The sequence below is a fragment of the Puma concolor genome, chromosome E2 (assembly GCF_028749965.1).
Source record: "Puma concolor isolate L17-30 chromosome E2, mPumCon1.1.hap2, whole genome shotgun sequence".
NCBI classification, from domain to species: domain Eukaryota; kingdom Metazoa; phylum Chordata; class Mammalia; order Carnivora; family Felidae; genus Puma; species Puma concolor.
This window is the reverse complement of record NC_141681.1, coordinates 57847303-57969198: the sequence shown is the minus strand read 5'-3', so window position 1 is coordinate 57969198 and position 121896 is coordinate 57847303. Positions and strand designations below refer to the sequence as shown.

The window sequence follows — 121896 nt, the reverse complement described above, 5'->3', positions numbered from 1 at the left end:
AGTTTGGATTCCAAATTTGGTAAGATCCAAACAGTCCAAGAAAGCCTCAGAGTTGGTACATAGGTTTTTGATTTTCAGGATGTCTTGAATTCTAGTCTTTGTTCAGACAGCAGGTGCCTTAAATATCTAAGCTGGCTTAGAACAAGCTGCAATTTTTCTTCAGGCAATTTATGTCTCTTTAAAGCCACAAGTTTTCACAGGTGTATGCTAGTGTCATGCAAAGAACCTTGAGAAGGGGAGCAGAGAACAAAATTATGTACATACTATAACAAAGGAGAGCCTGCAGAAAACTTACTATCGTCCAATAGCCTTAAGATTGTCATCCATAGGATGAACCCTCTGTGGGACCCTGAGGCATTACTGCCCAGGTGTATTGACTTTCCTCCCAAGTAAAGGTAAAAAGATACTGGATATCCCTGTCAAATGGACTATTTTTAAAAGGACTACATGGGCCAGTTTCAGGGAAAAATTGGTTTTCAGTAGGAATCGATGTCATTAGGGCATGAATGTTGGGAAAAACAGGACACAGACAGATACGAATGTTATTTATTTCTCAGGGGTCCTAATCAAACTTCCATCCTCAGCCTTCAGGTTTTCTCACAGGTACAATAGGGGTGACACAGGACTGGAACAACTCCCCTCCTGATATACCCTTCCCTTGCCAGGACTCTCCTTCCCAGGAACCCCCTTTCCCCCAGGACCCCTCCTCTTCCACAAAGGAGCTCCTCCACCCCCTGCTCTCTGCCCCCTCACCCAAGGCTACCATGGTCCCAGGTCCTGGCCTTCATAGCAGCAGTGGCCCAATATGGCTTGAGCATGACCATTGACCTAGGGCCTAAGCCTTGTAATCCACTATAATGTGCTTGATGCCTCGTTCTGTTTCTTTATTTATACGGTAATAATTCCAGGCATAGATTTTGAGGGATCTATTTGAAACTCAATGAGTGATGCCCTTTGGACTGTGCCAATATCCATTGAACATTTTCCTCACAAGAAGGTTGGTAGCTCATCCAATAGGACTAAATGATCAGTTCCACTAACCTCACCTCAAGTGCCATCAGAGACAGAGCATAGAAAACACGTTGAAATGTCATTTATCTCCCCTTGTTTCCAAATGTGGTTACTACTGTCAAATCCTAGATTTTCCCCCTTTTTGGGAAAAAGAAATTTTGGCATGACATTTTCCAAAGAAATCTCAGTCCAGTAAAGGAACTGCAGCAAGTGAATAAGGAGAAATGGGTGTGTAATGCTCCAAAGGCCTAGACACAAAGGAATAAGTTCATAGACAGGGACCCATTGGTATTTATTGAAGACCTGTATTCTTTGAATCGTTTTAGTTCTCTGAGGCAGGAGCTGCTGATAGCATTGGGTTGGAGCATTAAGAGTGTAGCTCAGGTGTCAGTAAGGACAAAGACAGGTTTATTCCCAGGGCACAGAGTAGTTTCTCCAAGCCAACTGACAGGGAGGTCTAGGAAGACACCTGTGGTTCCTTGCAGCCCTGTCTTTGGGAATTAGGAAGACATGGAAAAGGCTGGCTAAAAAGCTGAAGGTGTGTTTGGCTCTTAATTTTGTAACTCTCTTTTTTCCAATGTCCAGAAACTCTGATCACTGGGGAAGAAATGGGTTTAAACCTGGACAATAACCAAAGCCTTCCTTACTGCTCCCAATGGTTCCCAATGGGATCGCGTGTGGAGTTTCAAAACCGACCCTTGCTGTTGGCCCCCTCCTCAGATTCTGTCGATTGTTGTGGTGGGAAACAACAGTGTTGACTTAATTAAGTGCTCCAGGTGATGCTACCTGAGGCCAGAGTATGTCAGCAAGGCTTCCCATTAATTTATGAGATTTGAGTGCAGGCTTTTGCTCAAGGAGAGGTAACAGGGTCTCCTCTACGTGAGTGTGGGAGGATTAGGTCTGCTCAGCACACTGTTCCTATGCTGTAGCAGAATTTGTGGGTGTCTGCGGGAGTGGAAGCCACTGAAAGTATACAAGAACAAAATTATGTACATACTACAACAAAGGAGAGACTGCAGAAAACTTATTATCATGCAATATAGCCTGTAAGGTTGTCACATACAGGATGGATTCTCTGTGGAACCCTGAGGATTACTGACCAGGTGTATTCTCTTTCCTCCCAAGTGAAGGTGAAAGGATACAGGCTATCCTTATCAACTGGACTATTTTTAAAAGGATTGCATGGGTTAATTCCAGGGGAAAATTGGTTTTAAGCAGGAATGGATGTCACTAGTGCATGAATGTTGAGAACAACAGGATGCAGACAGATAACAATGTTATATTTAGCTCAGGGGTCCTAATCAAACTTCCATCCTCAGCCTTTGGGTTTTCTCACAGGTACAATAGGGGTGTTACAGGGACCGGAACAACTCCCCTCCTGATATAAACTTCCCTTGCCAGGACTCTCCTTCCCGGGAACCTCTTGCCTCCAGGACCTCATCCACCCCTGCTCTCTGATCCCCGTCCCCCTCTGCCAGGCTGCCATGGTCCGAAGTCCTGGCCTTTGCAGCAACTGAGGCTCAAGATGGCTTCAACATGACCATTGATCTAGGGCCTGAGCCTTGTAATCCACTATAATGTGCTTGATGCCTCGTTCTGTTTCTTTATTTATAGGGTAATAATTCCAGGCATAGATTTTGAGGGATCTATTTGAAACTCAGTGGGTGATGTCCTGTGGACTGTGCCAATATCCATTGAACATTTTCCTCACAAGAAGGTTGGTAGCTCATCCAATAGGACTAACTGATCAGTTCCACTAACTTCACCTCAAGTGTCATCAGAGACAGAGCATAGAAAACACGTTGAAATGTCATTTATCTCCCTTTGTTTCCAAACGTGGTTAGTACTGTCAAATTCTAGATTTCCCCCCTTTTTGGGAAAAAGAAATTCTGGCATGACATTTTCCAAAGAAATCTCAGTCCAGTAAATGAATTGGGGCAAGTGAATAAGGAGAAATGGGTGTGTAATGCTCAAAAGGCCTAGATACAAAGGAATAAGTTCATAGACTGGGGCCCGTTGCTATTTATGGAGACCCTGGTTTTTTAAACTGATTTAGTTCTCTGAGGCAAGAGCTGCTGGTAGCTCAGGTGTCAATAAGGACAAAGAGAGGTTTATTCCCAGGGCACAGAGTAGTTTCTCCAAGCCAACTGAAAGGGAGGACTAGAAAGACGCCTGTGGTTCCTTGGAGCCTTGTCATTGGGAATTAGGAAGACATGGAAAAGTTTAGCTAAAGAGCTAAAAGTGTGTTTGGCTCTTAAATTTGTAACCCTTTTTTCCAATGTCCAGGAACTCTGATCAAAGAAGAAATGGGTTTGAATCTGAATGATAACCATAGCCTTCATTTCTTCCCCAAATGGTTCCCAGTGGGATCCTGTGTGCAGTTTCAAAACTGACCCTTGCTGTTGCTCCCCTCCTCAGATTCTGTGAATTGTTGTGGTGCGAAACAACAGTGTTGACTTAACTAAGTGCTCCTTAGGTGATTCTACTTGAGGCCAGAGTCAGTTGGCAAGGCTTCCCATTAATTTATGGGATTTCAGTGCAGGCTTTTGCTTAAGGAGAGGTAACAGGGTCTCCTCTACATGAGTATGGGGGGATTAGGTCTACCCAGCAAACTGTTCCTATGCTGTAGCAGAATTTGTGGGTGTCTGTGGGAGTGGAAGCCACTGAAAGTATACAAGGAAAACTCAGAGATTGGGCTCCAAGTACGTAGTCTCCATTTCTGAAAAGCTCCTGACACAAAAACTAGGAAGTTTTGTCCTGCATTTCACAGTCCCGCCTGCCAGTGAGTACTTTTCTTCTGAAGACATTCTGTTGGTGCCTTTAAGGGCATTTTCTCCTGATGCAGATGTGATTTGTCCACAAATACCTTCTGAGAAAGAAATCTAGAGGACAAGGGGAAAGAAGAAGAAATGGCTAGATCTCAGGTAAACTTGGTGTTCCAGGTCAAAGGCCGTGTCATCTTTTCCCCCTAAAATTCCATGCATTTAGAAATTGCAAATGTTGATTTCTCTGTGTTTGGTGTTTCTGCCTTATGTTTTCAACAAAGCTTTAAATCCTTCTCAGGAACGATACTCAAGGTTGGGTCTTTAGCACTCACTCCCCTATAAGCAGGAGTCCTCCCTACATTATCCAACCAGTCTTTCACTAGGACGTCAACACTTGTTACTTCTAATTAAAGTCCTGCGAGTATTCCAAATATTCCCGTTAGGACCTATCCAAAGGGGAAGGTGTTGAGTCCAAGATTCCAGTTGCTGATGGGTTCTGGTGGTGGGATTTCAGTCGAGGAGAACCGTTCCCCTTTATTTCCCCATTTAGTAACTGTCTGTAGTGCAGGATGAAGAAAATGAAAAATACAAGGCCCCCAGTATCGTAGGAGTCCTCTTAAGCATATGGGAATCCTTCTGGAGAACTCCCTTTTGCCTTTCCCTCCCCTGGCTGCATAGTCACTCTTCACAACCCCACTGTGGATCTTGGTGCCCACAGGTCCTCTCTTTGTGTTATAATAAAACAAACTTTTGGACCAAATAATAAATGCAAAAAAACAGAGAATGGATATGAGGCCTGAATAACTTGGAAAGTTAAAAAAGCAGGGGGAGAGCAGTCTTGCTTTGTAAAATGTGAAAAAGATACTCTTTAAAATATACTAGACATACAGGACAGGGAAACAGCCATCTAAAAGTGGTGTTTCTCCCATTCAGATGGGGCTCCCAAAGATGGGCCGATGATCCTGTGGAAGCCAACAACATGAGTGGTGAAAAGAATTCATCTGTGGCAGAATAAGATGTTAGATTCATGAAAACACCCCAAAGGAGTGGTGGCCAGGACAGCAGATGAGAGGCTCCTGCTGTGAGCAGTGACTTGGGGCTGATTTTGAAGGGGGAAGATGAGTATGTACGGCAACTTAATGGAATTTGCCCTCCTGTGGTAATTCTGCCTGGGTGTAAGTACCCACTTGTTAGTTAGTTAGGGCCTGTACATATTTTGAGGCAGGTCACCTGCTGGGCCTGCCTCTCTTCAGCCAGGTGGGCCCTGTGGACTCCTCTACTACCTGGTGCTCAAGCCTGTTTGTCTCAAAGCAGCCTCTACTGAAAGTACATGTGACTGAAGTTTGTATAAATCCACTGTATTCTCTCATAATTAGACTGACTATCAGATTCACTGTTTGGGGGCCAACAGAACACACGAGGGATCATGTGTCCTTTGGTGTGTCTTAGGCACTGATAGCAATTTTTTTCCTTACACTTCATGTTGACTTCTTTAACTGGCCTGGTTCTCTCTGCCAGATCTCTCCCTTATAACGTTCATCCTTCCCCCCTCTCCCCCCACCCCGACCTTTGCTAAGGATCTTAGATTTACTGAGCGATGTGCAGAAGCCATCACATTTCAGCTGGAAACTTCTTTCTTCTGAGTTTCTTTTTGCTTGTAGTTTCTGGTGGGGAGAACAAAGCCACAACAAATGTAGCTTCCGGTAAATTTCCTTACACCTTGAAGCCCATTAATAAAGGAATGTCATACTCTGCCTGTCTCAAGTATTTAATAAAAATCAAACATTAAGGTATGAAAGCAGCTATGATTTACTTGAGGAAGGGCATATCCTGTCATTGGGTTGCAAAGTGTAAGGAAATTTAATTGAAGCTACACGACTCTTGACTTTACGTCCCTCATCATTGCCCCCCTTGAACAACGTAGACGTTTACATCTTTAAGGTTGTTAAAGTGGAAGGTCTCCTCTTCCGTAACTTCTTCCTGATGAATCGGTTCCTACCTATGAGTGAAGATGAGTCAGTTGGGAATTTAGTAGGCGTTAGGAAGGCTAAGGCAGCTGTCTTTAGAGTTGATAAAATGTGGGAGTTTCCTTGAGGAGAATGAATCATCTGTCCCCTTGAAGTTGTGTCACTGAAAGAGTCTCATCACCAGGTGGAGAGAAAAAGAAAACAGCAAAACATGATGAAAGACAAAAACAAAAAATAAAATTTTATTTTCCTCCACAGTCTTGTCACAGAAATACCCTTTTATTTACTGCCTTATATTTTCAGAAAATGAAAACAAGAATACAAAAGTTGAGAAATTTGTGTGTCTTAATCCTGAAATATAATAGAGTCATAGTGCAGCAGCTGGGGTTGTCACACACAGGAAGCTTGATTTCAGCCAATAAGGAGATCAGAGGGAATAACCTCCAAAGGAGAGACTCACAGAGTAAGGGGGGTGGGGCGATGATTTCCTTTTATTTAAGATTCGAGTGGACAATTAGGAAGTGGAGCCTTGTCATTTACCTGAACTGGGCATAAGGTGGCACACGTACCTTAAGAGGACACTTCCATACATTCTCTGTGTGTTACGTAAGGTTTGTTTTCCCCCTTGGGTGGAGATTTTGCTATTACAAGGAGGTCAAGGTAACTGTCCTCCCTGAGTTCACTCCATCATCCATCTGCATAGGGGTTAAGCTCAACGTGGCCTGCCCAAGCTCTTCCTTGGGGTGGTCCTTCCATTTTGTTGAATGTTTTTTGTTTCCATGACAGGAGACTGTGTCCACAGGGTGTTTTGCCAGAAGTAGAAGAAAGAGGTTAAGTAAAATGAGGGAGTATGGTCATTGGGTACAAGCAGGTAAGCGGTGAACGTCAGTTCTTATAGTCTAGCTGATGACATTCATTTCCCTTTCATCTTAGGTACCATTATGAACACTGCCAATGGCCACTGGATGACTGTTGTATTTATTTCAGGGACTCCTGACCTTCAGGGATGTGGCCATAGAATTCTCTCAGGAGGAACGGGGATGCTTGAACCACAGTCAGCGGGAGCTGTACAGGGATGTGATGTTAGAGACCTATGGACACCTCCTCTTCTTGGGTGAGGATATCTCCTTCTAGATTTCCCAAACCCAGCTCGGGTTTTGTTCGTTCCTTTGAAGACTGTCTCTTGGAAGCTTCCTCTTTGTATGACTGGGATTCAGATCCCTGCAGCAAGGGAAGGAAATGGGGATTTGTAGATGTAGAGAAATATCTTCATGAGGTTTCCTTTTCAGCTTCAGCCTCCCTTTTTTAAGATGCCATCACCATTTCTGTAGATTGATGGCAATTCTAAACATTGAGTGGCAAAAGACAGTATGGCCCACATCTTAAACTCCAACTTTTACTGCTTATTGTATTGGTAGTATTTGGAAGGCTGGTCATGATGTGAATATTTGAAATTTCTCCTGCATGTTCTAAAGGGGCTCTTTCTTGCACAAGAGTGTTTGAGAAATCATTTGTTAGAATTCTTCAATGTCCTCTCTTGTCTGCTGAGTACAATACTGAGTTGAAAGGTAGAATCTCCAGCAGTATTTCTATTCCTTTCTTCTGAGAAACAGGTCTCATTGTGTCAAAACCAGACCTGGTCATCGTTTTGGAGCAAGAGGAGGAGCTGTGGGGTGTGAAGAGAAAGGAGACAGTAGCCTCACACTCAGGTAGGTGGGAGTGAAGCACATGACACAGGTGAGGTCCAAATGTGAAGGAGGAAGATAGATCTTAAAATGTTGTTCAGGTAGCTCTCCTTGAATGGAATTTCATTTGTGAAGCCTAGTTTGATGTCTTTCCCTCTCACAGAGGGACATCTGCTCTCTAACACATCATGCTCGTTGATTCTCCAAGGATTCTCCTTCAGCTCCAGTGAAGGTCCACCACATCCCCGGTGAGGACCTCCATAATCTGAGAGCTTCTCCATTGCTGTGAGAGCCCTAGAGGATCTCTCTGTATTTCTGAGGAACTCTATGCTAAGCCATTCCTGAATTCTGTTTTGCTTCTTGTGACAAGTGTGTCAAGGTAGCAGTGGGCATATTGGGTGTTGATGCAGAAATGTGGGGAACATTGGAGACAGAGATCACATGTTTTCTGGTTTATGGTTTCCAAAGTTCCAGAGGATTTTATCTTAACTGTACACAATTGAGGCTCAGTAATTCCATGAGATCACAGAACACCTCCCTCAGATGAGAAAATATAATCCTTTATTTCACACCAAAATTTCATTTGTCTTTGTATTAACCAACATTTGAAATTTCTACTCTGAGTGTTCCATTGCTCAATGATCAAATAATTTAACACATCTCTGTGTCTCCTAGCATGTAACATACTAAAACATTTATACTTTTAGTAGGAAGTTCCTGTGACTTTTTCATAGGTGTTTGTACTTTCAAATAATTTGTATATGAGACACATCTGGAAATTTTTTGAATCAAAAGTTCTATATGATATGGGTATGTGCTGTATAAGAAATGAGTTAGTGGGTGCCTGAATGGCTCAGTCGATTGAGCATTGGACTTTGGCTCAGTTCATGATCTCACACTTGGGGAATTAGAGCCTAGCATGGGGCTGTCTGCTGTCCGTGTGGAGCCTGCTCTAGATCACCTGTCCCTTCTCCCTTTGCCCGTCCTTTGCCCGTGTGCTCTCTCTCTCTCTCTCAATAATAAATAAACATTTAAAGAAGAAATTCCATATACAAAAGGATTGTTCATAAATGTAATTTTACTTCAGAAAAAAAATTAATCACAAGATTATTCTTCTACTTTCTCAGAATGTATCTGAATTTCATCCCAAATATTGATTTGTTTATAAAGTGATTGTCAGGATAGTTTCCAACTTTGGCAGTGTTTGTTGATTTAGAAAGGAAAGTTTTGTGCTAGTCAGCTTGGTTCTAAACAATGGATTATACCCTTACACTCTGTGTAAGGTGAGGAATATATTAATAAAATAATACATTTTTAATGTGTTTTAAGTGTTATTTGTAAAATTTTTCATTAGAGCATTTTATGGTTGATATAAAAAAAATACCTTTCCTGTTTTACTGTCAGTGAAGACATGCCAACAATCCAAATGCTCCTTTTTCATGGGTACGTAGTCACAGTTAAAATTATAGTTATATGGTAGGTTTCCTTTGACAGGATTAATCTATTTTTTTTAATGTAGACTGCGGTTAAATTTTGTCTTATTCTGGTTTTACATTCTATAATAACGTACTTTCTTTTCTATGGGACTTTCCCCACGAGCTGGTTTTAGTTTCATTTACCTGTGTATCTTGTTACAGGATGGCAATGTTCATCTAGTGCATTTGAAGACAATGTGAGTTTAAGTCATTATGAATCAACCAGGCCCTTTACCAATAAATTTATGTATGTATTTCTTGCTATAAATATGACCCATACATACTTTGGGACTCATCTTCTTTCTTGGTTAGTGGTCAGTCAATGTTTTATTGTGTCTAGGTGAATTGTCATAATAATAGACAACTAATGTCTTGGTGAGTCATCATAACAGATAAATAATTTCATCATGTATTTATTGGTGACTTTATATTCTTCTTGCATGAGAGAATTCTTTTGTGCATTGAAAGTCATTTTTCAACATCTATACCTTCAGGGTGCCTGGGTGACTCAATCTGTTAAGGATCTGAGTCTTGATTTTGGTGCAGGTCATGAACTCAGGGTCATGAGATTGAGCCCCATGTTAGGCTATGAGCTGAGAATGGAACGTCCTTGGGATTCTCTCTCTCTCTCTCTCTCTCTCTCTCTCTCTCCCTCCCCCCTTCTCTCTCTCTCTCTCTCTCTCCCCCCCTTCTCTCTCTCTCTCTCTCTCTCTCTCTCTCCCCCCCTCTCTTTCTCTCTCTCTCTCTCACTTCCTCCCTCCTTCTCTCCTTCTGCCCTTCCCCTGCTCTCCCTCTCTCTCACGTATATTCTGTACCTCTGTATCAAATTTAGATTTTTTTTAATCCTTATTTGTGGTCTTATACCCATGACATGCTTGGTACTGTTCTCTTCAACTTTTCCATCTTCTGTAGTATATTCTCTGTGGTTTACATAGGGATTACATAGAATGTCTTAAAGGTACACAAACACATTTTAAACTGATATTCTCAATTGCATAAAAAATTATTCTACATATCACCTCCACCCCTGCACCTGCCCTAAATTACTGATAATACCATTTCTGTCTGTTAATATGTACTTACCTAGATTTATGATGTTTATACTCTTTTTTTTTTAAATTTGTTTATTTAGAGACAATCGGCAGGAAGGGGCAGAGAGAGGTGGGGATAGAGGATCAGAAGTAGGCTCTGTGCTGACAAAACAGAACCTGATGTGGGGCTCAAACTCATAACCTGTGAGATCATGACCTGAGCTGAAGTCTGTTGCTTACCATACTGAACCACCCAGGCACCGCTGATTTTTTATACTGTCATTGAAAAAGATACTGTTGCAGAAACTAAAGTGACTTGTGCTACCTCATTACAACATGACAGATGTGTGTATTTTTTATAAATTTTTAATGAGTTTTTATTTTTGAGACAAAGACAGAGATTGCAAATGGGGGAGAGGCAGAGAGACAGAGACACAGAACCGAAGCAGACTGCAGACTCTGACCGTCAGCACAGAACCCAATGTGGGGGTAAACTCATGGACCTTGAGATCCTGACCTGAGGCCAAAGTCAGTCACTTAACCAACTGAGTCGCCCAGGCTCCCCAATTGTATAAATTTTTACAATAAGCAGAGGGCTTTTTGTTCTCATGTGGTTTTAGTTATTGTTTAGAATCCTATTATTTCAACCAGAAGGACCTCCTTTAATGTTTCTTGTAGGAGAGGTCTACTTGGAAACTTGGAGGGGTTCTTATTTGGGAGAGTCTCCACCTCTACATTCATGAAAAACAGTTTGGCCAGGTACGGTATTCTTAGTGGATATGTTTTGAACTTTCAATACCTGAATACATGGGCCTGTGCGCTTCTTCCTAGAAGTTCTGCCTATCATCCCACTAAGCTTACAGGAGCTCTCTTGGACGAGATGAGTGGCTTTTGCCATGCTGGTTCAAATTTCTCTTCTCACCTGTGAGTTTTGATAGGTTAATTATAAGGTGCCACCCTGTTCATGTCTTGACATTTATCCTGCTATGAATTTACTGTGCTTCTTACATTTGTCTCTTCTTTCCACATACAAGTCTTGAGCTCTTCATATCAATGCTCTTCCCCCTTTCCCTCCCCTCTCCTCAGGGGTTCCCTTCATATACATATTGGATTGCTTTTGGTGTCCCACGAGTCCCTAGACTCTGTCTTTTGATTCTTAGCAGGTAATTGAACACAAGAGTACTTTAGGTTGTCTGATTCTTTCTTCTACTTGATCAAGTCTGTTGTTGGCCCCTTAGTGTATTTTTAAATACAGCAATTGTACTCTTCATCTCCCAATTTCTTGTTCATTATTGGTGATATGTTCTGTTTCCTTGGCTTTACATTTTGATCATGAATAGTTTTCCTGCTATCATTTAGTTACCTGCCTATTTTTCTTCTTCCTCCATGAGCATCTTTATGACGGTTATTTTGAATTCCTTGTCAGTCAATTAATAGTACTTGATTAATTTAGGGCCACTTTTGGAGATGTATTTTGTTCCTCCAATTGGAACACAAAATCCTACTTCTTTGTATCCTTTTATAGCTTTGGTTGACATTTGGGAATTAAAAAGCAAACAAACAAAAACCCACGAAAACAATGAAAACAAAAGAAAACAAAAAAGTGAAAATAACAGCCTCTGGGCCCGGGATTATGGACTTGGTTTGTACAGAGGAACACAAAATACAGTAATTCTAGGTACAGTGACACATGTTCTGGGCATTTGTCATGTCTGAATTTCTGTAACTGCTACGGTTAAAAAGTGTCGTTACTCTTTGGAGACCGTGATCTCTTCCTCTCTCCTTCTTCAGCTCTGTAGTCTCCCCAGTGTTTGAACAAATGCTCACCTTTTGTCTGAGCAGCCACCACAGTGTATCCAGAGGATGCTCTCATTCCTTCTGCTTCCCATGCCGTGCATGACAGAAACAAGTCCCTCAAGACAGCAAAGAAACCAGATCGTTGAACATACATTTGTTTCTCTCCTCGCCAGAGGGAAGACTTTTGTCACTGTGTTGTCATGGAGTGTCAGGGAGAGTGGGCAGCTGTTGTAGGCAAGTGTCCTAAATGTTCTTTGTCTTTTCACTGTGGCTCTTCTTCCTTTGTACTTGTCTTGGTGTGCTGTATTCTCCTAATGGACTTCTGGAGCCCTCAAAAACTCCTTTGGTCTATTTGTGTCTCCAAGGAGGAGCAAAGTCCTGGTGCTTCCTATTTCTTCATTCTGCTGATGTCCTATCATGGATATTACTTTTGCACATTAGCATACTTACATATATGCAATGTAGTAAGTGTGATGACTTCTTTTGTATCTTTTAGTTGTGTCTTCCCGTAACACCCTAGGCTTATTGGTCGACAACGAAGAAGAGTCCTTTGGTACAGTGATATGGGAAAAAGTAGACACTGTGGCCCTGGGTATTTAAACTTAAGGGATGATGGGGAAGGTGATGGGGTGTAGGGAAATGCCGAATGTTTATTATGATGGATATAACCAAACGGGCACAACTACTGGTAACGAAATGCTACTGCTAGAAGAGATCAAGGATAAAAAACCTGGGGAAAACCTCACCTCAACTCATCATACTTGGGGAACAATGTCTTTGGAGCAAAAGTCAAAAATCCAGTGTTTAAAGATACATATTCTCTGGAAGGACATTTGGAAGTTCTGAAAAGTCACCTAGCTCATACTGAAAGTATTCCAAATATAAAATTGGATTAACCACTCACTGAAACAATTCTGTGAGTTAGACATTTGAAAAGGGAGATAAAAATTCTAAATGTGATTGATTGGAGAAGTCCTGCTTGGAGGTCTCATTATTCTTCCACCAACATGTAATACCCCTGTTCCCAAGACTCTGATTTTGATAAACACAGGAGGGTTTTATCCAAACATCACTGTTCAATAGTTACAACACAACACTTGATTTGGAGCAACTATTTATGTGTGTGTTGTTACAAAGGCCTTTAGTTGAGGACTCTAGCTTCCGTAATTGCTGAGGTGTTTATAGTGGAGACAGAAGTTACAAAAGCAATGAGTGTGGGGAAAACATGAATTGAGGGTGAAATGCTAACAAGCGTGAGAGAAGTCCATCTCCAGAGAACCAGTATAAAAGTAAGAAATGTGAGAAAGTCTTCTATGTAAGCTCGAATCTTCTTGTACATCATTGTATCCTGACCAGAGAGAAGACTTAAAAATGTAGAGATTCTGAGGACCCTGATCACTTAGAGATGTAATTTTGTGGTAGAGTTTTTTCTTACAGTCTAATTAATTACTAAGCACTAAGCAGTATCCTTTAAATTATGATAGTTGCATACCTACATGGATTAAAACACTGCAAAAAGAATTTTTAAAAATGTAGTAACTCTGGGACAGCTTTTAAGTAGTCTTCAAAACTCACTCAACAGCAGAGATTTCATAATGGGAAGAAATCTAACAAATTTATACAAGGAGGCAAAGTCCTTACCACTCAAAACGTATCAACCTAAGGAGATACATATAGGGGAGAAGGCTAACTAAAAATATTTAAATATGAGCAAAATTGTTAAGCCCAACTACAAACTTTCTGAACCTCAGGGAGAGCACACTGAATGAAACCCTACAAATACAAAGGATGTGGTGAAGCGTTTAGTTTGTAAGCAAAACTATTCAACATGAGATAATACATCCTGGGGAGATGACTTACAAATGTCAAGAATATTGGCAGTCTTGACCTGAACTGAACCCTTACGTAACATCAGAGAAAACATACTGGATGGAAACCCTAGAAATGTAATGAATGAGGAAGGACCTTTGGTTTTAACATACACTTCAGTAAATACCAGTGTCTTTATAAAGGATAAACACTTTACAGATGTAGACATTTGGCAAACTATGGAATGAAAAGGCAAATCTAAGAAAGTCAGAGAATTCACAGCAGGAAGCAATAAGTCAATACCACTTTTCACCAATGATTCTAAAACAGAGTGTTTATTTAGAGGAAAACCCAAAGTTTAAACACCGAGAACACTTACATCAGAGTGGGCGTATCGGGCCCTAAACCCCCCTCCCAATGGAAAATCTGTGGGTATCTCGGAGTCTCCAGAGCTTAAAACCATACCTACTTTTCCATGGAAATAGCTTATTGTTGACCTGAAGCCTTACCTAGAACATTGCTGGTGAATCATCCCATTCTTATCTTTGTTGTCTGTATTATAAGTGGTATTGTTACAATTAAGTAAGCTTGAGAAAACAAAAGATTAAGGAACCTATAATGAAAACCTATTTATAGTAGTTCATTGGATTTATATTTAAAATAATCTCTGTATAAATGGATGCACACTGTTTGGACCCATGTTCTTGAATGGTCAGCTATATTTTGGAGATGCCTGAAAGGATCAAGGGGTAATGGATATCTGGAGAAGGATAATTATTCTCTTTTTCTATTGACCATATCTGAGTGTTTTTTTTTTTTTTTTTTTTTGCATGGCATATTCTATTAATTCAAAAAAAATTTTTTTAATGTTTATTTACTTTTGAGACAGAGAGACAGAGCGTGAGGAGGGGAGGGGCAGAGAGAGAGACAGTGAGGCACAGAATCTGAAGCAGGTTCCAGGCTCGGAGCTCTCAACACAGAGCCAGATGCGGGGCTCAAACTCACAAATGGCGAGGTCATGACCTAGGCCAAAGTCTGATGCTCAACCGACTGAGCCACCCAGGCGCCCCTGCATGCCATATTTTATTATTTTTACTCATAGATCATCTCATGCTATGGCTGTATTGCTTATGTCATGCAAAATGATTTGACTATTATCTCACAGACACGAGGGTCTCTTTTATGATGGGAAATTCATGCTGACCTACATAGTGTTGGAAGTTCTAGCATCAGCAATCAGACAACAAAAGGAAGTCAAAGGCATCAAAATTGGCAAAGATGAAGTTAAGCTTTCACTTTTTGCAGATGACATGATACTATACATGGAAAATCCAATAGACCCCACCAAAAGTCTGCTAGAACTGCTACATGAATTCAGGAAAGTTTCAGGATACAAAATCAATGTACAGAAATCAGTGGCATTCTTATACACTAACAATGAAGCAACAGAAAGACAAAGAAACTGATTCCATTTACAATTGCACCAAGAAGCATAAAATACTTGGAATAAATCTAACCAAAGTTGTAAAAGATCTGTATGCTGAAAACTATAGAAACCTTATGAAGGTAATTGAAGAAGATATAAAGAAATGGAAAGACATTCCCTGCTCATGGATTGGAAGAATAAGTATTGTCAAAATGTCAATACTACCCAAAGCTATCTACACATTCAATGCAATCCCAATCAAAATTGCACCAGCATTCTTCTCGAAACTAGAACAAGCAATCCTAAAATTCATATGGAACCACAAAAGGCCCCGAATAGCCAAAGTAATTTTGAAGAAGAAGACCAAAGCAGGAGGCATCCCAATCCCAGACTTTAGCCTCTACTACAAAGCTGTCATCATCAAGACAGCATGGTATTGGCACAAAAACAGACACATAGACCAATGGAATAGAATAGAAACCCCAGAACTAGACCCACAAACGTATGGCCAACTCATCTTTGACAAAGCAGGAAAGAACATCCAATGGAAAAAAGACGGTCTCTTTAACAAATGGTGCTGGGAGAACTGGACAGCAACATTCAGAACGTTGAAACTAGACCACTTTCTCACACCATTCACAAAAATAAACTCAAAATGGATAAAGGACCTGAATGTGAGACAGGAAACCATCAAAACCCTAGAGGAGAAAGCAGGAAAAGACCTCTCTGACCTCAGCCGTAGCAATCTCTTACTCGACACATCCCCAAAGGCCAGGGAATTAAAAGCAAAAATGAATTACTGGGACCTTATGAAGATAAAAAGCTTCTGCACAGCAAAGGAAACAACCAAGAAAACTAAAAGGCAACCAACGGAATGGGAAAAGATATTCCAAATGACATATCGACAAAGGGCTAGCATCCAAAATCTATAAGGAGCTCACCAAACTCCACACCCGAAAAACAAATAACCCAGTGAAGAAATGGGCAGAAAACATGAATAGACACTTCTCTAAAGAAGACATCCGGATGGCCAACAGGCACATGAAAAGATGCTCAACGTCGCTCCTTATCAGGGAAATACAAATCAAAACCACACTCAGATAGCACCTCACGCCAGTCAGAGTGGCCAAAATGAACAAATCAGGAGAGTATAGATGCTGGCGAGGATGTGGAGAAATGGGAACCCTCTTGCACTTTTGATGGGAATCCAAATTGGTGCAGCCACTCTGGAAAGCAGTGTGGAGGTTCCTCAGAAAATTAAAAATAGACCTACCCTATGACCCAGCAATAGCACTGCTAGGAATTTACCCAAGGGATACAGGAGTACTGATGCATAGGGGCACATGTGCCCCAATATTAATAGCAGCACTCTCAACAATAGCCAAATTATGGAAAGAGACTAAATGTCCATCAACTGACGAATGGATAAAGAAATTGTGGTTTATTTACACAATGGAGTACTACATGGCAATGAGAAAGAATGCAATATGGCCCTTTGTAGCAACATGGATGGAACTGGAGAGTGTGATGCTAAGTGAAATAAGCCACACAGAGAAAGACAGATACCATATGTTTTCACTCTTAGGTGGGTCCTGAGAAACTTAACAGAAACCCATCGGGAGAGGGAAAAAAAAAAAAGGAGGTTAGAGTGGGAGAGAGCCAAAGCAGAAGAGACTCTTAAAAACTGAGAACAAACTGAGGGTTGATGGGGGATCGGAGGGCGGGGAGGGTGGGTGATGGGTATTGAGGAGGGCACCTTTTGGGATGAGCACTGGGTGTTGTATGGAAACCAATTTGACAATAAATTTCATATAATGAAAAAAAAAAAAGAATAGCAGAAATCTTGGTAATCCTGGAAGGAAACAGACTTCCAGATCCAGGAGTAGCAAAATGGATAAAAACAAAAAAACTTCCTCTAGGAGACTCCTAGACTTCCTCCAGGAGACTCATTCAGACACAACTCAACTGCAGATTGACAATGGGGAAATGAAGAAACACATAGCATGCAACGGATGTCAAAAGAAAGTCAGAGTGGCAATACTTCTATCAGACAAACAAGACTGTTTTGTTCTTCTATTGTGTTTATCCTGCTTGGTGTCATAGTAATGCTGGCCTCACAGGATAGTTTTGAATGTGTTCCTGATCTTCCACGCTTTATAGGATTTTGAAAAGATTACCTTTAGTTATTATTTTTTTAAATCTCAGTTAGAATTGACCATGGAATGCATTGATCTTGGGCTTTTCTGTGCTGAGAGATTTTTGATTCTGAATTCAACTTTCATTCTTCTTTTACCTATAAGAAGATTTCTAAATTTGTGGGTTTAAGGTTCACAATTTAATCTTACTAACATTTTTAGGAATTAAGTGGATTTTTTTAAATGTTCATTTACTTCTGAGAGAAAGAGAGAGAGAGAGAGAGAGCAGGCAGAGAAGGGGCAGAGAAAGATGGAGACACAGAATCAGAAGCAGACTCTAAACTCTGAGCTCTGAACACAGTGCCTGACCCATGGGTCAAACTCACTAACCGTGTGATCAGGACCTGAGCTGAAGTTGGATGCCCATCTGACTGAGCCACCCAAGAGCCCCAGAGGATTTCTTTTCTAAGTTACTTGTTAGGATACAATTGTTTATATAGTTGAAGCATTATCAATTTGTTATTTTTCTGGTTAAACTGGGCATTACTTTCAATGTTATGTTAGTTTTTATTCTGGTCTCTATTTTATTTAGTTCTGATTTATCTTTCTAAATAAAATGATTTCAGATTTCCATTTGTTATTTCTTCTCCTACTAAATTTCAGCTAAGAGCCTTCCTTTTCTCGATCCTTTTGGTGTAATGTTGTTGACTTCAATGTTTTCATTATTTGAGGCATTTATTGAAAAAATAAATTTTTAAAATTTAAATTTTAAAAAATAGGAAAATCGAAAGTAGTGAAAAACTTACCAGAAATAAAACAAGCAATGACCAAAATAATATAAAATAAAAATAAGGATTCTTTAGAGTTTTCTAAAGATCATATCATCTGTGAACAGAGATTTTTTTTTTTTTTTTTAGGAGTTTGTAGCCTTCTTTACAGTAGTGTATTCCTTTGATTTGGTAACCTGGCAATGCTGGTACCACAGAGTATTTTCATATTTTGTCTTTTCACTCCTTGGAAATACTTGAAGAGATTTAAAGTACTTTCTCATGAGCTGTTTGTTTGAATTCTCCAATGAATTCATCGGACATAGGACTTTTCCTTATTTGGAGTTAGTTTGATTTTTTTGTTTTTCATTTGTTTTCCATGTTTTTTATTACTCTTTAAGTCTACATAGTTGTCAGCGGTAGTGATTTTTTTTTTTCAGGATGGAGTACAGGTCCTTCTACCATTTTTTGAATTTATTCTCATCCCTTGGTATGTATTTGTGGGCATATAAGTATCCTCTATTGCCGCTCATAATTATTTTTATTTCAGTCGTATCAGTTATAATGTGTCTGCTTTCACTTCACTGCTGCCTTTAGTTAGTCTTTTCTCTTTCATTCTGACTTGATTGAAAGGTCTATCAATTTTGTTCATCTTTTCTGAATGCCAATACTTCCTATGGCTGATATGGTCTTAGTTTTACTGTATCCTGTCTTAAGGATTTCAGTTTTATGTTTAAGTTTCCTTCTGTGGTGATTTTGGGCTCATGTGGTACTTTTCTTGATTACTCGAGGTATAGGAAAATGATTTGCACAATAGCATGACAATACTACACAATTATCTATTGGGCTATATGGTCAGTGTCTTGTGTGCAAGGTTATGTGTCCATGGAGAAATGAAGCCCTGATGATTCATTCTCAAACATTTGGCTGACGTTTTCTGATTGATTCTAAGGTTGCATAATAGAAGTCTTCAGTATATTCATCTGAGTAGTAAGTGGGATGATTTCACTTTTCTGTTATTTGATCTCTTTCAGCTGTATCTTCACAATGCACCCAGAATTTCTTGCCAAAGCCATGCTTAGAACCTTCTCTCCAAAAAGTGTCAATGGGTGAACATAGTACCCATGAGAATTTACACTTAATGATAGACTGGGACAACAATGGGGAGAGTGAAGGACATCGAACATATCATGACAGACATTTCCAAATGGAGACATCTGCCCATGAGAAGAATCTCACTGCCCCATATGGTGAAGGATATAAAGCATTTTGCAAAACCTCCCCTTGTAAGTTAGCTACTTCTACAAAGCAGTGTGTTTCTGTCACCAAAACTCAAGTCAAAGATTCATATTTATTTGTCGAAAGAAAATTTGGAAAATCTGGGAAGTTACCTCATTCAGGTGGAAAATAAGTATTTGAACCAATTTGAAAATAGAATTGGAATGACCTTTCACTCAACTGTTTTTGAAAACCATAGATTTAGAAATAAAGAAGAAAGTGTTAAGGGGTGTCAATTTGAGGGGCACGTCACAAAGAAGTCAACCCTACAAAACTATGAGAGTATTTTCAATGGACCAAGAATTGCTCCTTGCAGTGAATCTGAGAAAACATTTAACCAGGGCTCAAATGTTAACAAATGTCTGCGTACTCATTTGCCAGACAACCATTTTGAATGTAATAGAGGTAAGGAAGTCTTGTCTCAAAGATCTAAACGTATTATACAGAAGAGTACACATATGAGAGAAAATCCTTATAAATATAATGAATGTGGGAAAGATCTCGAGCAGTCTTCTGATGGTCATCATCAGACGACGTGTGAGGGGAAACACCCATCCACATGTTATAAATCTGGAAGTGTGTTTAGTCAGTCACCAAGACTAAATACACATGAGACAATTGGTACTGGAGAGAAAAGGTACATGGGTGAGGACTGTGGCATAGTCTTTCAATGGCAGTCCACACGATCTCAACATCAACAAATGCATGCTGGAGAAAAATCATACAAATGTAAAGAGTGTGGTAAAGCCTTTTATGACTGCTCATCACTAAATAGAACCGGGCAAATCCATAATAGAGAAAGACTTGACAAATGTCAACAACGTGGCAAGGTCTTTACCAGGCACTCAATTCTTATTCGCCATCTCAGAATTCATACTGGAGAGAAACTTTACAAATGTAAGGAATGTGGCAAGACCTTTACCGGGCACTCAATCCTTACTCGACATCTCAGAATTCATACTGGAGAGAAACCTTACCAATGTACAGAATGTGGCAAGGCCTTTACCAGGCACTCAATCCTTACTCACCATCTCAGAACTCATACTGGAGAGAAACCTTACCAATGTAAGGAATGTGGCAAGGCCTTTAGCCAGCCCTCAATCCTTACTCCACATCACAGAATTCACATTGGAGAGAAACCTGATAATGTAAAAAGAATGTAAGTCAGTCCCTATAAGTGGTGCCCAGGCCTTACGGGACATCAGAGAATTCCTATTGGAGAGTAGCCATACAAATGTAAAGAATGTGCAAGCTCTCCCTGCAAGTCACAACTTACTCCACATTCTAGTTATCACATAGGAGCCAAACTGTGAAATGGAAAGTGGCCACACCTTTACCTGCAATTCAATCTTTGCTCGATATCACAAAATGCACCCTACATGCAAACCCTAGAAATGTAATGAATGAACAAAGACCCTCATTTTAAATATACACTCTAGGAAACACAAGAGACTGCATATAAGAAAGTAACTGGAAAGGTAGATTTACGAAAGTATTTCAGTGAACATCAAATGTCAATGTTACAGAAATCAAGTAGAAAGGAGTACATCAGTCACTCTATTCAGACATTGCTTCAAAATACTTAAGGAATAATACAGAGTTAGACACTCGGAAAACATATATGCTATCTGGTTCAAAAGATCTAGGGGATAGGTTTTTGCATAGGTATACTTAATATCAAAATGTGCTTTTTGTTTTTTTTACATTGACCCTATTTGGGATTCATAAGTAGCAAGTATTAATGTATTCCTACTCTCAAATCACTTCAGAATATTCATTTCTTCCTAGTGGGTGTGTGAAACCATGTGGCTGACTGTTGTTGCATCAAAGGTGTGAGATGCCCTTCTTCATTAGGTGGGACCCAGGCATGTCTAATTTTCCACAGAAGACAAAGGACAGTATGGTGCACAACATCTGAAACAAATCTAAATGGAGATGCTGTTTGTGGTTATACCATTGATGTAAGTTGTCCTGAGACAGGTGTTGAGAACACCATTGTCCCTTTATTAACTCTAAACACTTCCTGCGTATTAGAAGGAAATGTTTTACGATAAGGTCTTAAAGGCAAAGAGGTGGCAGTCCAGTGAACTGATAGATCTTTATAAGAGCAATAGTCAGAGCACATGAGTTGATGTGGCTGCATTGAAGACATCTTCACAGATGGCAGCCAGAGCCTAGCTAACTCTTCCCCCAAATGGCATAAATTGTACATCCACTTCTCTCAACAATTACCTCCGGCCCGACACTTATGGCAATCACTACGCCCCTTTCATTACATCAACACATAAATGCTTTTTTACCACTTGTATTCTATATTCTGAACAACGATTTGTTGAGTCGAGTGGATTTGAAATGCATAAATTGGTCTGTGTGAACTTAATATATTTTAAGTAATAAAACATAATGGTTTTTAATGTATTAACATGGATGTGTAGTGAATGAACTGTGATCCCACCAGCAATGTTAGCCCATCCTCTTGTATTTAAGGTTGTAGGTACCTGATGGAATCTATAACTCATTTCCTAACACAACGGCATAGCACACCCAGTAATCCGTTTTCTCCACGGCCTTAGGATTTACATAATGTATCATTATTTTTCCCCTCGTTTATCCATGATACCATTTTCTCCTCTTTGTGAATACTGTGATGTTATTATGGATATATCACAGATTCTTCAGGGTTACTGTTGACCTTTTACCTAAGGTACTCCGTGAAACCCTATGTGGCATTCATTTTGCGCAGCCAGGACATATGTTTTTAAGTTTATTTATTTAATCTGAAAGACAGAGAGCATAAGCATAGGAGGGGCAAAGTAGTCGGGAGAGAATCCCAAACAACTCTGCTGTCAGCACACAGCCAGACACAGGCTTCAGACCCATTTACTATGGGATCAAGAGCCACATGTTTAACCTACTGAGGCATCCAGGTGCCCCTAGCCAGGAGTTTTACAGGGCCTTGACTGACACCAGCCCCTCTCACTAGTACATTCCTTAGACTACACCCTACAGACTCACAAGATAATGTAACTTTTGATAGGACATTTTTATCTGCTGTTGTGAGCAACTGGGTCTGATTTTCTCGGTGCTTACCCCTCTGTGTCCCCTACAGAAGGCACAGAGGTTGCTTAAACCTGTTTTAGTCTGAATAGTGAAATCTGGGCTTAGTGAGGGGCTCTAAAACATGCTTCCATGGCAGCTAAGACAGCTATGTGCCCCCAGTCATGGCGGGGGGGCGGTGTTGTTTTCATGTGCATATGAAGTAAACATGCACATATGCTAGTACTGGGTATGTAATAGATACCCCATAAGTAGGAGAAACAAATTCCAATAGCAGTGATAATGTAGCCCCAGATGAGACACAGAAAATATACAAGGTAAAGAATTAGCATAGTGGATTCTGCGTGTGGAGGAAACACCTGTCCCAGGTTGCACAACTGAGAATGCATATAGAAACATAACTTCTACTTGCTTTATTTCCCAGTTGTCACCATATCTCCGGTGCTGTGTTTGTTCATTTTTGGTGCCAGATTTGTAGACATCACAAACATTCTTCTGTGCCTGTGTTGTGGTGAGAGTGTCCTCACTAGCTGCTTCGTTGAGATGAGAGATGTAAGACCGTGGGTATTCAGACCTGTAGTGCTGGCATGCGGGTTGGGAATATAACTAAACATGATGAAGCCATCATCCTCAGAGAGAAAAATAAGCCCTATGAAAATCAAATGTGAAGGACTCTTTCTAATGTAGGGAAATACCTGGAGGTGGTTCCCTTGAGTCACCCAGGGTCCTAGGCAGCTCTTGGTGATGTCATCGGATGAATAAGTGTCATGGAGATAAGGAAATGGCAAATATTCTGGGTTTCTGAAGATTGGGGATGTCCTCCTTTATGATTCTTCATGATGACACTGAATTCCTTTCTCTTACTGAGGCCCAGAAGCTGTCAGATGACAATGATTACTGGTTTGCCTAGGCGTAGATCAGAGGCAGTGGATGGAGGAGGGGTATTAGATGATGCAAACGTTTTGGGCATAGCTTTAAAATGTCACATGGCAGAGTAGGTTTGGAGATGAAGAAGACTTCTGGACACTGTAATGGGATCAGCAGGATGTGTGCTGTGGTTGTTCAAGCACTAATATCTCAAGACATAACTCCAGTGAAAGTGAGATCCAATGTTGATGGGTGACCTTTCAGGAAAGACAATTCATTGTTGTGAGGGATATTCCTGTCATCAGTCAGCCTCAAGATGAGTATAGTCCTGTACTCTTGCTCTGTCCAGGGCCCAGATTTGTTGGAGCAGCAGTTCAACAGTGACAGGCAGTGAGCTTTTCTGATTCCAACAGTCCAGCACAAGTGTTCACTGACTCCTGAATGAATAAAGAAGATTCGGTGTGTATGTGAATGTTAGTAGGCATAAAAAGGTATGAAACCTTGCCCTTTTTTAACATTTATTTATTTTTGAGAGACAGAGAACATGCGTAGGGGAGGGGGGGAGAGAGAGACAGAATCCAAAGCAAGTTCCAGGCTCTGAGCTGTTTGTTAGCACAGAGCCCAACACGGGGCTCGAACTCATGAAGTGCGAAACCATGACCTGAGCTGAAGTCAGAAGCTCAACCAACTGAGCCACCCAGGCACCCCTGAAATCTTGCCTTTTGTATGAATGGGTGGTGTTAGAGAGTGTTATGCTAAGTGAAAAGAGTCAGAGAAAGACAAATCCTACATGATTTCACTCATATGTGGAAATCAAGAAACAAAACAAGTGAGCAAAGGGAAAGAAAAATAACAAAAGGGAGAAGCTAACCAAGAAAAAGACACTTACCTATAGAGAGCAAACTGATGGTTACCAGAGTGGAGATGGGTAGGCAGATGGGTTAAATAAGTGATGGGGAATAATGAGGTCCCTTGTGAGTTGAGACCTGGCTGTTGTATGGAATTGTTGAGTCAGTATATTGTCCACAGGAAACTAATGTTACACTGTATGTTAACTACCTGGAAGTTAAAGAAAAACCTCTGGGAAGTGTTTTGTTGTTTACTGATTGAGGAACCTTTTCCTCGTAGGTTAACTGACTGCAGCAAGTGCACAGAATATAACTTGGTAAACAAATGGAAACATTAATCTTATCTCCCTACCTGGTTCTTCCAGATCTCAGAAACTCTCAGTGCCTATTCTTATGTTTATTCCAATACATGTGTTTGCATAATTTCAATAAGAATCTTTCCTCCATATGACAAGACACAGTTGGAAACACTGTTAGGTATCCAAGACTTTGACTAGAATGTCATAGCTGAGAAAGACCGAAATCGATTCAGAAATGAGGTGACAGCTATAAGGATCTCTGATGAACTTCATGGACCCAATAAGGCCTCCTTGGAGGTATGAGCATGATTCCTTGCTTACAGAATCCCTGGAAGCCTTCCCAGGTGAATCAAGAACTTTATTCCCTAATAGATTCAATAATCTTGGGAAGTTTTGGAGACCTCAAGAATATAGGAATTCACCCAAAACTATAAGTGTTGCAGGCAACACCTGATGGCAAGTATTTGGCTTCATCTCTGCCCTTGAGAGGCTATTAAAAGTTTAATCTAGTGACATCTTATGAAAAATTCCAGCAAAGCTGGTTTTAAAGAGTGTTTCAGTCAAACCTCTATTGTGATTGCACTTATGTAAATGAGGAGGTCAAATTTTTTTCTCCAAATACATTGAGTTTGCAATCCCATTACTGTTAATTTGGCTCTACTTGGTAAACTGAGGATAATTACATCTGCACGTCTGTGCCTCTGCCTACTCTGAGAAGTCAGAAACTGGCTTAAGAGTTGATCTCATCATGAAGCATGGTTGTCTTCTTTGGTTTTCATAGAAATGGCTCATTGAATAACATTACATGAACCACAGGGCTGACTTTGAAAAGGCACCTTCATCGTGGCTTCCTAAAACGAGTTTGACTAAAAAGATCTAACGTCAGGACTAAATGCTAGATCAGTGATGTGCAACAATGTAGGCCAATTTTAATATGTGCAGCTTCCAGGGAAGTTTCATATGGGGAAATGGAAGGGGTTTAGGACAGCCTTTCCAGTCCCCTCACGCCCAGAATGGCCACTTTGTCATGCAGATACGTTGACATGAAGGTACTTGAGAACCTGCTGGTTCAGGAGAAGCTTTTCCCCCTTAACCACGAGAAGAGTCTAAATTGGGGAGTCCTCCCAGAAAAAGAGTTATTAACAGAGCCAAAGTTACTTCAATGACCCATCTGTAAGGTGGGACAAACATCTAATTACCAAGTATGTGCTCTTCTGACCACCCCGTGAAGTGCACTGCTTTCCTCTAAAGCCTCAGGCCCCCACCGCTTTTTCCTTAGTTCACCATGATATTTGGACCTCATCTTGCTAGACAGTCTTTGGAATTTCCATGTTTGTGTGGATTTCCTGTACATATGTGTATTAAATTGGATTTTCTCCTGTCAATCTGTCTCATGTCCATTTGATTTCTCATCCAGCTAGAAGGACCTTTGGGAAGACAATAATTCTTGTTCTCTGACAGAGGGTTTGACTTTTTTTTTTTTATTTTTTTTTTTAATTTTTTTTTCAACGTTTATTTATTTTTGGGACAGAGAGAGACAGAGCATGAACGGAGGTGGGTTAGAGAGAGAGGGAGACACAGAATCGGAAACAGGCTCCAGGCTCTGAGCCCTCAGCCCAGAGCCCGACGCGGGGCTCGAACTCACAGACCGCGAGATCGTGACCTAGCTGAAGTCGGACGCTTAACCGACTGCGCCACCCAGGCGCCCCCAGAGGGTTTGACTTTAATGCCTCATTTCCTATCACTCCATTTCACGTATAAAAAGATGCTGGGGCAGTAGAAAGTACTTCCACAGGAGTTCATATTTTTGAGCACAGTTTTTGTCACTATTTCAGCAGATTCCTTATTTATTATCAGTGTGGACACTAGCTTGTCAATGTTTTCCTTAAAAGCTTCTAAGGAGCACTCAAAATCTTTATCCCGGTCAATTTGTCTAGCCGATTAGATGGCTCTCTGAAGGGTGGTGATTAAGTACACAGATGAAATGTTTCAAGGGACCTCACTTAGGCCACTTGAGCATTGAAATCATCCTTAGGATCATTTTCTATTTATTTAGGTTTTTGCAAACATGTCCTCGGTGTGTGTTAAACACGAGTCCCACCAGATTGTTGGAAGGTGGTTCTCCATCCTTTTTCCTCATTGTGATGGTTTATTCTGATTCCTAGTGGGTTTAGATGCTCAGCGCTACCTAAGGAGTTTCATCTATAAATGATCTTGCTTCCTCAGGCATCATTCTGGAGTTTGTTCGTTGTATTTTGTGTCTTGGTTTTCTCTGGACTTAGCCTGCCTAAATCCACAGCGTTACGAATGTTAAGGGCCTCATTCGTCTGTTCTTCCTGTGAGAGTGCAACGAAATTATTTGTGTTGTGAATGGGAATCCTTGTGAGATGGCTTCTGGGTGCTGTTGACTCTGCCCCTAATGATGGAGCCAATGTCCTTTGTCTTTGAATTCATTCAGAATCTCATCTACAGAATGTATCCAGCATTTACATTGGAAACACTGCACTGTGAAGAAGTTGAAGTGTCTAAGACGAAGAGTCATTTCTGCCACAAACCTGCAGTCTGTGGTTTCTTGACCATAAAGTCTATTGTGGTCGTGCAGTATTACCAGCAAATTTGTCTTTCTTTTTGTAGAGTCCGAGTTGAACACCATTGATTGTGTAACATGTAGCCTCACAGGCTGCATGTGGGGAGCCAAATCAGCAACACTTGCCCATTGCTGGCCAAGAAGCAACTGAAACATCACACACAGAGAACCAGAACCAGAGAGCATCTCAGATGCTGAAACCTGCTATAAACAGTAGAGGGCCAGTGCTCAGGAAAATTAGTTGATGATGAAACACCAACCAAGTAAATAAGAATGTTCTTTACCAAGACAGTCCTTCCAGCCAGACCCCTTATTTCTCACTCCAAAATGAAAGCACCATAGTCAAGAGACATTTCATTTTTTCCTTCATAGTCTTCTCAAAGGTAACTTTTTGATATGCTCCGTCATTTTAAGCTAACCTTTTGTGGGGCAGCTGGGTGGCTCAGTCAGTTAAGAGTCTGACTCTTGGTTTCATCTCTCGTCGTGATCTCACAGTTTCATGCATTTGAGCCCCAGCTGGGCTTGGCACTGGCAGCACAGAGCCTGCTTAGGATTCTCTCTCTCCCTCTCAAACCCTCCCCAACTTGCACTGTCTCTGTCTCTTTCAAAATAAAGAAATAAATTTTAAAAAATGATAAAAATAAAAACAAACTACCCTTTGTGTGTGTGTTTGTGTGTGTTGTGTTGTGAGTGTTTGTGTGTTAGTGTGTTCGTGACAACCTAATTCTAAATTTTTTTGTGTGCCTTTAATATAGAACAATTGTTTTGACATGAATTTTCCTGATGTATATATTTTTAGGTTGAAAACAGATGCATAAAGTTTGGGACAGGTGACATTTGTGATGTGTCTATATCACAACAAACGTAGAGGGTCACAAATATTAGTGTCGTAAAAACTCCTTGCATTATAAATGCATTACTTCTGGTTCTTGATAAAACGGGATATACTTAATGTATACAGAATGTGTCGGCATTTCATAGTAAGTTTTCTTGAGTCCATATTTAATACCAAATATTGTTTAGGTTGGTGACTTCTCTTCAGGCCAATACTGTCCAGATGGTAGAAATTTGTAAAATAAATCTTCAAAACTGACCATTCTTTTGCATTCAAGAGCAAAGCACATGCATGCTTGTGTAGAGCTCAGAGGTGCATACACTTCTCTTGAATATTTGGGAAAACATGAAGTCTTTTCAAGAACATCTGAGAAACAGAATAATCCTAGCCTGCTGACACTAAGGAAAAAACCAAACTTTCCTGAAACTCTGATTTCCTTTCTTAGCAATTTCTGTTGCTTAGAGAGCTCAAGGACATGGTTTGGTTGAGGATCACTGAGAAACTGGATGTCCTAGATTGCACACCCGTGAGGCCATGTTAGCAGATGTTACTTGATAACTTCTGCTGCCGTTTTACCTGATACCCCAGAGGTGTATTCCATCTCAAAAGAATTTGAGTTACAAAAATATCTGTCTTCTTTTATAAAATCTGAAAGGTTTTATAGGTGCATCTGGTAGCTCAATCTGTAGGGTAGTGCTGATTAACTGCTTGTAAGCTAGTGAGTTTACATCGCTATCTTTTGAGCCTACGCTACATAATCCTTGACTGGCACAGCTGTGACTGGGGGCAATATGACCTGTAGTGGGCATTCTCTGCTCAGGTCCTGGTCTCTGGCTGGTGAGTTCAAGCAACATATTGAGCGACTAGTTAAACACACACACACACACACACACAAATTCTCTTGGGCCTACAGTGTATCAGTTGCCTTTAGCCCAAAAAACCTTCATGCCAGAGTTACTCATCTTGGGGCAACCTATCCTAGTCCCCTAGGGAACGTTGCTTTAAGGCATTCTCTGCATATAGAGCTGTGTATCATGTTAGATAAACTCTAGGTCAGATAATCTTGGTAAAAGCTTGTTTTCCATTTATTGGCTGTTTGGCAACATACTGTCATAAAAGTGAAAGGAATTACATATTTGGTCCCAAATTATTTTGGTGTTTATTGTTTTGCATTAACTTATAAAGAATTGTTACAAGGCTATCTAGTGACTAGTTAATGTTTAAATGGATTGTTGTCATAATTCAGATTTCAGTAGAACTTGTACTTGCCATAAAAAACATTCGGTTCAAATTCCTCGAGGAATTGTTTTTTTAGGAAATAATTTCCGAGAATTGTCCTCTCTCCTCTATCTACTGAGGGCAATGCTGGACTGGAAATTTGAGAATCTGCAACACAACTCATATTCCTATTTTTAGAATACATGGATTTTGTTCTATCCAAGCCATACCTGGTCACCAGTTTGGAGCAAAGAAGCAGCCCTGGGATGTAAAGACAAAGTGTTTTACATCCAGGTAGGTGTGAATGAATCAGAGATGACACATGTTCAGTCCAAAGGTGAAGGAGGAGACTGCACCTTGCCATGTGGTTTGAATGGAAATGATTTCGAGAAGCTTCAGTTCATTGATCTTACTGAAACCAGCAGACAATCCTAACACTCACCAAGCTTTTACATCCTGTGACATTCTCGTCTTCTCCCCTGCTCGTCCATCATATTCAAAGTGAGGGGCAAAGAACTTTCCATAACCAGTGAAGGCCTGCAGGATCTCTCTACTTTTCTATGGCTCTTGGGGGTCTGGGGAAATTTGTGCAATTTTCTGAGGAACTCGACACTAAGCCATTTTCTAAGTTCCATTTTGCTCTCATGACAGACGTCATTTCTTACCATATTTCTTAACAAGTAGGATATTCTAGTTTTATTTATATGAAGTTCCTGTGACTGTGTTCTACATATATTACTCAGCATATTTAACATCATAGTGTTTCTCTATGCAGAAATTTCTTACTGTTGTTGCCGTTGCTTGCAAAGGATGAATAACACCCTTGGCATTTTATGTAAAAGTGACATTATCTGTTAATAAAAAATTCTCTCATGTCCTTTAAGGACTTACCATAAAATTTTTCTTACTGCCCTTTTTCTTTACTTCCAACTTTGGTCTCAGTTATTACAACCCATTGCTCAGTAATAATGGATTGTCTGAGAAATTTATTTCTTTAACGTTTCTTTGTTTTAAGAGAGAGGACAGGGAGGGGTAGACGGAGTAGGGGAGAGAGAATCCCAAGGAGACTCCTGGATGTCAGCAAGGACCCTGCTGTGGGGCTTAATCCCTGGAACCGCGAGGTCATGTCCTGAGCAGAAAGCAAGAGTTCGACACTTTACCTACTGAGCCACCCACGCTGTTCCTTCTGAGCAATTCCTGTCACATACAATATGCTAGTGCGTCAAATGCATGGGCTTTTTGAGTGTACAGTCTCAGTTTGTACTTGTATGAAAGGATCCTTTTAAAATCATATATGTTTTATTCAGATTTTTTCTTACAACTCCTCTTATTCTTGTTTTGTGTTTCACTAAAAAAGCTCCTTTTTTTGTGAATGGAAAATAGCTTTATTTTAAAATATCTTCTTTTTCCTCCAAGTTTTTATTTAAAAAGTTACAGAACATATAGTATAGTATTGGCTTCACACGTTGAACTCAGGGGTTCCTCACTTACATACCCAGTAAGCACACCCAGTGCTCATTACAGGTCCTTTCCTTAATGCGTATCATCCATATGGCCCAGCCTGCTACCACCTCCCTTCCAGGACCCCTCAGTTTGTTTTCTATACTTCAGAGTCTTTTTAGATTTGCCTCTTTCTCTGTTCTTATTGTATTTTACTTTTCTTTTCCATCCCCTATGTTCATCTGTTTTGTTTCCGAAATTCCACATATGAGGGAATTCATTTGTCTCTCTCTGGCTGACTGAATTTACTTATCCTAATACACTCTAGTTCCACCCACACCATTGCAGATGGCAAGATGTCCTTCTTTTGGATGGCTGTATAATATTCCATTGCGTATATGTACCACATCTTCTTCATCCATTCAACCCTCCATGGACATTTGGACTCTTTCCATAATTTCGCTATGTTGATAGGGCTGCTATAAATATGGGGGTGCATGTGCCCCTTCGAATCTGTATTTTTTTTTTCCAATCTGTATTTTTGTATTCTTTGGATACATCCTAGCAGTATAATGGCTGTATTGTAGGGGGGTTCTATTTTTCCCTTTTTGAGGAAACTCCATATTGTCTTCCAAACTGGCTGCACCAGAATGCATTCATACCAAGAGTAAATGAGGGTTCCCCTTTCTTGGCATTTTCACCAACATCTGTTGTTTCCTGAATTCTTAATTTAGGCATTCTGACAGGTGTGAGGTGGCAGCTCACTGTGGTTTTGACTTGTATTTCCTTGATGATGAGGGATGTTGAGCATCTTTTCATATGTCTGTTGGCCATCTGGATGGGGTCTTTGGAAAAATGTCTACTCGTGTCTTCTCATTTCTTACCTGCGTTATTTATTTTTGGAGTGTTGGTTTTGATAACCTGTGTATAGGCTTGGTTTACTTGCCCACTATCTGAGATGTCTTTTCCAAATATCTTTTCTAATCTCTAGGTTGTCTTTCAGTTTTGCTGACTGTTTCTTTCACTGTGCAGAAGCTTTTTATCTTGATAAGGTCATAATACTTCATTTTTGCTTTTGTTTTCCTTCCCTTTGCCAGCATGTCTAGTAAGAAGTTTGTGTGGCCGAGGTCAAAGACGTTGTTCCCTGTGTTCTCCTGTAAGATTTTGATGGTTTCCTGTGTCACATTTAGGTCTCTCATTGGTATTGAATTTATTTTTGTGTATGGTATAAGAAAGGGGTCCAGTTTCTTTGCTTTTTAAGTTTAATTATTTATTTTGAGAGAGAGGGAGCATAAGCAGAGGAGCGGTGAGAGGGAGGGAAAGTGAGAAGAGAGAGAGAAGATTCCAAAAGGGATCATCCACGCCAACAGCACAGAGCCTGACACAAGGCCACAACCCACAAATGACGAGATCATGACCTGAGCTGAAATCCAGATTCAGATGCCCAATCAGGTACCCCAAAAGATGGTCTACTTTCATTTTTCTGCATGCCACTGTTGTTTCCCCAACACCAATTGTTGAAGAGACTGTCTTCTTTCCTTGAATATTCTTTCCTGCATTGTCAAAGATTTCTTGACCATATAGCCGTGGGTCCCCTTCTGGGTTTTAATTCTGTTCCATTGATCTACCTGTCTGTTTCTGTGCCAATTCCATACTGTCTTGCTGATTACAGCTTTGCAACATAGCTTGAAGTCCAGAATTGTGGGTCTTCCTGTTTTCTTTGCATTTTCAACAACACTTTGGCTATTTATGTTTTCTTCTGGTTCCATACACATTCAGAATGGTTTCTTTCAGCTCTGAAAAAAAAAATCAGTGTTGTTTTCCTAGGGATTGCATTGAGTGCATACATTGCTTTGCAGAGTATAGACATTTGAAGAATATTTGTTATTCCAAGCCATGAGCCTGCAATGCTTTTCCATTTCTTTGTGTCATTTTCAGCTTCATCCAGAAGTTTGCTTGGTTTTTAGAGTACAAATATTTTACCTCTTTGGTTAACTTTATTCCTAGGTTTCATGCGGTTTTTGTGGCAATTATAAATAGAATTGATCTCTTTCTTTATTTTTAAATTCTTTTTTTAAATTACATCCAGGTTAGTTAGCATATAGTGTTCTAATGATCTGAGGAGTAGATTCCAGTGATTCATCCGCTATGATAAATCCAGTTCTCCCCCAGCAAGTGTCCTCCATAATGCTCACTATCCATTTTGCGCATGCCCACATTGCAACCCCTCCAGCAATCCTCAATTTGTTCTCTGCATGTAAGAGTCTCTTGTGTTCTCCCCCCTCCTTGTTTTGATATTATTTTTGCTTCCCTTCCCTGATGTTCATCTGTTTCCTATCTTAAATGCCTCCTATGAGTGAAGTCATATGATATTTCCTTTCTCTGACTGGCAAATTTTGCTGAACATAATACCCTCTACTTCTGTCCTTGTAGTTGCAGATGGCAAGATTTTATTCTTTGTGATTGCTGAATAATACTCCATTGTGTGTGTGTGTGTGTGTGTGCGCGCGCGTGTGTACACACACCCCACATCTTATTTATCCATTCATCCGTCAATGGACATTTGGGCTCTGGAATCATTTCTTGGTTTCTCCTTCTCCTGTTTCATGACTAGTGTATAGTTATGCAAATGATTTCTGTGTTTGACTTTATATCTTACAACTTTGATGAATTCATGTATCTGTTCTAACAGGTTTTTGGTGGAGTCTTTGCGGTTTTCTACATAGAATATCATGTTTTCTGTGAAGAGAGATAATTATACTGCTTTCACGCCAATTTGTATGCCTTGTTTTTCTTTTTGTGGTCTGATTTCTGAGGTTAGGACTTCCAGTAGTATGTTGAACAAGTGGTGAGAGTGGACATCCTGTTGTGTTCTTAGGGGAAAAGCTTTCACATTTTCCGCAGTAAGGATGATATTAGCTGCGGGTCTTTCATATATGGCCTTTCTGATTGTTGAAGTATGTTCCATTTATCCCTACTTTCTTCAGGGTTTTTATCAAGAAAAGATGCTATATTTTGTCAACTGCTCTCTATAAACCTTCCGTTGTAATGACAGTAGCCACTACATTAATTAATTGAATTTTTGGATTTTCACCTATCTTTTATACTTTTGGATAACACTTTGCAACTGAGTACTTTTGAAGAGACTGTAGGGTTTTTGTTGTTGTTGTTTATTTACTTTTGAGAGAGAGGGAGACACAGAATCCAAAGCAGGATCCAGGTTCTGAGCTCTCAGCATGGCTCCAGACGTGGATCTTAAACACACACACTATAACATCATGACCTGAGCTGACCTCGGACGCTTAACCAACTGAGCCACCCAGGCACCCAGAAGACTGTATTAGTTTTAATTCAAATAGGAATCAGTCATATGTCAATTGTCAATAACATTATATGTGTATTTGTTGTGTCAATATTACGCATACATTTTCGGTATATGACTTATCCTGTTTGTTTCTTTTCATGGTAATTTGTCAAAGGTTATTTCACCCTGGGTAGCCTGTCGTATGGTATTCTTGTCATCACCTATTTGTGGGTGAATTTATATTCTTTTTGTGAAGCAAACAGGTTTTTGAATTTAAGGTAATTTTTTTTACCTTGGGTTGGTAATCTTATTTATGGGAGTTCTTCCTTCCAAAACCCTGGGAAATGAGTATGATATGTTCTTTAGCGAGGAGGGTTTGGTTGCTGGGTGAGCCTTCCTGGGAGTAGAGATTGTTTCTGTTCTTTTGCATTATCTTAAAAATAATATTAAGAATAATATTGGAGGTGAGGGCACAAGTGTACACAGCAGAGTGGGAGATAGCAAAGAAGGCTGAAACAGGGGCTCTGAGGAAAATTTGATGGGCCAATCATTTGCATTTGTGTATTTGGTCAATTTGAATGTGTACACTGTCAATGGACATCCCAGAACCGGAAGATGAGATGTGACATATTACCTTGGAGGCACAGTTTGAACGAGAAAGGTGAAACTGACTCCCCAAACTGTAAGTCCTTTCTCTCCTCTATGTGAGTCTGAATGTCCGGAAAGTATGAATGCCAATTTGGGCTGCCCAGCAGGTAGAAGTCAGGAACTCTGTTCTCAGAAGGGAAGATCAGAGACTAGCAGTGGCGATGTGGAGAACAATTTTGTGTAGTAAGAGGTAATTTTTGACAGAATCTGAAGGGACAAGTCTCTGTTAGAGTCTTCAAGCCCCATGTAGGCAGAGGTACTATTCCTGATCTGTATTGTGGGGCAGCTGAGCTGTGTACCCACAATATTAGGCCTGAAGTATGAAACCGGCAACTGGGAACGTGAGAAGTTCCACTAGAGAGGTGGGACTGATGGTTGGCTTATGAGTTTCTACTGCACAGGGTGGTCCTGGGTAGCCAGACCCCACTCCCCATCGTTCTCTGTGGTCCTGTGCATTGTGGGAAGGGCCTCACCCGGGTGCTGGAGGGCTTCACCTGCAATCTCTTTGTGAACATGTGGGAAGTTTTGGCAACAGGAAAGACAGAATTGGGAGAGGACATCAAAAACTCTTAGTGTGATAAGGGGGTCTGGGTGACTCAGTCAGCTGAGTATCCGTCTTTGACTCAAGCATGATTTAGCAGTTTGTGGCTTTGGGGGCTGCTTGGGCTCTGTGCTGACAGCTCAGAGTCTGGAGCCTGCTTCAGATTCTGTGTCTCCTTGTCTCTCTACACCTAACCCACGTGAACTCTGTCTGTGTCTCTCTCAAAAATAAATAAACATTAAAAAGAAGAAGAAGAAAAACTCTGGGTGTGGTTACAACACTGTTCAGAGGGAGGACTGGTCTGGACATAGACTCTGGTGTCAGTTTATCGAAAATGTGAACTCAGGTGTGTGGGCTTGGTTGAGATGTGTTTCAAGGCTGGGGCCCTGGAGACCTGGGATGGTGGGAAAGGGAGCACATGAATGCAGGTTTTGACCCTGGAGGAGCTGTCGGTGCCACCCATCCTTTCTGCACATGTACAACATTTGTTGGGGAAACGGTCGGGGCAGGAGGTGTGGAGAGCCTTTACCAAGGGTGAAGTCTCGGCAAGGGAGGGCAGAGTCACACTGGTGTCCTAGGTGCCTGTGCAAAGGGGATGGTGAGATGCTGGGAAAGGTGTCATCCTGAGTCTTCTGCCCAAGTTGCAAGGGGGCAAGGTGTTCAAGCCACGTGTGAAAAGCGATTAAAATTAAAAAGGGGTACTGTGTAGGGTCCAAAGATGAACTGATGTACATTCCAGTTTTCAAGACTTCATTTGGCTCTTTGATTTGTCTATTCAAATAGGCATGGTCTATCTGTAGGACGTTGTGGTAAGGTTTTTACAGAGACGATGTGGAAACAAAGCAAGGGCAGTGTTTGGTTGGATATATCTTAAGCATTTCCCTTCTTTTTGGGAGTCCTAACTGACTGCAATTATTTGTTCATATTTTTTTCCATTCAAGTGCAATACTGAGAATTAAGTTGTGGTTTCCATAGAGAGGCTACCAAAGCATTAGAGCCTCCTCAGGTTATGGCTTCACTATTTATTTAACAGTGGAAACACATTTGGTAGGATACTACCAGATTTATGTTCTTTATTGTTGTTGCTGTCATTGTGTTTTTTGTTTGTTTTTCTTTTCTTTTCATTGTTTTTTTTTGTTTTTTTCTTGAGAGGCAGAGAGAGAGAGTGCAAGCAGGGTAAGAGCGGCAGAGGATAGAGAGTCTTACCAGGCACCATGCTCAGAGTGGGGCCCAACTCACGACTGGATCCCACAACCCTGGGAATATGAGCTGGGCTCCAAATTCCAATTAGTTTTCATCTGACTGAACCACTAGGGCACCTTGTTTGTTTGTTTGTTTGTTTGTTTGAATCCATTTACCAGGGTGATTTAGCAAGTGTCCACCCATTGTAAGAATGGTTCATCTGGTACAACAATCCCTGTCCCAGAACCACCCAACTAAGTCACATGTATACAAAGCAAAGATCCTCATTGCAACGTGTGTGTGATAACAGAAGACAGATACATTCAACCATGCAGTTGTATAAAAAAGAGTGTTTCCACATGGAGGTTTTCCTTACAATTACCTCGGGATATGAGGTGTTTCTGTGTTGCAGTAGAGCCGTTTCTACCTGTGTGAAAATATCACCTTCATGTAGCATGGTTAAGGAGAGCATTTGATTAAGTTCGATGTGAAAATACTTACGTAAACGTTGAACCAAGTGCAAAATATTTTAGTGTCTTTGTGTTAAACAATTACAAATGCAATTTACATACACTGTGAAATTTACATAGTAGGCAGCATCCACCTCAACCTGACAAACTGTTATGAAGATCGATCTATTATTGATGTAGGTAATTAATGGAGATTTTTACTTGATTTAAATATTTTATGAGTTTATCATTTTCATTTTACAATTAATGACATGTACATATGTAGTTATTTCTATAACTACCATAATCCATTGCATGCATTGAGGAGCTATAAAAACATAATTCTGTTGTTAATAAGCCTGAAATTCAGTGGACTTGGCTGAGCTTTCTGTGGAGGACACTCTAATGTTAAAATCAAGGTTCATGAGGCATTGGATCTACTTGGGAACGTCTACAAGAGCAGTCACTTCCAGGACCATTCAGGTTGTTGGCAGAATCCATTTTGTTACCATGGTTTCCACATGATCTCCATGGGCACACCTTGTGCATGGTATGTCCAAAGAAGAGAAAAAGTGTTGAGTCTCACTGTTGACTCAAGATTTCAACTGTGGTCCTTCATTGTCTATTCCGGTGAAAGGATTACTTGGTGTTTTATAGAAGTAAGGTTTTTGCCTCATGGGCTGAAAAATCGAAACCGTTGACAATTGTGAAATCAGAGAATTAATGGGTAGAATGAATTCATGACATACAATGGACCCTGCAATTGCCCCCCCCCCCCAGCTCCACCCCTCTCCTCCTTTCTGTCCCACATGGTGACCTCAATCTCTCCACTCCTGGAGCCTCTAGATATCCATGAACCCTGACTCTTTCTCTGCAAATGACACTTCTAGTCTTCATTGCTCTTCTCAGTCCATCAGATGCATTTTTTTTATTTGGCTATGTTTATTTAATTTTGAGAAAGTTTGAGCAGAGGAGGGGCAGAGAGTGAGGGGGACAGAGGATCTGAAGTGGGCTCAGCCCTGACGTGGGGTTCAAACCCATGAACCGTTAGATCAAAACCTGAGCCGATGTTGGACACTCCACCTACTAAGGCACCCCGGCACCTATATTTCTTTCTCATTTAAAAAACAAACTAACATGTTCATTTGCTTTTGAGAAAGCATGAGCAAGGGACAGGCAAAAGGAGAGAGCGGCAGGGGATCCAAAGCTGGCTCTGCATGACAGCAGCAAGCCCTATGCCATCAGGTGTATTTAGACCTCTATACCAACAAAGCACATTTCACGTGATCCCAGAGCCCTCATCCTGAATTTCTTCCCCTTCCACTGCCCCTAAATACTCCATTCTCCATTCTTTCCTCCTTCCCCATTCCAATACGTCAGCCCACTTCTTTTGTCTTGTATGTCCACTGCTCTCGTATGCCAGCCAACATTTATCAGGAGTCCTTAGTTTCCTCATGACCCTGCACTTATTATCCCCAACCCTACACTTCCTGACTCTTTCTCATGATCCCTCTAGCCTCCTGATGCCCACCGTTCTCCCAGCTCTCAAGGTGCCCATTCACCCATGCTAACTCCCTGTGCCCATGATGTTTCCTAGGCATCATCTTTTCTTTCCACTCTTTCTCTGGTTGAGCACTGAATTCTCTCCGGACTCCATTCACAGGCAACTACCTCCTTTCCATCCCTATGTTCTTTAACCCTTCATAGGCAGAAAACATTTGTATGGTCTCAACCCCACCTTGCCACTTCACTGCCTTTAGCCAATTAATTTGTCATCCATTATCCCCCTCCTTCCTAGGATTTCTTTTGCCCTCTTTCTCTCCACCCATATAGCCCAGCCTTACTGTCCCTGCCTACACTCCACTCCCAACCTCAAACTGGTAGTGCACCTTAACCCCTCAGTCACATTTCAAACCCTAGCTCCTTTTAGCCTTAGTGTGGGTTACATAGTGTGCGTCAAATAAATATGCCCGAGTGCTAACCCTCAGTACCTGTAATAGTACCCTTATTGGACAGTAAGCTCTTGGCTTTACGTTAAAATGAGGTCATGCTAGATATGGGTCAATTTTACCCCAATGAAAGGTATCCTTATAAGAAAAGAAAAATGAAGACACACACAGAACAAGGTGTGATGAGGAAGGCAGTGGTGGAGTGAGACACATCGACAAGCCAGGCCAGGGACAGCTGACAGTCCCCAGGAGTTAGAAAGAGCAAAGTCTCACTTCTTGAGGTACAGTGTGGCCCTGCCACCTGCTCGCTTCAGACTTCAAGAACCTCCAGAACTGTGAGACAGTAATTCCCCAGTGTGCTTACACGAAGAGACCAATGCGGCATTCCTCATTTTAGCCAGCCTATATTGTATATATGCAGCATATTATCTATGCAACTGACTATGGACACAAGTTATTTTCATGTCTTGGTTATTATGAATAATGGGGCATGTTGCCTAGTTTTGACATATTTGTGAGTTTTCTAGTTTTGTCGTTTTCCCTGACTCTAGTTTCATGCCATTGTGATTGAAAAGCTGCTTGATGGGATTTCACTCATAAGTTTATTAAGACTTGCTTTGTGTGCCAAAATATAATCTATACTGGAGAATGTTCTGTGTCCGTGTGGGAAGAATGTGTTTTCTGTGGCTGTTGGATGCAATGTTGTAAGTCTGTCTGCTGAATGTCCTTGAAGTCCGATGTTTCCATATTGATGTTGTGTCTGAATACTCAATCCATTATTGAAAGTGCAGTGCTGAAGTCCTGCTGTATACATACACAGGTGCTTTTATGCGGAGAGTGGGGGATAAATATTTATACAAGTTCTATCCTTTGGTGGAGTTGACTCCTTTATTTTTGGAGTTCTGTTCTTAGCAAAAGCAGCTTATATTTATTTCAAAAAACTATAAAAGTGGACTATATATCTATAAAAGAAAATTGATTTAAAAATAAGTGATGTCTATGTATCCAAATGTGACCAGATCAACACAACAACTCAATGCACAATAAGACTATTATGTAACTCATGGAACAAAAAGCAAGACACCACTAAATGGTTTCTCAATACAAATGCTACACACATTTACAAACCTACAGCTGTAATGCAACACAAAGAAATCCTAAGTACATGGGATAGCTACCTTTCTCCTACATTAAAGGAGTGAATGTCTTCTATGTAGTAAATAGACATATGATGTATAAAAACCTTAGTCACATGTAATGTAATCTAAAATGTGGGACCCAAGTGGAATGTAAGATTAGCTTATGGGAAGATGTACATTTCAGAAAGAACTCAACTTGAAATAAATCTGCTATATTGACACGGTGACCCATAAGAAACCCATCATTGCAAATGTATACACAGAACTGCCCAGAAATATCAGAAATCTTACTGAGAGGTATTATGGTTGAAATAAAAAATAACTTGCTTCATGGGTTTAAAAGAGCAGATAACAATGAAAATCATACAACATGTGAGTGAAAAAAACTGCAAGATATAATAGCATGATGTTTGAAAAGTGAATAATCTGGGAAAGATATTAGCCTGTACAAGTTGGTTTTGATGAACTATTGGCTGCTTTTGCAGTAAATTACCAAGATTGTCATTGCAACAGTATTTTCCCACACACTTCAAAATCTGGAATCAATAGTTTTTCTCACATTGTCATTTAGCGTTCTTTTTTTTTCCCCCCAGCCCTCTAGGGGTAGCAATCGGTTTTTGAATATCAAGTAGCCATTTCGAGGAGTCATAAGATACGATGTTCAGAAACATGACACAAACTACAATTCAGGCATCTGCACAAACACTACCCACACTTACGGAAAAAGGTGTTTCTTTTCAATGTGTCAGTATGTGTGTTAAAGAACCATACTATTACTGTCTTCCAAAACCAAAACGGGGGCAAACTTTGTTGCCATTCTGCCAAACAGCACATTCACTAAAAACTCTGCACAAACTGACCCGTTTGTTTAATACTGACCTTTGCCGTGTCTTATTATAGTCCTTGCATTCAAGTCTACTTTGTCTGAAGCATAGCTACCCCATTTCTTTGGGTTTCCAATGGCATGCAATATCGTTTTGAATATTTGCACTTTCTGGCTGAGTGTGTTCTGAAAGCAGATGGGAATCCCATGAAGGCAGCATAGCATTGGGTCTTGGATTTCTTTCCAGTCAGACAATCTCTATCTTTTGATTGGGGAATTTAGTCCCTTTATATTTAAAGGAAGTATTGATCCAGGCATGGAGTTACTGTTGTCCTTCTTCTCATGGTTTTCTGGCTGCTTTAGACTTCTTGCTCCCTTTCTTCTCCATTTTCTCTTTACCTTTGTGATCTGATGATTTTCAAGAATAGTAAACCTTCATTCTTCTCTCTTTATCTTTTGGGTATCAATTAACAGTTTTGCTTGGTGGTTACCATGAGGACTCAGAAGACATGACATTCTATTTTAAATTATGTACAGCTTAATTTTGCCTACTGAAATTCTTTCAGGCCTGAGGTGATTCTTCAAACATGTGAATGTAGAATCCTAGCCATCTTAGGAAGGTTTTGCTCTTCTCTTTCTGACATCTGTGAACATTTCTTCCTTTCAATCACATCAGTTGATATTCTGTACTTGTAACTATTGCTATGAGGAACCTGCATCACGTTTTTCAGTGGACTGACCCTCTTTCCCTTAAAGACCATTTAGTACAACTTTTTATTTGTAATACACACTTGTAGTTGAAATAAATGGACAATGGTGTCCTGAACACCTCTTTCATGATAATTACAGCAAGGTTAGAGGCACAGAAAGTATCTCCATTTAGATTTGATTCAACTCTTCTTCACCTTCCATGGAAAATTACATATGTATGAGTTCCACCTAAGAAAGAAGGGAACTCATATCATTGATGTAGCAACACTCAGCCGCGTACATTCACACACCCACTAGGAATAAATGAATTTTCTGAAGTGATTTCAGAATAAGAAGTATATTGATGTTTACTAGTCGCAAATCTTAAAAAGGTTAATGTAAAAACATTGAGATTATACCTATGCAAAAATCCATCCCTTTTATCATTTAAAGCATAATAGCATATACATTATCTAAATGTTTAACTTTGTATGATTCCTTCTAATAAGTATTTTGATGTAATGTCTGAATACACTGACTTATTGCTTTCTGCTGTGATCCTGTGACACGTGTTGACATTTTATATTCAGTTACATATGTTTTTAAACGTACTTTTCTTTCAACTTACTTTCCTATTGGTACTCTCTGATGTTTTCCAAATGGTGTATTTATGAAGAAGGGATTTCCTCATGCATTAGGTTTGTATGGTTTCAACTCAGCATGCATTTAGAGATATTGAATAAGGATTGAATTCCAGCTGAAAGCTTTGTCATTCAATTCACATTTTAGAGATTTCCTCTGATATGGGAATTATGATGTTGAATACGTTAGGACGTGCACCGAGGGGTGTGCCACATTCATCACATTTGCAATGTTCGTCCTATGTATGAACAATGTGATGGTGAGTAGGGCTTGAGCCAAGTGAAACGTTTCACCACATTCTCTACAATTGTAAGGTGTCTCTCAAGTATGAATTTGGTGGTGTGGAATGAGGCTTGAGCACCATTAAAGGGCTTCCCAGATTCTTTTTTTTTTTGTGTAAAATCATCTCTATAACACATTCTCTGACAAAAAATCAGGGATTTGCATTGGTTAAAGTCTTGCCACATTGTTTACTTGGGTATCGTTAATCCTCAATGTGGATTCTGTGATGTGGAGTAGTGTTGAGCCCTCCTTAAAAGTTCTCTCACAGTCTTGGGGTGCCTGGGTGGCTCAGTCGGTGAAGCATCCAGCTTCACCTCATGTCGTGATATAGCAGTTTATGGGTTTGAGCCCTGTATCAGGCTCTGAGCTGTCTGTGCCGAAACCTCGGAGCCTGGAACCTGCTTTTCATTCTGTGTGTGTGTCTGCCTCTGCACCCTCCCACTCATTCTATTGAAGAAAAACTTTTTAAAAAGTGGGGGAAAAATTCCTTCACAGTCTTAAACTCTGTAACATTTGCTCCAAGATGATATCTGTAATCTTGAATAAAGGATGATTGGTGATTAAAACCTTTTGCACACGGTGCATTGGTAAGTGTGGCTCAAGTATGAATTCTGCGATGTTGATGAAGTTCTGAGCATTTGGTAAAGCCCTTGCCACATATCTGACATTGGTAAGGTTTCTCTCCAGTGTGAATTCTGTGATGGACTTTAAGGTTTGACTTAATCCTAAAGGCTTTGCCACATTGTTGACATTGGAAGGGTTTCTCTCCAGTATGAATTTTGTGATGGTAATTAAGGTTTGACTTCAACCTGAAGGCCTTGCCACATTCTTGACATTTGTGAGGTTTCTCTCCACTATGAATTCTCTGATGCTGACTAAGGGATGCTTGCTGGCTAAAGACCTTGCCACACACTTGACATTTGTAAGGTTTCTCTCCAGTATGAATTACATGATGCTGAGTAAGTGTTCTTCGCTGGCTAAAGACCTTTCCACATTCTTGACATTTGTAAGGTTTCTCTCCCGTATGCATTCTGTGATGCCGAGTAAGGGATGATTGCCGCAAAAAGGCTCTACCACATTCTTGACATTGGTAAGGTTTCTCTCCAGTATGGATTCTGTGATGTTGAGTAAGCCTTGAAGGTAAATTAAAGGTTTTGCTGCATTTGTTACATTGGTAAGGTTTCTGTCCGGTATGAATTATGCGATGTAGAAAAAGGGTTGAGTATCTGCTAAAGGCCTTACCACATTCTTTACATTTGTAAGGTTTCTCTCCGGTATGAATTATGTGATGTTGAGTAAGCTGTGAGTACGCTTTATAGGCCTTGCCACATTCTTTACATTTGTGGGGTTTCTCTCCAGTATGAACTCTGTGATGTTCAGTAAGTTGTGAGGAACAGTTAAAGGCTTTTCCACATTCTTGACATTGGTAAAGTTTCTCACCAGTATGGATTCTGTGATGCTGAGTAAGGGATGATGGGTGGTTAAAGGCCTTGCCACATTCTTGACAGTTGTAAGGTCTCTCTCCAGTATGAATTCTGTGATGTCGACTAAGGGATGATTGCTGGGGAAAGACCTTGCCACATTCTTGACATTTGTAAGATTTCTCTCCAGTATGCCTTCTGTGATGCTGAGTAAGGGATGAACGGTGGCTAAAGGCCTTGCCACATTCTTGACATTTGTAAGGTTTCTCTCCAGTATGTATTCTGTGATGCTGAAGAAGGGATGATCGGTGGCTAAAGGCCTTGCCACATTCTTGGCATTTGTAAGGTTTCTCTCCAGTATGTATTCTGTGATGCTGAGGAAGGGATGATCGGTGGCTAAAGGCCTTGCCACATTCTTGACATTTGTAAGGTTTCTCTCCAGTATGTATTCTGCGATGCTTAGTAAGGGATGATTGCTGGTTATAGGCCTTGCCACATTCTTGACATTTGTGAGGTTTCTCTCCAGTGTGGATTCTTTGATGCTGAATAAGCAATGATTGCTGGCTAAAGGCCTTGCCACATTGTTGACATTTGTAAGGTTTCTGTGCAGTACAGATTCGCCTGTCTGCATGGAGTGATGACCCATCCTTAAAGGTTTGACCACTTTCTTCACATTTGTCAATTTTCTTTGCAGTATGCCTTTGCTGATGTTGAGATAGTGTCGAGTGCCTGTCAAAGGTTTTGCCACATTCCTTGCCGATGTACCTTTTCTCTCCAGTACCACTTGTCTTATATGTATTTAGGCTTAATGATTGATTACACATGTTCCCAGATTCACTATATGTGTATGGGTTTCCACCCCCATGAATCCTCTGATGATCAGCAATACTGGAGGACTGCTTCAGAGCTTTCCCACATTCATCATATTTAGAAGTAATTTCTCCCCTCTGTGTACTCTTACTATTGGTATATTTGGAGTTTGGATAAAACACTTCCTCACCTTTGTTAGATTCAAAATGGTTTTCTTGCAGAGTCCTCAGACGTTTGCTAACATGAGAGCCCTGGTTAGACTGTGTCTCAGATTCACTGTATTGAGCCAGTGTAGCTCCGTTGAAAATACTCTGGTAATGTTGCAGGGTCACCTCCTCTGTGAAGTACCTCCCAAATTGAGACGTCCTAGGTCTTTTATCTTCATTTTTGAATGTCTGAGTTTTAGAAATATTTGACTGAAAGGTCAATCCAATCCCACTTTCACAATGGTTCACAGCATTGTTTTCAGTGTGGATGAGGTAACTTTCCAAATGTTCCAAATTTTCTTTGCACAAATATGTATGTTTGCATGTTTGATTGGAACTTCTGCTTACAGATGCACACTGCTTTGCACAAATAGTGGATGTAAAAAGGGCGGTTTTCCAAGATGTTTTATGTCCTTCACCACTTGGGGCCATGAGGTTCTTACTATGGGCAGTCGTCTCATTTGGACCACGTCCTTCATGAAACTTCTGATGTGCTTCATTCTTTCTACCACTGTCCCAGTTTATCATTACGTGTAAATTCTCAAGGGCATGATGTTTCCATGTACCCAGTGACACATTTTGGGAAGAGGCTTCTATGCATGCCTTTGGCAGGAAGCTCTGGCTGCCATGTGAAGATACAGCTGAAAGATAGCAAATAACAAAAAAAAGGGACATCATTCCAATTACTACTCTCACATGAAGGTACTGACAACTTCTAATATACAACCTTCAAATCAGTCTGGAATGTCAGGAAGATGGTTGAGAAGGATTCATCGGGACTTCATTCTTCCTTGACACAGAAACTTACAGACAACGTGAAAACGTAGCCTAATAGATCATTCTGTAGTTGTTTAATGGTGTAGCACAAATCATATTCCTGTGTCACAAAGAATCAGGAAATTACCCTATGAGCCAAAATTTAGAAGGAAGCACAGTTAATTTAAAAGTCAAACAGAAATTAGGAAAATACGATATAGCAAAAGTAGGAATAAAACAACAGGACGAGTTTGTTTTCAGAAGTAACCCAAAAATTTCACAGACCTATAACACCATCAAGTAAGGATGAAAAATTGAAGTTCACCTAAAATCAGAAGTGAAGAACTAAAACAAGACACAGTACATGTGATATCACAGAAATAAAAGTAATCATAATTGGGAAAAAGGATAATTACATGCTAACAAATAGGTATCCAAAAAAAAAAAAAAAGTACCTATTTCAAATAAGGTATATCCTACCTGACATCATCATGGAGAAATAAATGTAATGAAAGAGGAACCTGGGTGGCTTAGTCGGTTGAGCATCCAACTCTTGATTTTGGCTCAGGTCATGATCTTAGGGTCATGTGATGGACACCCGTATCAGGCTCTACCCTAAGCACGAAGCCTTTTTAAGATTCTCTCTATCTCTCCCTCTGCATTCTCTCCTACTCACTGACTCTCACACTCAAAAAAAGAAAAAAAGAAAAGAAAAAAGAAAAAGAAAAAAGTCAACAGATCTACAACTACTAAGTACATTAACACTGTAATAACTAAAGTCCCAATGGGACGCCTGGGTGGCTCAGGTGGGTAAGCATCAGACTTCAGCTCAGGCCATGATCTCACAGTGTGTGAGTTCAAGCCCCTCATCAGGCTCTGTGCTGACAGGTCAGAGCCTTGAGCCTGCTTCGGATTCTGTGCCTCCCTCTCTCTCCTCCCCTCCCCTGCTCATGCTCTGTCTCTTTCTGTCTCTCCCTGTCTCAAAAATAAATAAAAACAGTAAAAATGTTTTTTAATTAAAAATAAATAAAAAAAAATAAACTCCCAGCAAGGAAAACTGTTATGTCAGATGAATTCACAGAATAATTCATAGACACACATGACAAAGTACTTGAAATCTCCCCAGACATTTCTAGGGAGTGAAGAGAAGGGAGATTATGAAAACCCTTGATCATACCAGCTTTAACAGGTTATCAAAGCTGAAGGAAGATGCTACAAGTATAGAAGACTATGAATGACCATCTGTGGGGAATATTCATGCAACGTCCACCATAAAAGTAAGCAAATAGGGGAGCCTGGGAGCCTAAGTTGGTGAAGCACCCGACCCTTGACTTCAGCTCAGGTCATGACTTCAGTCGTGAGATCAGGCCCCATGTCCAGCTCATTACAAACTGAAAAACCTGCTTGGGATCCTCTTTCCTCCTCACTCTGTGCCCCTCCCATTGTCCTCTTCCTTCCTCTCCCTCTCAAAACAAATAAACAAATGAAAAACAAACTGAATCAAAAGCACATTTTACGACATAATCAACTGGGAATTCTTCCTGAAATTCAAGAGTGTTATACCATATGGAAAACTATCGAGTTGGGACTGCACATTACAGACTAAAGATCACAAAGAGAGGATTATCTTAATTGATACAGGACAGAAAGTGAGCATATTGGACACCATTTCATGATTAAAGATACTCAATAAGGAAGAATCCAAGGAAACTACTTCATCCTAATAAAGATCATGTATGTGTGCAAAGCTGAAATCCAACATAATCGATGAGAAGGCCAAAAGCTCCTCCTATAGGATCACAAATAAGATATTGAAGCAACTTTCCCATGTCCATTCCACACAGTACTGGCACTATTCAGAACAATTAGGAAAAAAATACATAAAAGGAAACCAAATTGGGGGCGCTTGCTTGGCTCACTTAATTGTCTGACTCTTGGTTTTCAACCTGGCACTATGTGAGTTTGAGCCCCACATCAGGCTCCATGCAGACAGCACAGAGCCTGTTGGGGTTCACTCTGTCTCTCTCTCTCTCCCTTTCTCTCAGCTTCTCCTGACTCCCACTCTCTCAAAATAAATAAACTTAAAACAATTCTAAAATGGAAACAAATTGGAAGAGAAAAAGCAAAATTATAGCTGTTAGAGGATGGCATTATCTATACAAAATCCAAGGAAACTTTTTTTTTTGGTAATCATTATTATTCATTTTTTCCTCATTTTTCTACTAGACACTCCACTTTCAATTTTTTATGCTATGAATGACTGAGTTAATTATTGTATTTCACCTTTTTCTTTTATTACACCTCAATCAACAAAAGAATGAAAAATTTAGCTAAAATTCTGTCAAAGGAAATGCTAAAGAAAAATAAGAAAGAAGTAAAATGAAGACCCAAATAAACAATAACATAACATTGAAAGTAATTCCGTTTCTCCAATACAACAAACAAACTTGACCATACTTTAAATATATTTACAGTGAAAAAAAAAAACCCCACCAATGAAAAAGAAAAATGGAAAAGAAAACGAGGCAACAGTTACACACAGAAACATATAGTGTGAGAAACGATTCCTAAAGCAAACATACACTAACATATTAGACAATTTGGAAAAGACCAAGACCACATGCCTTCACTGGTCACTGGACCAAACTTTTAAACAAGTAATTCCTTGGATGCCCCGGTGGCTCAGTTGGTTTAGCATGCAACTGTTGGTTTTGGCTCAGGTCATGATCTCACTTTGTGAGTTCCAGCCCCACACTGGGCTCTGCACTGATAGTGGGCACCCTTCTTGGGATGCTCTCTATCTCTATCTCTCCTTACCTCTTCCTTCTTATCTCTCCTCTCAAAATAAATAGTTATTAAAAAGGTAATGGAGAACGTTATATTTTTTTAAAAAAGCAATTGCTGATAAAATTCATCAAAATTCTACAAATAATAGAATACAGGGAACCCATTGAAAATCATTCTAGGTGGCTGGCATTACCCTGGTACCCAAGAGGAGATAACCACAATACAAGAACAAAAAAAGGCTAGTTTGTTGAATATAAATATTGCTACACTGGCCTTCTTTTGACGTCCATTTGCATGATAACGTTTCTCTAGCCCCTCACTTTCAACTGGCAGACAACTTCAGGTCTAAATTGAGTCTTTTGTAGACAGCAGATTAATCGGTTTGGGTTTTTTTTAATCCATTCAGACACGCTATGTGTTTTGATTGGAGTGCATAGTACATTTCCCTTCAAAGGAATCATTGACTAGATACCTATTTGCTGCCATTTTATTATTACTTTTGGCATTGTTTCTGGAGATTGTTTTCTGATACTCTCTTGTCTTTCTCACTTTTGGTCTCTCCTCTGAAGTCAAAGACTATCCTTAAACATGTCTTGGAGGGCTGTTCCAGTGGTCACAAACTCCTTTAGTTTCTGTTTGACTGGAAATCTCTCTCTCTCCTCTAGTCTGAATGATAGTCTTCCTGGATAGACTGTTCTTGGCTGCCTATTTTACCCATTCAGCCTTTTGAATCTATCATGTCCCTCCCTCAGGGTTGCCAAGTTTCTGTTGAGAAATCTTGAGCTGTCCTTATGCTTTTCAGGATGGGTAAAATACTTCCCCTGTGTTGCTGCTTTTAAGATTTTGTCATTATCACCATAGTTTGCTAATTGGATTCCAAGATGTCTTGGTGTTGGCCTCCTTTAGGTGATTTTGATGGAGTTCTATGCCTCCTGAATCTTCAGGTCTGTTTCCTTCAACTGATTAGGGATGATTTCTTCTATTATTCCCTGAAGTAACTTTTCTGACCCCCTTTCTCATCTTCTTCTGTGACCCTGTAATATAAATCTTATCACTTTTGAGGGAATCCCTGATTTCCTAAGGCTATTTCATATTGCATAATTCTACTCTGTCTCTCTTGTCTCTCTCGTCCTTAAGTTTCACTATTTTCTATTATTTTGTGTTTAAGGCCACCAATTTGCTGCTCTCATTCTTCCAACATGCTGTTCATTGAGTCAAGTGCATTTCTCATCTCATTTATTGCATTTTACGTCACTCTTCCTTTGCTAAGCCTCTTATCTCTATAGTCAGAGCCTCACTGCTGTCTTCTTTTCACAAGCTCAGTGAGTATACTTATGATAGTTGCCTTCAATTTTCCATTTGGAATGTTACTGATACAGTGTTTCACTGAAACCTCTGGCCAAGGCCAAATCTTTTTGTTTCATTTTGGATAAATTCTTCCATCTTGGCATTTTGTCTACATCTCCACCACCCTGTGTATGTTAAAATAGCCAGTTATGTCTCCTGCTCTATCTTTGACGCCAGTGGTGTGCAGAAGCTCTCCTGCCAGTGTTTGGACCCTGTCCTCAATGGGGCGAGTTTTGACTGCTTATGCTGTGGTCTGCTTGTGAGATGAGACCGGACATCAACTCCACCAGAACTGAGGCCATGCAGAACTGTGTGGTCACATGTGGTGTGGGCAGCAGATTATGCAGGTCCCCTGAGGTAGGGGCCAACCTTGCTGGGATTGAGTCAGGCTTGACTGAGAAGGGCAGTTCCACCAGAGCATAGGGGCTTGGGGCTTGTTGTAAGCAAGGCAGGCAGCCAGTGTCCCCGCTGAGCCCTTTCTCTCAGGGTGCTCTGTGTTCATGCTGAGGAACATGGGAAGGAAATGGAACAAATCAGCTCCTTTGTTCCCCATGATGCACCTCATTGAAGGGCCCCTAGAATATCAAATAATCTCACTCATCTGTGCCCCAAATGCTCTTCACATCGCTGTTTCCATGCTGTCTACCCCCTGGTTGTGAACCTACCTTCTGTCCAGGACAGGGCAGTACCCTCCTGGATCTTTCCAAGCTAAGCCCGCCGACTTCAAAACTCAAGGCTTGAAGCCACACTGTTTGTAAGAAAGCACAAAATGCAGGCCTTCTCCTTTTCCAAGACAATGACATTAGGGAAATGTTCTCCTTGTGCATTCTTCTTTGGGCTCCACTCTCTCTCATCCTTCTCCACAACCACAGTTCCCTACGTTCAGCAGCACTATAATCTGTTGCTCCCCCAGCCAAATCTCTATACTTCCTACAATCTTCAATGTGCCTCTTCTCTCTCATCAGCTGGGTAATTCCTCTGTCAGTCTTAAGGTTGCTTTTTGGGATACATAGGATGGTTTGGTGGTTAGCTGGATGTGTTTGTGGGATGTGATGAGGGTAGGGTACTCCTAGTCTGTCACGATACTATCATCTTCTCCGAAGAATCCCTATTTTTTTAATTTTAAATTATTATCTTTTGAGACAGTGTGTGTGCAAGTAGGTTATGGGCACAGGGAGGCAGAGACTCTCAAGCAAGCTGCATGTTAGGTGTAGAGCCTGAGGCAGGGCTGGATCCCATGACCCTGGGGTCATGACCTGAGCCAAAATCAACAGTCAGACACTCCACCAACTGAGCCACCCAAGTGCCCCTAAAGAATCCTCATTTTGAAAAACCTGCTAAAACTCAAGTGAATTTTACAAAATTGGAGATCACAAACCCAACAAATAAGAATTCATGGCTTATACACAACAAAAAACAGTCCCCCGCAAAATATAATTACAGTTACAGTAGCATCACAAAGAATAAACTACTTAAGACTCTACATAATGCTAGAGGTCAAAACTGGTGCAGAGAAAACTATAAAATATTGTGAAGGAATTGAAAGAAGTAAGTGAAAACATATCCATGTTCTTACATTGGAATACTTCAAATTATCCAACTGTCACTATACTCAAAGTGATCTACTGATTTCATGCGACCTCCATCAAATTCCCAGTGACATTTTTGGCAGAAAGATCACAACCAAATGGAACATTCACATGGGTATGGCAGGATAATATATACCCACAACAATCTTGAAACATAAAGAGTATTCTGGTGGCACCAAACTTCCTAATTTACAACATACGACAAAATCAGTTGTCAAAATAATGTACTACAGAAGAAAACAGACACAGAATAATAAAAAAGTGATGGTGAGCTACGCGTGCACTTCAATGTCAATGTGACATTGTCAGTGTGACGTATGAAAACGAACAGAGCATCTTCTTAAAACTCACATTCTGATTTCGATTTTTACGTGGGGTCTGAGTTTCTACATTTCTCACAAATCTGAAACTCATGCCAACATCTTCACTTCAAGAACCACACTTCTATATTCCAAGAAAAAAAAAAAAACACAAGAAGAAATCATGGAGGACTTTGAACTTGAAGAATAATGAGGAAATTACTAAGCTTCATATCATGAACAGAAGCAAACATTCTCCTTAAACACTTACTACACAGTACAGACCATTCTAACAGTTTTGCATGAATTCACCCATCTATTCCAGTAATCTATGAGAACAATAGTGTTGTTTTTCATCTTCCAAAAGAATATCTGGCAAAATTGCAATAATAGTATAATATGGGTCTTTATCCAGATTATCTGACTTTAAATTCATCTACGAGGAACACACCAACCATTCTACAGAGACAATCCTAAAAGTAAGTTTGCTGAAAGTTTCAACGTGGTGATGTTAATGCAAATATATTAAAACCATGAAACTAAGTAACAAAGAGAAAAGTGAAGATTCCATATAAAATACAAAAATTACCAATTGAATACAAAAGAATAAAAGTGATAGAATAAAAAATGTTTACTCTCCCTGAAACTAAGTAATGTTTTCAGTGACATACAGATTATACATCTATTTGTGGAGAAAGGTTTTTGTGACTTGCAAATACACCACAAACACACAAACTCAGAAATACAGAGGAGGACAGGAGGGGACTATGGCAGTGTAGGAGATGCTGGGCTCACCACGTCCTGCTGATCACTTAGATTCCACCCACATCTGGGTGGAATAACCCATCTGCCTGAATAACCCAGGAAACCGCCAGAAGACTAGCAGAATGGACTCTCTGGAGCCAAGCGTAGACAAGCGGCCCACAGAAGAGGGTAGGAAGGGCGGAGAGGCGGTGCAAACTACACGGACTGGTGGGAGGGAGCGGGGGCAGTGGAGGGGTAGCCTGCCCTGCCACGCAGAGCCCCCAGTCTGACTTGCAAATGCAGACGGGCCGTACCGAGTGTTTTCTGACAGCCAAGCGGGACATAACATCTGGAACGTTATAAGTCAACAGCTCTGCTCGGAGAGCAGAAGGGCTATAAGATAATGGGAGGAAGAGTTGTTGAACTCTGGAGGACAGAGCTCAGCTCACCAGGGAACAAAGGTGCTGGCCAGCGCCAACTCCCTCGCCCATCCACCCGCCGAAATTCCAAAGGGAACCAGTTCCCATCACAGAACTTGCTTGAACCGCACAAACACCGACACTGTGCTTCTATGCAACCATCCCTCCAAAGGGTCTGCCTCCCTCCCAGTGCTGCAGGGCCCCTCCCACAGCGGACCTTGGAGCACCAAATGCAGGTGAGCTGAGCCTGCCCCTCCAGCCCCTGTGTACCGGGCGGATCCACCCTGGCTAATACGCCAGATCCCACAGAGGAAGCACCACAAGCCTGGCAGTGAGGAAGTAGTCCAGACAGGGGCCACACCGCTCCACAGTGAGTCCTGCCCCTGGGAGAGGGGAAGATAAGGTACACACCAGTCTGACTGTGGGCCAGCGGTGGGCTGGGGGCAGACATCGGGTCTGACTGCGACCCTGCCCACCAACACAAGGTACCCCAGACAGCACAGGGGAAGAGCCCTGCAGTTCTGTGCCACTCTAGGGACAATCCAAAATGACAAAATGGAAGAATTCTCCTCAAAAGAAACGCCAGGAAGTAATGACAGCTAACAAACTGATCAAAAACGATTTAAGCAATATAATAGAAAATGAATTTAAAAAAATAGGGGTGCCTGCATGGCTCAGTCGGTTAAGCATTCGACTTCGGCTCAGGGCATGATCTTGGGGTCTGTGAGTTCGAGCCCCACGTGGGCTCTGTGCTGACAGCTCACAGCCTGGAGTCTGTTTCAGATTCTGTGTCTCCCTCTCTCTCTGACCCTCCCCCATTCATGCTGTCTCTCCCTGTCTCAAAAATTAAATAAACGTTGATAAATAAATAAATAAAATAAAATAAAATAAAATAAAAGCCATAAAATTAATCATTGGGCTTGAAAAAACTATAGAGGACAGCAGAGACTATATCGCTACAGAGATCAAGGGACTAAGCAACAGGAGGAGCTAAAAAATGCTATAAATGAGGTGCAAATTAAAATGGAGGTGACCACAGCTCAGATTGAAGAGGCAGAGGAGAGAATAGGTGAATTACAAGATAAAATTATGGAAAAAGAGGAAACTGAGAAAAAGATAAAAAAATCCAGCAGTATGAGCGAAAATTAGAGAACTAAGTGAAATGAAGAAACGCAATAATATACGCATACTTGGGATTCCACAGGAGGAAGAGAGGGAAAAGTGCTGAAGGTGTACTTGAAGAAATCATAGCTGAAAACTTCCCTGATCTGGGGAAGGAAAAAGGCATTGAAATCCAAGAGGCACAGAGAACTCCCTTCAGACGTAACTTAAATCAATCTTCTGCATGACATATCATAGTGAAACTGGCAAAATACAAGGATAAAGAGAGAATTCTGAAAGCAACTGGGGATAAACATACTCTAACATATAAAGGGAGACCAATAAGACTCGTGACGGATCTATCTACTGAAACTTGGCAGGCCAGCAAGGAATGGCAGGAAATCTTCAATGTGGTGAACAGAAAAAAAATGCAGCTGAGAATCCTCTATCCAGCAAGTCTGTCATTTAGAATAGAAGGAGATAAAGTTCTTCCGAAACAAACAAACACTGAAGGAAATCATCACCACTAAACCAGCCCTACAAGAGATCCAAAGGGGGATCCTGTGAAACAAAGTCCAGAGACATCACTACAAGCATGAAACCTACAGACATCACAGTGACTCTAAACCCATATCTTTTTATAATGACACTGAATGTAAATGAACTAAATGCTCCAACCAAAAGACATAGGGTAACAGAATGGAAAACAAAACAAAACAAAATAAAACAAAACAAAACAAGACCCATCTATTTGCTATCTACAAGAGACTCATTTTAGACCTAAGGACACCTTCAGACTGAAAGTGAGGAGATGGAGAACTATCTATCATGCTACTGGAACTCAAAAGAAAGCTGGAGTAGCCATACTTATATCAGACAAACTAGACTTTAAATTAAACACTGTACCCTTCATAAGTATACAAGAATTGAGATCATACCATGCCCACTTTCAGACCACAATGCTATGAAGCTTGAAATCAACCACAGGACAAAGTCTGGAAAACCTCCAAAAGCATGGAGGTTAAAGAACACCCTACTAAAGAATGAATGGGCCAACCAGACAATTAGAGAAGAAATTCAAAAATATATGGAAACAAATGAAAATGAAAATACAACAATCCAAACCGTCTGGGATGCAGCGAAGGCAGTCCTCAGAGGAAAATACATGGCAATCCAGACCTATCTCAAGAAACAAGAAAATTCCCCCCCAAAAATATAACAGCACACCTAAAGGAAACAGCAGCAGAACTGCAAAGACACCCCAAACCCAGCAGAAGAAGACAAATAATAAAGATCAGAGCAGAAATAAACAATATAGAATCTAAAAAAACAGTAGAGCAGATCAATGAATCCAAGAGTTGGTGTTTTGAAAAAATAAACAAAATTGAGAAGCCTCTAGCCAGGCTTCTCAAAAAGAAATGGGAGATGACCCAAATAGATAAAATCATGAATGAAAATGGATTTATTACAACCCATCCCTCAGAAATACAAGCAGTTATCAGGGAATACTATGAAAATCTAATGCCAACAAACTGGACAACCTGGAAGAAATGGACAAATTCCTAAACACCCACACACTTCCAAACTCAAACAGGAAGAAATTGAAAGCTTGAACAGACCCATAACCAGCGAAGCAATCAAATCAGTTATCAAAAACCTCCCAACAAATATGAGTCCAGGGCCAGATGGCTTCCCAGGGGAATTCTACCCGACATTTAAAGCAGAGATAATACCTATCTTTCTCAAGCTACTCCAAAAAGTAGAAAGGGAAGGAACACTTCCAGACTCATTCTATGAAGCCAGCATTACATTGATTCCTAAACCAGAGACCCAGTAAAAAAAGAGAACTACAGCCCAATATCCCTGATGAATATAAAAGAAAACATTCTCAATAAGATACTAGCAAATCGAATTCAACAGCATATAAAAAGAATGATTCACCATGATCAACTGGGATTCATTCCTGAGCAGCAGGGCTGGTTCAGCATTCGCAAATCAATCAACGTGATACATCACATTAGTAAAAGAAAAAATAAGAACCATAGGATCCTGTCAATAGAGGCAGAAAAAGCGTTAGACAAAATTCAGCATCCTTTCTTAATAAAAACCCTTGAGAAAGTCAGGATAGAAAGAACACACTTAAACATCATAAAAGCCATTTATGAAAAGCCCACAGCTAATATCATCCTTAATGGGGAAAAACTGAGTGCTTTCTCCCTGAGATCAGGAACACGACAGGGATGTCCACTCTCACCGCTGTTGTTTACCATAGTGTTGGAAGTGCTAGCATCAGCACACAGAAAACAAGAGGAAATCAAAGGCATCAGGATTGACAAAGATGAAGTCAAGCTTTCACTTTTTGCAGATGACATGATACTACACATGGAAAACCCATGATAGACTCCACCAAAAGTCTGCTAGACCTGATACATGAATTCAGCAAAGTCGTAGGATACAAAATGAATGTACAGAAATCAGTTGCATTCTTATACACGAATAATGAAGCAACAGAAGGCAAATAAAGAAACTAATCCCATTCACAATTGCACGAAGAGGCATAAAATACGTCGGATTAACCTAACCAAAGATGTAAAATATCTGTATCCTGAAAACTATAGAAAGCTTATGGAGGAAATTGAAGAAGATATGAAGAAATGGAAAAACATTCCATGCTCATGGATTGGAAGAATAAATATTGTCAAAATGTCAATACTACCCAAAGCTATCTACACATTCAATGCAATCCCAATCAAAATTGCACCAGCATTCTTCTTGAAACTAGAACAAGCAATCCTAACATTTGTATGGAACCACAAAAGACCCCGAATAGCCAAAGTAATATTGTTGAAGAAGACCAAAGCGGGAGGCATCACAATCCCAGACTTCAGCCTCTACTACAAAGCTGTCATCATCAAGACAGCATGGTATTGGCACAAAAACAGACACATAGACCAATGGAATAGAATGGAAACCCCATAACTAGACCCACAAAAATATGGCCAGCTAATCTTTGACAAAGCAGGAAAGAATATCCAATGGAAAAAAAGACCGTCTCTTTAACAAATGGTGCTGGGAGAACTGGACAGCAACATGCAGAAGGTTGAAACTAGACCACTTTCTCACACCATTCACAAAAATAAACTCAAAATGGATGAAGGACCTGAATGTGAGACAGGAAACCATCAAAACCCTAGAGGAGAAAGCAGGGAAAAACCTCTCTGACCTCAGCCGCAGCAATTTCTTACTTGACACATCCCCAAAGGCCAGGGAATAAAAAGCAAAAATGAACTATTGGGACCTCATGAAGATAAAAAGCTTCTGTACAGCAAAGGAAACAATCAACAAAACAAAAAGGCAACCAATGGAATGGCAAAAGATATTTGCAAATGATATATGAGACAAAGGGCTAGCATCCAAAATCTAAAAAGAACTCCCCAAACTCCTCACCCAAAAACCAAAAAATCCAGTGAAGAAATGGACAGAAAACATGAATAGACACTTCTCTAAAGAAGACATCCAGATGGTCAACAGGCACATGAAAAGATGCTCAACGTCACTCCTCATCAGGGAAACCACACTCAGATACCACCGCACGCCAGTCATAGTGGCTAAAATGAACACATCGGGAGACTATAGATGCTGGCGAGGATGTGCAGAAACGGGTACGTTCTTGCACTGTTGGTGGGAATGCAAACTGGTGCAGTCGCTCTGGAAAACAGTGTGGAGATTCCTGAAAAAATTAAAACTAGCGCTACCCTATGACCCAGCGATAGCACTGTTAGGAATTTACCCAAGGGATACAGGAGTGTTAATTCATAGGAGCACTTGTACCCCAATGTTTATAGCAGCACTCTCAACAATAGCCAAATTATGGAAAGAGCCTAAATGTCCATCAACTGACGAATGGATAAAGAAATTGTGGCTTATATACACAATGGAATACTACTTGGCAATGAGAAAGAATGAAATATGGCCTTTTGTTGCAACATGCATGGAACTGGAGAGTGTTATGCTAAGTGAAAGAAGTCATACAGAGAAAGACAGATACCATGTATTTTCACTCTTATGAAATGGATCCTGAGAAACTAAGGACCATTGGGGAGGGAAAGAAAAAAAAAAACAGGTTAGAGAAGGAGGGAGGCAAACCATAAGAGACTCTTAAATCTGAGGACATACTGAGGGTTGATGGGCGGTGGGAGGGAGGGGAGGGTGGGTGATGGGTATTGAGGAGGGCCCCTGTTGGGATGAGCACTGGGTGTTATATGCAAACCAATTTGACAATAAATTTCATATTAAAAAAAAAGAAATACGAATAGGTATTGTTTTTGAGTCTTCTATAGCATTAAAAGTCTAGGTCTCCTTTATGTTTTATGCTGGATTACATTCACAATTTTGAGGCATTTGAACTAATGTGATACACATTTTCTTTACTTGCAGCAACAGAAAAGAGATAAGGAAGAGTATCTATGGGACATGAGGGCAGAATAAAATGGAAATTTACAGGACAGAACTCTCAATCACAATCTCTACTTTAAACAGCAATTCCTACAGCAAACATAGGAGGAATCCTTCATTTTCCAAAGCAGACAACAAACAAGGTGAAATGAAGGAGGAAGCTTCCAGAATAAAAGAGATGATTAGTGCACATCTTCCCATATGATACTTAATGATTACAGAGAAAAAATATCAACCTTCCAGTGGAGGGATCCAGCAGAGAGCACACAGGAAATAAGGAACCTGTAATGGGTGACACTGGGATCAGGTGGCTAATGTTCTTCAAAGGACACAGAACGACAGCTGTGAAATAAATGTCCAGAACAAATATGTAAATCACAGTCTAACAGCCAAAAGAAAAATAACCATTTTATTCAAATATCAAGCCACTATTCCATGGCAAACAATTCAAATGATCATCTTAGAGAGACTTATGGAGGAAGAAGAGAGAACAGGTAACTAAATGATATCAGGAAAACTGCAAGACCAACAGGTCAACCCAAATGATCTACCTCATACCTCATGATGCACATGCCATGTCAGAATTTTCATCTAATAAGTCAGAAATGAATCTCATAAAGAGCCACGCAAGGTGAAAACATTTATGACAAAGGCACAGGAAGTTTCTATTATACAAGAAAAAAGATGAAAATTATCAAGTTACTGAGAAATAACGTACCCATTGAGTCTTTATGACAGTCTGTGAGTTCTAAGTTCTCGGTGTTCTAGTTCCCCTGTGGCATTAATGTTGGTAGGAATATTAGAATCCACATGGACAAATTATTTCACCATTGAGGAATGGAAGACATAAATTGGAAATTTCTTATTATCATTCATAAGAAAAATAAGCTTCTGAAGTGAAATAGAGCATGAGATTTTCTCATTTTAGAAAATGCTTTTTTATCTGAGGGAATTACTGAATCTGAGTGTTGTATGATTAAGCCTAAAGCATCAGTGGGGCGCCTGGGTGGCTCTGTTGGTTGACCATCCAACTTCAGCTCAGGTCATGATCTTGTGGTCTGTGAATTCGAAACCCACATCAAGCTCTGTGCTGACTGCTCAAAGCCTGGAGGCTGCTTCAAATTCTATCTCTCTGTCTTTCTCTGCCCCTCCCCCACAATTGCTCTGTCTGTCTGTCTCTCTCTGTCTCTCTCTCAAAAACAAACATTAAAATAAAAAAAAAAAAAGAGTATAGCCTCAGGAACACTGGAAAGCATAAACCGGAAATCACGTGATCCCTGTCTCCAGTGCTCCTGGGATTTGGACACCAAAACCCACTATGTCCACCACTACTATGACACATTTTTCACGAAAACAGAAATTGGGAATGACTTACAATAGATTTCTCAGAATATGGAGAATTCTCCAGGGCCTCCAAAGCAAAGGAGAAGCTTCAGACTTTGGAGATACTCAACGCGCAAGGGGAGTCTCCTGGCACTCACTGTGGATGTGATGGACCATCACTGGAGCAGAACAAAGAATCCTTCGAGAATGTAAGAGTATGATGGGTTGGAAAGCTGATGTCCCACTATGAGTGGGACAGACATAAAACTGGGCTTCCAAACTAATTTCCATTCAAGGAGAGCTACTTGAGCCATATTTTAAATATTTGCATATCACCACTGTCCTCTGTTTTGTTCATGCCCACCTACCTGCTGGTGAGGCTACCGTCTTCTTTCTCTTCACATCCCAGAGCTCCCTCTTTTGTTCCAAAAAAATGAGCAGGTGTGGTTTCGACACAATGAGACCTGATTTTCAGAAAAAAAAAAAAAAAAAAAGAACATGCCTGTTTCTCAGATTCTTTCACCCCAATACTGTGCTCAGTACATGAGAGAGGACATTGTAGAATTCCAGAAAATGATTTCTGAATGCTGTTGCCCAAAAGCCCCTTTAGTATACTTGACAGGAATTTCCAATGTTCACATCATGACCTCACGTCCAAGTACTACCACTACAGGAATGACTAGCAGTTGGGAGCTTAAGTGGGCAGTACCATTTTATGCCACTCCATGTTTACAATTACCACTCGCTACAGATGATGATGCTCTTACCTCACCGTAAAGAAGGGGAATCTACAGCTGGAAAGGAAACCTCATGAAGGTATTTCTCTATATCTACAAACTCTACTTCTTTCTCTGACTGCAGGGATCTGAATCCCAGCCATGCAAAGGGGATGTTTCCAAGAGACAGTCTTCAAAGGAAGGAACAAACCCGCGAGTGTGGTTTGGGAAGTCTGGAAGGAGTTATCCTCACCCAAGAAGAGGAGGTGTCCATAGGTCTCTAACATCACATCCCTGTACAGTTCTCGCTGACTCTGGTTCAGGCATCCCCATTCCTCCTCAGAGAATTCTATGGCCACATCCCTGAAGGTCAGCAGTCCCTGCAACAAATACCACAGTTACCAAGTAGCCATACGCAGCATTCATAATGGTACCTAAGATGCAGGAGGGAGTTAATGCCACCAGCTGGACCCCAAGACCTGACTTTCACTGCTTACTTGTTGATACCCACTGCCCTTAGTCCCTCATTTTATTTCACTTCTTCTTTCAACCTTATCTTTACTTCAGGCAACAACACCCCAGGGCCATGGTCTCTTGTGATGGAAACAGAAAGTATACAACAAAAGGTATGTCATCTGAGAAAGAGCTTATACCCACCCTGTCTGAGCTCATCCCCTGACTCACTCCTAAGTAGGTAGACAGTGGTGCCAACCACGGGGAGAGGATTGTTACCATGACCTCATTAATACTAAACTCTCCACCTAAGAGCGAGCACAAACCTCATTTACTATGTAACATCCAGAGTAGGTATGGAACTGCTTGCTTTCAAAAAGTAAACATTCCAATGTGTATTTATTTATCTTTGAGAGAGAGAGACAGAGCAGGAGCGGGGGAAGGAGTGGGAGGGAGACAGAATTGGAAGCAGGCTCCAGGCTCTGAGCTGCCAGCACAGAGCCCGATGCAGGGCTCGAACTCACAAACCGCAAGATTTCGAGCACACAGACTGCATGATCATGACCCGAGCTGAAGCTGGATGCTCAGCCAACTGAGCCACCCAGGCCCCCGTGTATACCACTGTTTTCTTCAGGCCCAAGTGTAACCTGATCTGCACCTTTACATAAGGTGACGGGCTCTCCCTCTAATTCTCCACCCTGACTATATATGAAGCCATTCCCTTCCTGGGGTCCCTGCTTTGGAAGTGATTCCCTGTGATCTCCTTAATTGTTGAAAATCACATTTCCTTTGTGTGACAACCCCAGCTGGTATAGATTCTATCTGTGACTCACCAAGAAGTGAATTCCTGTTTGTTTAAGTATATTGGGAAAACTGGTTCTGACTTAAGGGGTTTCCTGCTTTCTGCAGGAAGACCTTTTTCAACACAATGATATGCTTTCATCTATTTTCTTACGTTGAGGTAAGAACCAGTGTAAATATTGTGTTTATTCAAGCGAATTTATAAAATGAAGGCATCAACAAAGGCATCCACATTTTTAAATACTATATTCACATCACATAGTATACCTGGTGTCTATTTCTTAGATGGAAAGTCTGGGTGTGTTACAATGTACGTAGCATATTCTAATATGAATTACAATTTCACAATGGTGCATTGAAGAGCTTTATTTTTTTTTTAAGTTTATATGCTTATTTTGAGAGAGTGAGAGAGAGAGCAGGTGGGGGAGGGATACAGAGAGGGAGAGAGAGAGAATCCCAAGGAGGCTCCCCACTGACAGTGCAGAGCCTGACTTGGGGCTCCATCTCAGGAACCATGAGCTACTGACCTAAGCTGAAATCAAGAGTCAGATGCTTAACTGACTGAGCCACCCAAGTGCCCCCAGATTCTGCATTGCTGACAAGGCATTAGCCTATTGGCCAGGGAATAGATATTTGAATAACAAAGAGCAAGAATTCAAAGGCAGGAACTCATGGAGTACTTGGAACTAAATGGGTTTTATAACCACAGGTTCTACTAGAATAGCAAAAAAGGCAACAAGGAGTCTTTCTGAGCATTTCCTACTTAGTAGATAGCATCTACTCATTTTTCATAAATTAATGGAAAATGAATAATAATCATAATTATAAACAATTATCATCTATGAGAGCAAACAGGTTATTCTATTTCTCTGTGGATGTTTTGTCAAGCATCCAGTACATGGAAGAGATTCCGTTTTAACCCGGGTTATCTGACCTAGAGTTGATCTAAAATGACACAGTGGTCAATATCCAGACAGGACCTAAAGCAACGTTAGTAACACGTGTGAAAGCTGAAAAGAATGATGGAAACCAGAAAGTGTCCACACAAAATTGATCTCCTGTTTTACACTTCATGCACACACCCATACATTTAGAAAGCAGTTATATACATATTAAAAGTGATAGAGTGGAGGGCCACCTGGGTGGCTCAGTTAGTTAAGCATCTGACTTTTGATTTTGACTGAGATTGTGATCTCCAGGCTCCTGTGTATGCGCCCTACATGGGCTCTGCGATGATAACAGGGAGCCTGCTTTTAAATTGTCTCTCTCTCTTCCTCTCTCTCTCTGCGCCTTCTCCACTTGTTCTCTCGATCTCCCTGTCTCTCACACAAACTACAGGAAACAAGGGAAGAGCAGAAAATGGTCGTGGAAACTAAGAAACATCTTCAATGACATTACACTCATGAATCTAGTTTTGGATAATGATGCTTAGGTCTTTTATTCACACTGTCAACAGAAACACATTGAGTGATATACATAAACCAGCTATTATTTCTGAATCTAGGATGATGAGGGATACAAACAGGAAAATGTGCACCTTCACCAGAGAAGGCTGACCTAGGGCCTGCAGAGTTTTAATAAGCATCAAGTAAGTGCTGGTTGCTACATTCTTAAGGGGTCTCCTGACTGCCTATACATCTCCATAAGTAATGTTGAACTGAATGGTAATCACCAGAGAAATCCTGCAGAAGCAGTTTTACACTCAGAAATTCAAAGGAACGGCCTCCTGAGTTGCTCAGTGGGTTAAGCCTCTGTCTCTTGGTTGTGGTGTCGGTCATGATCTCACAGTTCATGAGTTTGAGCCCCCAGTAGGGCTCCATGCTGCCGAGTATGTGGAGCCTGCTTGCGATTCTCTTTCTCTCCCAATTTTTCCCCGTTCCCCCCCCTCACGTGCTCTGTCTCCTTCTCAAAATAAGTAAATAAACTTAAAAAAAAATAAAAGGAACATTTGTGATCTAATACTGCGTGCAGCTCCCCTCCCCCCCAGGACATATAAGCTTCATGAAGCCACCGTATGGCTCTCTCTGCCCACAGGTCCAGTCTCTGTGCGACTCCAATAAGCTATCTTGCATCATCCAACATCTCCAGAATTATTTCTTGACCATTGTGCTTGATGATCCCACCACATACTGTTTCATTGAAAGCTTTTGTTTCAATCTTCATTTCTACTCTATTCTGTTTCAGGATTTGAAGGTGCAAGCATGTAAACTATGGGATTCTTCTTTTCTTGTTCTGAAAATACAAACTAAATAGAAGAATAGATTTGCATCAAGAATGTGGAGTAAACTAACAATCTACAGGATGGAGGTCCGAGTGTTTTAGAACCTCCACTCCCAGAAGTCATTATCTCTACTACACAAAGGTGAGAGCCTTCATTGTCCAGTGGCAACGGGTGGGATGTGGGTTGGGAGCAAGTGGTCAAGAAAGGATTCTGGAGACCTCTTTGGTCAAAAAAGCTGTTTTCATGAAAGCACAGAGAGAGGAATTGTGGCACCAAGGGCTGCAGTAGGATTTGAGGAGACTCTGATGACATGCTTTAAGTTGGAGGCTTAGAGATAAAAGAAGTTTCTAAAGCATTTTCAGATAGTCCAGAAGACTTACAGGATACTGGCAGTCTGGCTCTCCTCAAGCTGAGCTTCCCTTTTGCCTCTGGCAAAGCATTCACATGAAGGCAACTGTGAATTCCTTGAGCAATGTCATACTCTGCCTATATCTAGTGTTTATCAATGGGTGGCAAACTGTAAGAAAATTTAATCCTATCCACATTTCTTTTGCCTCTGTTCCTTTCATCAGAAACTACAGGCAAGGAGAAACTTTGCCAGAAGAAAGATAGTTCCAGTTGAAATGGGATGGTTTCTGCATATCACTCGGTAAATCTACCTAATGAAATACATTGAAATGAAATTGGAATGAAACAACCTGAAAATGGGGTATCTTTTTAACATTCTAAAGAGCAAGAGTCTTCCTTTTATCTGACAACTTTGGAGTTAATCCGGGCCTCATATCCATCCTGTGTATTTGTGCATTTTCTTCATCCTGGTCTCCAGAGAGGTGATTAAGCATCCAGATCTGACCTAAATGAGAACTGTTTTCCTTGAGTGCTATGCAGGACCAGACTCTACCAGCAACAGGAATCTTGGACTCAACGCCTTCCCCTGTGGATCGTTCACAAAGGGAATATTTTCAATACTTGCAGAACTTTAATTTGGAGTTGGAGAAGGGGGAGAAGGCTCAGCGATACAAGGGAAGAGTGTTCTACAAACCTAACCTTGAGTATCATCTGAAAAGGTTAAAACTTGAGTGAAAACATAAAGCAGAAATCTCAGAATTAGAAAAAGCAACTCTTGCGATTTCAGTGTGCATAGGCCTTCAAGAGAAAAACAGGGCACGGTCTCTGCCCTCAGATGCACAGCTTACCTGAGAACTGGCCATTTCTTCTTTCACCTGGTCCCCTGGGTTTCTTCTCTGAAGATTTTGCTGGAGATCTCACAGCTGCATCAGCTGAAAATGTCTTCCAAGCCACTAACACAGCCTCTACACCTGTAAACTGATCACCTGCAGGCCGACTTTGAAATGTAGAAAAGGCCCAACTTCCTACTCCTTTGTGTAAAAAGCTATTCAGAACCTTTTGAGCTCCTAATTGGAGGCCAACCTCTGAGTTTTCCTCTTCTCCTTTCCACAGATGCTTCTCCTCCCACAGATGCCACTACACCCCACAAATGCTGCTACACCATAGGCACACTTTGTTACACGGCCTTGATCCTCTCCAACTCCTATAGAGGAGACCCTGGTACCTCTCCTAGAGCCAAAGCCTGCACTCACCCCTCCTAAATTATTGGGAAACCTTTGTGCTTCATCCTGGATTCCCTTAGAATCACCTGGAGCGCTTAATTAAAACAACACCATTGTTTCAACAAACACTGATTGACAGAATCTGGTGGGGGGAGAGGGGGCGATATGATCATTTTTTGAAATTCCACAAGTGATCCTATTGGGAAGTATTTGGGAAGGTGACCAGACAAAAAGCACGATCATAGCTATGGTGGTTGTCCAGATTGAAATCCATGCCTCCTCCACCGATCAGAGTTTCTGGAGATTTACACATCCCCCCTCTTTCTTCTATGCAGTGGGAGACACCCTTCCACAGGGAGCTTTCCCTTATACATGCAAATGCCTCTTTCAAAAGGGCTTCAGACCTTTTCCTTTGTCTGCTCTTTTAAAGTAATCCTTATGCCAAAGAGACACATTTTGGAATGGTAAAGTGCTCCCCTTCAGTAGCAAAGTTTATTTTCCTAAGTCACCGCTAAACAGTTTTCCCAACTGAATGCATTTTTTAACTCCTTCCAGGAATATTTGAGATTTCTAATTCCTCATTATTTTCACTGAAATTTGCTGTTATCCTCTTTTCCTTATTTTGCCCATTCTAGAAAATATTGAGTGGTTTCTCACAGTAAAATATAGAGTGATCTAAGACAGTTGTGCTGCTGCCTGAAACTGAAACCACTTAAAAGCATAAAGTTGAACAATTCAAAATGGTGGCATTAAAACATCAACAAGGCTTCCTATTAAACTTAGTAACCTTTTTTCTCTTGGGGAAGCCTCCCATCGTTCCTTCTTAACCACCCCCTCCCCTTTCTCTTTTAACCAAAGAGTACCAAACTGGAAATATGAGGACCAATGTTTGTAGCACAAAAACAATTCTTGTCTCACATTATATTTTAGCTCTGAAGAACAGAGGTCAGTTTTCAAAAACAGGATGAATGTGTACGAGAAGGAAACATTTTCCTTCATCTGTGCTCTACTCTTTGGCCAGTCTAACGATTAAACTGACATCAGGCAGGTTCAAAAGAGAAAAAAAAGAATTTCTTCATGATGGGAACCTCAAAGATTTGAGGCTCAAAGACAGGCAATCGATGCTTATATGCCATTTGGAATGAAGGAGAAGGGGGTAGGGCTTTACAACTCAAGAAGGAGGAACTATATCTACATTCAATGAAAAAGGAAAGAGCAAATGTTTATCAAACATGTTTGCACTGCCACGCAGATAACGCTTTATAAATGGTTCATCGCTAGGGACACCTGAATGGCTCAGTCAGTTAAGTGTCCCTCCTTGGCTTAGGTCATGAACTAGCAGTTGGTTAGTTTGAGCCCCACATCGGGCTCTCTGCTGTCAGCACAGAGCCCACTTCAGATCCTCTGTCTCCCTATCTGCTCCAACCCTGCTCATTCTCTCTCTGTCTCTCTCTGGAATAAATCAATAAACTATAAAAAAATAAAATAAAAATTAAATGTTCATCTCTGCTATTAACTCCTTCCGAGTAGAGGTCCCTCATCTAATTTATTCTTGGTATATGTATCAGCCTCAGGAAAGAAGGACATTTTTCCATTGTCAGCAACTTAGAGGTTGCTAGAGGATATTTTGTTAAGTTAAACAAACCACATACAGAAAAATATATACTGTATGAAATCACATACACGCAAATCTTAAAAATGGCAAAATTATTAAAGATTAGCAAGTTTGTTGCCAGGGGCTGAGGATGGGGGAAATGTTTAGATGTTGGTCAAATGGCAAAAAGCACTACTAATGCAGGATGTGTGAGCAGTGAATGTTACACCTCAGTGAGTATAGTTAGTACTAGTGTATTGCACCCTTGAGATTTGCTAAGAGAGGCTATCGGAAGTGTTCTCAACACACACATGTACACACACACACATATTAACAATGGGAGATGAGGGATATGTTTATTGGATAGATTGTGGTAATGACTTTGTGAACAGGACCCAAGGGTGCAGGAGCACCTGGTTTCAGTGGCCCCAGACAGACCCAGTTCTGCCACTCATGGCTGTCCAAATCCAAGGGCAAGACAGAGGACTTTTGATGCCTCAATTTTGACCTCAGACTTCCTCACAAGGTTCCTTCCAGCTTGTCTCCTGGCTGAGGAGGAAGACCCTGAAGACAAAATATCCCTCAGGGGAACTGGAACTACCCCTCAAGCCTCAAGGACTGCCCTGAGCAGAAAGACCCCACCCTGGATTGACTCCAGGACAATGACAGACTTCACTGTCTACCTGCAGGTCCTGACTCTTTTTGCCCCTCCACCCACCTCTCCCCTTTTCCCTTCCATACACCTGGAAGTGTATCCAGCACTTTGGAGACAGTCCTCGAGACGTTATTCAGCCATCTTTGCAGTGTCAGCCTCCCTGAAATAACTTCCTCTCGTGTTTTGCCACCTCTCATCTCTCTGCCTTTGGATTTTGTCAGTGGTAAGTGGCCAAACCCGGTGTGTGTGGGACCCCCAGAGTCGGCAAGAACACCGGCGAGATGAATGGTGATAAAACAAGAAGGAGATTTTCTTCACGGAGGCCAACACTGAGAAGAGAGGTGACCAACATCTCAAACACTGTCCCCAACCTGCTGAAAATCCTTCCAGGTTTATATAAAGAAAATGTAGGACGAAGGGTGGTGTACCTGCAAGTGGTGAAGGTCAGGCCAATCACTGCATTGCTGTGAGGCATGTGGGGTCTTGCTGGCTCAGGGCAGTGCCTGTTGCTGGAGGGGATAGTTTCCTTTCCCATCCTGGGATGCTTTGCCTGCTGGGGCTTCTTCCTGAGCTAAATGCTGACCTGGAAAGAAGAATGGAATCAGCTAGAAAGGACAGACGAAGGTCAAAAGAGAGACAGTTGAAGGCACTGCTGGGTCCTCTTTCCGTTTCACAGTCTATGTATATTTACTTTTTAACACTTGACTGACCTCTAGATGTTCAGAAATAGAAAACAGGGTGAGGAATGGGTTGGCTCCTGAAACTCCCATGGAGCAAGAATGTCTTATCCCCTTTTGGGGGTGTCAGAATTCCTGTCCCTTTCCAGTTGTTCAGGCTGAACTAAGAAGTTGACATGACACTGGGTGGCTCAGTTGGTTGAGCATCTCTTGGTTTTGTCTGTGAGATCAGGGATTGTGAGATCAAGCCGCACATCAGGCTCTGCTCTGACAGCACAGAGCCTGTTTGGGATTCTCTTTGTCCCTCTCTCTGCCCCTCCCTGGTTATCATTTGCTCTCTCTCTCTCTCTCTGTCTCTCAGTCTCCCATTCTCTCTCTCTCAAAATCGATAAACTAACATTTTTAAGAAAATTGAGACTAGAAAGACTATCCTTATAACCTGTTTCTTTTCAAAAGAATCAATTGACATCGAAGCTCAATATAGACCAAGTGAACTTCAGCACATCTATCTATTTCAGTGCCTCAGCCTAGACATGTCTATTCATTATTGACTACCTACAAGCCTTCTTTTTATATGTATCAGCTGACACATCCACCTGCATTTTCTTCTGTCCCAGGCAGTTCACTATTACACTTATGACTGAAAACACTTAAATATGCTCATGGATTTCCTTGAGCATTTCATCTATCAAGACGTCAACATTTCTCCTAGGACACAAGGCACAATGTTCGACACTTGGTCTCGAATGTCTGCATTCCCTAAAACCTAGCTTTACCTACACCTTCACCTGTGGTCAATCACATTAAAATTCAGAAACAGTTTCCCTTACCCGTATTTCTTGAAGAACCTTTGAACTGTCTTTGTGCAACAGTCTTCAAACTTCATGCCCAGATAAATGTTGGACAAGTATAATCTCTCATATTGAAAGATACACATTCAAAGATAATTTAAAGTATGTCTTCAATATTACAGGACAAATTCTTATATTACTGATGAGATTCTGGCCTGATTGCTGGGACCATTAACAACATATTTGAATGGCTATTTATATGATAAGTATAAAAGGGTTCATTTTATGCCTGTAATTTATTATTTATTACTAGAATAGATATATTTTGGTTAGCTTATTATCTAATTTATTTTGTGTGTGTGTATGTGAGAAAGAGAGCACAAGAAGGGGAGGAGGCAGGGAAGGGAAGACAGAATCCCATGCCTTTCGCACACAGCCTGATGTGGGACTGGAACTCAAACCATGAAAATAGGACCTTAGCCAAGATCAAGACTCTGAGGCTGAACTGACTTGTGCCACCCAAGCATCCCTAGAATAGATTACTTTAGTCACAATTTTACTTACAAGGTCACTGATGTGTAATTGACCTTAACACTCTTGGAGGCATGAATATATAAATGGTTGACAGGAAGAACAACAGACTACATTTTTGTCATGAGATGGGAGGTTTTGTAATTTCTCCAGGCTACAGAGAAGAGCGTGAACACGTAGTGATTGTCACTCAGGATAAATGTCCTGACAGTTGGGAAAAATGCCTTGATTAAGCCCCGGTTGTTTACTTGCACCCAGGTGGTCTACTGAAAAAGAGAAAAATTGTAATGATGGAAGACAGGGTATAGAAAGTTGCAAAGATGCTCCCTAGGACAAGGCTGTTTGGGGTAGCTGTTATCTCAGGACACTATCTACTTGTGATTACTTCCTATCAATAGGTTGGCCCCTCAGCTTGTGCATGCACAAAGCATGAAAACCATAAATGAGTCCTAAACACAAAATATATGAGGTATAAGGATCATCATCCAGTATACATGATGTGCAAGCCTGCAAAAAAAAAAAAAAAAAAAAAAAAAAGTCTTAAGAAATGTGGGAAGAGTTAAATCATACAAATATCTTACTTTGGCCACCATGGATTGAAACTAAGTTGTTCTTTGTTTTTAATGTTTATTTATTTGAGGGAGATTGTGAGCAAGTGTGAATGGGGGAGTAGCAGAGAAAGGAAGAGAGGCTCCATGCTCACTTTGGAGCCCCATGTGGGGCTTGAGCCATGCCCATGAGACCAAGACCTGAGAAAAATCAAGAGTTAGACCCTCCACCAGCTGAGGCACCCAAGCACCTCTAATTCCATTTTTAGTTATTTTAAAACCTCATACTGTTCTCCTGAATGGCTGCTGCACCACTTTGCTTTCTCACCTACAGTGCAACAGGGTTCCCCTTCTCTTCATCCTCACCAACCCCTGTGGTTTCTTGTGTTGTCAATTTTACCCATTTTGGCAGGTGGGAAGTGCTATCTCATCCGTGTTTTGATTTGTGTTGCCATGATGATGAGGGATGTTGATCATCTTTACATGTGTCTGTTAGCGTTCTGGCTATCTTCTCTCAAAAACTGTCTATTCATGTCTTTTGCCCATTTCTTATCTGGGTTGATTGATTTGTGGGTGTTGACTTTGAGAAGCTTTTATGGATTTAGACTTTTCATTCAAGTCTCAATTACTGTGTCATCCCCCTCTTTTCAAATAATTGGGTAAGGTTTGTCCCGTTTTAGTAAAGCATATGCACTTTCAACTGTAAGAGAGAAGTTTGGAATCAAACTTCAGAAATAACAAACAGTCCCAGAGAGTCTCAGAGTTGGTACTTAGTTTCAGGTTTTTGATTTCCCGGATGTCTTGAAATCTAGTCCTTGTTCTGACAGCAGGTCACTTAAATATCTAAGCTGGTTTTGAGCAAACTGCAATTTTTCTTTGGGCACCTGATGTCTCTTTAAAGCCACAAGTTTTCACAGGTGTATGCTGGTGTCATGCAAAGAACCTTGGGAAGGGGAGCAGAGAATGAAATTATGTCATAGTATAACAAAGGAGAGCCTGCAGAACACTTACTGTCATGTAGTATAACATTTAAGGTTGTCACATATAGAATGGACCCTGTGTGGAACCCTGAGGCATTACTCAACAGGTGTATTGCCATTCCTCCCAACTGAAGGTAAAAAGTACTGGCTATCATTATCAACTGGACTATTTTGAAAAGGACTGCATGGGTGTTTCAGGGAACAATCAGTTTCCAGTGGGAATCAACATCACTAGTGGATGAACGTTGGCAACAAAAGATAAAGACAGATAGCAATGTTATTTTTTGCTCAGGGGTCCTCATCAAACTTCCATCCTCAGCCTTTGGGTTTTCTCTCAGGTACAATAGGCGTCATACAGGGACTAGTATCCCCTTCCCTTGCCAGGGCTCTCCTTCCCAGGAACCTCCTATCCCCCAGGACCTCCACCCCATGCTCTCCAGCCCCTGCTCCCCATGGCTGCCATGATCCAAAGTCCTGGCCTTCGATGCAGCTGTGGCCCAAGATGGCTTGAGCGTGACCATTGATCTAGGGCCTAAGCCTTGTATTCCTCTATTATGTGCTTGCTGCCCTGTTGGGTTTCCTTATTTATGGGGCAATGATTAACTCAGGGCAGAGATTTTGACGGATCTATTTGAGGCTTGATGAGTGATGCACTGTGGAGTCTGCCAGTATCAGTTGAACATTTTCCTCACAAGAAGGTTGGTAGCTCATCCAATAGGACTGATCATTTGATCAGTACCACTAACCTCATCTAAAGTGCCATGAGAGACAGAGCATAGAAAACACGTTGAAATGTCATTTATTTCCCCTTGTTTTCAAATGTGGTAACTACTGTCAAAATCTAGATATTTTCCCCTTCGCGGGAAAAAGAATTTCTGGCATGACATTTTTCAAAGAAATCTCAGTCCAGTAAATGAATTGGGGCAGATAAACTAAGGAGAAATGGGTGTGTAATGCTCAAAAGGCCTAGACACAAGGAATAAATTCATAGACAGGGACCCATTGTTATTTATGGGAGACCCATATTTTTCAAATTGTTTTAGCTCTCTGAGGTAGGGGCTGCTGGTAGCACTGGGTTTGAGCACTAAAAGTGTAGCTCAGCTGTAAGGACACAAACAGTTTTATTCCCAGTGCAGAGAGTAGTTTCTCCAAGCCAGTTGACAGGGAGGACTAGGAAGATGCCTGTGCTTCCTTGGAGCCCTGTCATTGGGAATTAGGGAGACATGGAAAAGGTCGGCTAAACAGCTGAAGGTGTGTTTGGCTCTTAAATTTGTAAGTCTCTTTTTTCCAATGTCCAGAAACTCTGATCACTGGAGAAGAAATGGGTTTAAACCTGGATAATAACCATAGCCTTCCTTACTTCCCTAAATGGTTCCCAAAGGGATCCCGTGTGGCGTTTCAAAACCGACCCTTGCTGTTGCCCCCCTCCTCAGATTCTGTCAATTGGTGTGGATTGAAACAACAGTGTTGGATTAATTAAGTGCTCCAGGTGATTCTCCCTGAGGCCAGAGTCAGTTGGCAAGGCTTCCCATTAATTTATGAGATTTGAGTGCAGGCTTTTGCTCAAGGAGAGGTTACAGGGTCTCCTCTACGTGAGTGTGGGAGGATTAGGTCTGCACAGCACACTGTTACTATGCTGTAGCAGAATTTGCGGGTGCCTGTGGGAGTGGAAGCCACTGAAACTATAGAAGAAAAACTCAGAATTGGGCTCCAAGTACATAGTCTCCGTTTCTGAAAAGCTCCTGACACAAAAAACTAGGAAGTTTTGTGTTCTGCATTCCAAAGTCCTGCCTACCAGTGAGCACTTTTCTTTTGAAGACGTTCTGTTGGTTCCTTTAAGGGCATTTTCTCCTAATGCATGTGTGATTTGTTCACAAATACCTTCTGAGAAAGAAACCTAGTGGACAAGGGGAAAGAAGAAGAAATGGCCAGCTCTCAGGTAAGCCTGGTGTTCCAGGTCGGAGGCCGTGTCATCATTTCCCCCTAAAATTCCATGCATTTAGAAATCACAAATGTTGGTTTCTTTGTGTTTGGTGTTTCTGCCTTATGTTTTCACCAAAGCTTTACAACCTTCTCAGGAACGATACTCAAGGTTGGGTCTTTAGAACTCTTCTCCCCTATATGCAGGAATCTACTCTGTGCTCTCGAACAAGGCTTTCACTAGGATGTCAACACTTGTCACTTTGAGGTTAAAGTCCTGCAAGTATTGCAAACATTCCCTTTAGGACAGATCCAAAAGGGAAGTTGTTGAGTCCAAGATTCCAGTTGCTGATGGGGTCTGGTGGTGGGATTTTAGTTGAGGAGAACCGTTCCTGTTTAGTTCCCCCATTTAGTACCTCTCTGTAGAGCAGGATGAAGAAAATGAAAAATACAAGGCCCCCAGTATCTTAGGAGTCCTCTTAAGCATATGGGAATCATTCTGGAGACCTCCCTTTTGCCTTTCCCTCCCCTGGCTGCATAGTCACTCTTCACAACCCCACTGTGGATCTTGGTGCCCACAGGTCCTCTTTTTGTGTTATAATAAAACGAACTTTTTGCACCAAATACTAAATGCAAAAAAACAGAGAATGGATATGAGGCCTGAATAACTTGGAAAGTTAAAAAAGCAGGGGGAGAGCAGTCTTGGTTTGTAAAATGTGAAAAAGATACTCTGTTTAAAATATACTAGACATGACAGGACAGGGAAACAGCCATCTAAAAGTGGTGTTTCTCCCATTCAGATGGGGCTCCCAAATATGGGGCAATGATCCTATGGATGCTGAGGGCATGAGTGGTGAAAAGAATTCACCTGTGGCAGAATAAGATTTATGAATACACCTCAAGGGAATGGTGGGCAGGATAGGAGAGGAGAGGCTCTTGCCTTGAGGCAGTGACTTGGGGCTGATTTTGCAGGGGGAAGATGAGTTTGTATGGTGACTTATGGAATTTGCCCTCATGTGGTAATTCTGCCTGGTTGTAAGTACCCATTTGTTAGTTCGTTAGGGCCTATAGATATTTTAAGGCAGGTCACCAGCTGGGCCTGCCTCTCTTCAGCCAGGTGGGCCCTGTGGACTCCTCTACAATCCATTGCTTGAAACTGTTTGCCTCAAAGCAGCCTCTACTGAAAGTATATGTGATTGAAGTTTGTATAAATCCACTGTATTCTCTCATAATTAGACTGATAATCTGATTTAACAGAACACACCAGTGATCATGTGTCCTTTGGTGTTTCTTAGGCACTGAGAGCAGTTTGTTTCCTTACAGTTGTTGTTCACTTCTTTAACTGCCCTTATTCTCTATTCCAGATTTCTCCCCTATAACGTTCATCTTTTCCCCCCATCTTTCCTAAAGATCTTAGATTTGCTGAGCGATGTGCAGAAACCATCACATTTCAACTGGAAACTTCTTTCTTCTGAGTTTCTCTTTGCTTGTAGCTTCTGATGATAACTAAGGCAAAAGAAATGTAGCTTCAATTAAATTTCGTTATAACTTTCAGCCCATTGATAAAGGATGTCATACTCTGCCTGTCTCAAGAATTGAATTAAAAAAAAAAAACATGAAGGCATGAAAGCAGCTATGATTTCCTTCAGGAAGGGCATGTTCTGCCTGTCTCAGGTGTTTATCATTGGGCTGCAAGGTCCAAGGAAGTTTTATTTAAGCTACGCGTCTCTTGACCTTGTATCACTCATCATTTTCCTCCTTTAACAACTTTGACCCTTACGTCTTTAAGGTTGTTAAAGTGGAAGGTATCCTCTTCCGTAGCTTCTTCCTGATGAATAAGGGCATAGAGATGTTCCTACCTATGAGGGAAGATCGGTCAGTTGAGAATTTTAGTAGGAGTTAGGAAAGGCTAAGGCAGCTGTCTTTAGAGTTGATAACATGTGGGAGTTTCCTTGAGGAGAAAGAATCATCTGTCCCCTTGATGTTCTGCCACTGAGTGTCATCACCAGGTGGAGAGAAAAAGGAGAAAACAGCTAAACATGATAGAATAACAAAAAGAAAAAAAGCCCTAATAAATTTTTATTTTACTCCACACTCTGGTCACAGAAATACCCTTTTATTTACTGCTTTATATGTTGAGAAAATGAAAACAATAATCACATAATTGATGTATTTGTGTGTCTTAAAATCCTCCAAGATAATAGAGTCATAATAGAAAGTGCAGCAGCTGGGATTGTCACACAAAGGAAAATTGATTTGTAGCCGATAAGAAGATCAGAGGGAATAACTTCCAAAGGAGACTCTCAGATCAAGGGTGTGTGTGTGTGTGATGATTTCCTTTTATTTTAGATTTGGGTGGATAATGAGGAAGTGGAACCTGGTCATCTTATGTAGAACTGGACATAATGTCATACGTGTGACCTAAGAGAACACTTCTATGCATACTTTGTGTTATGTAGGTGAGGTTTGTGTTCTTCCTTGGGTGGAGATTTTGGTATTACAAGAGGTTAAGATAGCTGTGCTCACTCCATGTGTTAACTCCATCATCCATATACATAAATATGAGTTGGGTTAAGCTCAAAGTGGCCTGCCCAAGCTCTTTCTTAGGACAGTCATTATATTTTGTTGAATGTTTTCTGTTTCCATGACAGGAGACTGTGTCCATAGGGTGTTTTGCCAGAAGTAAAAGTTAAAATAGAAAAAAGAGGCTAAGTAAAATGAGGAATATGGTCAGTGGGTACATGCAGGTAAGTGGTGAACGTCAGTTCTTGTAGTCTATCTGGTGACAATAATTCCCTCTTTCATCTTAGATACCATTATGAACTATGCCAATGGCCACTTCTTTGTAACTGTGGTATTTATTGCAGGGACTGCTGACCTTCAGAGATGTGGCAATAGAATTCTCTCAGGAGGAGTGGGGATGCCTGAATCACAGTCAGAGGGAACTGTACATGGATGTGATGTTAGAGACCTATGGACACCTCCTTTTCTTGGGTAAGGGTAACGCCTTCTAGATTTCCCACACCACCCTCAGGGTTTTGTTCCTTCCTTTGACAACTCTCTCTTGGAAGCTTCCTCTTTGCATGACTGAAATTGAGATTCCTGCAGTAAGGGAAGGAGGTAAGGATTTGTAGATGTAGAGAAATATCTTCATGATGTTTCCTTTTCAGCTTTAGTCTCCCCTTTTTTTAAGGTATCATCACCATTTCTGAAGATTAATGTCAATTCTAAACATTAAGTGGCATAAGATGGTATTGCCCAAATCTTAAACTCCAATTTTTATTCCTTATTGTATTGGTAGTACTTGGAACGCAGGTCATGATGTGAATATTTGAAACTCCTCCTGCATGTTCTAAAGGGGCTTTTTCTTGTGCAACTCTGTTTGGGAAATCATTTTTTTTAGAATTCTCCTATGTCCCTTCTTGTTTGCTGAGTACAATACTGGGTTGAAAGATAGAATCTCCAGCGATAATTATATTCCTTCTTTCTGATAAACAGGTCTTGTGTCAAAACCAGACCTGGTCATTGTTTTGGAACAAGAGAAGAAGCTGTGGGGTGTGAAGAGAAAGGAGACAGTAGCCTTACACCCAGGTAGGTGGAAGTGAAGCAGATGACACAAGTGAGGTCCAAATGTGAAGGAGGAAGATGGGTCTTAAAATGTTGTTCAGGTAGCTCTCCTTGAATGGAAATTCATTTACAAAGCCGAGTTTTATGTCTTTCCCTGTCCCAGAGGGACATCTGCTGTCTAACACATCATGCTCTTTGATTCTCCAAGGACTGTCCTTCAGCTCCACTGAAGGTCCACCACATCCACGGTGAGGGCCTCCATAATCTGAGAGCTTCTCCATTGCTGTGAGAGCCCTAGAGTAAGGAGATTGAGCCCCATGTCAGGTTATGAGCTGAGAATGGAACCTGCTTGAGATTCTCTCTCCTTCTCCTCCTGCCCTTCCCCAGTTCTCTCTCTCTCAAAATAATAATAATAATAATAATAATAATAATAATAATAATAATACTCTACCTGTGTATCAAGTTTAGATTTTTTTTTTTTATCTTTAATTGGGTGTCATACCTAGGACATGCTTTGCTACCATTCTCATTAACTTTTTGTGTCCTCTGTAATATTTTCTTTGTGGTTTACGTAAAGGCTACTTAAAACATCTTAAAGATATAAAAACCCATTTTAAACTGATAATTGCATACAAAATTATTCTACTTATAAGCTCCATCCCTGCACCCACCTTAAGTTACTGATATCACAAATTCTATCTTTTAATATGTAATTTATTACCTAGATTTATGATTTTTGTACTTCTTTAAGATTTGTTTATTTATTTATATAGGGAGAATGAGCAGGGAAGGGGCAGAGAGCAAGGGGGTCAAAGGATTGGAAGCAGGCTCTGTGCTGTAAGCATGGAGCCTGATGTGGGGCTCAGGCTCTTGAACCATGAGATCATGACCCGAGCTGAAGTCTGATGCTTAATCCACTGAGACACCCAGGTGTCCCTGATATTTTTTTTTAATTTTTTTTAATGTTTATTTATTTTTGAGACAGAGAGAGAGCATGAACGGGGTAGGTTCAGAGAGAGAGGGAGACGCAGAATCTGAAACAGGATCCAGGCTCTGAGCTGTCAGCACAGAGCCCGATGCGGGGCTCGAACTCACGGAGTGCGAGATCATGACCTGAGCCGAAGTCGGTCGCCCAACCGACTGAGCCACCCAGGCGCCCCGATATTTTATACTCCTACTGAAAAAAAAATACTGTAGCAGAAATTAAAGTGACTTGTGCTACCTCATTACAACATGACAGGTTTCTATAATTGTGCATTTAAAAAAAAATTCTTAATGTGTTTTTATTACTGAGAGAGAGAGTGAGAGAGTGCAAATGTGGAGAGGCAGAGAGAGTCAGAGACCCAGAATCTGAAACCGACCCCAGGCTTGGACTGTCAGCACAGAGCCTGATGGGGGGTAGAACTCATGGGCCTTGAGATCATGATCTGAGCCAAAGTCGGTCACTTAACCAACTGAGTCACCACCCAACTGAGTGGGCCAACTGAGTGGCCCAATTGTGTAAATTTTTATATTTAGCAGAGAGTTTTATGTTCTCATGTGGTTTCAGTTACTATTTACAATCCTATTATTTCAACCAGAAGGACCTCCTTTAATATTCCTTGTAGGACAGGTCTACTTGTAAACCCAGAGGGGTTTTTATTGGGAAAGTCTCTATTTCTACATTCGTGGAAAACGGTTTTGCCAGGTAGGGTATTCTTAATGGATGTGTCTTGACCTTTCAATACTTGAATACATTGGCCCACGTACTGCCTCCATAAGGTCTACTGAGAACCCCAATACTAGTCTTACAGGAGCTCTCTTGTAAGCGATGAGTGGCTTTTTCCATGCTGGTTCAAATTTCTCTTTTCACTTGTGAGTTTTGATAGGTTAAGTATAAGATGTCACTGTGTTCATGTCTTGACATTTATCCTGTTGTGAATTGACTGAACTTGTATCATTTGTCTCTTCTTTCCACATACAGACTTGACTTCTTGATGTCAATGCTCTGCCCCCTTTCGCTCCCCTCTCTTCAGGAGTTCCCTTAATGTACATATTGAATTACCAGTTGGTGTTGCATGAGTCTCTAGACTCTGTCCTTTGATTCTTCGTAGATAGTTTAATACAAGAGTACTTTAGGTTGTCTGATTCTTTTTTCTGCTTGATCAAGTCTGTCACTGACCCCTTAGTGTATTTTTAAATTCAGTAATTATACTTTTTGTCTCCCAATTTCTTGTTAACTGTTGGTTATAATTTGTTTCCTTGGGTTTACATTTTGGTCATGAATAGTTTTCCTGGTATATTTTAGTTACATATCTATTTTTCTTCTTCTTCCATAAACATCTTTATGATGGTTATTTTTAATTCTTTGTCAAGCAATTAATACTACTTTATTAATTTAATACCAGTTTTGGAGATATATTTTGTTCCTCTAGTTGGAACACAATTTCCTATTTCTTTGTATCCCTTTATATCTTTGGTTGATACTTGTGAATTTAAAAAAAACAACAAGCAAACAAAAAACCCCACCAAAGGTAAAACAAAACAAAACAAACAAAAAAACCTACAGCCTCTGGGCTCAGGATTATGGACTTTTGTTGTACAGAAGAACACAAATTATAGTAATTCTGGGGACAGTGACACATTCTGGGCATTTTTCATGTCTGAATTTCTGTAACTGCAAAGTTTAAAAAGTGTAGTTACTCTTTAGAGCTCGTGATACCTTCCTCTCTCTGTCTTCAGCTCTGTAGTCTCTCCAGTGTTTGAACAAATGCTCACCTTTTGTCTAAGCAGCCACCACAGTGTATCCAGAGGATGCTCTCATTTCTTCTGTTTTCCATGCCGTGCATGACAGAAACAAGTCCCTTAAGACAACAAAGAAACCAGATCATTGAACATACATTTGTTTCTCTCCTCGACAGAGGGAAGACTTTTCTCACAGTGTTGCCATGGAGTGTCAGGGAGGGTGAGCAGCTGTTGTAGGCAAGTGTCCTACACGTTCTCTGTTTTTTCAATGTGGATCTTCTTTTACACTTGTCTGGATGTGCTGTGTTCTGCTAACTGGCTTCTGGAGCACTCAAGAAGGTTCTTTGGTCTATATTTTGTCTCCATGAAAGAGTAAAGTCCTGTTGCCTACTATTTCTCTATTCTGCTGATGTCCTATCATGGGTATTAATTTTGCATATTAGCCTTTTTACATATATGCCTGTCAGTGTAGTAACTGCAATGACTTCTTTTGTATCTTTTAGTTGTATCTTTCTGTAACACCCTAGGCTTGTTGACACCGGGAGACTCTCCTGTACCAAAGGAGAGTCATTTGGTACAGTGATATGGGAAGAAGTAGAAGCTGTGTCTCTGAGTATTTCTACTTAAGAAAATGACGAGGAAGATGAAGTGGGCATAAGAAATGCAGAAAGTATATTATACTGGATGTAACCAAAAAGAGACAATTACTTGTAATGAAATCCTACTGCTAGAAGAGATCAGGTATAGAAAACATTTGGGGGAAAACCCCTCCTTAAGTCAGTTATATTTGCAGAACAATGTCTTTGAAGTAAAATCCAAAAATCCATTTTTTTAAAAATTTTTTTTTTTAATGTTTATTTATTTTTGAGACAGAGAGAGACAGAGCATGAACGGGGGAGGGTCAGAGAGAGGGAGACACAGAATCTGAAACAGGCTCCAGGCTCTGAGCTATCAGCACAGAGCCTGACGCGGGGCTCGAACTCACGGAGCGCGAGATCGTGACCTGGCTGAAGTCGGACGCTTAACCGACTGCGCCACCCAGGCGCCCCTCCAAAAATCCATTTTTAAACCTACACATTCTCTGGAAGGACATTTGGAAATGCAGGAAAATCACCTCGTCCATACCAGAAGTAATTGCTGAAGGCACTTCAAATATAAAACTGGATTAATTCCACAAATTTGGCATTTGAAAAGGAAGATAAAAATTCTAAATACGATTGATTTGAGAAGGCCTGTTTGGAGGGTTCATTATTCTTCCACCAACGCATAATTCCCCCTGTTTCAAAGTCTCTAATTTTGATAAACACGGGGGGGGGGGTGGAGATTATCCAAACATCAGTGTTCAATAGTTATCATATAATACTAAATTTGGAGCAAGCATTTATGTGCTTTGTTCTAGGAAGGCCTTTAGTGAGGACGGTATCATTTGGATTACTGAGGTGTTAATAATGGAGATAGAACTTACAAAAGCAATGAGTGTGGGAAAAATATGAATCGAGGGTCAAGTCCTAATAAACATCAGAGAACTCCATCTCCAGAGAACCAGTGTGAAAGCAAAAGCTATGGAAAAGTCTTCTATGAAAGCTCAAATCTTATCGTACATTATATCCTTACTGCAGAGAAGACTAGCAAATATAACACCTCTGGGACAGCTTTTTTTTTTTTTAATTAAAAAAAATTAATTGTATTTTTTTAATTCACATCCAAATTAATTAGCATATAGTGCAACCATGATTTCAGGAGTAGATTCCTTAGTGTCCCTTACCCATTTAGCGCACACCCCCCCCCCATCCCTCCCATAACCCTCAGTTTGTTCTCCACATTTATGAGTCTCTTTTGTTTTTCCCCCTCCTTGTTTTTATATTATTTTTGTTTCCCCTCCCTTATGTTCATCTGTTTTGTCTCTTAAAGTCCTCATATGAGTGAAGTCATATGATTTTTCTCTTTCTCTGACTGACAAATTTCACTTAGCATAATACCCTCCAGTTCTATCCACGTAGTTGCAAATGGCAAGATCTCATTCTTTTTGATTGCCGAGTAATACTCCATTGTATGTATGTGTATGGACTCTTTCCATACTTGGGCTATTGTTAATAGTGCTGCTATAACCATTGTGGTGCATGTGTCCCTTCAAAACAGCACACCTGTATCCCTTGGATAAATGCCTAGTAGTGCAATTGCTGGGTCGTAGGGTAGTTCTATTTTTAGTTTTTTGAGGAACCTCCATACTGATTTCCAGACTGGCTGTACCAGTTTACATTCCTACCAGCAATTCAAAAGAGATTCTCTTTCTCTGCATCCTTGCCAACATCTGTTGTTGCCTGAGTTGTTAATGTGAGACATTCTGACAGCTGTGAGGTCGTATCTCATTGTGGTTTTAATAACACTGGGACAGCTTTTAACTGTTCTTCAAAATTCACTCAACAGCAGAGATTTCATAATGGGAAGAAATGTAACAAATTTAAACAAGGCAAAGTCTTTACCGTTCAAAACTTATTGACCTAAGGAGATACATACTGGGGAGAAGGCTGACTGATGTAGGTATATATGTAGGTGTACACATACACAAAAATAAATAAATGGCAAAGTTGTTAATCACAACTAAAAACTTCCTGAACATCAGAAAAACATACTGAGTGAAACCCTACAAATGTAAAGGATGTGGTGAAGTGTTTAGTTTGTAAGTAAAAGTATTCAACATGAGACATACTGGGGAGATAACTTACAAATAGCAAGAATACTGGCAAAGTCTTTACCTGGAACAGAACCTTAAGTAAAGAAAACATACTGGATAGAAACCCTAGAAATGTAATGAATAAGGAAAGACTTTGGGTTTTAACACACACATCAGTAAAAACCAGAGTCTTTATAAAGGATAAAAACTTGAAATATGTAGACATTTGGCAATCTATGTAATGAAAAGGCAAATCTAAACAAAATCAGAGAATTCACAGCAGGAAGCAGGAAGTCAATACCACTTTTCAAACATGATTCTAAATCAGAGTGTTTATTACAGAGAAAAATCCAAAGTTAAAATACCGAGATTACTTACATCAGTGTAGGATAAGGGACACTAACCCCTCTACCATTGAAAATCTCTGTGTATCTTTTGAGTCCCCAGAACTTAAAACCATACCTACTTTTCCATGGAAATAGCCTATTGTTGAGGCTCTGTGCTGACAGCTCAGAGCCTGGAGCCTTCTTCAGATTCTGTGTCTCCCTCTCTCAGCCCCTCCCCTGTCTGTCTCTCTTTGTCCCCTGCTCTGTCTCTCCTTCAAATATAAACATTAAAAAAAAGTTTTTTTAAGTTAGAGAAACATTCTGAATTTAAATGTTTTGCTAATTAATGTATAGAAAAAATACGGTAGCAACTCATGAAAATCTGAGTAGATCTTCATAATAGCAATTGTTACAAGTCAAGAATATTATTTATGCAGTTAAAATAAAGACATTTTCACAGATATCTGAGGAAAGTATAGCTACTCTTCTATAAAAGGATGTAAGATTATTGTAAATCTACTTTTACTCAATAATTAGCCTTAATTTGGGTAGCATGGAAAGTACAACTCACAGATCATTATATCAGAAGAACAAGAATGGTTCTTGACAAACCGTAATGTGCATTTTGGCCAAGGTCATACAGTGATTTTGCAGTAGTTTGCTTAGTGTGTATTTGAAATTAATATATACCCATTAATAACCCTGAATGGATTTTACGCTGTGTAATGAAAGAAATGTTATCCTATACCAGCCTTAGCTTACCCCACCTTCATCAAGTTTGCAGGTAAACAGACAGTAACCCAAATTACACTTGACCCTCATACAGCATGGTTTTGAACTGTGTGAGTCCACTTATAGGAAGATTTATTTATAATACAGTACTGTAAATATAATTTCTCTTCCTTTTGACTTTTTAGATATTTTCTTGAACTTCCTTTATTATAGGAATACCATATACAGCAACTATAACATATCAAATATGTGTTAACTGACTATTTTTGATAAGGTTTCTTGCCAATAGTAAGCTATTAAAATAACGTGTTGGGGAGTCAAACTTGTACACGGATTTTCAGCTGCATGGGTGGTGGGAACACCAAACACCTGCATTATTCAAGGGGTGCTTTTTAAGCAGTGGGGTGATATCACTAATAATCTCTTTTACCAGTGGTGTTAAACCTCAAATTATTTGAACTTAATTTTCCCAAAGTTTACATATTATATCTTTTCTTCCTTTTTGTAAGTGCTGGGGCATTAGGTGCTTTTAATAAGGATGATATAGGACTATTACTGAGAGTGTAGCTGAACAATTTCCGGATACTGCTGACTTGGAATCCATAATGTATAACCAGGCTGGCTGCAGGGGGTTTGAACTGACTCTAGCTCTACCTAATAGCAAACACACTAGAGAACAGCCCCACAGTCACAAGCAAATATAAGTTCTTCATAGGAATTCCCCGATCATCATTTGTATAAGAGTTCCCACTCTCAGTATATTTACCTTGTGCGTCCCTTAGAGAAGAGCCCCACAGAGTCTGCAATTCTCCCTTCATTTTTATTTGAATTGTGCATTCTAGACTTAGCTCAGGAACTCTGAAGCAGTTCAACCATGTGCCCCAAAAAGGTATCTGCCCCAATCCCTGCCATTCTCTCTGCCTGCACTCAATCTTGACCTCTCCATGTTACTCTCATGGCATATTGTGTACATTCTCCATTATCTATGAGCAGTAAATTATTTCAATTTGTTGTTATTGTTGTTTGTTGATCCATGGCTCACAAAATAATACACAGGGGTTCTACTTAACAATTGTTAATTCAACAAAGTCACTACAAATATAAGACATATCTACAGAATTCTCAATCACTAGTCTTATCCTATGTGTTCTTTAGTTTTGTTTTGTTTTTGTTTGTGTGGTTTTGGTGAGCATACAGAACAGAGTTTTATGATTTTGATATGCCCAGAATGCAATATATTATATTAAGCTAAAGATGGATTTTGGAGTGACGGTACTAATTAGGAAGAAGTATGTATGTGTATATGTGTGTATGCAAACCTGTATCTTCAGAAGGAATGGGAATATTAGTTCAAATGAGGATATTTCAAATTTCAAAACTGATGATTTCCTGACAATCAAAAATGTTACAGATTTATAATGGGAATAATTCTCTCTACATTGTTTGTATTAAACTTATATCCCCTAAATCTCTGTGTATCTTGGTTTGAGAATCTCCCCATACAAATCCTGTCTTACCTACCTGGCTATTAGTCATATAGGATCTACTCTGTTTTCATGTTCCAATGTTCATGAACTGTTGCTTATATGACTTGCTCAGGGATTTTAAGATTATTTGCATGAAATGACATGGTGATCAAATGTTAATTTGAATATAGGAGTAATTCTACAGGGAGCATATTCCATGTAGTTTAACCGATACATTTCCTTCCTTCTCAATTGGAGAAGAACACTGAGTAAGATTTTTTTTTTTTTTTAATTTTTTTTTTTTCAACGTTTATTTATTTTTGGGACAGAGAGAGACAGAGCATGAACGGGGGAGGGGCAGAGAGAGAGGGAGACACAGAATCGGAAACAAGCTCCAGGCTCTGAGCCATCAGCCCAGAGCCCGACGCGGGGCTCGAACTCACGGACCGCGAGATCGTGACCTGGCTGAAGTCGGACGCTTAACCGACTGCGCCACCCAGGCGCCCCTAAGATTTCTTTAGTTAATGTTCTTTTCCCTTCTTGGAAATGATACCATCCATGTTACTCACTTTAGTAGGACAATTTGATAAGGTGAAAACTTGGAGAGTCATGGGTTGTTTTCACATTTATTTCAAGGGAAAAAGACATGGACAGTGCTGAGAATTTAGTAGATGTTCTAAATGTAGGAAGAAAACAATATTCTATTAAGATTGGTGCAGTCCAAGATAAGAAATAAAAAACATCTAGGCTGAAGCATTGGCACAAATTCTTTTTGTGGGGAAGGACATCTGTCCTAGGCTGCATGAGAGACTGAGTTATAGAAGGATAAATGTTACTCATTTTCTTTACAAATCATCTCCAGTTCTTCTGTCTCCTCATCCCCATTGCACTGATGTAGCCATCACAGTGTTTTTCTTTGCTGTGTTAAGGAGAATCTTCCCCTCCCATGTAAGCCCTGTAGGCACTTGTTTGTTCTAAGTAGCTTGGAATTTTTAATTTTTTTTTTAATTTTTTTTTCCAACGTTTATTTATTTTTGGGACAGAGAGAGACAGAGCATGAACGGGGGAGGGGCAGAGAGAGAGGGAGACACAGAATGGGAAACAGGCTCCAGGCTCTGAGCCATCAGCCCAGAGCCTGACGCGGGGCTCGAACTCACGGACCGCAAGATCGTGACCTGGCTGAAGTCGGACGCTTAACCGACTGCGCCACCCAGGCGCCCCAAGAATTTTTAATTTTTTTAAGTTTATTTAATCATCTTGCGAAAGAGAGGGAAAGAGAAAGAATCCCAAGCAGAATCTGCACTGTCAGCACAGAACCTGATGCGGAGCTCAAACTCACAAAATGTGAGATCATGACCTGAGCTGAAGCCCGATGCTAAACTGATGGAACCACCAGGTGCCTCTAGAATTTGTTAATATAATAGGAAATGGTTGGTAATTAGATCATTTGAGTCCATCTCTAATATTTAAATACCATTTTGTCACCACTTCCCTGGAAGAACAGAAAAAACACCATCAATGGACCACAGGATTATTTCAGGCACTTGGTACTGAGAGAGTTATGAGGACAGATAAAACATGAGGATAGTATATTTTGAGAGGCAGATAGATGTTACTAAAAGCAAATATGGAGAAGTCCTGAAAGGCAAGGAAGGACAGAGTAGGAGGCTCCCTTTGGTCACTGTAAGGTCTTAGGAAACTTCTTGTGACAGAGATGTGGACTTGGGAACCAACATGGTGGTTTTCTGGGATTGAGGGAAGTCAGATCCTTTTTTCTTAATAATTTAATGAATTCCCCAGTGGTACTAAGGACTACATGCTGTTGGATGCCATAGGTAACTGTAGTTTGACAGACCCAGATGTATGGGGGTTGATGGAGAGGGGATATTGGATGACTTAAACATTGTGGGCATAGCTTGAAGATGTCATATGACAAAGTTGATGTTGAAGAAGAAAGCTGCTGGACACTAATTGTCAGAACCAGCAAGGCCTGTGGGTAGTTCCCGAAAGCACTGACATTGCACGTATATAAGCCCAACATAGGTCTGACCTGGTATTGATGGGTGACCTTCCAAGGATCCTGACCCACAGCTGGCAGAAACCTCCCTCACTTCCACTTGGCCCTGTGACAAGTTTAATCCTGTCTCTGAACTGTGTGCAGAGCACTGATTAGTCTGGAAGCAGGTCACCAGTCACCAATACTGAGCATATTTCTGCTCTAAACAGCCTACCCAGTTTTTAGGCTAGATGTCCCTATGTTGTTTCATGGCCTAGGCCGTCCTTACACCCATTTGGACCTGAGTGGAAAGAGAATGTCTATCAGTTGTAGAAACCAGTAAAATAAAGTAGGGTAGCATGTTCTACTCCCATTTACATTTGTTCAATGGAAGGAGAAGAATTCATTTTCACTACCTGTTATGTTGGGGTATTGAGATTTGCCCAGTGATGTCTAATGTGAATAATTGCCAATTCAGTTTCTTCTGAGAAGTACTGAAGGAGGAACTACCTATGTCACCATCCTAATGATGTCAATCTGTCAGTTCTCTGTGATGAATGTTTTTATGTCTCATGAGCTAAAAAAGAAAGGTTTCCGTATATACATGTGTTTATATTTGTACATGTATACACACACATATATATGTATGTGTTATATATATATTTGTATTTATATATTTATATTTATATATACACATACACACACAGATATATGCATATATACATATATACACATAAGTATATATGTGTGTGTGTGTGTGTGTGTGTATTTATTTATTTATTTATTTATCTATTTATTTATATTTGGGGGGTATATATCTGTGTGTGTATGTATAAATATGCATACACACAGATTGCTTGTTATCCATGAAGTAAAATATTGAAATAATGTAACTTAATATTGAAAATAACACTATTAGTATAATTACAAAATCCTTGTTTGTTAAAAATTATTTTATATGATATATTGTCTTGCTGGTTGTTTTGTTATGACTACATGGTTTTTGTTTGTCTTTTTTGTTTGTTTTTTCAATTTTATCATCCTGTTTTAGGTATAGTTCTGGGAAAATTCCAATGTACTATCTTCAAGCAAAGTGTAGTGTTACCAGGAACATAGTGTTTATTTATGTTAATATTCCAGTGAAGATATTGGGGCTTAGATTTACCACGTTTGTTTTTCTTACATCTTATATACATTTTTTTTAATTTTTTGTTACCTGTGTTTTCTTGTATTCATATTCAGAAAATACTTCTACATATCATTCTATTTCTGTGGACATTGTGTACTCAGTAACATATTGCTTTAGATCGAAATTAAAGCATGCTTTTTTTGAAGCATGCTTTTAAAATCTAGTCACCGTGTAAAATTACTTTCTACATTTAGTATCCATTTGTCAGTATATATACATTGATACTTATCTATTTACTTCTATTTTTTAATGGAGTTTTTTTTTTTTAAGTAAAGTCACATGTACAATTGATAAGTGAACATCTCAAGGGAATTTCACAAGCTGATCACGTGTCTGTAAGCCACTGAGATCAAGAAACATAAATGTTTGTCCTCTATACTTCCTTTTCATGATTAGTGGGGTTTTTTTCATCATTATTAGAAATCTTCCTTTATATTGAGACCACAGAGTCACATTCCTTTTTCTTTTTCTAAAAATACCATTATCTTTACAATTTCAATAAGAAATGTATTAAAAGTCCCTGTGTTGTGTGGTGTGTGTACTGACTGAGATTTTCTATTCTTTTCTTTTTCCCCCAACATGGCTAACAAACTACAATGCTAATGAATATGTTGTATTGTGCTTTCTTTTCATTTGCTTGAATAAGTCATTTCTTGACATGGATTGACATCAGCGTGATCTTAGAACAGAGTTTTGTTGTTTCTCTGTCTTTTTCTACCTCTGGTGATGTTTAGAAATCTCACAAGATGACATACTCAATGTCAATTTTGATGTCAAAAGCCTTAAATGAACCTCTTTGCTTAGATCAATGCTTATTCCTCTATATCCATGACAGAATGACCTGCAAGGTTTGACAATAGCAATAATTTCATGTCACAGACTCTAGCATATGTAGAATATTGGCAAACCAATTGCTCGTTTACCATTATCTCTGTCTTTACTGAGTGTACATTGATTTCTAGATTTTTTTTTTTTTTTTTTGCCAAAGAAATGAGTGTAGTCAACCCATTGGTCATTGTCTCTAAAGGAGTCGAACCACAGTGAAAACTTTTGGGTGAAAAGATTTCCGCCATGATTTTTGATTCACAATTTCTGATATGTTTGTAGAATGGCCAGGGGTGTATCCATTATGGTACAATGCGCATCTTTGGTGACTTCCAGACCATTCATATTAGCCCCATCAACCTGGTTGGAAGGAGCTTAAAGTAAAAGCTTCCAGATACATTGAGTTTTTAATTTTCCTCTGTATGTCACTACAAAATGAGCAGCAAAACATCATGAAGGCAAATGTATTTTGGGTGCTGTTCTGAATATCTGAAGAAAATCATATATTTGCTATATACAGCATTGTTACTATTTCTTGAGATCGTGTTGTGACCTTATGAACTGGACCAGCATTTCTTTGATTTTCATCCAGTACAGGTAGAAGCAGTAGGTCAAGTGCATTCATAAGATCACTGTCTCTTCCATATCTTCATCTAGGTTCAGAGCCATCCACAGTATTTTTGTCCTTGTGATCACCCCTCTGTTTGATTTCACACAGTGTCCTCCACCTTTTATCTCTGTGTTGTACTTTTTAATATTCCCTATAGATGGTTGGTGAACACATGTCCTAATCTTGATCTGTTTTGCACTATCAGCCTTTTATTGCAATGTGCCATGATTTCATGGTATCTAGGACCTGCTCTGCCTAGGTAAGGAATACAAAGTTCTCTCATCTTATCAGATACATGTAAGTCCTATGCTTTTGCACAGTTCAGGTGTTTCTTCATCCATCTCCCTTAGAAAGTTCACTACAGAAATTCAAGGTAGACCATCATGGGTATTAGGATATCTTTACCTGGTTGAATGTAGTACCCACGGTGACATTGAAAAAGTGAATGCTACAGGTCACCTGATTTTTCTGCATTGAATCTTGCTGATCACAGTCTTGGAAAATGTTTCGTGGTGTAAATTGAATAGGTCTTATTCCAGAGCCTGTGTCAGGTTAATGACAGAATTAGTGCTTGATGAGATGGTGTACACATGGGAAAATTATGCAGGATCCAAAGCAAGGTCAAACTGGTGGATATTGCTGAGAGATTCTTCTCTATGAGTTTAAGTTTCTCTAAGGGTTATGTATAGAAGCATTGAAAGTTCTTATTTTAATTTTTTTTAACATGCATTTTTGAAAGGCAGAGAGAGACAGAACGTGAATGGGGGCGGGGCAGAGAGAGAGACACAAAGAAACAGAAGCAGGCTCCAGGCTCTGAGCTATCAGCACAGAGCCCAACGCGGGGCTTGAACTCATGGACTGCAAGATCATGACCTGAGCTGAAATCGGCCACTTAACAAACTGAGCCACCCAGGGTGCCCCGAAAGTTCTTATTTTAATGTCATTCCAGTTATGTGTGTGTGTGTGTGTGTGTGTGTGTGTGTGTGTGTACATATATATGTAAATTTTGGAATATAATGGTAGCATCTTGCTCTTGGATGGAGGACAGATTTGTTTCTTGGGTATGAAAACACATGTCTCCTTCCACAGCAATGTTCAAGCAGATATGCTAGATGTTCATTTAAGATACTAGGGTTTCCTATGCTCAGGGTCTCACAGATGTAACACAAACCCACTGCATGTGCAGCATCTACCCATAGGAATTGAAGGTGGGGGCTAAGAAGTGAAATTAAAGTGATCAAGAAGTTGAAGGTGTTTGCTCTGTCGTGACCCATAAGATCCTTAGATTTCGATCTAGGAATTTCCTGTCTTCAGCCAGGATTGGAAAATTGTTACAAACCAACTTGTTACATCATGGAATGTGTGCAACCTTGGAATTTTTATAGTTCTTGAGATTATGTGTGCACTTGGTTCAAAACAAAGTCAATATTCATGGGTATATTTCTCCTCTTGTTTCTGTGTTGTTTAGTTGTACATAGAAGTTAAATCATATGGTATTAGTCTATCTTTGACTTATGTCACATAGCATAATACTTTCTAGGTCTATCTACATTGTCACAAGTGGCAAGAAAGGACAACAAAGGTAGAAACAGCTATAAATATCTCTGATTGACTTTAATAAAGCCCCTTGGAAGTATGAGCATGATACCTTGCTTACAGAGTTCCCAACAGCCTTAGCAGGTGAATCAAAAACTTCATTTCCTAGGGGCACCTGGGTGAGCCTTAGCAGGTGAATCAAAAACTTCATTTCCTAGGGGCGCCAGTTGGTTGAGCATCCGACTTAGGCTCAGGTCATGATCTCACAATTCATGGGTTTGAGCCCTGCATCAGGCTCTGGGCTGACTGCTCTTGATCAGAGCCTGGAGCCTGCTTCAAATTGTGTCTCCTTCTCTCTCTGCCCCTCCCCCACTCATGATTTGTCTCACCCTGTTTCTCAAAAATAAATAAATGTAAAAAAAAATTCATTTCCTAAAAGCTTCAATAAGGCTTGGATATTTTGGAGACCTCAAGAATACAGGAATTCACCCAAATCTATAGGTATTGCAGACAAAGTCTGATGGCAAGTATTTGGCTTGTTTTATACACTTGAAAGGCTATTAATAGTTCAATCTAGTGATTCCTCAAGAAAAATTCCAGTAAAGCTGGTTTTAAAGAATCTATAGATAAAAGCTCTATACTTGCTGCACTCATGAAAATAAACAGGCTGAGTTTTGTTTTGTTTTGTTTTTTTCTTAAAATACACCTAGTTTGCAATCAAATTAGTGTCAATTTGGCTCTGTTTGGTAAAAAATGAGGGTGACTAGAGTGAAAAAATTTTTCAATAATCCATCTTTGTAGGTATTTCATTTTAATACTATTCATCATAACCTGGACCAGATCCTGATTTCTTCTAGTGTCCTCCAATACCTGGCTAGAAATTCTGCAAGTAACACATTTATTAAATGTTTGTTTATTGATTTTGCGAGGGAGCATGAGTTAGGGAGGAGGAGGAGGAGAGAGAGAAAGAGAGAGAGAGAAAGGAAGAATCCCAAACAGGCTGCTCACTGTCAATCAGGGCAAAGTCCAAAAGGGGGCTCAATCCAAGGAACAGCTAGGTGAAGACCTGAACCAAAATCAATAGCCAGACACTTAATAGGCTTGGCCACCCAGATGCCCCTCTCCCCAAAGTAATATTTTTATTTGTCTCCTACCTTCCTGACTTTAAATCATTTGAAAACTAAAACTGCCTCTTTTCCTGAAGCTCTGCAAACTTAATATAAGTGATTTGATGTAAAGAAATTGTCGTAATAGCTCATATATAGGCAATCTTAGTGCTGTGGTTCTATGGGCCACTGAAAAGATTGCCAGAAGTGTTTGCACTATAATACAGGAAGATCTGTCAGGTTGTCCCTACCTGCCCTACTGTATCTGAAGATGATTCAAGTCTGACATCTAGACGTCTGTGCCACTAGCCACCCTTAGAAGTCAGAAACTGATTTAATAATTGATCTAAATATGAAGCATAGTTTTTACTTTGTTTTCATATAAATGCCTCATTTAATAACATTACTTGAACCACAGAACTAACTTTGACAATATACTTGTGTTGTTGCCTCCTAAAATGATTTTGCCTAAACTGATCAGTCAAGACTAAACTCCTGGATCAATGACATGAGACTGTCACATCAACTTTTAATATCAGAAACTCCTCAGGAAGTTTCTATGGGGGAACTGATGGGCTTAGGACAGTCTTTCCACCTCTAATCCCCACATTGTGTTACTTGGTCCTGTGGATAATTGGAGATGAAGAAAGTTGAGAACCTACAGGTTAGAAAGAACGTTTCCCCCTTTGTTAACCACACAGAATAATCTATATTGGGGGTCCTCCCAGAATAAGAGTTATTAACAGAGCCAAAGCTTATCTCAGTGACCCATCTGTAAGGTAGGACAAACATCTATTTACCAAATATGTGCTTTTCTTATCCCTCTGTGAAAAGCATTAATTTCCTACAAAGAGCCAGACTCCTACCCATAGTTCACAATTATATTTGTACATCATCTTTCCGGCCAGTCTTTAGAATTGCATGTTTATGTGGATTTCCTGTACATACACCTATTAAATTTGATTTTCTCCTGTCAGTCTGTCTCATGGCAATTTGATTCCAATCCAGTTAGAAGGACCTTCAAGACAACAAGAATTCTTGTTCTCTGACAGAGAATTTGACTTAAATGCCTCATTTCTTGGCATCCCATTTCAAGTATAAAAAGTATAAAAAGATGCTGGAGCGATAGGACGTACTTGTAGAGGAGTTGATATTTTTGAACTCAGTTTTTGTCACTATTTCAGAAGGTTCCTTATTTCCTGTGTGGATACTATGTAGTCAGTGTTTTCTTGAAAAACGTCTAAGTAGCAGTCAAAATATGTATTCCATTCAATTTAATATCGAGGTTTAATATAGATGGTTCTCTGGAGGTGGATGCATAAATGTACAAATTAAGTATTTCAAGGCCACTTGAGCATTAAAATCCTTAGTATAATTTCCTATTTACTTAGATACTTGCAAATATGTCATCCATGTGTGTTAAACATGAATCCCACCAGATTGTTGGAAGATGGTTCTCCATCCTTTTCCCCATTGTGATGGTTTATTTTGATTCCTAGTGGGCTTAAATGCTCAGCACCACCTAAGGGGTTTTAGCTGTGAATGAATGTGCTACTTAGAATGACCTTGCTCCCTCAGGTGTCATCCTGGAGTTTGTTGATTGTATTTTGTGTCTTGGTTTTCTCTGGACTTAACCTGCCTAAATTCAAAGTGCTCAGGATGTTAAGGGACTCATTCTTCAATTCTTCCTCTGAGAGACCAACTAAATTATTTGTGTTGTGAATGGGAATTCCGGTAATGGCTGCTGGGTGCTATTCACTCTGTCCCTGTCTAATGAAGGAACTAATGTCCTTTGTCTTTGGATTCATTCAGAATCTCATCTACAGAATGCATCAAGCATTTACATTGAAAACACTATGAAGAATTTTAAGTTTCTAAGAGGAAGAGTCATTTCTGACACAGACCTGGAATATGTGCTTTTCCTGACTCTACAGTATATTGGGCCATGCAGTATTACAAAGGAAAATGATCATCCTTTATTAGAGTCCTAACTGAACACCGTCCATTATGTAACATGCAGCCTAATGGGCTACAGGTGGGAAACTAGATCAGAAACAGTTCCGCATTGGCAGCCAAGAAACAAACAACACACACACACAGAACCAGAACCAGAAAAGATCTCAAGTTCTGAAAACTGTTATAACCAGAACTGGACTAGTCCTAGGGAAAATGAGTTTATGATGAAAGCCAACCAAATAATTAAGAAATTTCTCTGGTGTCATCACATGGTGTTATTTACCAAGAGAGGTCTTCCCAGCTAGATAACTTATTTCTCTCACTGCAAAATGAAACCACTGTAGTCAAGAGTCATTACGGGGGCGCCTGGGTTGCTCAGTCAGTTAAGTGTCTGACTTCGGCTCAGGTCATGATCTTGTGGTTTGTGAGTTCGAGCCCCACCTGAGGCTCTGTGCTGACAGCTCAGAGCCTGGAACCTGCTTCAGATTCTGTGTCTCCTTCTCTCTCTGCCCCTCCCCTACTCACTGTCTGTCTCTCAATAATAAATACATGTTTAAAAAATTTTTTTAAATAAATAATAAGAGTCATTACACATTTTCCTCATAATCTTCTTAAAGGTAACTTTTTCATATGCTCAGTCTTTTAAAACTAACCTTTTGTAGGGTGCCTGGGTGGCGCATTCTGTTAAGTTTGTGACTCTTGGTTTTGACTCAGGTCATGATCTCACAGTTTCATGAGTTTGAGCCCCAGAGGGGCTCTGCACTGGCAGCTTGGGATTCTTTCTCTTGCTTTCAACCCCTCCCCAACTTGCACTCTCTCTGTCTCTCTCAAAATAAATAACCTCTAAAAAATTATAAAAATAAAAATAAACTAACCTTGTATGTGTGTGTGTTCATGACAGCTTAATTCTAAATTTTATCCTGTGTCTTTAATATAGAACAATTGATTTTGACATGAATTTTCCTTACATATATATTTGTGGGTGAAGACCAAATGCACAAAGTCTTGGACAGGTGATGGGTGATGCGTCTATATCAGAAAAAATGTAAAAGGGTCACAAATCCTACAACCCTAAAAAAACTCCTCGCTTTATAAATGCAATACTTCTTGCTCTCTATATAATGGGATATATTAAAAGAACAATGTGTATATTCAGTATGTCAGCATTTCCTAGTAATTTCTCTTGAATCCATTTTTTATACCAAATATTGTACAGTTTAGCAACTTCTCTTCAGGCCAATACTGTCCAGACTGTATAAAGTTATAATATAAATGTTTAAAACTCATCATTCTTCTGTATTTAAGAGCTAAGCACATACATGCTTGTGTAGGGCTCAGATTTGAAATATATTTCTTTTGAATATTTGAGAAAATGGGAAGTACTTTCCAGAAAATCTAAGAGACAATAATCCTAGCTTACTGACACTAAGGAAAAAGGACCTCATTCACTCCTTCATGCAGTGATTTACTGGTCCCTAGTGATTTCCAAATTGGATGACTATAGTAAGCTATCTATGCTGGAACTTCTGAAAGTCAGCCCTGGGATCCATATTTGTTTTGTGTTCTGCTCTATCAGCAAGAACGATAAATTTGATGCTTTAAAACAGGATGTATCAGAGGCTTTCTCTAGTGACTGAGCAAAATGATGTCTCCCTTTACTGTTAACCTGTTTTCACTATATGTGCTTTATATATCTAATATTTATTTCATTACAAATTAAATTCTTGTTCCTTCATCTATATAATCACAAGTCTAATATTGTATTGATGTGCAAATCAAATTGTGTAATAAAAATCTCACTAGATTTAGGCAGATTAGAAAATGTTATATTACAAAAAAACATTTACAGTTGGAATTCAGACCTCCATTGCACTTCATTGCCTTATTATTAGAATAAGGTGAATTTGAACACTTGTATTGTCCTCAGCTTATCACAAATAATAGAAATGGTGTGCACTTGTGGGCTAAGGTGAAACTGAAAGAGAAAAGAAATATTATAGTAGATACCTCAAAAATAAAAACAGCAAAAGTGCCATAGGCCAACAAGGTCTGGTCAGCTGCTGGATGGGACCTTGAGATGCCTCCACTAGCCAGGGGCAAACAAATCATTGGCAGAACATCCACATGGGACTGGGTTCCCTTTCTTTCATAAACTTTCTGTACTTTTCAGCGTACAGATCTTTTACATCTTTGGTTAGGTTTACTCCTAGGTATCTTATGGTTTTTGGTGCCATTGGAAATGGGATTGATTTCTTGGTATCTTTCCTGCTGCTTCAATATCAGTGTATTGAAATGCAACTTATTTCTGTACATTGATTTTATATCTTGAAACTTTAATGAATTCATGTATCAGTATTTTGGTGGAGTCTTTCGGGTTTTCAATGGAAAGTATCATGTCATCTGTAAAAAGTGAAAGCTTGACTTGTTTCTTGCCAATTAGGATGCCTTTTATTTATTTTTATGTTCTGACTGCTGAGGTTAGGACTTCCAGTACTATGTTGAGCAACAGTGGTGGAGTGGACACCCCCATTACAATCCTGATCTTAGGGAGAAAGCCCAGTTTTTCCACCTTGAGGATGATATTGGCTGTGGGCTTTTCATAGATGGCTTTGTGATGTTAAGGTATGTTCTATCACTACTTTCTTGAGGTTTTTTTTTTTTTTTATTTTTATTTTTTAACATTTACTTATTTTTGAGATAGAGACAGAGCATGAACGGGGGAGGGTCAGAGAGAGAGGGAGACACAGAATCTGAAACAGGCTCCAGGCTCTGAGCAGTCAGCACAGAGCCCGACGCGGGGCTCAAACTCACAGACCGGGAGATCGTGACCTGAGCCGAAGTCGGACGCTTAACCGACTGAGCCACCCAGGCGCCCCGAGGGTTTTTTTTTTTTTTTTTTAAATCAAGAAAGTATCCTGTATTTTGTCAAATGCTTTTTTTCTGCATATATTAAAAGGATCATCTGGTTCTTATCCTTGCTTTTATTAACGTGGTTTATCACATTGATTGATATGCAAACATTGAACCAGCACTGCATCCCAGGGATGAGTCCCAATTAATCGTGGTGACTAAATCTTTTGACGTATTGTTGAATTTGATTTGCTAATATCTTGTTGAGAATTTTTGCATTCAGGTTCATTGAGGATATTGGCCTGCAATTCTTTCTAGAGGGGTCTTTGGTTTGGAATCAAGGTCATGCTGACTTTATAGAATGAAGCTTTCCTTTCATTTCTATTTTTTGGAACATTTTGAGGAAAATAGGTTTTAACTAATCTTTAAATGTCTGGTAGAATTCCCCTGGCCCAGGACTCTTATTTGTCAGAACATTTTGGATAACTGATTCAAATGTTTTTGCTTGTTTTGGACCTGTTCAAATTTTCAATTTCTTCCTGTTTGATTTTTGGTAGTGTGTGTCTAAGAATTTGTCCATTTCTTCCGACTCTGCAGTTTGTTGGCATATAATTTTTCACAATATTCTATTATAATTGTATTTCTGTGGTGTTGGTTGTGATGTCTCCTCTTTCATTGGTGATTTTATCTATTTGGGTCTTCTTGCTTTTCTTTTTGAGAAGTTTGGCTAAGGGCTTATCAATTTGGTTTATTCTTTCAAAAAAATAGCTCTTGGAGCACCTGGTTGGCTCAGTCGGTTGGGCATACAACTTTGGCTCAGGTCATGATATCACAGCTTGTGAGTTTGAGCCCCACGTTTGTGCTGACAGCTTGGAGCCTGGAGCCTGCTTCAGATTCTGTGTCTCCCTCTCTCACTGCCCCTCCTCTGCTTGTGCTGTCTCCCCTTCAAAAATAAATAAACGTTAAAAAAACAAAAGCTCTTAGTTTCATTGATCTGTTCTACATTTTTTGGATGCTTTATCATTTATTTCTGGTCTGATCTTTATTATTTCCCTTCCTCTGCTGGCTGTGGTCTTTATTTGCTACTTCTTTTCTGGCTCGTTTAGGTATAAGGCTAGACTGTGTATTTGGGACCTTTCTTGCTTCTTGAGATAGGCATGAATTGCCATTTATTTTCCTTTTAGGACTAACTTTGCTTGATCCCAAAGGGTTTGTACCATCATGCTTTATTTTCATTTGCTTCCATATTTTTAAAAATTTCTTCTTTAATTTCCTGGTTGACCCATTCATTTTTAAAAAATGTTTATTTTTGAGGGGCGCCTGGGTGGCTCAGTCAATTACGTATCCAATTTCAGCTCAGGTCATGATCTCACAGTTTCTGGGTTCGAGCCCTGCATTGGGCTCTTTGCTGACTGACAGTTCAGAACCTGAAGCGCACTTTCTGTCTTCCCTCTGCCCATTCCAGGCTCATGCTCTGTCTCTCTCTGGACTCATTGTATAAAGTGGGAGTGATACAGTAGGTTGTGAAACCGGAGTCATATAAGCTGTGATCGGGTCCATAATGCCTGTTGATGTTCCCCTAGCCAGACAATAGTGGCCTTGAATGCCTGAAGTTGGGCAAAGACTTGTTGATCAATTCTCACTTGTTATTCTAAATCTAATGTGGTATTTTGCATATACTGGTTTATCTGATATTCGGTCTTTAAGGAGATAGGTGTCTGCCCAGGCAGCTGTTGCTGCAAGTGCCACAATGGCCAAAATAGCCACCAACAATGTGCCTAGAAAATTTTTGGTTCTCTTTCTTCTAATGCACAGCCAAGCTGTTGCAGTGGGGACTCCCTACCCCCCACCTTGCCAAGGCCGATTTAATTGGACTCACAACCAGAACTGTGCCTTTTGTTTGGTTGTATAGTCAAAGGTTATATATAAATGTGATATGTTTGTAGTGGAGAAACAGGAGTCACCCACTTTTTGTTCCCTGTGAAAACAGTGTTTATCTCATTAAAATACGGTGTTGTAGATGCAAGTAAGGAAACCTGTGGCTTGGTAGTACATATAAGAGTACTGTTGATTTCATCAGTGTAGGACCAGTTAAATTTACCACGTATAAATGAAGCAGGTCCATGTCTAAATTTTCTTTGAATAAATGGTAGGTCAATCCTCCAAGAGGAAGTTTTAATAGAGGACTAGGCATTAGCAGAGTATTTGAGTCTAAGTATTGGACCCACAAATCCAGGATTGCATATGGGGTTAGAAGTATCATAATGGAAAGGAAGTGACCAGTTCCAGATACGTCCTTCCCAGGTTCTATTAATTTCCATCACCGTTAGTCTTTGGTGTCCTTACTTTTCAAGGATTGTATTGTTCAATAATGATATTTGAGTAAAATTGCAAGAACAGCAGAGGTGCCATGAGAAGCCATCATAGGACACTGTCTCCAGCCAGGGCCTGGTCCATACTGGCACTGGAGGTTTCGGTACTCATTTTCCTTCACATAGGTCTCCTCCTATTCCTATTGTGAGAACAAAATGTTGATATTTGATACTACTTACCTGAGATTCATCTTCTGGTATTTTAAGTATGTTATTCACACACCATTGTTTGTGAGAAGGGACAAAGAGGCTTAGGTTAGTATTGCAAATATTAGGACTATAATAGAAACAAAGAGGTATGCCCAAGTGAGACAAAGTCCAATTTATTGACAGTCTCTATGTGATAGACAAGTCATCAGCATTAATAGGAATCCAGTGTCCTCTGGTAATAGAGGAGTCACTAGGTGAGATAGGAATTTCAGGATCTTCCCAGGAGACTACATCAAACATCGGAGGGCTAAGAAGATGAGCCGAAGAGGTAAAAGTAGAGTATGGGTGAATAGAAGCAACAGGTAAAAAATGCAGACACATTAGCAGGAGTGTTACCTTACTTGAGTTGGCAGTAAGGCAAGAGATGAATGGATAGAAACATATTTTCAGGGGTCACGGGCATGCCCTTGTTCATTAAAGTGTCTTCAGGCTGGAGGTTATTTTTTATTAATGTTTATTTTTGAGACAAAGAGACAGAGCAAGAGTGAGGGAGGGACAGAGAGAGAGGGAGACACAGAATCCAAAGTAGGCTCTAGGCTCTGAGCTGTCAGCACAAAGCCCGACTCAGGGCTGAAACTCACAGACTGAGATCATTACCTGAGCTGAAGTAGGATGTCCAACTGACTGAGCCACCCAGGTGCCCCTGGGAGGTTAATTTCTTAACATCACCTCAGGAGATGTCTTGGCTGGCTGAGTGGTCAACCTTCCTCTTTGGATTCAACATCCCATTGGGAGGAGCCACCGCTATCAATTTGAAGGCTGGTACTGGATTCCTGAGTCCCTCATGCCATCTCATGATGTGGTTTTAACGGGCAGGTACCCACACAGGACCTTGAGGAGAAAGCAAAGCAGCATAACCCCTCCCCCAGGTTAACAATGGTACTGGACCCTTCCAGGTTGGCCCCTCATTGGACAACCTATACCGTACCTTGTGTTTTGGGAATCCCTGTTCCATTTGGAAATGTTTGAACATTGCAGAATGAGAATTTCTAATTGTAAATGATTTAATGCGAATAGGGCTCTCATTAATCTGGCCCTAGGGGTGGAATTTCCCCCCTTTTGTTTTATTAAAAGTAGTTGTAGGAGGACATTTGCATGTTCCATGATAGCTTGACCTTGTGGGTTATAAGGAATTCCAGTGGAGTAGCATATATTCCTTTGTTGTAAGAAGAGTTCTAATTGTTGTGAGGTGTAAATCAGGGGATTATCAATTTTGATTTTTTTTCAGGTACCTGCATTACAGTAAAACGTTCCAATAAATGAGAGATAACAAGTGAGGTGTGCTCTCCCCTCTGGTCAGAAGCCCATATATACACAGAAACAGTGTCTATAGACACATGCACCCACTGAGACTTACCAAAAGATGATATATGTGTAACATCCATTTGCCATAATTGATTGGCCATTAGGCTCTGAGGGTTTATTCCGTGGGGCAAGTAAATAGGGGAGAACTGTTAACCTTCTGGGCAGGAACAAGTGACATTTTTCTCTTAAGAGGAACAGAAAATTGTTTGGATACAAAGTGTGCACCTCGGTGAAAAAAGGAGTAAGAAGTGATATTAATGAGAAAAGTGATCCTATTAATAAGGAGTGAGCTAAGTCATTTCCGTACATAAGGGGTCCAGATAAATGAGAATGACTTCGAATGTGAAAATGAGATGATGATGCATTTGTAAAAGTGCTTGGGCTTCTAGAAACATGTTGAACAAAGGTTGATCAAGGTTAATATTGAGAGTGGCACAGAAGGTCATTAAGTAATTGAACAATATATTGAGAGTTGGTAATTAAATTAATTGGTTGATTCAAAAATGTTTTGAGAGCCAATATAGCAGCAACCAGTTCAACCCTTTGGGTAGAAGTAGTGGGAGCAGTAAGGCGAGTTTCCAGGTGGTGCTTCCTATCCACGTAATGACATCTCGGAAGGCCCCTTTTGAGCCATCAATAAAAACAGAGCATCAGAAATTGGTTGTTTTGAAATGAGGGGTTTAGCAGAGAAATGAAGAAATTGAAGTCCTTGGATTCTTTCATCATCCAGGAAAGAATTAAAAAAATCACCTGTGTAATCTGCCACAGTGATTAGGAAAAGTCCATTGTGGGTCCAAAGGTATTCTATCTTATCTTTATTAGTTCCTGGGAAAATAGATACAGGGTCAACCCTGACAAATTGAATGATGTGATTGTGACCTTCAAGGACTAATTGCAGTCAGAGTGACAGATAAGGAAGATAAAAATGACCATTCAGTGATCAGATATTTAGTAAGCAAAAGTTGATAAATAATTCCAGTGGGAAAATGGGCTGTTTACAATTAAAAGAGTGAAAGAAAATTGGGATGCCTATCGATTAATAAAGATAATGGAGGCCTATGGGCTATGAGACAATTGCTCTAGAGCTCTTGGTATGATGTGTTGTGGGGAAGCAGGACTAGGGTACCCTGTTAACAAGTCAAACAATGAAGTAAGGTGATAAGTCAGGATTCCTAATGTGGGTCTGAGCCAATTGATATGTCCTAAGCATTGTTGTAGTGAACTAAGGGTCCAAGGATTAGGAAGATGAATTTTTTATATGTTGTGGGATGACATAACTTTGCAAAAATTTATATCCCAAATATTTCCATGGAGTTGACCTCTGAATCTTTTCAGGAGCAATGAGGAGGCCAAGTGAAGTAACTGAATAAGAAACTGTAAGAAGTCTCAAGTATTTTTTGGGGGGCGGATGCTGCTGGTAGAGTATCATTCATGTAATGATAAATGAGAACGTGGGGCTTTCTGGTGGGTGTTACAGCTGCAGTAACAAATGACTGACCCATGATGGTGCTGTTCATCATATGTGGGGGCAGGAATTTCCAGTGAAATCTCTGTATATGTTGGTGATTATTACTAGTAGGGGACAAAGAAAGCAAAATTTTCCTTGTCATCTGGATGTAATGGAATAGTGAAAAAAATATTTTTTTTCAATATATGAAGTTTATTGTCAAATTGGTTTCCATACAACACCCAGTGCTCATCCCAAAAGGTGCCCTCCTCAATACACATCACCCACCCTCCCCGCCCTCCCAACCCCCATCAACCCTCAGTTTGTTCTCAGTTTTTAAGAGTCTCTTATGCTTTGTCTCTCTTCCACTCTAACCTCTTTTTTTTTTTTTCCTTCCCTTCCCCCATAGGTTTCTGTTAAGTTTCTCAGGATCCACATAAGAGTGAAACCATATGGTATCTGTCTTTCTCTGTATGGCTTATTTCACTTAGCATCACACTCTCCAGTTCCATCCACGTTGCTACAAAAGGCCGTATTTCATTCTTTCTCCTTGCCACGTAGTACTCCATTGTGTATATAAACCGCAATTTCTTTATCCATTCATCAGTTGATGGACATTTAGGCTCTTTCCATAATTTGGCTATTGTTGAGAGTGCTGCTATAAACATTGGGGTACAAGTGCCCCTATGCATCAGTACTCCTGTATCCCTTGGGTAGATTCCTAGCAGTGCTATTGCTGGGTCATAGGGTAGGTCTATTTTTAATTTTTTGAGGAACCTCCACACTGTTTTCCAGACTGGCTGCACCAATTTGCATTCCCACCAACAGTGCAAGAGGGTTCCCATTTCTCCACATCCTCGCCAGCATCTATAGTCTGATTTGTTCATTTTGGCCATTCTGACTGGCGTGAGGTGACATCTGAATGTGGTTTTGATTTGTATTTCCCTGATGAGGAGCAACACATCTTTTCATGTGCCTGTTGGCCATCTGGATGTCTTCTTTAGAGAAGTGTCTATTCATGTTTTCTGCCCATTTCTTCACTGGATTATTTGTTTTTCGGGTGTGGAGTTTGGTGAGCTCTTTATAGATTTTGGATACTAGCCCTTTGTCCGATATGTCATTTGCAAATATCTTTTCCCATTCCGTTGGTTGCCCTTTAGTTTTGTTGGTTGTTTCCTTTGCTGTGCAGAAGCTTTTTATCTTCATAAGGTCCCAAGTTCATTTTTGCCTTTAATTCCCTTGCCTTTGGGGATGTGTCAAGTAAGAAATTGCTACGGCTGAGGTCAGAGAGGTCTTTTCCTGCTTTCTCCTCTAGGGTTTTGATGGTTTCCTGTCTCACATTCAGGTCCTTTATCCATTTTGAGTTTATTTTTGTGAATGGTGTGAGAAAGTGGTCTAGTTTCAATCTTCTGCATGTTGCTGTCCAGTTCTCCCAGCACCATTTGTTAAAGAGACTGTCTTTTTTCCATTGGATATTCTTTCCTGCTTTGTCAAAGATGAGTTGGCCATACGTTTGTGGGTCTAGTTCTGGGGTTTCTATTCTATTCCATTGGTCTATGTGTCTGTTTTTGTGCCAATACCATGCTGTCTTGATGAATACAGCTTTGTAGTAGAGGCTAAAGTCTGGGATTGGGATGCCTCCTGCTTTGGTCTTCTTCAAAATTACTTTGGCTATTCGGGGCCTTTTGTGGTTCCATATCAATTTTAGGATTGCTTGTTCTAGTTTCGAGAAGAATGCTGGTGCAATTTTGATTGGGATTGCATTGAATGTGTAGATAGCTTTGGGTAGTATTGACATTTTGACAATATTTATTCTTCCAATCCATGAGCAGGGAATGTTTTCCCATTTCTTTATATCTTCTTCAATTTCCTTCATAAGCTTTCTATAGTTTTCACGATCCAGATCTTTTACATCTTTGGTTAGATTTATTCCTAGGTATTTTATGCTTCTTGGTGCAATTATGAATGGGATCAGTTTCTTTATTTGTCTTCCTGTTGCTTCATTGTTAGTGTATAAGAATGCAACTGAGGGGCGCCTGGGTGGCGCAGTCGGTTAAGCGTCCGACTTCAGCCAGGTCACGATCTTGCGCTCCGTGAGTTCGAGCCCCGCGTCAGGCTCTGGGCTGATGGCTCAGAGCCTGGAGCCTGTTTCCGATTCTGTGTCTCCCTCTCTCTCTGCCCCTCCCCCGTTCATGCTCTGTCTCTCTCTGTCCCAAAATAAATAAAAAACGTTGAAAAAAAAATTAAAAAAAAAAACAGAATGCAACTGATTTCTGTACATTGATTTTGTATCCTGCAACTTTGCTGAATTCATGTATCAGTTCTAGCAGACTTCTGCTAGAAGTCTATCAGATTTTCCATGTATAATATCATGTCATCTGCAAAAAAGTGAAAGCTTAACTTCATCTTTGCCAATTTTGATGCCTTTGATTTCCTGTTGTTGTCTGATTGCTGATGCTAGCACTTCCAACACTATGTTAAACAACAGCGGTGAGAGTGGACATCCCTGTCGTGTTCCTGATCTCAGGGAGAAAGCTCTCAGTTTTTCCCCATTGAGGATGATGTTAGCTGTGGGCTTTTCATAAATGGCTTTTATGATCTTTAAGTATGTTCGTTCTATCCCGACTTTCTCGAGGGTTTTTATTAAGAAACGTTGCTGAATTTTATCAATGACCTTTTCTGCATCGATTGACAGGATCATATGGTTCTTATCTATTCTTTTATTAATGTGATGTATCACATTGATTGATTTGCAAATGCTGAACCAGCCCTGCTGCCCAGGAATGAATCCCACTTGATCATGGTGAATAATTCTTTTTATATGCTGTTGAATTCGTTTTGCTAGTATCTTATTGAGAATTTTTGCATCCATATTCTTCAGGGATATTGGCCTGTAGTTCTCTTTTTTTTACTGGGTCTCTGTCTGGTTTAGGAATCAAAGTAATGCTGGCTTCATAGAATGAGTCTGGAAGTTTTCCTTCCCTTTCCATTTTTTGGAATAGCTTGAGAAGGATAGGTATTATCTCTGCTTTAAACGTCTGGTAGAACTCCCCTGGGAAGGCATCTGGTCCTGGACTCTTATTTGTTGGGAGATTTTTGATAACCGATTCAATTTCTTCACTGTTTACGGGTCTGTTCAAGCTTTCTACTTCCTCCTGATTGAGTTCTGGAAGTGTGTGGGTGTTTCGGAATTTGTCCATTTCTCCCAGGTTGTCCAGTTTGTTGGCATATAACTTTTCATAGTATTCCCTGATAATTGCTTGTATTTCTGAGGGATTGGTTGTAATAATTCCATTTTCATTCATGATTTTATCTATTTGGGTCATCTCCCTTTTCACTTAGAGAAGTCTGGCTAGAGGTTTATCAATTTTGTTTATTTTTTCAAAAAACCAACTCTTGGTTTCATTGATCTTCTCTACTGTTTTTTTAGATTCTATATTGTTTATTTGTACTCTGATCTTTATTATTTCTTTTTTTTAATCTTTTTTATTTTTTTTTTCCAACGTTTATTTATTTTTAGGACAGAGAGAGACAGAGCATGAACGGGGGAGGGGCAGAGAGAGAGGGAGACACAGAATCGGAAACAGGCTCCAGGCTCTGAGCCATCAGCCCAGGGCCCGACGCGGGGCTCGAACTCCCGGACCACGAGATCGTGACCTGGCTGAAGTCGGACGCTCAACCGACTGCGCCACCCAGGCGCCCCTGATCTTTATTATTTCTATTCTTCTGCTGGATTTAGGCTGTCTTTGCTGTTCTGCTTCTATTTCCTTTAGGTGTGCTGTTACATTTTGTATTTGGGATTTTTCTTGTTTCTTGAGATAGGCCTGGATTGCAATGTATTTTCCTCTCAGGGCTGCCTTCACTGCATCCCAAAGCGTTTGGATTGTTGTATTTTCATTTTCATTTTTTTCCATATATTTTTAAATTTCTTCTCTAATTGTCTGGTTGATCCATTCATTCTTTAGTAGGGTGTTCTTTAACCTCCATGCTTTTGGAGGTTTTCCAGACTTTTTCCCGTGGTTGATTTCAAGCTTCATAGCATTGTGGTCTGAAAGTAGGCATGGTATGATTCCAATTCTTGTATACTTATGAAGGGCTGTTTTGTGACCCAGTATGTGATCTATCTTGGAGAATGTTCCATGTGCACTCGAGAAGAAAGTATATTCTGTTGCTTTGGGATGCAGAGTTCTAAATATATCTGTCAAGTCCATCTGATCCAATGTATCATTCAGGGCCCTTGTTTCTTTATTGACCGTGTGTCTAGATGATCTATCCATTTCTGTAGGTGGAGTGTTAAAGTCCCCTGCAATTATCACATTCTTATCAATAAGGTTGCTCATGTTTGTGAGTAATTGTTTTATATATTTGGGGGCTCCTGTATTTGGCGCATAGACATTTTTTTTTTAACTTTTTTATTTTTTTTTAATTTTTTTTATTTATATATGAAATTTATTGTCAAATTGGTTTCCATACAACACCCAGTGCTCATCCCAAAAGGTGCCCTCCTCAATACCCATCACCCACCCTCTCCTCCCTCCCACCCCCCATCAACCCTTAGTTTGTTCTCAGTTCTCAACAGTCTCTTATGCTTTGGCTCTCTCCCACTCTAACCTCTTTTTTTTTTTTTCCTTCCCCTCCCCCATGGGTTCCTGTTAAGTTTCTCAGGATCCACATAAGAGTGAAACCATATGGTATCTGTCTTTCTCTGTATGGCTTATTTCACTTAGCATCACACTCTCCAGTTCCATCCACGTTGCTACAAAAGGCCATATTTCATTTTTTCTCATTGCCACGTAGTATTCCATTGTGTATATAAACCACAATTTCTTTATCCATTCATCAGTTGATGGACATTTAGGCTCTTTCCATAATTTGGCTATTGTTGAGAGTGCTGCTATGAACATTGGGGTACAAGTGCCCCTATGTATCAGTACTCCTGTGTCCCTTGGATAAATTCCTAGCAGTGCTATTGCTGGGTCATAGGGTAGGTCTATTTTTAATTTTCTGAGGAACCTCCACACTGCTTTCCAGAGAGGCTGCACCAATTTGCATTCCCACCAACAGTGCAAGAGGGTTCCCGTTTCTCCACATCCTCTCCAGCATCTATAGTCTCCTGATTTGTTCATTTTGGCCACTCTGACTGGCGTGAGGTGATACCTGAGTGTGGTTTTGATTTGTATTTCCCTGATAAGGAGCGACACTGAACATCTTTTCATGTGCCTGTTGGCCATCCGGATGTCTTCTTTAGAGAAGTGTCTATTCATGTTTTCTGCCCATTTCTTCACTGGGTTATTTGCTTTTCGGGTGTGGAGTTTGGTGAGCTCTTTATAGATTTTGGATACTAGCCCTTTGTCCGATATGTCATTTGCAAATATCTTTTCCCATTCCGTTGGTTGCCTTTTAGTTTTGTTGGTTGTTTCCTTTGCTGTGCAGAAGCTTTTTATCTTCATAAGGTCCCAGGAATTCACTTTTGCTTTTAATTCCCTTGCCTTTGGGGATGTGTCAAGTAAGAGATTGCTACGGCTGAGGTCAGAGAGGTCTTTTCCTGCTTTCTCCTCTAAGGTTTTGATGGTTTCCTGTCTCACATTCAGGTCCTTTATCCATTTTGAGTTTATTTTTGTGAATGGTGTGAGAAAGTGGTCTAGTTTCAACCTTCTGCATGTTGCTGTCCAGTTCTCCCAGCACCATTTGTTAAAGAGACCGTCTTTTTTTCCATTGGATGTTCTTTCCTGCTTTGTCAAAGATGAGTTGGCCATACGTTTGTGGGTCTAGTTCTGGGGTTTCTATTCTATTCCATTGGTCTATGTGTCTGTTTTTGTGCCAGGCGCATAGACATTTTTAATGTTAGATCTTCCTGATGGATAGACCCTGTGATTATTATATAATGCCCTTCTTCATCTCTTGTTACAGCCTTTAATTTAAAGTCTAGTTTGTCTGATATAAGTATGGCTACTCCAGCTTTCTTTTGACTTCCAGTGGCATGATAAATAGTTCTCCATCCCCTTACTCTCAATCTGAAGGTGTCCTCGGGTCTAAAATGAGTCTCTTGTAGACATCAAATAGATGGGTCTTGTTTTTTTATCCATTCTGATACCCTCTGTCTTTTGGTTGGCACATTTAGTCCATTTACATTCAATGTTATTATAGAAAGATATAAGTTTAGAGTCATTGTGATGTCCGTAGGTTTCATGCTTCTAGCGATGTCTCTGGTACTTTGTCTCACAGGATCCCCCTTAGGATCTCTTGTAGGGCTGGTTTAGTGACAAATTCCTTCAGTTTTTGTTTGTTTGGGAAGACCTTTATCTCTCCTTCTATTCTAACTGACAGACTTGCTGGATAAAGGATTCTCAGCTGCATATTTTTTCTGTTCACCACATTGAAGATTTCCTGCCATTTCTTTCTGGCCTGCCAAGTTTCAAAAGAGAGATCTGTCACGAGTCTTATAGGTCTCCCTTTATATGTTAGAGCGCGTTTATCCCCTGCTGCTTTCAGAATTTTCTCTTTATCCTTGTATTTTGCCAGTTTCACTATGATATGTCGTGCAAAAGATCAATTCAAGTTAAGTCTGAAGGGAGTTCTCTGTGCCTCTTGGATTTCAATGCCTTTTTCCTTCCCCAGATCCGGCAGTTCTCACCTATTATTTCTTCAAGTACACCTTCAGCACCTTTCCCTCGCTCTTCCTCCTCTGGAATACCAATTATGCGTAGATTATTTCTCTTTAGTGCATCACTTAGTTCTCTGATTTTCCCCCTCATACTCCTGGATTTTTTTATCTCTCTTTTTCTCAGCTTCCTCTTTTTCCATAATTTTATCTTCCAGTTCACCTATTGTCCCCTCTGCCTCTTCAATCCGAGCCATAGTTGTCTCCATTTTATTTTTCAGTTCATTGATAGCATTTTTTAGCTCCTCCTAGCTGTTCCTTAGTCCCTTGGTCTCTGTAGCAAGAGATTCTCCGCTGTCCTTTATACTGTTTTATAGCCCAGCGATTGATTTTATGACTATTATTCTAAATTCACTTTCTGTTATATTGTTTAAATCATTTTTGATCAGTTCATTAGCTGTTGTTATTTCCTGGACGTTTTTCTGAGGGGAATTATTCCATTTCATCATTTTGGATAGTCCCTGGAGTGGTGCGGGACTGCAGGGCACTTCCCCTGTGCTGTCTTGAATAACTTGCATTGGTGGGCGGGGCCGCAGTCAGACCTGATGTCTGCCCCCAGCCCACTGCTGGGGCCACAGTCAGACTGGTGTGTGCCTTCTCTTCCCCTCTCCTGGGGGCGGGATTCACTCTGGTGTGGCATGGCCGATCCGGGCTACTTGCACACTGCCAGGCTTGTGGTGCTGGGGATCTGGCGTATTAGCTGGGGTGGATTGGCAAGGTGCACAGGGGCAGGAGGGGCAGGCTCAGCTCACTTTTCCTTTGGAGATCCGCTTCGGGAGGGGCCCTGCGGCACCAGGACGGAGTCAGACCTGCCGGAGGGATGGATCTGCAGAAGCACAGCGTTGGGTGTTTGCCTGGTGCAAGCAAGTTTCCTGGCAGGAACTGGTTCCCTTGGGGATTTTGGCTGGGAGATGGGCGAGGGAGATGGCGCTGGTGAGCGCCTTTGTTCCCCACCAAGCTGAGCTCTGTCCGGGGCTCAACAATTCTCTCTCCCATTGTCCTCCTGCCCTCCCGTTCTCCAAGCAGAGCTGTTAGCTTATAACCTTCCAGATGTCAAGTCCCACTTGCTGTCGGAACACACTCCCTCTGGCCCCTCCACTTTTGCAAGCCAGACTCGGGGGCTCTGCTTGGCCGGTGGACTGCCCCTCTGCCCCGGCTCCCTCCCGCCAGTCCGTGTAGCACGCACCGCCTCGCTGCCCTTCCCACCCTCTTTTGTGGGCCTCTCGTCTGCGCTTGGCTCCAGAGACTCCATTCTGCTAGTGTTCTGGCGGTTTTCTGGGTTATTTAGGCAGGTGTAGGTGGAATCTAAGTGATCAGCAGGATGCGTGGTGAGCCCAGCGTCCTCCTACACCACCATCTTCCCAGAATCCGTGAAAAAAATCTTTTAAATCAACTATAATATTATAGTCTCAAGGAATTAAAGCTGGGTTAGGAAGAACTACCTGCAATGGCCCCATTGAAATCAAGTGAGCATTAACATCCCTGAACTGATGGAGGAGCCTCTATTTACCTGACTTGTTTGGAATGCAAAAATAGTGTTCCAGGGGCAGGTTGAAGGTTCAACATGTCCAAGATTAAGTTGTTCTTTTGTTAATATTTGAATTTGCTTTAATTTTTACCCTTTTAAAGGTCATTGCTCCACCCAGACAGGTTCTCCAGCTTTCCAGGACAGTTTGGGGTGGGGGTAGGGGGTGATTTTGCCAACAATGGCCATTAGGGTAAATTTGTATGGACAGGTTTAATTGGGTAAGTAAGTCCGGAGCCCATAATGATAGTGGGAGGTCAAGGACAAATGGGGTAATGGTAGTCTGGTATCCCTCCGTGTCAGTACAGACAGGAAATTTATTTCCTAAAGGAAATCCTTTTCCCCCTATCCCATTAATGATCTGTGTTGTAGAGACAAGGGGGATCTCAGATGGCCAATCATGTGTCTTAATAACTGTAACATTGGCCCAGTATCAATTAGACCATTAATTGTTTGGTTTGCAATTTTCATTTGTAAAGTAGGTCTTACATGTTGTATGAGCATGGCCCAGAATGCTTCATCTTTAGGATTAGTGCACTAAAACCTTTAGGGCCACACTTACCATTGGCAGTTGCCAGCACCCAAGAAGGTAATGTAAGAAATTATGCTATAGGGATATTTGCAGGAATCTCTGTGTAAACAGAGGAAATAAGCATGATAGGAATTTCTGCAGTAAAATCAGAATCAGTAATTCCAGGTAAAACAAATACACCCTTTAAAGTGGTGGTAGGCCTTCGTAATAGAAGTCCTGTGTAACTGGAAAGCAGGAGGCTGAAAATACCTGTAGGTCCCTTCTTGACTTCCCCCACAATGTTAAGGGTTAAATTAGATGTAAGGGCCAAATCAAGTCCTGCATTGTCAGAGGTGGCAGCCAGGAGATATGAGGTTGTCTAGGTTTTGATCAAAGGGGTTGTTTGTTTACTTGAGGATCCATTCCTTGGCATTCACATTCCAAATTTGGGATGCCTGATTTCCATTTGTCTTGGGGCGTGGGCACCCCTCTTCAAGTTTCCCTGAATTAGGGTTACCTTGGGAATCTATTCTTGATCTGCATTGATTGTCCCAAGGATATCCTGTTTTACATTTCAGGCATTTTTTATTTTTTATTTTTTTTTAAATTTTTTTTTTTCCAACGTTTATTTATTTTTGGGACAGAGAGAGACAGAGCATGAACGGGTGAGGGGCAGAGAGAGAGGGAGACACAGAATCGGAAACAGGCTCCAGGCTCCGAGCCATCAGCCCAGAGCCCGACGCGGGGCTCGAACTCACGGACCGGGAGATCGTGACCTGGCTGAAGTCGGACGCTTAACCGACTGCGCCACCCAGGCGCCCCACAGGCATTTTTTTAATAGAGCATTTTAGGTCTTGTTTTCCATATTTAAAATATTTTGGGGGTTTTAATGCTGAGGCTAATAACACTGCTTTATAGGATTCAGTCCCCACATTTTTATAGGCTTTAATCATTTCAGCAATATTAAGGTTTTGTCCCTTTAAGGAAGCAAGGATCTTCTGGCCATCTTGGTTAGCATTTTCCTATGCCAATTGAAGGGTTAGGACATTTTGAGCATCCACATTATCAACCTGTCTTAAGATAGCAGTTTGTAATCTTTGATTAAAGGACATATAGGGTTCATTTGCACCTTGTTGGATGGTGGCAAAAGAAACCCATGGGTGTCTAAGCGTCAGGGATACAGGATCAAGCTTTAGATGCTGCATCTGAGATCTGGGGAAAAGTTCTGTGGTCCATATTTATTTGAGGCTATATAGGCATATAGGGACCCTCCCCCCAAAGGATGTCCATTTCAATAGGAATTCCATTCTTTAAATTCTCCTTAGCTGGGGGCACCTGGGTGGCTCAGTCAGTTAAATGTCCCACTTCAGTTCAGGTCATGATCTCTCAGTCCCTGAGTTTGAGCCCCGCATGGGGCTCTCTGCTGACAGCATAGAGCCTGGAGCCTGCTTTGGATTCTGTCTCCCTCTCTCCCTCTGCCCTTCCCCTGATCATGCTTTGTCTCTGTCTCAAAATAAGCATTAAAAGTATTTTTTTAATAAATAAATTCTCAATAGCTGTAATTTATAAGGCATCTTTAAATTCCTGCAACCAGAGGGAATATTGAGGAGTACTGAGAATGATTTTAAGTAAAGTTTTCCAATCCCAAGGGGTCATCTCATAGCCTCCCCCTACTTCCTCTATAATTCCCCTGGTAAAGGTGCAGTAGAGTCCATTTTCATGTATGCTTTTATTGAGCTCCTTACACACCTGGAAAGGAAGGTGATCGTGCCAAGGTGCCTGACCTTGAGCCCATAGAATAGGGAAGGCCATAGCAAAATCTTCCTATACTTGCCCTTCCTTTAACATGCGTTCTACTAGAGAAGGTGAAGGGCTTGAGGGCATTAATGCAGGATCCACTGGCAGGACCAGAGGAGGACATAAAGGAAAAGGAGGGTCCTGCATATTATTGGAGTTGGGGTTAGACATATTTGTCAATGTGCCTCAGGCTACAGGTTTTGGGGTCTTAGCCCTAACGGGAGATAGAGGCATTGAATTAGGCAGAGGGACTATTTTTCTTGTAAAGCATGAAGAGCAATATGGCATTAGGTGTGTGAACTAGAGATCATTATTGGGCCAAGAGCTTTTCCTCTTTCTTTCTTTCTTTTTTTAAGTAGTACCCTATGCACTCCCAATCAGCCACTTCAAGGGATCCCTTAGTGGAGTATCATGGGCATTGATGATAAATTATAAAAAAAACAATTGGGTTAAATCTTTGGGACTTTGCATCCTGATGAGTGCAAAAGCATATGGATTGCTCCTTGTGTATACTTTGCTGTTTAGATAGTGAAACTTCCATGACAAGTAAACATAAAAGTAAAAGAGACAAGAAGTTGAGGGGTTCTGCATGCCTGATTGGAAAAGGAAAGACAAGGTATATTTTGCTCATCGTGTCATGGGCACCGAGTGCCAGTAGACCCTACCTAAATGAGGTTTATGGGCACCAAGTGTCAGTAGATCCTACCTGAATGAGGGTTAGGGGCAGTGACTGCCAGTAGTTCCTACCTGAATGAGTGGATGTCCTTTTCCCTTTTTGGGGCTTGAGAGATGAGCTGCATAGCTGGGAGCTAGTTGATTCTGCTGGTCCCTGTTTGGGCACCATTTGTAGCCATGCACTGAAGAAAAAGTTCTCAGACACTTAGACTGAGTGGATGTGCAGGGCTATCTTTGCCAGCAAAGCAGCAGCAAACTGCACATACTCTCTGTTTCATGTTCACCAGGTATAAACATCCAAGAATGTTAAAGCATGGAAGGAAAACACAAAGAGCCCCAAGATATAGACCAAACACACATCTGGCGTTTACAGAGAAGCATGCAGGAAAGATGTGCAGTTTCAAGAACTGGTAGGTAGTTACAGTGGGTCAGTCTCATAACTGGCCCCTGGGAGATCATGGGGCTCTGTTCTCATGGTGCTATCATGTCTGACAGCCTTGAGACCAGAACATCGCTGATTCTTCAGCAATTATCCCATTCACTTTCCCAGGGCTTACAATATACTTTCCAGAAATTACTTGATGCATTATGTGATCTTTTTTGGAGAATGTCTCATGTACACTTGAGAAGAATGTGTATTCTGCTTTTGGGTGAAAAGTTCTAAATATATGTGTTAAGTCCATCAAATCCAATGTGTCATTCTGAGCTGTTGTTTCCTTATTGTTTTCCTGCCTAGATGATCTGCCCATTGTTGTAACTGGAGGATTAAAGTCCACTACAATCACAGTATTATAATCTATACAGTTATTTATGTTTATGATTGATCTATATATTTGGGTATTTCCACATTAGGGTGTAACACATAGCTCCTCTTCATGCATAGACTCCTTGATGATGATATAATGTCCTTCTTTATCTCTTGTTACATTCTTTGTTTTTTTAAATTTTTTTTAACGTTTATTTATTTTTGAGACAGGGAGAGACAGAGCATGAACAGGGGAGGGTCAGAGAGAGAGGGAGACACAGAATCTGAAACAGGCTCCAGGCTCTGAGCTGTCAGCACAGAGCCCGATGCGGGGCTTGAACTCACAGACTACGAGATCATGACCTGAGCCGAAGCCGGATACCCAACTGACTGAGCCACCCAGGTGCCCCACATTCTTTGTTTTAAAATCTAATTTGGGGGCACCTGGGTGGCTCAGTCAGTTGAGTGTCCAACTTTAGCTCAGGTCATGATCTCATGGTTTATGACTTCAATCCCCACGTTTGGCTCTGTGCTGACAGCTCAGAATCTGGAGCCTTCTTCAGATTCTGTGTCGCCCTCTCTCTCTGCCCCTTCCTTGTTTGTGCTTTGTCTCTTGCTCTCTCTCAAAAATAAATATTAAAAAAAATTATAATCTAGTTTGTCTGATTAGGTATGGCTACTCGAGATTTCTTTTGATGTTCATTAGCAGGATAGATGTTTCTCCATCCCCTCACTTTGAACCTGCAGCTGTCCTTAGGTCTAAAATGAGTCTTTTATAGGCAGTATATAGATGGATCTTTTTTTTTTCTTTTTAATCCATTCTGATACCCTGTGTCTTTTGATTGGAACATTTAGTCCATTTACATTGAGTGATTATTGAAAGATATGGATTTAGTGTCTGTTATCTAAGGTTTCATGTTTGTGATTATATCTCTGGTCCTTTATATTCTTGGCTGCTTTCCACTCAGTCACCCTTTAGATCTCCTGCACAGCTGGTTTAGTGGTCATGAATTTCTGTTTAGTTTTTGTCTGGAAAAGACTTAATCTCCCTTATTCAAATAACACCTTGCTGGATAAAGGATTCTTGGCTGCATATTTTTCCTATTTAGCACATTATTTCCTGCCACTCCCTTCTGACCTGCCAAGTTTCAGTGGACATGTCTGATAACTCCCTCATGTGTCTACCCTTGTAAGTTAAGGCCTGTTTGTCCCTAGCTGCTTTCAGTATTCTCTTTGCATTTTGCCAGTTTCACTATGATATGTTGTGGTGTTGACCTGTTTTTGTTGATTTTGAAGGGAGTTCTCTGTGCCTCTTGGACTTGGATGCCTGTTTGCTTCCTCAGATTAGGGAAGTTCTCAGCAGTGATTTTTTCAGGTAATCTCCTGCCTTTCTCTGACTCTACTTCTTCCGAAACTTCTATGATATGGATATTGTTTCATTTCATGGATTGAAAATGTCATTTCATGGCCTTACCACATTTTTCACATATATAGTATTCTATTTGAGTATGGATCCTGTGATGTTGAATGAGACTTGAAGATAAAGGGCTTGCCAAATTCTTTATATTTGTAACACCATCTCCAATATGCATTTTCTGATAAGTAATCAGGGTTTACATTGCCTAAAGACTTACCACAGTTTTTAGGTGTATCATTATTCTCCAAAATGAATTTTCTAATGTGGAGTAGGGTTGAGCTGTTCTTACAAATACTGTCAATCTTAAAATTTGTAAGGTTCGCTCCAATATGAATTCTAGGATAATGAGTAAAGATGGAACTGTGATTAAAGGACTTCTCAAGTTCTTTACTTTGCTAAGAATTCTCTCCACTACAAATTTTGTGATAGTTGAGTAAGGCTTGGGTGGTAGGTCAAGGTTTTGGAACATTCTTTACATGTATTTGGTTTCACCTCAGTATGACTTCTGTGATGTCAAGTAAGAGTTCAGTGCCTCTTAAAGACCTTGTCACATTCTTTACCTTTGTAAGGTTTCTCTTGAGTATCAATCCTTTGATTTCTAATAAGGCTTAAATTATGGTAAAAGCCTTGCCACATTCTTTACTTTTATAAGGTTTGGGTTTTGTTATTTATTTATTTACTAATTATTTAAAATTTTTAAATTTATTTTAAGGTTTGGGTTTTAAAGGATTTACCACATTATTTACATTTGTAGGGTTTCTCCATAGTAAGAATTCTGTGATGTTGAGTAAGGTGTGAGTGGCTCTTAAAGGTCTTGCCATATTCTTTACATGGGAAAGTATGAATTCTATGATGGTAAGGTGTGAGTGGCTCTTAAAGGCCTTGCCATATTCTTTACATTTGTAAGGTTTCTCTTCAATATGAATTCTTTGATGTTAAATATGGCTTGAGTGATTGCTAAAAACCTTACCACATTCAGGGTGCCTGGGTAGCTCAGTCAGTTGAGCATCCAACTTCAGCTCAGGTCATGATCTCACTGTCCACCAGTTCGAGCCCCATATCGGGCTCTGTGCTGACAGCTCAGAGCCTGTTTCAGATTCTGTGTCTCCCTCTCTCTCTGCCCCTCCCTCACTCATGCTCTGTCTCTGTCTCTCTCTCTCTCTCTGCAATAATAAATAAATTTAAATAAAAAACAAAACTTACCACATTGTACACATTTATAAGATTTCTCTCCCATATGAATTCTGTGATGTCGATTAAAGTTTGAGTGGTGGACAAAGGCCTTGCCACATTCTTTACATTTATAAGGTTTCTCTTTAGTATGAATTCTTTGATGTTGAATATGGTTTGAGTGACTGTTAAAAGCCTTGCCACATTCTTTACTTTGGTAAGTTTTTTCCCCAGTATGGATTCTCCTATATTCGTTTAGTGATAAGCCATAAAGTTTTACCACATTCTTTGAATTTGTAAGGTTTCTCTCCAGTATTCATTCACTGATGATAAGTCTTGAGGGCAGGAAGTTCAGGGTGCCATGTGAAGATACAGCTGAAAGATACCAAATAACAGAAAAGTAAAATCATTCCACTTCTTATTCTCAGAGGATGTGCTGACAACTTCTAATATACAACCTTAAAATCAGAATGTCAGCAAGGTGGCTGAGAAGCAATCATCAGGACATCATTCCTCCATAGACACATAATCTTGCACACAACTTAGTGACCACATAGCCTAATAGATAATGCTGTGGTATTGTCGTGGTATAGCACAAATCATTTTCTTATACCTCAAATACTCAGGAAAAATACAACAGGAGCCCAAAATACCACAAGGAAGGAAATTTAAACATAAAACGAAAATGAACAATATAGGATATAGCAAAACCAGGAAAATATCAACAATAGAGTTCATTTTCAGAACAAATGAACAAAATTCACAAGCCATTAACTAAATAATGAAAGAGAGACCAATTACCATCAGAAGTGAAGGCAAACACAGTATAACTGATAGCATAGAAGTAAAAATAATTAGAAGAGGTAACAATAGAGAATTACATACCAAGAAACAGATGGTGAAAAATGGGTATAAATGTCAAAAACATAGAACCTATCTAGACTCTCTCAAGAAATATTTTTAAAAATCTCAACTGATCTTTAACTACTAGGTAGATTGAACAAGTAATTATGAGAAAGTACTTCAAATCTCTTCAAACATTTCCAAGAAGGAAAAAGAAGGGAGATTAAGAACACACTGTCTGTGACCCCAGCATTAGTAGGTTATCAAAGCAAAGGAAGACATCACAAGTAAAGAAGAGTACAAACTACTACCTCTGGGAAATATTCATGCAAAGTCCACAATTAAAGCAAATTAAATTTTAAAAATTAATATTTTAAACCATTAGCAAGTAGGAAATCTTCTTGAAATTCAAGGGTGTTTCAATATGGAAAACTATGAATTTAAGCCTGTGCCTTAACAGAATGAAGATCAAAAATGGCATCGTATTAATCGATGCACAACAGGAAGTGAGCATATTGGACACAATTTTGTGATTAAAAACATTCAATAAAGCAGGAATAGAAGGAAACAACAGCAACTTAATAAAGGCCATGAATGTTGGAAAGCTGAAATCTCACATATTCAATAGTAAAACACTAGAAGCTTCTCCTGTATGATCAGAAACAAGGTAATGAAGTGACTTCACTACTTGCATTCAACATAGCACTGGATAGTCTATTCAGAACAATTAGGCAAGAAAAAAAATACATTAAAGGCATCAAAAACAGAAGAGAAAAAACAAAATGATTTCTGTTTACTGATGATTGATCTATAGAACTCCTACAGAATCCTTATTGTTATATTTTTTATGTTTTTGCTTTGTTTTGGTCACCACTTGTATTACTATTTCTGCTAATTTTATCTAGTAGACACTCCATTTTCAAATTTTTATTCTATCAATGCTTAAGTCAAGTTGTTAATTTCAACATTTTTCTTTTGTTTCAATGTTTGAGAGAGTAAGAGGTGGAGAGAAAGAGCAGAGGAGGGGCAGAGAGAGAGAGAGAGACCGAGAATCCCAGGAAGGCTCTACACTGGCAGCACAGAGCCTGACTTAGGGCTTGAACTCATGAACCATGAGATCATAACCTGAGCTGAAATCAATAGTCTGACACAAAACTGACTGAGCCACCCAGGAGCTCCTCACTTTTGTTTTTGTAACATTACATCACAACGAACTAGAGAAAATAAAAAAACTATAGGTGAAATTTAGTAGAGGAAGGAAATAACAAGGAAAATAATAAATAAGTGACAAATAAAACAGAATAAACAAATAACATTGAAAGTGATGACGAGTTTTTAAAATAAGCATAATAGGCAATGAGTTAACTAAGAAAACAGGAAAGAAAACTAAAAATCCAAATGAAAAATGGAAGAAAAAAATGACACAATACCCCCAACAGTATATCATGTGATAACAGATTACTATAAACAAATCAGATAACTTAGGGAAAAAAATAGATAAAATGCTTATGTTACCAAGATTGAAATATGAATCTTAAACCCAAGAAACAGGAACTCTTCTTAGACCACAAGAATGAAAGTTGAATTTGGAATAAAAACCCTCCCAGCACAAAAAAGCCCAAGACCACATGCCTTCATTGGTCAATCCTAACACACGCACATACAAACACACACACACAAAGATAAATAATGATCTTCATCCAAATCTTACAAGTACTGGAATAGAGGGAAGATGTTCAAAATCATTCTATGAGGCCAACATTACCCTGATAGCAAAGCAGTATAAACACAAGAACAATAATGTCCAGTTTGTCCATCCTAATTATTGCTACTCTTTCTTCTGACCTCCATTTGCATGATAAATGTTTCTCTCACCCTTTCAATCTGCAAGTGTCTTCAGGTCTAAATTTAGTCTCTCCTAGGCAGCATATACATGGGTCTGGATTTTTAAAGTCCATTCAGACACCTATGTGTTTTGATGGAAATGTATAGTACTTTTTTCATTCAAAGTAATTATTGATAGATATGGGCTTATTGCCATTTTATTACTTGTTGTGTCAATATTTCTGGAGATTTTTTTCTGATCCTCTCTAGTCTTTGTCACTTTTGGTGTCTTCATTGCACTCAAAAAGTCCCTTTAACAGTTCTTGCAGAGCTGTTTCAGTGGGGATGAATTCCTTTAGATTTTGCTTATCTGGGGATCTCTTTCTCTCTCCTTCTATTCTGAATGATAGCCTTGTTAGATAGAGTTCGCAGCTGCATATTTTTCCCATTTAGCACATTGAAAATATTATGCCATTCCTTTCTTGCTTCCCAAGTTTCTATTGAGAAATCTCTAGCTAGACATATGGTTCTTGTCTTCCCTTGCAAGTAAAGACTGCTTTTCTTTTGCTTTTAAGATTTTTTTCTATGTCACCATATTTTGCAAATTTAATTCAAATATGTCTCCGTGGCAGCCTGCTTTTTGCTTATTTTGATGCAAATACTCTGTGCCTCCTGTATGTGGATGTCTGTTTCCTTCCCCAGAATAAGGAAGTTTTCTATTATTTCTTGAATTTCTGTTCCTTTTCTTACTCTGGAGCTCCTATAATAAGAATGTCATTAATTTTGATGGAGTCATTGAGTTCCTAAGTCAATTTTCATGGTACAAAATTTTTCTATTTTGTCTTCTAGGTCACTAATTTATTCCTCTGCTTCCTCCAGCCTGTTCATTGCATCAAGTCAATTTCTAATCTTGTTTATTGCATTTTTCTCCTCACTGCAGACCACTGATCTGCAGATGCTCTCCTTGCCTGCTGTGGACAGTGTTTTGTGCCTGGCCTGAATGTGGTTAGTGTTCACTAAGTGTGCTGAGGTCACTTTGTGAAATCAGACCTGACACCAACTCCACTAGCACTGAGGCCCTGCAGAACTGTCTGGTCAGGAGACATGGTATGGTCAGGGGCTTATGCAAGTCTCCTGGAGAGGGGCTGACCTTGCTGGGCCTGAGGCAAGCTTCACTGAGAAGGACACTGCAACCACAGCACAGGGTGGTAGGACTTGGTGTAAGTAACTTAGAGAACCAGTCTCCCCATTGAGCTCCTTCACTCAGGTAGCTCTGTGTTCATGATGAGGGGTGGGGGAAGAAAATGGTGCCATTCAGCTCCTTTGTTCTCAGACATCTCAGTGAATGTTGCCATTGAGGGAAGTGCTCATAGAATAGTGAATAATCTCACCCCTGTGTGTCCCCCAGTGATCTTCAGATCACTGTTTCTAACCTATCTGCCCCCCCCCCCCCCACACACACACAGATTGGATGCCTGCCTTCTCTCCAGGAGCAGTGCAGTGCCCTCCTATCTACAGCTCACCTTTAAAACTCTAGGCATTAAGCCATGCTGGTTCAAAGAACTCACAAAGTTCAACTCCTCTTGTTTCCCAAGCCATTGGCTTTGGGGGAAATAGCCTCCTTGTGCTTCTCTTTCTCTGCAACCTCAGTTCCCTGCCCTCCATAGCAGTACAATCTGTTTCTCTCTAAGCCATGTCTCTGAACTGCCTACAGTCTTTGACGTGCTACTTCTCTCTCATTAGTTGGGTAGTTCCTCTGTCAATCTTCAGGTTTCTTTTTGGGATATTAATGATGATTTGACAGTCAACTAGTTGTGTTTTGGGATTTGATAAGCCTAGGGTCCTCCCATATCACCTCCATCATCCTCTTTTCTGAAGAATCCTTGCTTTAAAAAACCTGTTAAAACTCACACAAATTTTACAAAGTTGGAAATACAAACCCAAGACTTAAAAATTAACAGTTTCTATGCAACAAACAACACTCCCAAAATAAATATAATTAGATTTACAATAGCATTACAAAGAATAAAGTGTATAGGGTTTATCACCTTGATAGAGGTCACAGCTACTGTGATGAAAACTATAAAATATTGTGCAGGATTGAAAGAAAAATAAGTGGAACGATATCCATGTTCCTGCATAGGAACACTTAACACTACTGAGCTATTGGAGCGCCTAGTGGTTTACTTGGTTAAGTGTCTGACTTTGCCTCAGGTCATGATCTCATGGTTTGCGGGTTCAAGTTCTGTTCAGGTTCTTTGTTGAGGCTCTGTGTTGACACGACAGAGCCTGGACCCTGCTTCAGACTCTGTGTCTCTCCCCCCACCTACCCCCCAAAAAACTCACTACTGAGCTGTCAATACTACTCAATGTCATATATTTCATGCAATCTCTATCAAAATCCCAACGGCATCTTAGGCAGAAAGATCAATACCCATCCTAACATTCATGTTGATTAACGGGATATCACATAATGAGAATATTCATGAAAAAAAAAAGAGTACATTGGTAGCACCACACTTCCTGATTTAAAACATACTAGGAAGCCACAGTTATCAAATAATGTATTACAGATGTAAAGACAGGCATAGAACAATGGAAAGTGTTCTTTCCATTAAAAGCTACACATGTATGTCTCTAATGCTAATGTGTATGGCAATGAACTGAAAATCTTGTTAAAATTCATATTTTGATTGGGATTTCTGGGTGACGTCTGAGTTTTTCACATTTCTCATTAGCTTCAATGGATGTCAACATCTTCAGTTCAGAAGCCATACTTTTGGGGAGCCTGTGTGACTCAGTTAAGTGTCCCTCTCTTGATCTCAGCTCAGGTCATGATCTCATGGTCATGAGATTAAGTCCCAAATCAGGTTCTGGGCTGAGCATGAAGCCGGCTTGCATTCTCTTTCTCCCTCTCTGTCTACCCTCAGCCACTTGCAAACTAAATAAACATTAAAAAGGATCAATACTTTAAAAAAATGGGTGATAAAATGGAGGAGTGCCTGGTGGCTCAGTTTGGTTAAGGGTCCAACTTCAGCTCAGGTCATGATCCTAGGGTTCGTGGTTTTGAGCCACATATCAGGCTCTGTGCTGACAGCTCAGAGTCTGGAGACTGCTTCAGATTCTGTGTCTCTTTCTCTTCCCCCCATCCCTGCTCATGCTCTCTGTCTCTGTCT

At 40.3% G+C, this 121896-nt stretch overlaps 3 protein-coding genes and 3 long non-coding RNA genes across 6 annotated transcripts in view; 4 read left to right on the top strand and 2 right to left on the bottom strand.

The window, feature by feature from the left end:
• Nucleotides 1-6534: 6534 nt before the first annotated feature.
• LOC147573819 (uncharacterized) lies at nucleotides 6535-57893 on the top strand. The gene is made up of 3 exons (XR_015245047.1): nucleotides 6535-6857; nucleotides 7357-7452; nucleotides 57863-57893. It is a non-coding gene; the product is annotated as an uncharacterized LOC147573819 (long non-coding RNA).
• Nucleotides 8235-21568, top strand: LOC147573820 (uncharacterized). The gene is given in 4 exon segments (XM_086690868.1): nucleotides 8235-8238; nucleotides 12228-12323; nucleotides 18903-19219; nucleotides 19221-21568. Coding segments are annotated over 4 exon segments (1506 nt in total). The 3' UTR covers nucleotides 20310-21568.
• Nucleotides 42043-60297, bottom strand: LOC112849249 (uncharacterized). The gene is made up of 3 exons (XM_086690623.1): nucleotides 60173-60297; nucleotides 59572-59667; nucleotides 42043-45024 (listed from the first exon to the last, which is right to left on the bottom strand). Exons 1-3 carry the CDS (start codon nucleotides 60204-60206, stop codon nucleotides 42545-42547), a joined length of 2610 nt encoding a protein of 869 aa, XP_086546749.1. The 5' UTR covers nucleotides 60207-60297; the 3' UTR covers nucleotides 42043-42544.
• On the top strand, nucleotides 59294-63548 carry LOC147573818 (uncharacterized). Its single transcript, XR_015245044.1, has 3 exons — nucleotides 59294-60288; nucleotides 60487-60545; nucleotides 63358-63548. It is a non-coding gene; the product is annotated as an uncharacterized LOC147573818 (long non-coding RNA).
• An 8997-nt stretch (nucleotides 63549-72545) lies between these two features.
• On the top strand, nucleotides 72546-76266 carry LOC112850881 (KRAB domain-containing protein 5-like). Its single transcript, XM_086690622.1, has 3 exons — nucleotides 72546-72680; nucleotides 75529-75655; nucleotides 76160-76266. Exons 1-3 carry the CDS (start codon nucleotides 72666-72668, stop codon nucleotides 76264-76266), a joined length of 249 nt encoding a protein of 82 aa, XP_086546748.1. The 5' UTR covers nucleotides 72546-72665.
• Nucleotides 76267-116002: 39736 nt separating this feature from the next.
• Nucleotides 116003-121896, bottom strand: part of LOC147573817 (uncharacterized) — a 9020-nt gene continuing 3126 nt past the window's right edge. The window contains exon 3 of the long non-coding RNA XR_015245043.1: nucleotides 116003-116428. This is a non-coding gene — a long non-coding RNA (uncharacterized LOC147573817). The remainder of the gene's footprint in view (nucleotides 116429-121896) is intronic.

Bases quoted from the DNA above. Each gene is read 5' to 3' on its own strand.
- LOC112850881 (XM_086690622.1), top strand. The intron at 75,656-76,159 runs GTAAGGGTAACG...TCTGATAAACAG, and splicing joins TGGACACCTCCTTTTCTTGG to GTCTTGTGTCAAAACCAGAC.
- LOC112849249 (XM_086690623.1), bottom strand. From the start codon at position 60,206: ATGTTAGAGACCTATGGACACCTCCTCTTCTTGG. The intron at 59,668-60,172 runs GTGAGGATAACT...TCTGAAAATCAG, and splicing joins TGGACACCTCCTCTTCTTGG to GTCTCATTGTGTCGAAACCA. The intron at 45,025-59,571 runs GTAGGTGGGCAT...GCTATCTTTCAG, and splicing joins GACGGTAGCCTCACCAGCAG to CTGTATCTTCACATGGCAGC.